Source organism: Delphinapterus leucas, chromosome 3 (genome assembly GCF_059928025.1).
Source record: "Delphinapterus leucas isolate spDelLeu-1000000601 "Yukka" chromosome 3, BTC_Dleu_Yukka2, whole genome shotgun sequence".
NCBI lineage: Eukaryota > Metazoa > Chordata > Mammalia > Artiodactyla > Monodontidae > Delphinapterus > Delphinapterus leucas.
In genome coordinates this window covers 125,662,639-125,806,817 of record NC_143131.1, presented here as the reverse complement: position 1 = coordinate 125,806,817, position 144,179 = coordinate 125,662,639, and the positions used below count along the sequence as shown (strand labels likewise).

Below are 144,179 nucleotides of genomic sequence, written 5' to 3'. Positions count from 1 at the left end.
ATCAATGTTCATATTTTTTCCGGCATGCTACCAAGCTCTCACCCTTATGAAATACAGTAAAGTATATTTGGCATGACTGCTTTTAAAGAATCTCTGTGGAATGCTGATCATCCTCACCTTTTCCCCTAAATGCTCATATTGTCATATTTCCTGTTCCACATCATCATAGACTACACCTCTTCCAAAATAAGCTCTCCATAGTTTCTCATTTACTTCCATCACATTCCTATTTCCCGGCCTTAACTTGTGGTGTTGTCTTTGCTTGGGATCTTCTTTTTTTTAATCACTACACATCTAAATTCTATATATAATACAATGGGAAGTCCAAATTACTGAATTCTTCACAGAACATTTCTTAATCCTCTAAGGAATTTATCCTAGACTAGTACCATGAAGATCAGTTCTGGCTTGTTGATATATTTTATTTGACCCACACAATGTTTTTTAATTTTTAAAAAATAGTCCACGACTTTTACAGTTTGAATATTTAACAGGAAAATAAAACACAAGTTTGTTTTTTTTAATATTTGGGCCCTTCATTGCCGTGGCAAAAGTCGGCTAAAGTTTAGTGGTAGCTGCCACATTCAAATGTATTCTTTACTTGCTAACCCTAGAAGGCATTTGAGTTTGAGAATCTTGCCGTTTGACACTAGTAATACTTATTTTTCATAGTTCTCATGACATGTGTCTTTGCTTTTCTTGTGAAACTATTCTACTTTGTAAAATTATGCCCATCAGACATATCCTCTATTTGTCTAGATGTTCCTTGTGAACAGAATCTATATCTTATTAATCTTTTATCCAAATTTTTGTCTTGTATTTAGCAATTCCACATTTATTCAAAAAAACAAATATGATTCTTAAAAAATAACTTGCACTATGTGTTCACCACAGGTCATTAGTTATTATTCTAGCTAATATTTTCCAAAATCTGTCTTCTTCCTTGTTTTAAATATGTAGATATTTGCTTATGTCTAGTTTTCTACCATTCCTTTAATTTCTTTGATTTCCTGTAGCCACATTTCAACAGGACTGTAATCTCACTTATAAACCCCTCTATCATTCCCTGCTTCCTAATGAGATAGAAGGAATAGGTTCTAATACTCACTGACTCTCATTCAGGAGCACATAGTTAATCACATCATTGGGAGTCAGATTTTGCAATTTGCACGTTGTTGAGTGGCAGCTCTCTCTCCCTCTCTTTTAATTCATGTAACCTAACCTGCACCACTGATCACCTCTTCCCCATAATCCACACTCCCTTCGTATCCTATTTCACTATGATCAAAGCTATCTACACTTATTTATATTACTTTAGCCACAGTGGAAATCAATCTAAGCCATAAAGTATAGTTTTCTATATAAAACTTTTGGAAGTTAACTGATGTTATAACTCTTTTTTTTGAATTTTATTTTATTTGTCATACAGCAGGTTCTTATTAGTTATCTGTTTTATACATATTAGTGTATACGTGTCAATCCCAATCTCCCAGTTGTCAATCCCAATTCATCCCACCACCCACCCCCCCCACCCCCCTGCCGCTTTCCCCCCTTGGTGTCCATACGTTTGTTCTCTACATCTGTGCCTCTATTTCTGCCTTGCAAACCAGTTCATCTGTATCATTTTTCTAGATTCCACATATATATGTTAATATACAATATGTTTTTCTCTTTCTGACTTCACTCTGTATGACAGTCTATAGGTCCATCCACATCTCTACAAATGACCCAATTTCATTCCTTTTTATGGCTGAGTAATATTTCATTGTATATATGTACCACATCTTCTTTATCCATTCATCTGTTGATGGACACTTAGGTTGCTTCCATGTCTTGGCTATTGTAAATAGTGCTGCAGTGAACATTGGGGTGCATGTGTCTTTTTGAATTATGGTTTTCTCTGGGTATATGCCCAGTAGTGGGATTGCTGGGTCATATGATAATTCTAGATTTAGTTTTTAAAGGAACCTCCATACTGTTCTCCATAGTGGCTGTATCAATTTATGATGTTATAACTCTTAATATTGTCTTAAGAAAATTCATTCAGAGATTTCTCTCTTCTTGACTTTCTTTCTTTATTGTTTTTGTATACTTCTACTTGAATTCATTTTTAAGGTTGCATTTTGTATATGTGTTTTTATATTAAGCCTCCTCAAATCTCTTATTTTTAAATTTAAGTGTTACAGCTTGGCATTCATTTGGGTAAGAGAGAAAAAGAGATTATTATAGTATAGGTTTAGGGACACTGTGGAAGGATGCCATTATCCTTAGGTGTCAAGAAAAATAGGTCAGAGTAATTTTGTTGTCTTCTTTGACATGGTAACTAGACTGGTATATCTAAGGTATATAGTAGACACATATATATTCAGTACCAATTCAGGTTGGTACTGAACTGCTATGTTACATTATTTACTGATTAATTCTTGTTTGATAGCTTTATCTACAATGTGAGATTATGAGATTATAATGATTCTGAGGGCAAGACAGGGATTTATCTTACTTTTCTTCTAAATTTTCCTACTGATATTTTTGAATGAAAAAATGCAAACTGTTTTCATATTTATTTATATTTTTTTACTCACTAATCTTTTGGTTACCTTAGCTTAACTGCCTCCTAATTTTCTATACCATTCTTTGAGTGTTGAGGCTTTTGAATGGCTTCTATAGGATTATTTGGCTTTGCTTCTTCTAGCTTCTCATAGCAATTTGCACGTTTTGAATTTAGCACTTATAACATTGTGTTATTCTTGTACTCAGGGAGCTCACAATTTAGCAAGTCAGATATAGAAAATACAATTCAAATATAATGTAATAACATTCTAGAAAATATATTTTTCAAGGTGCTGTGAGTGCATAAAGATCCAATTAATTTTTCTAAGATAGTATCATCTTATACATCTTTTCTAATGATAGTATCATCATAGAAGTTCTCATTAAAAACATATACTTGCACAACTGTGAATCTTGAAGGAAAATAAGAGTTCTGTAGCAAAATAAGACTGGATGATGAAGTAGAGGAGGAGGGCACACAGGTATAGATAAAATCAAGCTGAAAGTGTAAAGACTACTGACTATATGAATACCAAATAGTTCAGTAGGCTGAAGCATAGGATACCTGGTAAAGACAGCTGAAAAGGAGATTGAAAATAGGCCAGGACCCAAAAGTTCAGAGTGTTGTGCTGTTTACAGAGTGTACAGTGGCCCAAGGTGATTCAACTAGCTCTGAATCATATAGCATTAAAAATTCTTGCTGGCATACTGATTTTCTCTACCACCAAAATCGGAACCTTTATTCACCCTCTGGAAAATATGATGGAAAGCAAGCTAGGGTAGATTGCATATTGGTAACAATAGGAAAATGGAAATAGTTTCAGCCCAACTCAATGTCTGACTTTGCCTGTTCCCTTTGAAGCTTAATTATAACCATCAGAGGAAGCCTCTTAAATGTTTGCTAATACATTCTACCATATGGGGGGAAAGTTTGCCAAAGTCTTTTAAAATCACAAGGAAGCAGTATTTCACAGGTCAAGTGATTTAGTTCGAACAAGGCATTATTAGGTTTGCCCTAAACTAGAGAAAAGCTTCTGCAAGAATTTTTATTTCTAAGTTCAACAATACCATTATTTCTGCTACACAGATTCTCTCCCATGTCTATCAGCACTGGTCCAGACAAGTTACTCCAGGTAAACAGTAACTGGGAGTGCCTCCTCATTGCTTACAAAGCTTAGCCAATAAAGTTAAAGAGCTTTAGCTTGGGATTCAAGGTTCTTCTGTGATCTGGCCTACCGTCTGTCTCAATTTCATCTCCTTGTTTCCTTTCCAAGCATCAGAGGCTCGTACCACTAGGCTCCTGAGTAATCTGTATTTTCTCTTCCTGCACTTCTGTTCATTAATATTTTCTCTAAAACAATTGTTGCTACCCCTGCCTATCAGAATCTGATTCAACTTGCCTGAACAAGCTAAAATAAAGACTGTTCTGAAATGTTTTCCACAGTTGCCCAAGAAGAAATCAATCTCTCTTCTGACTTGTAATAAAACATAGCATTTTACCTTTCATGGCTTATAGCATGTGTTATATTATGAGTATATACCTAACTTATAGATGTTACTCGTTATTACTCTGTAGCCTTTGAGGGTGAAGATTTATTTGTCATATGCCAGTATCCTTCCTAAACACTAGAAAAAATAGTAGAAGCTAACTATGTTGTGTGGGAGGATCAATGCTTATATGATTCAATTTACAAAAGCTAGATTTTATTCAGTTATGTTACATATAGAAGTCAATATGTATGACTTGGTCTTGTTGCCTGAGTATACGAAAAACTGAATCCATCCTGTATCTGTCGGATAGTACAACCCAATAACTCCCTTATCTCCATACTCTTGATGCAGGTAAATTTCACATCATACCTTTTATTACAAATTGTGGCCATGCTTTGCGGCATGTGGGATCTTAGTTCCCTGACCAGGGATCAAACCCATACCCCCTGCAGTAGAAGCTCGGAGTCCTAACCACTGGACCGCCAGGGAATTCCCTACAAATTGTTTTATGTAGGATAATCTCAGTTAATATAACAAATTACCCCAATGCATAATAACTTACACAGGAGGAGGTCTGTTTTTTCAATTGTGTCAAGTCCAGATGACTATCCCTGATTTACAGGCAGCTTTTCTCCAAGCTGTGATGAAGAGACCTAGTCCTCTTTCATTTCTGACTTCAACACATGGCTCGAATTTGCCATGCTCATTTGCATCAAGGTGATGGGAAGAAGAATATTATTGCGAAGGAGTCACACATGATTTTTTACCAACTTGGCTTAAAAATAAAACACAACACACTCATCATTGCTGAGAACTAGTCACATGATCACAGTTATATGCAATTTGGGGTAGAAAAATCAATTCCCTTGTTGGGCTTCCACTTCCCAGCAATGATTGTATATTCTAACAGTGGAGTATGAATTTTGTAGACAATTATCCCCTGTGACTACTAGATAACTTTGCACACCCTTTTCCCCACACTTAGGACATACCCACTCCACTCCTCAAAGGAGACAGTATAAAGTGTTACCCAGTCACTGCAACCAGCAAAAAGTTTAGGATTACTGAAAGCAGCTCTTTATGGAGACCTATACATTATAAGGCATGTTGTCAGCCCCCATCATCTCCTCATACTCAGTATGTAATGGAGGAGCTTGAACAGGATCACCTTCTTGGTGTGTACCTTTTTAGAATGCAGCCATCATGCTGTAAGAAGCCCAAGTTACCTGACAGTGTCCCACATAAATGTTCCCGTCAAAAGTCCCAGCTGAACTCAGCCTGGCCAGATGTCAGAACCTCCAGATGATTTTACTTCCCAGTCATTCAAGTCATCTCAACCATTTGAATCTTCTGGAACTGAAGTTCCATGTTATGGACCAGAGAGAAATTATATTGCCTGTTCCCTGTTCCCTGCCCTGATAGAATCCATGAATACTATCAAATGGTTGTTATTTTATACCACTGATTTAAAGTTGGTTTATAATGTAGCACTAATAAGTATAACCAAATTTGGTATCTGGAAGTTGTGTGTGGAAATAACAAATACATATAACAAACATCTAAACATATGGCACTGGCTTTGGGACTGAGTGGTAGGCAGAAGCTAGAAGGGCCTAGAAGAAACTATTAGCAGAAGGCTGATGAGCCTCAAGGAGGCCATTGGAGAGGGCTTAAATAAAAATGACAAAAATGTTACAAGAAGCTGGAGGAAAGGAGGCTTTTTTAAAAATTTAGTGATGAAAAGTTTAGCAAACATGGAAAATAGGAAAAATGTCATCTAATAAACTGATAAATCTTGCTAAGGAGATTTCTAGGTTAAATGTTGAAAATATCAACTGATTTCATCAAGAGGCACAGAAAAAAGAGAGCTGAGCTAAAGAAGGAATTGTTCAGTTTTCAAGCAGAATCTAGAGGGGATATAAAAACCTACGGCTTTCTGGATTTTAAACAATTGTCTCTCATCCCTAGTCTCTCTCAGAAAGAGACTCGGGACAAAAATAAAAGCCTGGTTGCTTCCAGTAAAACATCTCAAGGTGTATACAAGTATGAAACTATCGAACCCTCTTAAACCTCAGATAGTTTTCAGATGATCCTTCATAAGCCCCTTGTACTAGTTAGTCAGGACCTTCTAAGGACCCTAAGGATATATCTCATCAACTCTCTGTGAAACAATAGAGCACCTACTTGGCATTGTCTGACAGTAACCATACAGGGACCAGAGGTTGAGAAGGACTTCTCTCGAATAGATTTGAAATGTGCCTTTTGTCCAGTAAAATGTAATGCAAAATGGTACCTGCAGAACCCAAAACATTTTTGAAGAAACTAAGCAAGCCTAGGCTGAAAGGGACAGACAGTAAAAAATGAAGAAGCCATGTTTTGTGAAATGTGATACAAAATATATATGGACAGAAAGTAGGTTAAGAAAATTACTTAGCTGTAAACATAAGCCATTTTTTTATGGGGGGGTTCTCCAGGGGAGGAGAGGTGATTCAGAGGGAATAACCAAGGGACCAGAGGACAAAATAAAAAACAGAGAATTGCTCCCAGGTAGGCGTATGGGGCCTTCATCAAAGAACTAACCTGGTTATTAGAGATTTATGATGAAGGAAGTGGCATGATAAAAATTTTATTTAGAATTATTCTGGCTGAATGTGTTGTGTTGATGTATAATGTTGAATGCATACTGAAAGAGGAAGCAAGGATGGTAATTAGAAGATTGTAATAGTTCAAGTGAAACAAGACAGTGGCTGCACTGAGGATTAGCAATGGACGTGATGAAGAGTGGTTAGCTTTAGGGCATATTTTGAAGATAGAGCCAAAAGAATTTGCTGATGGGTCACATGTTGGGTGTGAGAAAAAGAGTATAGTCAAGGATTTGGCTTAGCAACTGGAAAAACTGGAGTTGCCGTTTTATGAGTTGGGGAGCAGTAAGAAAGAAACAATTGTAGGAGGCATGTGGGATCTTAGCTCCCTGACCAGGGATCAAACCTGCACCCCCTGTGTTGGAAAGTGGTCTTAACCACTGGACCACCAGGGAATTCCCCTATTATTTTTTAAAAGAACTGACATAAATGGAATCATACGGGATGTACTCTTTTTTTGTCTGGCTTCTTTCACGTATCATAATGTTTTAGATCCATCCCTTTGATTTCCAAATATACATTTTTGGTTGGCTTATTTACCATCCATATATATGCTTTGACATGTCCATTCAGATCTTCTGCACATTTATATTTGGTTGTTAGTTTTCTTTTTATTAAGTTTTGAGAGTTTTATATGAGCTAAATTCCATTCTTTCATCAGATATATGCTTTGTAAAGATTGATACTTTCTCTAGTTTGTCTCATCTTTCTTCCTTAAGTGTTTTTAAAAAGAAGATTTTAATTTTGATGAAGTCTATGTTACAAATAGTTATTTTATAGATAATGCTTTTGGTGTCATATCTTAGACTTTTGGCCAACCTAAGGTCACAAAATATTTTCTTCTAAACTTTTTATAGTTTTATATTTTACTTCTAGGATCCATTTTGAATTAGCATTTGTATGTGATGTAAGCTGTGGATTGAAGTTCATTGTTTTTGCTTAAATACATCCAATCATTCTAGCACCATTGTTGAAGATTATCATTCTCCACTGAATTGTCTTTACATCTTTGTAAAAATTAGTTATCTATAAGTGTATGGCTCTATTTCTGGATTCTTTATTCTTTTCCTTTTATCTATTTGTCTATTCTGACTCTAATACCACACTGTCTTGATCACTGTAACTTTATAATAATTCTTAAAACCAGTTAGCTTTCAAACTGCTTTTTTCAATGTTGTTTTGACTTTTCTGGGACTTTTATATTTATCTCAGCGAATTATTTTTTCAATGTACAGGACATGCACAACTTTCATCACATATATTTCCTAATAGTTCATATTTTTGATACTGTTAGAAATGGCATTATTTTTCATTTAAATTGCTGATTATTTCCTCTTAGTATATTAGGAATAGAATTTATTTTGTATTTTGTTCTTACACCCTCCATCCTTGCTAAACTTACTAGTTCTAATAGGTTGCTTTGTAGATTCCATCATACTTCCTATATAGATGATCACGTAGTCTGCAAATAAAGACAATTTTATTAATTACTTTCCTTCCTATCTGGATGCTTTTTCTTTTCTTTCCCTTTTTTTGGCTGTTTCTTGCCTTATTGTACTGACTAGAACCTCCATACAATATTGAGTAGAAGTGTTGAGAGCCGAAACCCCTGTTTTCTTTCTGTTTTTAGGGGGAAAACATTAGGTTTCTCGTAATTAAGTATAATGGTGGATCCAGATTTTTCACAGATACCCTTTATCTGGTTAAGGAAATTCCATTCCATATCTAGTTGGCAGAGAGTTTTTGTTTTGATTTTGTTTTATCCAGAAATACATATTGCTAAATTTGATTTGCTAATATTTTATGGAAAATTTCTGTGTATTGATTTTTTTCTTATCTTTGACTATGATGTCTGGGTAATGCTGGCCTCATAAAATGAGTTAGAAAGTGGTCCGTCCTCTTCTGTTTTGTGGAAGAGAGTGTGTAGATTTGGATTAAATCTTCATTAAATATTTAGTAGAATTTATCTTTGATCCATCTGGCCCTGGAAGTGTCTTTACTGAAAAAAATTTTAACTAGATAGAACTGTTCACATTATTTATTTTTTCTTGAGTGAGTTTAATAATTTGTGACTTTCAATACATTGTCTATTTCATCTAAGCACTTCAATTCATTTGCATGGAGTGCATTCATCATATTATTATCCAACTAGTATCTGTGAGTTTCCTCCACTATTTCTGATACTGGTTATTTTTACTCCCTTCCTTCCCCAGCCCCCCTTTTTGGCAACCATTTTAAAATAAATGGCTTTTTGTTTCACTGATTTTTATCTGTGGTTTTCCTTCTTTCAATTTCACTGATTTCTGCCCTTACCTTTGTTATTTCCTTCCTTCTACTTGCTTTAGATTGTATTTACTTTTCTGTTTCCTGTTTCTTTAAATGGAAAACTTAGATTACCGATTAATACACTTCTTTACTTACACCATTAAATGCTATGCACTTCCCTGTAAGAACTACTTTAGATGCAACCCACAAATTTTGATAGATTGTGTTCATATATCATTCTGTTAAAAACTGCTTGAATATTTCTCTATAACTCATGGATTATTTAGAAACCATGTGTTAACTTGCAAATAATTGGGGATTTTTGAGATATTTTTCAGTTGTAGACTTCTAATTTAATTTCTTCTAGAGAACATACATTGTGTGATTTCTATTCTGTGAAGTTTTTAAAATTAGTTTTATATCTCATGATATGGTCTATCTTGGTAAATGTTTATGTGCAATTGAAAAAAATTATGTAATCTGCTGTTGTTTGGTGAAGTGCTCTATGCATATCAGTTACAACAATTTGTCTGGTTGTGTTGTTCAGGTCTTCTATACTCTTAATGATTTTCCATCCACTTGTTCTATCAATGACAGAGAAGTGTTGACATCTCCAATTATATTTGTTAATTTTTTAAATTCTTTCTTAGAGTCTTATTGATTTTTGTTTAATATATTTTGATAATCTGATTTTAGATGAACACACATCTAGGATTGTTATTAGGTGAACACACATCTATAATTGCCTCCTTTATCATTATGTAATGTTCCTGTTTATCCCTGGTAATATTTCTTATTCTGAAGTCTTCTTTGTCTGCCATGTGGTTCTTCTAGCTGTCACTAAGATTAAGGAAGGGAGAAGTAAACTAAAAGAATTGCCCATTTTTCAAGAAGAGTGTAGATGAAAAGCTCAGGGTTCAGGAAATTCTCTCCAGCCAGAAAAAAGTATGTTAAAATTGAATTAATATTATTTATGGCAGAGAAGCTGAATAGAACAGGTGCTCCCAGGTGATGGTTATGGCTGAGCTCCATGATATCAGGCGGTACCAACTGCAGCTTTGTGAATGAGGTTATTTTGAAGCTTCCAGCCACACCAGTACTCCAGCTGACCCCATGTGAAGCAGAATTAATTGGTCAATCCCCCAAATTGTGAAAATAACAAATTGTTGTTATTGTTTTAAGTCACTCAGTTTTGGAGTATTTGCTATCCAGCAGTTGATAACCAAAGCACAGTGGCAGAGTGAAATCAGGTCATAGAATTGACTTCTTCTAGATTTAAACAAATGAACCACAAAAATGAAAAGTGTGTCAAAATTTTCCATCAGCATCCAAAAAAATACATGGGGACCAGGTTGTAAAGTACATTGCAAAATTTGAAAATAAGGAAAGAAAAAGGTGTCTGGTATGTCAAAGCTTAACTCCTAACCTGAAATTTAACCTCAGATGCAGAAATAATGAGATTACAAAATTCTGCAAATTTTTCACAGATAAGACTATTTGAAGATTTGGAAAAGGGCAGTTTTATTGTTTTCCTCTTCTGATAGGTTGGGTAGGTGAGGGGAAGAATGAAGAGAGACACCATGAAATAAAGGTTGAAAGAAATGAATTTAAAAATTAGATTTAGTCATCTCTGATGGAAAGTTAAACTCCAAAGTTCCGTACCAAAATGGGAGAATAAATGAATCACTAAGCTGTTCTTTCTGTGTGCTTAAGGTATATTACTGCTCATGTGAATTTTAAAAAAGGAGAGAAAGCAGAGGGAGCCTAATTCTTCCAGCAGTGAGTATATTCTTTCTAGCTGACCTCTCTATTTAATCTTAAAACTTAGACACCACATAGTTCTAATATGAGCCACTTGTTGGATACATGTATTGGAAACATTTTCTCCTGGTTGGTGGTTTACCTTTTACTCTACTAATGGTGTATTTTGATGAATTGACATTCTTAATTTTAATATTGCATGGTTCACCGTATTTTTATTTAGACTTAGTGCTTTTTTTTGCCAGTTTAAATAATATTTGCCTACACTAAGTTCATGAAGACATATTTCCCTTCAAAAGATTTTTCGAATTGTTTTTATAAGTATCAATTCAAATTAAGATGAGTCAGTATTCATTTTCTCCAACGTGTATATCCCATGGGTATATGAAAGGATGTTCTCTTTCATAATTTTTCAGTGTCTTTTGTTGTTAATCAAATGATCATATATGTATGAGTCTGTTTCTAGACTCTAAATTCCATCCTAGTGGTCTCTTTGTCTGTCTTTGCACCAATATATTTTCTTTATTATTATTGCTTGAGAATAAGTCTTGTTGTCTGGTAGTGTAAGTCCTTCATCTTTGTTTTTCTTCAAGATTATATTGTCTGCTCTTTATTCCTATTACATTTTCATATAAATTTGAAAATCAAATTGTTATTCTCAAAAAAAAAACCTACCTATTTGAGTAAGATTATATTGAATCTACAAAACAATTTAGAGTGAATGTACCTGTTTATAATATTGAATTGTTTAATTGATGAATGGGTATATACTTCCATTTATTTAGAGATTAAAACAAAATATTTCATGAAAGTTTTGTAATATTCAGAGTAGATATGATACACGCTTTTTATTAGAGTTTTTCCTTATACATTTGTTATTTTTGATTTTCTGGGAAATATCTTTTAAATGTTTCATCTTCTATTTATTACACACATTTAAATTATAATTTCTTCTTTTTTTATAAATTTATTTATTTATTTATTTTTGGCTGCATTGGGTCTTTGTTGCTGTGCACAGGCTTTCTCTAGTTGCGGCAAGCGGGGGCTACTCTTCGTTGCGGTGTGTGGGCTTCTCATTGAGGTGGCTTCTCTTGTTGCGGAGCACGGGCTCTAGGTGTACGGGCTTCAGTAGTTGTGGCTCACGGGCTCAGTAGTTGTGGCTCGTGGGCTCTAGAGCGCAGGCTCAGTAGTTGTGACACACGGGCTTAGTTGCTCCGTGGCATGTGGGATCTTCCTGGATCGGGAATCGAGCCGTGTTCCCTGCGTTGGCAGGCAGATTCTTAACCACTGCACCACCAGGGAAGTCCCTGATTTCTTCTTCTTTTTGCATATGGACCTTGTATTCAGCAAATTCTCATTTCAAAAGTAGCATGTTCCTGTTTTTATGATATCATTTCCATTGCACTAAATCTATATACTTAGTCATTAAGAGAGAGAGAGGAACAGGAAGAGTTCAGGAAAGATTTTCATCTAATATTAATGACAGTGTGTCTTAGTTTTAATGTTTTGCTTAATTTTATTTTATTTATTTATTTTTTTCATGTTATAAGCCTTTTCATTATGCCAAGTTACAAATGTTAGAGCTTGGTTAATTTTATTTTTTAATTAAAATTTACTTTTCTGTATTTTTAAATTCTTCTTGAAGAGTATATATTATTATTTCAAAGCAAAATTACATTGAAATACAGATTTAAAATTGAAATTGAAGAAAACTAACTGCAGTGTAGGTTGTCTTATTTTTTGCATGCTGTCTCAAATAACAATGAACCTCTTTGGCTGCCTACACAGACCCACACTCCAACTAACTCCTAATTTTTGTTTGGAAAATATATGGTTAACAGTTTACTCAGTTCTGACTCTTTGAATTGATTTTCTTCGGGTAAAAAGGATCTAATCAGTAGGGGAAAAAATAAGCCCATAGAATTGTAAGAGTGATGTTTCGTTCATTAGTTAGAAACATTTCTCAACTTTCATCTAATGTGACACCCGAATAAGAGCTCAGCATGGACTATTTTAGGAGCTCTCACCTTCCTGGGAAGAAGAAAAAAAGAAAAGTAACATCAGAAATTGCTGACATCTCTCTCCATCTCAAGCTTTCTCCCTTAACTGGGTTCAGAAATGGGCATTAATAAGTAGGCAATGAAAGAGGGGCCCTCTTGTTTCTACCTAAGATTTTGCCCCCATTTGTTACTCACCTGGACATCTATTTAAACTATTTAACCTTTTAAAGTTTAAACCTATTTAAACTTTTTGGACCTTCATTTCTCCTCAAAATCCAGTATATGCTATTATTATCACCATTTTATTTTATTTTAAATTTTATCGAAGTATAGTTGAGTTACAATGTTGTGTTAATTTCTGCTGTACAACAAAATGATTCAGTTATACATATATATTTCTTTTCCATATTCTTTACCATTATGGATTATCCCAAGATATTGAATATAGTTCCCTGTGCAGTACAGTAGGGCCTTGTTGTTTATCCATCCTATAGATAGTAATTTGCATCTGCTAATCCCCAAATCCCAATCCATCCTCCCACCATTGACCCCCTTCCTCCTTGGCAACCATAGGTCTGTTCTCTGTGTCTGCGAGTGTGTTTTTGTATCGTAGATATGTTCATTTGTATTGTATTTTAGATTCCACATATAAGTAATATCATATGGTACTTGTTTTTCTCTTTCTGACTTCTCTTAGTACGATAATGTCTAGGTCCATTCATGTTGCTGCAAATGGCCTTATTTCATTCTTTTCTTATGGCTAATATTCCAGTGTGTGTGTGTGTTTGTGTATGTGTGTGTGCACACACACACACATATATATACACCACATCTTCTTTATCCATTCAACTGTTGATGGACATTTAGGTTGTTTGCATGTCTTGGCTATTGTAAACAGTGCTGCTGTGAACATAGGGGTTCATGTATCTTTTTGAATTATAGTTTTGTCTGGGTATATGCCCAGGAGTGGGATTGCTGTATCATATGATAACTCTAGTTTTTTGAGGAACCTCCATACTGTATTCCATAGTGGTTGCACCAATGTACATTCCCACCAACAGTGTAGGAGGGTGCCCTTTTCTCCATACCCTCTCCAACATTTATTATTTGTAGACTTTTTAATGATGGCCATTCTGACCTATGTGAGGTGGTACCTTATTGTAGTTTTGATTTGCATTTCTCTAAGAATTAGCAATGTTGAGCATCTTTTCAAGTGCCTATTGCCATCTGTGTGTCTTCTTTGGAGAAATGCCCATTTTAGGGTTTGTGCCCAGTTTTTGACTGGGTTGTTTGTTTTTTGTTATTCAGTTGTATGAGCTGTTTGTATATTTTGGAAATTAATCCCTTGTCAGTTGCATCATTTGCAAATATTTTCTCCCTGTCCATAGGTTGTCTTTTCATTTTGCTTATGATTTCCTTTGCTGTGCAAAATCTTATAAGTTTGATTACATCCCATTTGTTTATTTTTGTTTTCACTTCTATTGCCTTGGGAGACTGGGCTAAGAACAGATTGCTACAATTTATGTCAGAGGATGTTTTGCATATGTTCTCTTCTAGGAGTTTTATGGTGTCATGTCTTACATTTAGGTCTTTAAACTATTTTGAGGTTATTTTTGTGTGTGGTGTGAGGGAGTGTTCTAATTTCATTGATTTACATGTGGCTGTCCAACTTTCCCAACACCATTTGCTGAAGAGACTGTCTTTTTCCCACTGTATATTGTTGCTTCCTTTGTTGAAGATTGTTCATAGGTGTGTGGGTTTATTTCTGGGCTTTCTGTTCTGTTCCATTGACTCATATGTCTGTTTTTCTGCCATTACCACGCTGTTTTGATTACTGGAGCTTTGTATTATTGTCTGAAGTCTGGGAGGGTTATGCCTCCTACTTTGTTTTTTTTCCTAAAGATTGCTTTGGAAAGTCTGGGTCTTTTATGGTTCTGTATAAACTTTAGGATTATTTGTTCTAGTTCTGTGAAAAATGTCATGGATAATTTGATAAGGATCACATTAAATGTGTTGATTGTTTTGGGTAGCATGGGCATTTTATAATATTCTTTCAATCCAAGAGCATGGCATATCTTTCCATTTCTTTGAGTCATCTTCAGTGTACTTTATTAATGTTTTGTAGTTCTCAACATATAAATCTTTTACCTCCTTGGTGAAGTTTATTCCTAAATATTTTATTTTTTTGGATGCGATTTTAAAAGGAATTGTTTGTTTACATTTATTTTCTGATATTTCACTGTTAGTGTAAAGAAATGCAACCAATTTCTGTATATTAATCTTGTATCCTGCTTCTTTGCTGAATTTGTTTATCAGTTCTAATAGTTTTTGTGCAGAGTATTTAGGGTTTTCTATATATAGTATCATGTCATCTGCATATAGTGACAGTTTTACCTCTTCCCTACCAATTTGAATACGTTTTATTTCTTTTTCTTGTCTGGTTGCTGTGGCTAGGCCAGTACAATGCTGAAGAGAAGTGGCAAGAGTGGGCATTCTTGTCTTTTTTCAGAGTTTAGCAGGAAGGCTTTCAGCTTTTCACTGTTGAGTATTACATTGACTGTGGGTTTGTCATAATTAGCTTTTATTATGTTGAGATATGTTCCCTCAGTACCCACTTTGGTAAGAGTTTTTATCATGAATGGATGTTGAATTTTATCAAATGCTTTTTCTGCATCTATTGAGATGAGCATGTGGTTTTTGTCTTTTCTGTTGTTGATGTGGTTTAACACGATGATTGATTTGCGTATGTTGAATCAGCCTTATGACCCTGGGATGAATCCAAGTTGGTTGTGGTGTATGATCTTTTTAATTTGTTGTTGGATTCATCTGCTAATATTTTGTTGAGAACTTTTGCATCTATATTCATCAAAGATATTGGCCTATAATTTTCTTTTTTGGTAGTGTCTTTGTCTGGTTTTGGTATCAGGGTGATGGTGGCTTCATGGAATGTCTTTGGGAGTGTTCCTTCCTCTTCAGTCTTTTGGAAGAGTTTAAGAAGGATTGGTATAAGTTATTCTTTATATATTTGGTAGAATTTGCCTGTGACGCCATCTGGCCCTGGACTTTTGTTTGTAGGGATTCTTATTTTTGTTTTTTATTACAGATTCTTTTTTGCTTCTAGTGATTGGTCTGTTCTAGTTATCTGTTTCTTCTTGATTCAGTTTGGTGGACTGTGTGTTTCTAGAAAGTTGTCCATTTCTTCCAGGTTGTTGAATTTGTTGGCACATAATTGTTCATAGTATTACGGTTTTTTTGGTATTTCTGCAGTATCGGTTGTGATTTCTCTTCTTTCATTTCTTATTTTGTTTATTTGGGTCTTCTGTTTTCTTCCTGGTGATCCTGGCTAGAGGTTTGTCAATTTTGTTTACCCTTTAAAAGAACTAGCTATTGGTTTTATTGATTTTTTTCAAATCTTTATTTATTTTCTTTCTGACCTTTATTTTCTTCTTCCTTTTGCTGATTTTAGGTTTTGTTTGTTGTTCTTTTTCTAATTCTTTTAGGTGGTAGGTTAGGTTATTTGAGATTTTTCTTGTTTCTTAAAGAAGGCCTGTTTCGCTGTGAACTTCCCTCTAAGAAGTGCTTTTTGCTGCATCCTGTATGGCTTGTGGGATCTTAGTTCCCTGACCAGGGATTGAACCTGGACCATGGCAGTGAAAGTGCTGAGTCCTAACCACTAGACCACTGGGGAATTCCCCATAGATTTTGTGTGGTTGTGTTTTCATTGTCATTTGCCTCAAGGTATTTTTTAATTTCTTCTTTGATTTCCTCATTGACCCATTGGTTTTTTTAGAAGCATATCATTTATTCTCCATGTAATTGTTTATCATTTCTTTTTCTGTGACTGATTTCTAGTTTCATGCCATTCTGGTTGGAAAAGATGCTTGAAATAATTTCTGTACTCTTAAATTTGTTGAGGTTTGTTTTGTGCCCTAGTATGTGGTCAGTCCTAGAGAATGTTCCATGTGCACTTGAAAAGAATGTATTCTGCTTTTTTGGGGTGTAATGTCCTGAAAATATCAATTAAGTCTAACTCTTCTATTGTATCATTTAGAATCTCTGTTGCCTTATTAATTTTCTGTCTCCAAGATCTGTGCATTGATGTGAGTGGGAGGGTTAAAGTCTCCTACTATTATTGTATTCCCATCAGTTTCTCCCTTTATGTCTGTTAGTATTTGTTTTATGTATTTGGGTGCATAAGTGGTGATGAGTGTTATATCCTCTCCTTGTATTGATCCTTTTATCATTATATAGTGTCCTTCTTTATCTTTCTTTATAGCCTTTGTTTTAAAGTCTATTTTGTCTGGTATGAGTATTGTGACCCTGCTTTCCTCTCATTTCCGTTTGTATGAAATATCTTTTTCCATGCCCTTACCTTGAATCTATGTGTTTCCTTTGCCCTAAAGTGAGTCTCTTGTAGTCAGCATATTGTAAGATCTTGGTTTTGTTTTGCTTTTTAATCCAGTATGCTACTCTGTGTCTTTTGATTGGAGCATTTAATCCATTGACATTTAAGGTAATTTTTAATAGACATGTATTTATTGCCATTTTAAACCTTATTTTCCCATTGATTTTATATTTTTTTCTTTGTCCCTTTTTGTTTTTGTTTTTTCTTTTGTGGTTTGATGATTTTATTTTGTATTATGCTTGTGTTCTTTTCAGTTTTTGTGAATCTATTGTATATTTTTGATTTGTGGTTACCCTGTCTTTTGAATATATTAATCTCTTCCTATGTCTGCTTGTTTTAGACTGGTAGTTATATAGCCTCAAACACATTCTGGGGAAAAAAATCTACATTTTCTTACTCTCTTCCCCACATTTTATGATTTTGATGTCCTCTTTTATAGCTTGACGTTCATCCTTTTGCTGTTCATTGTGGTTATCATCGCTTTCATAGAAATTTTTTGATTTCTAAAAAAAATCTGTGTACTGGCTTATTTGAGTGATATACCTTCCAATTATGATTTTGTCTATCCTATAGATTCTTCTTTTCTATTTTGAGAAGACCTTTCAATATTTCCTTTAGGATAGGTTTAGTATTGCTGTATTCTTTTAGGTTTTGCATGTTTGGGAAATTCTTTATTCTAAATAATAATCTTCCTGGGTAGAGTATCCTAGGTTGTAGATTCTTCCCTTTCAGGACCTTGAATATTCCTTGTCACTCCCTTCTGGCCTGCAACATTTCTGTAGAGAAATCAGCTGATAGTCCTCTGGGGGTTTCCTTTAATTAGCTCTTTGTTTTTCTCTTGTTGCCTTCAGAATCCTCTCTTTGTTAGCTTTTGCCATTGTTATTATAGTATTTCTTGGTATAGTGCTGTTTGGGTTTATCTTGTTTGAGACCCTCTGTGCTTCCTGTACCTGGATATCGGTTTCCTCCTTTGGGTTTGGGAAGTTTTCAGCCATAATTTCCTCAAATACATTTTCAATCCCCTTTTCTCTTTCTTCTCCTTCTGGGATCCCTAGTATGTGTAGATTGGCAAGCTTTATATTATCCCATAGGTCTCTTCTATTGCTTTCATTGTTTTTCATTTGGCTTTCTGCCTGCTATTCTGATTGGGTGATTTCCATTGTTCTGTCTTGCAGGTCATTTATTTGTTTTTCTGCATTATTCAGTCTGGTATTCATTGCCTTTAGCTCAGCTTTCATCTCTGCAAATGAGTTCTCTAATTTTTCTTGGTTCCTTTTTATAGTTTCTAGTTCCTTTTTATAGTAATCTGCATTTCTATTAATAGTCCTTCTTAATTCCTTCAGTATTTTCATTATCTCCTGTTTGACTTCCATGTCTGTTAGACTAAAGTGGTCTGTTTCATTGATTGTTCTTTCAGGGGAATTCTCTTGATCTTTTAATTGGGAGTGGTTCCTCTGCTTCTTCATTTTACTTATATTTCTCTGGCTGTATGAGCTTGGGAGAAACCATTATATACTATGGTCTTGGAGGGCTATTTTTATGTGGGAGCGTTCCTGTTTAGCCTGTGTGGATTTAATATATTTTGTTGCGAGGGCTATTTTTAGTGTGGATGCCTGTTACCTCTTTCCTCAGTATATGCTGGATGTTATTTCCCTTGATGGGAGGTGTGACTGGTGTTGTGACCAGAGCCTGCACTGGATATTGAGCAGGACCTCCTCTTTGCACTGTGGTTGTCACTGCCCTGTCACGGGCTGGGCCTGTTCCCTCGTTGTTGTAGTAGAGGGCCCCAGATCCATTTCTGAGCTGCATTTTTGAGCTGTGTTGGGAGGTAGGTGGGATTGGGGTGCTCCCACTGGGAAAGGAGCTACTGAGTATTCCTCTGCCAGAGCTGTTCACCAGTGAGTGTGTTCTGTTTTTTCACCTGTCACCCATTGTGCAAGCTCCCAAAATACACTGTTGTTGGGACTGCCCTTGGCCCTGCCTCAACCATGGGAATGTCGGCATTCAGCCCCGGTGTCCCTCAGGCATTGTTTTCACAAGGCCACCAGCACAGATCCATTGAAGTCAGGTCCCAAGACTGCTGTAGTCATGCACCTGGACCCTCTCTGGCCTACAGCTGCTAAGGCCAGGTCCATCTTGGTCACAGGAGCACCCATTGTCCACTCGGATGTCTTGCAGGTGCTGAATTTAGAAAGCCAGTGGTGGAGGTGTAACTCTGAGGCTTGCGCAGCAGCGGGGAGACACTTTAGCCTTGCTTCCTAGCTTGTGCAGCCCCTGGGGCTTAGTTCTGGTTTCAGCCCTGCCTCTGCATGTGGGCAACCCATTGGCAATTGTTCCTGGAGCCCGCCAAGGTGGCAGTTGGGGTGCAAGAGCCCGCTGAGGTGGCAGCTGGGGAGCGTAGTCTGCTGAGGAGGGAAACCCTAAGACGGCTGGGGCGTGCTCTCCTGGAGCCTTTGGAGGTGGGGGCTGGCGTGTGGATAAAGAGGCTGCTAAGGTGACCCCACCCCCTCCTTTTGCATGCCACTTTGCAATGGCACTTTGCTTCTATGGCAGGCCTGGGCTTCTTCCGCAGAGACTCCCAGATGAGACCATATCACACTCCAGCCCCTTCAGGCTGTCTTTGTGCAGCCAACCGCATTCCTCTCACCGGGTCTGTCCTCTAAACCCCAAGTTTCAGCACCCAGTCCCAACCCATACCAGCAGACGCATGTCTCCGGCTGGGGCGCACAGGGTGGTGTCATGACCATCTGTATAGGTCTCTCTCTGTTCTGTCTGCCACAAACTGTTTATTATGCTCTTCTCTGAGCCTCTGAAGCTGTATTTCTGTCCCAGCTGATCTCCCCACAGGTGAGGGAGTTTCCCAGGGTGCGGGAACCTTTCCTCTTTTTCAGCTCCCTCCCAGGGGTGCAGGTCTTATCCTGCTTCCTCTTTTTTTTTTTTTTTTTTTTCCATTCATCCTGCTTGGTTACATGGAGATCTTTCTTGTCCTTTCAGGTGTTTGAGGTCTGCTAGTGTTCAGTAGGTGTTTTGTGAGAATTGTTCCATTTGTAGAAGTATTTTTTGATGTGTTTGTGGGAGGAGGTGAGTTCCACGTCCTTCTACCCCGCCATCTTGATTGGAGCCCTGTATTATCACCATTTTAAGTGGTGAGACATATGTAGCTCATTGAACATTAGCAACTTGCCTCAAAATCCTATTATTGGTATGTTATGAGTTGCTCATAGGTCTAGTCAAAGTTACTGATTTAAACGGCAGTGCTTTACTGCCACCTTATGGGTAAATAGGGTTTGTTAAAAGTCCTTCAAGAGTTATTATGGTTAAAGTTGGGCATAGAGTGCCTGTAGCAGATGAAAAATGTATCTTATGAGTCATACTAAGATGTTTGTATTAGAAGACAAAAAATAGTGCTTTTTAAAACAGATCATATTTAAATCATTATAGAATGGAGGCAGAATTATGTCTGGGAGAAGGGAATGGAGGCTGAGGTAATAATAAGAACATAAAAATAAACCAAGAAATGTGATGAAGACTTGGATTAAATACATGTTTATGGGTTTAATTTATACTTAAGATGAAATAAGGAATATATAGAAATTATATATTGAAATTGAGTTTGAGTGAGAAAGGACTCAGAGTAGTGATATTAACTTTCATTAACTCTAAACACGTGGAGGAGCACATTTAGAAAGGAAAAAATAAAATTTATATTGGATAGATTGATTTTAAAAATTCTGAGCCAGTGAAATTAAGATGTTTACTATCTGATACTAAGAAGATGGGTACAGTCTCATGATGTGAAAATGTGAGTTGTAAGTATATATAGGCAATAGAGTAATTATAGTTGTTGAGAGAGATTGTCAAGCAGAGGAGGTGGGGATGGGTAAAGAGAAGATGGCAATGACAAAAACCTGGGACTGATCAACAATTAGGGATTTCAGACAGACAGAGGGATTTCAAAATTCAAAACACCTGCCAGAGAGTGGGGTGGGGGAAAGAGAGGGAGGGAGGGAGGGAGAGGGAGAGAAAGCACAGGCAGTTGTTGTCAAAGCTAGGAACGCTAAGGGGTACTCTCCTTTCATGTTGACAATGGTAGGGTATTTGTGGAATTGATCATCTTTTAGGGGTTGCACTAAAAGGAAGGAAGTCTTGCATTTAGGTAAATATGCTCACCTCCTTTCCTTTTTTGAAAATGTCTACTCTCAAATAACAGAAAAAAATATTATTATGAAAGTTCTTACTGTTGTGTATAGCAAATTTAAGTAAACGTGTTATTATCCTCTGTGGGGGGGGAATTGTATTATTACAGAGCATGATCTTATCTTTTGGAGTCCTTAGAAAAAGTAAAATAATGACATTGTACTCTAGACTTTAGAAGATATCAGAGGAAAACGTAAGTACAATGACATGATAAAGATAAAGCTGACTTCTACTTTTGGATAATATGGAGTAAGAGAGACCAGCTATGCTTCCTACCTGAAAAGACAAAAAATCAGACAAAATATATGAAACAATGACACTGTCTAGTCAGACAATGAAGAGTGCTGATTGCTGAGAGATGGGAAACAAATATGGTAAGCTCTGTGATTGGCCTTGGTTTCTGCATTGTGAGAGATTCTAGGAAGAGGAAAGAGGAGCCCCGAGAGGGCAAGTGGATTCCCTGAATTGAGGAGACAGAGCTGAGAGGAGAGAGACCAAAGTGGCTATAGTTTGCAGGACCATGGGAGAACTGGAGAGAAAGCTCAGCAGAGTACTGATTTGTGCTTATGTGTGAGGAAACTACCCAAGGCTAAGAAAGAACCACCAGAGAGGATTAGAGATAACAGAGCCCATGTCTCATACAGAGCTGGTAATGGTGCTTGTTCCTATTAGACAGACCAGAAAACCTTATAATCCATGGTGCAATGAGTAGAGTACTCAAAAGGGTCTTGCCTCAGTAATGAGGAGTAATTAGCCAACTTAGTGAATACTGCACTGATCCCATCTAACTCTTAAAAGCAAAATTCCAGAGGATCACAATGTTTCCAAGTAACTGAGCTATGTGTCAGAACAAAGCTCAGGAATATTTCTAGAAATACAAAAATATTCAGAACCAAACAAGGTAAAATTCATAATGTCTAATATCCTAAAATATAATCTATAATGAGAAGAAAAGCAGCAAACCCAGAATGGACACAGATATTAGAATTAGCAGATAGAGCCATAAAAATAGTTATTGTAACTGTATTCCAGATGTTAAAAAAAGTTAGGAACATGTAAGATATGAATCAAACTTGTAGAGATCAAAATTAAAATGTTTGAGATTAAAAAGCTACTGAATGGTGTTAATCGAAGATGGATTACTACTGAAGGAAGAGTTTTGTGAACATGAAGTCAAAGCAATAGTGTTGGAAACCAATCCTCCCTGGAGGTCTTGGTGTTCCTGCATGGCCCAGGACTCAGAGCAGTGGAAATTGACACACTATAAAGATAGAGACTGTCATTCTCCCCAGAGCTATTTGCTTTTCATATTCTAAAGATGATAGACCCAAGGTAATTGTTTCCACTGATTTACCCTAAGCTCTGTATGGTAGAGACTGCATATTGTGCCAGTTCAGATGGCATCCTTCCCTTGGCACCTCTGTAACAGATACCCAAAGTGTCAGTGGGAGAAGTCCATTGGCTTCTTTCTAATAAGATGCGGAGATAATTTTAAGAGGACCCTGGAGCCATGTGTCCCCCCATGTAATCAACATGGTAGTTAAGGTTAAAGAGCCAACAGAACATATAAACAATCTGACAACAGTCTTATAGGATATTCAGAGTCAAAAGAGATATTCTTTCCCAGGCCAGTAAGGAGCAAGCTGCTGAGGAAAAGAGAACATGTTATTTTTATGTTAGTCTTCTTTCCATATAAAGTATGTGTGTGTGTATATGTGTGTATGTGTGTGTGTGTGTGTGTGTGTGTGTGTGTATAAAGAGACAGAGACAGAGAGAGAATATAACCCAAAGAAGAACATGTCCCTATATGTTTCAAAGGTTAAAATGTCAAGAGTGTCAAGAGAACTTAAGAAAAAAACCAATGATCAGGGTCTCCCCTGGTGGCGCAGTGGTTGAGAGTCCGCCTGCTGATGCAGGCAACACGGGTTCGTGCCCCGGTCTGGGAAGATCCCACATGCCGCGGAGTGGCTGGGCCCGTGAGCCATGGCCGCTGAGCCTGCGCATCCGGACCCTGTGCTCCGCAACGGGAGAGGCCACAACAGTGAGAGGCCCGCGTACCGCAAAAAACCCCAAAAAAACCAATGATCGATGGGACATTCATGAATACCATTAATGTAGACCTCCTCTACGGAGAAAAGGGGGGCTGGTGAAAATGTAGGGCCCTGCTGATCCAAGCCAGACATGCATAAATGCCTCTGCTTAAAGGCTGAGTCCAAAAGTGAGATTGTTTAATGTGGAAAGTGGGAAACAGGAACGGCCAGGAAGAGCACAACACTCCACGTTTCCTTTTTTTTTTTGAATTTTATTTATTTATTTATACAGCAGGTTCTTATTAGTCATCAATTTTATACACATCAGTGTGTACATGTCAGTCCCAATCGCCCAATTCATCACACCACCCCCACCCCCAACCCCTGGCCGCTTCCCCCACTTGGTGTCCATACGTTTGTTCTCTACATCTGTGTCGCAATTTCTGCCCTGCAAACCGGTTCATCTGTACGATTTTTCTAGGTTCCACATATATGCGTTAATATACGATATTTGTTTTTCTCTTTCTGACTTACCTCACTCTGTATGACCGTCTCTAGATCCATCCACATCTCCACAAACGACCCAGTTTCGTTCCTTTTTATGGCTGAGTAATATTCCATTGTATACACATACCACATCTTCTTTATCCATTCGTCTGTTGATGGGCATTTAGGTTGCTTCCATGACCTGACTATTGTAAATAGTGCTGCACTGAACATTGGGGTGCATGTGTCTTTTTGAATTACGGTTTTCTCTGGGTATATGGCCAGTAGTGGGATTGCTGGATCACATGGTAATTCTATTCTTAGTTTTTTAAGTAACCTCCATACTGTTCTCCATAGTGGCTGTATCAATTTACATTCCCACCAACAGTGCAAGAGGGTTCCCTTTTCTCCACACCCTCTCCAGCATTTGTTGTTTGTAGATTTTCTGATGATGCCCATTCTAATTGGTGTGAGGTGATGCCTCATTGTAGTTTTTATTTGCATTTCTCTAATAATTAGTGATGTAGAGCAGCTTTTCATGTTCTTCTTGGCCATCTGTATGTCTTCTTCAGAGAAATGTCTATATAGGTCTTCTGCCCATTTTTGGATTGGGTTGCTTGTTTTTTTTGATATTGAGCTGCGTAAGCTGTTTGTATATTTTGGAGATTAAGCCTTTGTCAGTTGCTTCATTTGCAAATATTTTCTCCCATTCTGAGGGTTGTCTTTTCATCTTCTTTACGGTTTCCTTTGCTGTGCAAAAGCTTTGAAGTTTCATTGGGTCCCATTTGTTTATTTTTGTTTTTATTTCCATTTTTCTAGGAGGTGGGTCAAAATAGATCTTGCTGTGATTTATGTCAAAGAGTGTTCTTCCTATATTTTCCTCTAAGAGTTTTATAGTGTCTGGTCTTACATTTAGGTCTCGAATCCATTTTAAGTTTATTTTTGTGTATGGTGTTAGGGAGTGTTGTAATTTCATTCATTCTAATTTCATTTTACATGTAGCTGTCCAGTTCTCCCAGCACCACCTATTGAAGAGACTGTCTTTTCTCCATTGTATATCCTTGCCTCCTTTGTCATAGATTAGTTGACCATAGGTGCGTGGGTTTATCTCTGGGCTTTCTATCTTGTTCCATTGATCTATGTTTCTGCTTTTGTGCCAGTACCATATTGTCTTGATTACTGCAGCTTTGTAGTATAGTATGAAGTCAGGGAGTCTGATTCCTCCAGCTCTGTTTTTTTCCCTCAAGACTGCTTTGGCTATTCGGGGTCTTTTGTGTCTCCATACAAGTTTTAAGATTTTTTGTTCTAGTTCTGTAAAAAATGTCATTGGTAATTTGATAGGGATTGCATTGAGTCTGTAGATTGCTTTGGGTAGTATAGTCGTTTTCACAGTATTGATTCTTCCAATCCAAGAACATGGTATATCTCTCTATCTGTTGGTATCATCTTTAATTTCTTTCATCAGTGTCTTATAGTGTTCTGTATACAGGTCTTTTGTCTCCCTAGGTAGGTTTATTCCTAGGTATTTTATTCTTTTTGTTGCAGTGGTAAATGGGAGTGTTTCCTTAATTTCTCTTTCAGAGTTTTCATCATTAGTGTATAGGAATGCAAGAGATTTCTGTGCATAAATTTTGTATCCTGCCACTTTACCAAATTCATTGATTAGCTCTAGTAGTTTTCTGGTGGCACCTTTAGGATTCTGTATGTATAGTATCATGTCATCTGCAAACAGTGACAGTTTTTCTTTTCTAATTTGGATTTCTTTTATTTATTTTTCTTCTCTGATTGCCGTGGCTAGGACTTCCAAAACTATATTGAATAATAGTGGTGAGAGTGGACATCCTTGCCTTGTTCCTGATGTTAGAGGAAATGGTTTCAGTTTTTCATCATTGAGAATGATGTTTGCTGTGGGTTTGTCATATATGGCCTTTATTATGTTGAGGTAGGTTCCGTCTATGCCCATTTTCTGGAGAGATTTTATCATAAATGGGTTTTGAATTTTGTCAAAAGCTTTTTCTGCATCTATTGAGAAGATCGTGTGGTTTTTCTTCTTCAATTTGTTAATATGGTGTATCACATTGATTGATTTACATATATTGAAGAATCCTTGCATCCCTGGGATAAATCCCACTTGATCATGGTGTATGATCCTTTTAATGTGTTGTTGGATTCTGTTTGCTACTATTTTGTTGAGGATATTTGCATCTATATTCATCAGTGATATTGGTCTGTAATTTTCTTTTTTTTGTAGAATCTTTGGTTTTGGTATCAGGGTGATAGTGGCCTCATAGAATGAGTTTGGGAGTGTTCCTTCCTCTGCAATTTTTTGGAAGAGTTTGAGAAGGATAGGTGTTAGCTCTTCTCTAAATGTTTGATAGAATTCGCCTGTGAAGCCATCTGGTCCTGGGCTTTTGTTTGTTGGAAGATTTTTAATCACAGTTTCAATTTCAGTGCTTGTGATTGGTCTGTTCATATTTTCTGTTTCTTCCTTGTTCAGTCTTAGAAGGTTATATCTTTCTACGAATTTGTCCTTTTCTTCCAGGTTATCCATTTTATTGGCATAGAGTTGCTTGTAGTAGTCTCTAGCATGCTTTGTATTTCTATGGTGTCTGTTGTAACTTCTCCTTTTTTATTTCTAATTTTATTGATTTGAGTCCTCTCCGTCTTTTTCTTGATGAGTCTGGCTAGTGGTTTATCAACTTTGTTTATCTTCTCAAAGAACCAGGTTTTAGGGCTTCCCTGGTGGCGCCGTGGTTGAGAGTCCGCCTGCCGATGCAGGGGACGCGGGTTTGTGCCCCAGTCCGGGAAGATCCCACATGCCGCGAAGCAGCTGGGCCCATGAGCCATGGCCGCTGAGCCTGCGCGTCCGGAGCCTGTGCTCCGCAACAGGAGAGGCCACAACAGTGAGAGGCCCGTGTACCTCAAAAAAAAAAAAAAAAAGAACCAGCTTTTAGTTTTATTGATCTTTGGTCTTGTTTTCTTTGTTTCTTTTTCATTTATTTCTGCTTTGATCTTTATGATTTCTTTCCTTCTGCTAACTTTGGGTTTTGTTTGTTCTTTCTTTAGTTCCTTTAGGTGAAAGTTTAGATTGTTTACTTGAGATTTTTCTTGTTTCTTGAGGTAGGCTTGTATAGCTATAAACTGCCCTCTTAGAACTGCTTTTGCTGCATCCCATAGCTTTTGGATCGTAGTGTTTTAATTGTCATTTGTCTCTAGGTATTTTTTGATTTCTTCGGTGATCTCTTGGTTATTTAGTAATGTATTGTTAGCCTCCATGTGTTTGTGTTTTTTACGTTTTTTTCCCTGTAATTCATTTCTAATCTCATAGCCTTGTGGTCCGAAAAGATGCTTGATATGATTTCAATTTTCTTAAATTTACTCACGCTTGATTTGTGACCCAAGATGTGATCTATCTTGGAGAATGTTCCGTGCGCTCTTGAGAAGAAAGTGTAATCTGGTTTTGGATGGAATGTCCTATAAATATCAATTAAATCTATCTGGTCTATTGTGTCATTTAAAGCTTCTGTTTCCTTATTTATTTTCATTTTGTATTATCTGTCCATTGGTGTAAGTGAGGTGTTAAAGTGCCCCACTATTGTTGTGTTACTGTCGATTTCCTCTTTTATAGCTGTTAGCAGTTGCCTTATGTATTCAGGTGCTCCTATGTTGGGTGCATATATATTTATAATTGTTATATCTTCTTCTTGGATTGATCCCTTGATCATTTTGTAGTGTCCTTCTTTGTCTCTTTATTTATAAACATTCTTTATTTTAAAGTCTATTTTATCTGATATGAATATTGCTACTCCAGCTTTCTTTTGATTTCCATTTGCATGGAATATCTTTTTCCATCCCCTCACTTTCAGTCTATATGTATCCCTAGGTCTGACGTGGGTCTCTTGTAGCCAGCATATACATGGGTCTTGTTTTTGTATCCATTCAGTGAGCCTGTGTCTTTTGGTTGGAGCATTTAATCCATTCACGTTTAAGGTAATTATCAATATGTATGTTCCTGTGACCATTTTCTTAATTGTTTTGGGTTTGTTTTTGTAGGTCCTTTTCTTCACTTGTGTTTTCCACTTAGAGAAGTTCCTTTAGCATTTGTTTTAGAGCTGGTTTTGTGGTGCTGAATTCTCTTAGCTGTTGCTTGTCTGTAAAGCTTTTGATTTCTCCATTGAATCTGAATGAGATCCTTGCCGGGTAGAGTAATCTCAGTTGTAGGTGCTTCCCTTTCATCACTTTAAGTATATCATGCCACTCCCTTCTGGCTTGTAGAGTTTCTGCTGAGAAATCAGCTGTTAACCTTATGGGAGTTCCCTTGTATGTTATTTGTCGTTTTTCCCTTGATGCTTTCAATAATTTTTCTTTGTCTTTGATTTTTTCCAATTTGATTACTGTGTGTCTTGGTGTGTTTCTCCTTGGGTTTATCCTGTATGGGACTCTCTGCGCTTCCTGGACTTGGGTGGCTATTTCCTTTCCTATGTTAGGGAAGTTTTCGACTATAATGTCTTCAAATATTTTGTCGGGTTCTTTCTTCTCCTTCTGGGACCCCTATAATGCGAATGTTGTTGCATTTAATGTTGTCCCAGAGGTCTCCTAGGCTGTCTTCATTTCTTTTCATTCTTTTTTCTTTAGTCTGTTTCGCAGCAGTGAATTCTACCATTCTGTCTTCCAGGTCACTTATCCATTCTTCTGCCTCAGTTATTCTGCTATTGATTCCTTCTAGTGTAGTTTTCATTTCATTTATTGTATTGTTCATCTCTGTTTATTTGTTCTTTAATTCTTCTAAGTCTTTGTTAAACATTTCTTGCATCTTCTCGATCTTTGCCTCCATTCTTTTTTCCAGGGTCCTGGATCATCTTCACTATCATTACTCTGAATTCTTTTTCTAGAAGGTTGCCTATCTCCACTTCACTTAGTTATTTTTCTGAGGTTTTATCTTGTTCCTTCATCTGGTACATAGCCCTCTGCCTTTTCATCTTGTCTATCTTTCTGTGGATGTGGTTTTTGTTACACAGGCTGCAGGACTGTAGTTCTGCTTGCTTCTGCTGTCTGCCCTCTGGTGGATGAGGCTATCTAAGAGGCTTGTGCAAGTTTCCTGATGGGAGGGACTGGTGGTGGGTAGAGCTGAGTGTTGCTCTGGTGGGCAGAGCTCAGTAAAACTTTAATCCGTTTGACTGCTGATGGGTGGGCCTGGGTACCCTCACTGTTGGTTGTTTGGCCTGAGGCAACCCAACACTGGAGCCTACCTGGGCTCTTTTTTTTTTTTTTTGAGGTATGCGGGCCTCTCACTGTTGTGGCCTCTCCGTCTCCGGGGCACAGGCTCCGGACGTGCAGGCTCAGCTGCCATGGTTCAGGGGCCATGACTCATGGGCCCAGCCGCTCCGCAGCATGTGGGATCTTCCCGGACTTGGGCACGAACCCGTGTCCCCTGCATCGGCAGGCGGACTCTCAACCACTGCGCCACCAGGGAAGCCCTACCTGGGCTCTTTGGTGGGACTAATGGAAGACTCTGGGAGGGCTCACACCAAGGAGTACTTCCCAGAATTTCTGCTGCCAGTGTCCTTGTCCCCATGGTGAGCCACAGCCTCCCCTGCCTTGCAGGAGACCCTCCAACCCTAGCATGTAGGTCTGGTTCAGTCTCCTCTGAGGTCACTGCTCCTTCCCCTGGGTCCCGATGCACACACTACTTTGTGTGTGCCCTCCAAGAGTGGAGTCTCTGTTTCTCCCAGTCCTGTCAAAGTCCTGCAATCATATTCCACTAGCCTTCAAAGTGTGATTCTCTAGGTATTCCTCCTCCTGTTGCCGGACCCCCAGGTTGGGAAGCCTGATGTGGGGCTCAGAATCTTCACTCCACTGGGTGGACTTCTGTGGTATAAGTGTTCTCCAGTCTGTGAGTCACCCACCCAGCAGTTATGGGATTTGATTTTACTGTGATTGTGCCCCTCCTACCATCTCATTGTGGCTTCTCCTCTGTCTTTGGATGTGGGGTATCTTTTTGGTGAGTTCCAGTGTCTTCCTTTCAATGATTGTCCAGCAGCTAGTTGTGGTTCTGATGTTCTCGCAAGAGGGAGTGAGAGCACGTCCTTCTACTCTGCTATCTTGGTTCAGGCAAGACTGGTAGTTCTGAGAATGCTCTTATACCTTCATTTAATTTCTAGATAGCAGTTTCCTCTCAGACAAGAGCTATAAAAGCTTAGAGCACTCTCCCAGGGTGTACTTTTTCTATTCCAAGTCTGTCTTAGACAAACTAGAGCTGGTGGATGGATGACTACTCTGGTTACAGCTGCGAGGGGAAGCTCAGCTGGTTATTTTAGGCACGTTTCCTATTAATATATATATATATTTTTAATTCTGAAGGAATATGGAAGAAATTTCTGTTGTGTTCTTTGGAAGACAACCAGGAGCCTTTACATATTGATAGATTATTCCACAGTTTACAGTATCAGAGACCTGATTAAGCCCTGTGTTTGTCTCTGACCTTTGGCTCAAATGTTCATTTTGTTCTACTTCTGAGGCTTGAGATACGGATCTGAGACCCATGTTAAATGAGACTTTCAGAAAAGTTTATTTATTAGGGAGAATATGGAAGGCAGCAAATCAATGAGGGGAGAGGTCTACAAGCTCACTAGGGGTAGCTCTCTGTCACTAAGAACACATCTAAGGAGGGGTGAGTTGCAAGAGAAGGATTTTCTCAATGGAAAGATAAAAAAAGGTACTTCTTTCATGTCTGAGTCCACTCAGCATTTTCCATCATGCAGAAATCTAATTTTTCCCTGAGATTTCCTGAAGGAAGAATCAGAATAAATATTTCATTAATATAATATCAGAGCTACAAAAATACTTGTAGAATTATCTATCACCCTTATTTTATATTTGAGGAAACTAAGAGCATAAAGGACATTGATTACAGACAAAAGCCAGGTTATTGGATTTCCTACCCTGTTATCCTTCCATGATTCCAAGATGCCACTGAAGATATTATGACCTATATTATAAGCTCTTTGAAAATAAGTTACTTAATCAGGCCTCAGCTTATGATATATGAGGCATATCAGTCCTCATCTTACTCTGTCAATACTCTTACACTTTGGCTGAATTCCTCATTAGTAGGGGTGGCCTGAGGCTTACACATTCCTGTCTCATTGCTCTTTGTGAAAATTACAAAATGATCATTGGGTGGAGGGCTTCAGTCTGGTGCCACGGGGAGAGTTTTTCTCCCTGTGAACTTCACTGTCTTATACAGAGATCAACCCTGAAGCCACAGTTTAGTGAGACTTAGTGTCTAATCACTGATAATCATGTCACATAAATCCAAAAACTAAACTAGCCAGAGGACCCAAACTTTATAGTCACCTATCCTAGCTCAGAGTTTCAGACACATATGAAGTTGAAGATATCTGAGAGAAGGCAAAAGTATAGTTTGTTTTAAAATCAAAGAATTTTAAGGACTCAAAGGGATATTTAAAGCTTCAAGTGAAAAAAAATCTATCAATTGGCATATGGGAATGAGAGGGCTGAGAGAAGAAAGGGCCTAGCAAACACTACTGAGTACAGCGAGTCTGCTTTCTACTCCAGTGGGCTTTGTATTGCCACATGTTCTCCTGAGCAGGGACTGATTATTATGAGCAAACTGGAGCAAATTCCTGGCTTCAAGGCTGTTGTACTTGGTAGAAGAGGTAATCACCTTGCACTAAGCTTTTTCATTGTTCTCTTCTTTTCTCCCAGTATTACTCACATGCTCTCAACACACAAGATGCAGGGATTTTCATAGGTTATCAAATTGTTGCCACAGATGGGTTGATATATACCAGGGCAGGGGTTCACTGTTCCATTGAACCAACTCAATCTACTTTCTTATATGGACATTTCACATGAAATTGAGTTGAAAAGAATGATATGATTAGAATTACACTCACAGACACCCCTGGACTTTACTAGGAAAATCTAAACATAGAATCATATCCTGGTCTGACAAAAGCTCTCTAGCTTCCCCCTCCACAAAGCAAGGGAACCAGAACCCACGTATGTCCATCAGCTAACAACGTACGTGATGCCCTTGTTGTCAGGACCTCCTGACAGGAAGAGAGAAAGGAGGCCTGCTATGCTATAGTGGGAAAAGGAAGAGTGCGTTAACAGGACAGATTTGGGAAATTTAGCTTCTCTCTCAATCTCCTTTATTCTCAGACTATTTGACCTGGAATTAGTCTTAGAGATTTTCTGTGCTAACTCAGCTAAGGAAACTGAAGCCCCATAATTGGAAAAGATGTTTCACTGAAATCTATATGCCTTGACTTAAAATATTTATCACATCTTACCTACTAAAAATATCTCCAAGCTAACTCTTATCTTGAAGTTGTAAAACATGAGATCATTTAGAGTAACTCCCTGATTTTGTAGGGAAAACTGAAAACAAAGAAAGGGGCATGTCTCAGTGGGACCAGAACCCATGTCTGCTTGCAATGTTGGTATCAGTGATGGCTTGAGAGCAGTGACTCTGGGATGATTGAGCTTGACGATGATAGTCTCAGGGGCTCTATGATTACCATAAGATAGGTAGATAAATTACCTCTAATACAAGGTGGGTAGGAGTTTGGGCTATTTAGAGAAAGAGGGATCATATTTGAGCTCTTCTCCCTTCTTCCCTTATCCAACACCAGCACCATGGCCAGGTCACCACCATCTGTCTGTCACCCAACTACTCCCTCCACTTTCTCCTTTCCTCTGTAGCCTCTAATTTCTGTAATTTAAACATCCATTGAATCATATTATTCCTGTACTTATACTCTTTTAATTGCATTTCACTGCACATAAAAAATTTCTTCTTAGTATAAGGTAAAAGACCCTATGTGATCTGTACCCTTCTGACTTTTCCAACCTTGCCTTATACCACCTTGCTCTTTGCCATTTTCCATGGGGTTTTTTTGGCTTTTTAAAAATTTTGTTTTGTTTTTGCTTCAAGTGCTCCATAGTCCCTCCATCTCAGAGTCTTGTGGTTTGTCACAACCACCCCATCAAATGTATTGTCTTTTTCTTGAACCTAAACTCATTATGCCTTCAGAGCTAAAGTTATGACCTACTTTCTCAGAGAGTTCCCAAAATACAATCCCAACTTTCCATTCCTTTTTAAATACCTCTAATCAGTGTGTAATAAAGCATTTATACAATTATTTGACTAATTCCACACTCCAAAGAATTATAAGCCCATAAGGGTAAGGTCCGTTTCTGATTAACCTTTGTGTGTCCAGCACATATATTGGCACTTAGTCTTGCTGTATAAATATGTGCAAAATGAGTAAGATTTTAAATAGTTCAAACTGAATGAATATAGTCAAATAATAGCAAGAATAATTAGTATCATCTTTAAATATAGCTTTTCTTTCTCTTTAGAGTAGGATATATTTTCATCGGGTGAGTAGGCTATGTATTCATCTGTGTAACTATAACATCTGCTGCACCCTCTCCCTCCCTCTCTGTGTTCCAGTCACGCAGGTCTTTAATCAGTGACTCAAGTAGGTAAATCTTCCTCACTGCTCTCCATCTGGGTGGCTCCTTCTCACCCTTCACATCTCAGATATCCCCATGCCCAAGAAGCCTTCACTGACCACATTGTTGATAGTAGTATCTCTACTTTCAAAAGATATTCTCTATTGTACCATCCTATTTCTTTTATTTATAGAATTATTTATAGAATTGACTATAAAAACAGTCACTCTCTTCATTTTTTCTGGCTATTTTTGTAAGCTTCATGAGAAAATAAGTAAGAATGAGTAAGGTTATTTTTGTTTATAAATTTATGGACAAGTGGAGGACTACTCTTGCAGGCAACCTTCTTAAGAGGAAAACTTTAGGACTCAACTCTATTAGACTAGAGTATAAATCCTGGACAAATTTTATAGACTTTTTTGCTGGAGCTATAGCCTCTGACAGGTTCTACACTCTGATCTCTGCGTCCCTTGAAGGCCAAGCTGCCCTCAAAACATCTTTCTCACCAGTCAACTCATGAATATATTTTTTTAAGAAGTAAAATTTAAAATTTACTAATGAGACAAAAGCTTAAAGTGCAAGTGCTCCTGAAGTGAGGAACTACAGTGATGCAAATCCACATCAAAAAACCAAAACAATCTTTCATTTCACTATTTCCCCCATTTATTAAACATTTATTTTACCCCACAATATGTTCAGTGCTCAGAGGTATAGCTGAAAATGAAAAAGGTGTCTCTGTCACTTTGCCCTCATACGAGTTGGAAACAGAATTTGAGGCTCTGTTCAGAGATTTCCTGTTCCTTCACATTTCCTCAGTCTATATCTTAGAGTTGGCGTTTGCCATTCACAACTCCCGTAGGCATTCTCTGCATATCACAGGGCAGTTAGGAGCATTCTTTCCACCAAACTGTGAGCCCCTCCAGAGCAGAAACCATGTTATGCCCAAGTCTGTGGGCATATAAGAACCTGCCCTGCCCCCTGGCAACCGCCAGTGTCCATAAACATTTTCCAGGCACTACCGAGGGCTCTGTGGTATACCTATGACCAAATCTCAGCTTGGGTCCCAGTTTGGATTACTCTCCTCTGAACTCCTATACCTACAGTGTACCTGCCACATTCATGTGACATTGAAGAACATCACTTGCCTCAGTAAGGTTCTAAAATAGTAATTCCAAAGAAAACTCAGAGCCTCGTTCCCAGGAAATTTAGAGGAAAATTACCTTAATATTTCCATGTGGTGGCCGCCAGTGTGGAGGGCCTGAAACCATAACAAATGAAAATAGTTAAAGAATCTAGTATCTGGTAAGTCATAGCTTAATTTGTTGACAGAATAAAAGAGTTCTATGTAGTACCAAGAAAGCTTGCAATAATTGAAAACATTATTTCATTTATACATATATTCATTCATTTTTTTAAAATGTGGGGTAACTCTTTTACTCCTGGTAGATAATCAGCAGAAGACTATATAGGTGCATCACTGCCAGTCCAGTGTACCAAATAATTTTTTGATTAACAGTAATTAGCCTGGGCTTGAGAGGATTCAGAGCTGACAGCCAATATATGAAAGAAATTAAGAAATGCTAGAACTTTAAAGAGATCTTTTAACCCAATCCCCATATCTTATGAAATGCCCAAGAATTCATGGCAGATATGTAAGAAAACTAAGCTCTTCAGTCTTTGAAGCTAGGTCGCTCTACATGACTTCTCTAAAAAAGGACACAAAAGATAATGACCCAGTCAGATATATGGCAGAGCATTTTCAAAAGTTCTGAATTTTTGTGATGCACTGTCTTGGAGGCATATTGCCAGTCACTTTCACATGTTACCTCACCCAGTCACCCAAGCCCTTGGTCCCCACGAGTTAGGTCTTATAGTCTGCATTAATAGATGGGAAAGCTAAGGCCCCTGCCCATTGGCCCAGAGCCTTTTTTTTTTTTTTTTTTGATCACACTCCATTGTCTGTCTCTCTATATATACAGATATATAAGTATAGTAAAATGATACACTTAATAAAAATATATATACACAAAAATCTCAAAGCCTTCTCTTCTAGATTATCATGTCACAGCCCAGCAATCAACCTTACATCCCTGCGCAAAACAGCTACATTACTCACCAGAAGGTAACGTCAAATGTATCACGATAAAGAACAGAAGTGAGCAGAGTACTGGGAAGGATTTGGCCATTTTTCCTCCTGGCGTGTCCTTAGAATAATTCTCTGAGATACTGCTTCAGGATGTTGCCTTTTGATACAATCACAAAAGAAGAGGCTATCAGGATATTAAGACCACTTCTGAAGTGAATATTCATCTCCAGTATACGTATTGTATGCTCCTTCTCCGAGAACAAATGCTCAGGAATAAACTTTGCTTAGTTATAAATAAATGTATAGATCTCAGTGACAGACCTGTGACTACTTAGAAGACAGAAGTAAATCAGAGGTTACTGTTTGGGAATAACTGTATTATGTTAGGATGGAGATATTTTAAGTGTCTTGAAAAGGCACCTTACCTGACGATTCTCTCAAAATTTTTTTATTTGAAAGGATACAAAGAAAATGATGAGGCTGCTAGAGGCTTCTAGACAACAAGGGCTTCTCAATAGAGGAAGCAGGTCTGTACTTGGTCATGAAGCAGAGATTGCCTCTTGAGATTAAGAAAAAAATTTCTAATACTCCAGGCCTACTTGGCTGTGCTGAGAATCTTCTGACTTGGAAAGCTAAACCCTCTTGGAGCATTCTGAGAGACTGCAAACTCTATCTCACAGGAGTTCCAAAGCTATTTCATCCAGACACAGAAAGGGAGAATTCAGTGAGCAAATCCTCCCTTGGGATTGCCTTTCCTTGTAGCAGTCTTTCTGACCCTAAAGAATGGTATATGGAGGTTCCAGGTCCTGACCAAGGACCACATTGAACTCTCCCTGTCTTCCTGTTCCTGCAAAAGTGACCTGGTCCTCCCTATGTCCTAGAGGCCGTTTTCTCTGCTCTGTAGCATATGTTGATAGGTAATATACATGAACTTGCCTTTATGCTATGGTGTGATATTTGTTATCTGAGACACTGAGATGTTTCCACAGTACTCCACTCTCCAGGATGTCTGGAGGCTCCTGGAACAATGTCCAGAGCTGTCTGCTTGGCCCGCTCCTGAGACAGTCTATGATTCCATGTTTTTCTAAATACATTCCCATCTCTTCCTGACATCTTCCCTGGATTCTTTTAGGAATGGGGCTTCAACAGTGGGAGATCCAGCTGTACCAGAACACAATGCCAGATGCCCACTCTCCCTGCAACGTGTACCCAGGTTGACTCACCTCAGAAAGGAAGTGAGATGTAATGTATTTGTGGCTGGTGCCTCTCCTTTAAGGAGCATGTGTTAGCGCCTCAAGAGGGGATAGAATAGCTGTGTAGGAGAGGGAAGACACTGATGCATTGTGTGCTGGGCTGAGCAGGCCCTGGGAGGCCAAACATTTAGGATGAGTCAAAGACAAACTCAGCAGGAGGTGTTGGGGAAGGGAGTACAGAGATGCCTACAAGACTCGGGTGGTGGGAACGGATCGCTGGCCAGGGCAGCCCTGGGTGGGCAATCCAAAGAGGCAACAGCAGAAGAAACATACCACAGTAGGAAAGAGCATAGAAGTATTGAATGTTCCACAACAATAATTAGTGCCTTTGGCCAGAATGAAAAATGTGGAAACAGCTGAGGAAGAGAGGAGGTTGCAGTGACAGATGAGGTCTGTGGATGCCATTTGCAGTGGGTCCAGCCTTGTCCTGTAGCAATCCAAACCTTTACAGCTTTGTAACAAGGAAGATACCTTATCAGAGCTGGGTTTCCTCCTAATTTCTGAACTTCCTGCCTCTATGTTACATTTTTTAAAAAGCAATTCTTCTTATGTCAAGGAAATACAAGTTTAGAAAATTCAAAAAGTAGAAATATTAGAAAAGAAATAAAAAGACAAGAAACCTCAAAACCCATAGATAACTGTGAAACATAAACTGTATTGAATTATATCATTCCAGTTTTTAAAAAAAAATCTATATATACATACACAGAAATGAACATATATACATGTTCTTGTCATATTTGATCAAATTTTTGTAGTATATATTGTTTTACACTTTTTTGACTTAGAAATGTACTGTGACATTTTCTTGATCTTTTAATATAGTCATATGGAACATGAATTTAGACGCCTAGTGTCATATTCTATCACATATATGGATTTTTATTATATTAATATTCTTCCATAGTTGCTCAGTTAGGCTGATTTCAATTTCATTATTCTTAACAATACTGGAATGAACAAACTTTTATTTACCTCAGTTAATTTGTCTCATTACTTCATTTCAATAAAAGCCTAAAAACAGAACTACTGGAAACTTCCAGAAAGGACCTGGGTCACTTAGAATATGAAAGAAGTGGTTTTCATCCAACCTGTGGGCTCTGTAAGTCTAATATGGAACAATTTGAAAATACCCTGTCATCTTCCTAAGTAAATCAGTCATCTCCCAGTTCACAGAGGTAGAGGCATCCCATTGTTTAGGAAGGATTCTGGACATAAAAGCAAAAGATCAAGTTACAATATTTTTGTCAACTTGAAAAGTAATTTTTCCTCTCTGGACGGAATTTTCCCATTTTCACAATGGGGTAATCAAACCTTCCTTAAGGAACTCTTTGGAGGTTTAAGTGAGCTAACATTTAAACAGCTTGGAAAACTGCCTGCCTCCGCTACTGATATGGGCTTTATGGGCTCAGAGCCGCAGATTGATTGCATTGTATGAGTATTCAAAGGTAATAATGAGCGTGAAATTACTTCCCACCTGATAATAAATAATTTACATTTTTCTCAACTTTGCTTTGTCACAGATTTTGTTATTAGCAGGGTATCACTGGTTAAATGAGTTCCTGTAGGCCTTCTACTGTCTGGGATTCTGGTTTGTCAGGAGTTGTATGGGCACTGGAAATACAGCCGTGAAAAAGAATGGCATATTCTTTACCTTAATGGAGCTTATACCTTGGCAGGAGAATATTATTAAACAAATAATTACTCGTGGAAGGCAGACTTGAAGAAGCAAATTTTAACATTTGAGCTTCCTGACTCTTGTGACATTCCAGTATGAATCATGGCCCCTCTGATACTCATCCATAACAGCAATGAGAAATCAAACAGTAATTTCCACAGATCCAATATATTGACTAGGTAAAAGTGAAGCAAACTTTCCTAAGATAAAAGGAATTGCATATTATCAATGTGACCCTGTTTAATAGCTACAAAAATAAGATAACAGAGAGAGGTCTACAAACAGTATTTAATCCTGTAGATTAAATACATAGAGGAAAATACATAGAAGAAAAAGAAAAACATAGGAAAAAATCAAGCTAAAATATTTTTAGCTTTTCCAAATTCCAGTTGAACTAATATTGGGAGAGGAGAGTAAATAAGACTGAGGGATCCCATCTTCCTCAAAGAATCCTTAGTCTTTGACTTCCTCATCATCTCTCATACCCATGGTTGAATTCCAGAAGCTACAATTTGGGGCTTTGTTCCTAGATGTCAGGCTCCTATTCCTAGCTATGAAATAATTCAGTTTGTATGTTCCAGTGTCACCTCAAACGAATATTTTAAAAAACCAACAACTCACTCTACAGTCCAAAGCAGATTCTTTTTTTTTAAGTTTATTTTTTTATTGAAGTATAGTTAATTTACAATGTTGTGTTAGTTTCAGGTGTACAGCAAAGTGATTCAGTTATATATATATATATTATAATACATATATATATATTCTTCTTCAGGTTCTTTTCCATTATAGGTTATTACAAGTTATTGAATATTGTTCCCTGTGCTATACAGTGGGTCCTTGTTGTTTATCTGTTTCGTATATAGCAGTGTGTATCTGTTAATCTGAAACTCCTAATTTATCCCTCCCCCACCCTTTCCCCTTTGGTAACCGTAAGTTTGTTTTCTGTGTCTGTCTGTTCCTGTTTTTTAAACAAGTTCATTTGTATCTTTTTTTTTTTAGATTCCATGTGCAAGTGATATTATGTGATATTTATCTTTCTCTACCTGACTTCACTTGATATGATAATCTCTAGGTACATGCATGTTGCTGCAAATGGTATTATTTTATTAATTTTTATGGCTGAGTAGTATTCCATTGTATACATGTACCACATTTTCTTTATCCATTCATCTGTCAATGGACCTTTAGATTGTTTCCATATTTTGGCTATTGTGAATAGTGCTACTGTGAACTTAGGGGTGCATGTATCTTTTTGAATTATAGTTTTGTCCAGATATATGCCCAGAAGTGGGATTGCTGGATCATATGGTAGCTCTATTTTTAGTTTTTTAAGGACCCTCCATACTGTTCTCTGTAGTCGCTGCACAATTTGCATCCCCACCAACAGTGTAGGAGGGTTCTCTTTTCTCCACACCCTCTCCAGCATTTTAATGATGGCCATTCTGACTTGTGTGAGGTGATAGCTCATTGTAGTTTTGATTTGCATTTCGCTAATAATTAGCAATGTTGAGCATCTTTTCACGTGCCTGTTGGCCATCTCTATGTCTTCTTTGGAGAAATGTCTGTTTAGGTCATCTGCCCATCTTTTGATTGAGTTGTTTTCTTTTTTTGTTTTGTTTTTGATATTAAGCTATATGAGCTGTTTGTATATTTTGGAAATTAATCCCTTGTCAGTAGCATCATTTGCAAATATTTTCTCCCATTTTGCAGGTTGTCTTTTCATTTTGTTTATAGTTTTCTTTGCCATGCAGAAGCTTTTAAGTTTAATTAGGTCCCATTTGTTTATTTTTACTTTTATTTTCATTACTCTAGGAGATGGGTCCAAAAACATATTACTGCAATTTGTGTCAAAGTGTGTTCTGCCTATGTTTTCCTCCAAGGGTTTTATAGTATCCAGTCTTACATTTAGGTCTTTAATCCATGTTGAGTTTATTTTTGTATATGATGTTAGAGAATGTTCTAATTTTTTTCTTTTACATGTAGCTGTCCAATTTTCCCAGTGTCACTCAGTGAAGAGACTGTCTTTTCTCCATTGTACATTCTTGACTCATTTGTTGAAGGTTAATTGACCATAGGTGTGTGGCCAAAGCAGATTCTTACCACCATTAGGGATGTGGAAATCCTTCACAGGATTTTACCTAAGACTGCATGTTCTCCAGTAGAAAGGAAAGTCAATTCCACTGCCCAAACCGTAGAACTTTCACAGTCTAGTCCATTCTTTGACCAATTATAACTCCACCACAGTACTAATCTGCCATTCTTTAGGTTCTCAGAGCTGTTTCTCCATCACAGGAAAGCCACCACACAAGTGATCGGTCCCACCCTGGACCATAGGGGAAAGTCTTTCCCTTCTCAGGGTTTTTTATTGAAGCCACAGGACAACATTGTCCAGACTTGCATATCTGCCTAGGAAAATTTTGTTTAGACAAAAGCAGAGTTTATGTAAGTAAACTCACTTTTTCAATTTATAGGTTAAAAAAGAAAATTATGTAATTATTGTATAATTACATATATTTTTAAAACATAGGTTATATAATGTACTCTACAATATATCCACTCTACAATATGTAGACTTTGTCATTGTTGTTGCTTATAGTTAAGCAAATTATTTATTATTACAGGGTCAACACCCATGTGCTCACCATTCCAGTCATGAGCTAGCATGACCATCATCCTAAAGGTCTCGCATGTGTTACTGCCTGAATATTTATATCCCCCCAGAATTCATATGTTGTAGTCAATCCTCAATGTGATGGTATTAGGAGGTAGAACTCTTCAGAGATGATTAGGTCGTGAAGGCATAGCCCTCATGAATGGAATTAGTGCCCTTATGAAACAGTGTCTGGCGAGCAACCTTGCCCCTTCTACCATGGGAAGACACAGCAAGAAGATAGTAGACTGTGAACCTGGAAGTGGGCTCTTACCTGACACCAGATCTTCTGGTGCCTTGATCTTGGACTTCTAGAACTGTGAGAATATAAATTCCTATTGTTTAAGTCACCCAATCTGTGGTATAGACAGTTCCCTACTTATGATGGTTCAAATAACAATTTTTTGACTTTATGGTGATGTGAAAGCAATATGCATTTAGCAGAAACTGTACTTTGAAATTTGATCTTTCCCTGAGCTAGTGATAAGCAGTACAATATTCTCTTGTGATGCTGAGCAGTGAGCCACAGCACCCAAGTCAGCCATACAGTCACCAGGGTAAACTATCCGTATGTTGACAACCATTCTGTACCCATACAACCACTGTTTTTCACTTTTTCAGTATTCAATAAATTACATGAGATATTCAACATCTTATTACTTTATAAAATAGGCTGTGTGTTATATGATTTTGCCCAACTGTAGGCTAATGTAAGTGTTCTGAGCACATTTAAGGTAGGTGAGGCTGGTAGGTTAGGTGCATATTTTCAATTTATGATGGGTTTATCGGGATATAACCCCATCCTAAATGGAGGAAGATCTGTATTTTGTTATGGCAGCCTGGCATACTAATACACTAGCTCATTATATGACTAACAGCACCCTCACTCACCCTCCACATTGATGCCAGAGTGATATTTTTAGAAACCAAATCTGATCTTGTTCAAATATTTAACTGATTCCATCAACAGAAAGCCCCCTCATGACCCATGCTTATCTCTCCAGTCTCATCTGCTCTGCCTTTTATCCCAGCTGAATTTAAGGACTGAATTCCCAGTGTTTCCTGCTCCTGAACATCCCTGTGCCTTTGCTTCTCATATTTATCCTACTTTGCATGCCCTTACCCACTTCATCCATCAGACTGACCGCTACTTCTCCTTCAAATATCATTTTACTTTTGTAACAGTTTCATGGCCGCATTTCTCTCCCTCACCCACCACAATGGGTTAGGTGCCCATCCTTAAAATGAACTGTCTTTACTACCACAACCCCATGTTTGCCATTCTCTTATAGTATCACATTTCAAGCTCTATTAAAATTATTGACTTTCCACTCACATAGCTCTTTACCCCTAAATTATCTCTACTTTTGTGTTCTTGAATTTTTTTCGTGCTTTTTAAATAACTTTTTTTTTTACTGTTATTAGTGTTCTTAAGTCCCTAATGTTCTTTTCTTAACCTGCTAATTAGTTGCAGTATTAGAAAATAACCACATGTACATCAATCTGCCCCAGTTAAGGGCTACGAATAAAGTTTGTGGAGTCTTCCTCTGGGTAAATAAATTATACTTTAGGTTTTCTGTTTAGGCTGGCCAGGTGTCTTATCTATGACTACTCATAGTCATAGATCATTTCTAGAATACATATCTGAAAACACTTTTTCTTGATGAAAGTGAGAAATTGTTAAAACATTTTATATTAAGAATAAATAAAATTTCTGTGTATACTTACACATTCATCATCATGAAGTTTCCTGAGTTGAGATCCTTTCTGTCTGGAAAAGTAAATTTTATTGAATGGGTCATACAGTTATTTGATATTTCATAATCTACAGAGTAAAACATAGTCATATGTCATTTTGTGTTGTCTGACCTGAACTAAGAATGAAGAGTGCTGGTTAATATTCTACCCTAGTTAGCTGATATTTACCATCAACATCTTTGATAGATGATCATTTTGCAAACAAATAAAAACATAAAAAGATCAACATTAAAAGGAGATTGGGCACTTTTAAAATAGTCCATGAATATTCAGATGGAAATCAAAAGCATAATATAGTGTGCAAACATTTTTGCAGTTTTAAAAGAAAATATGCACACATACATCTCTGGCACTTACAGTTTATGTAATTTTGTTATAGTCATTTCTCCTTTCTGAGTATTAGATTTCTTCCTTCTAAAAAGAAGATATGAGATAATATAATCAATACCATCTCAGTCTTCAGTCTCTGATGGTTTTATTAGGGCATGAATTTGCATATCCTGAGAGACCTTATTTTGGATAACACTTGCTATTATATTTGTAAATTTTCAGAAGGTCTAGAAAAGAAGGAGGAAAATTATAAAAAGGAAGAAGAGTTTATTTCTTTGAGTATTCACTCTGTGTCAGCTGCTTAGCTAAGGTTTGACATGTTTTATCACAGTGAATCCTAAACACTATTATAATTTCTGTCTTACTGAATACAGAATTGTGTAGCGAATTGGGTATTTGCCTAATGTCACAGATCTACTAACTGCAGCCTGGATTCTAATCCAGATGTCTGACACCAAAGCCCATGATTTTTTTTTTTTTTAACATCTTTATTGAAGTATAATTGCTTTACAATGGTGTGTTAGTTTCTGCTTCATAACAGGGTGAATCAGTTATACATATACATATGTTCCCATATCTCTTCCCTCTTGCGTCTCCCTCCCTCCCACCCTCCCTATCCCACCCCTCCAGGCGGTCACAAAGCACCGAGCTGATCCCTCTGCACTATGCGACTGCTTCCCACTAGCTATCTACCTTACGTTTAGCAGTGTATATATGTCCATGCCTCTCTCTTGCTTTGTCACAGCTTCCCCTTCCTGCTCCCCATATCCTCAAGTCCATTCTCTAGTAGGTCTGTGTCTTTATTTCTGTCTTACCCCTAGGTTCTTCATGACATTTTTTTTCTTAAATTCCATATATAGGTGTTAGCATACGGTATTTGTCTTTCTCTTTCTGACTTACTTCACTCTGTATGACAGACTCTAGGTCTATCCACCTCATTACAAATAGCTCAATTTCATTTCTTTTTATGGCTGAGTAATATTGCATTGTATGTATGTGCCACATCTTCTTTATCAATTCATCCGATGATGGACACTTAGGTTGTTTCCATCTCTGGGCTATTGTAAATAGAGCTGCAATGAAGATTTTGGTACATGACTATTTTTGAATTATAGTTTTCTCAGGGTATATGCCCAGTAGTGGGATTGCTGGGTCATATGGTAGTTGTATTTGTAGTTTTTTAAGGAACCTCCATACTGTCCTCCATAGTGGCTGTACCAATTCACATTCCCACCAGCAGTGCAAGAGTGTTCCCTTTTCTCCACACCCTCTCCAGCATTTATTGTTTCTAGATTTTTTGATGATGGCCATTCTGACTGGTGTGAGATGATATCTCATTGTAGTTTTGATTTGCATTTCTCTAATGATTAATGATGTTGAGCATTCTTTCATGTGTTTGTTGGCATTCTGTATATCTTCTTTGGAGAAATGTCTATTTAGGTCTTCTGCCCATTTTTGGATTGGGTTGTTTGTTTTTTTGTTATTGAGCTGCATGAGCTGCTTATAAATTTTGGAGATTAATCTTTTGTCAGTTGCTTCATTTGCAAATATTTTCTCCCATTCTGAAGGTTGTCTTTTGGTCTTGTTTATGGTTTCCTTCGCTGTGCAAAAGCTTTTAAGTTTAATTAGGTCACATTTGTTTATTTTTGTTTTTATTTCCATTTCTCTAGGATGTGGGTCAAAAAGAATCTTGCTGTGATTTATGTCATAGAGTGTTCTGCCTATGTTTTCCTCTAAGAGTTTGATAGTTTCTGGACTTACATTTAGGTCTTTAACCCATTTTGAGCTTATTTTTGTGTATGGTGTTAGGGAGTGATCTAATCTCATACTTTTACATGTACCTGTCCAGTTTTCCCAGCACCACTTATTGAAGAGGCTGTCCTTTCTCAACTGTACATTCCTGCCTCCTTTATCAAAGATAAGGTGACCCTATGTGCGTGGGTTTATCTCTGGGCTTTCTATCCTGTTCCATTGATCTGTCAATCTGTTTTTGTGCCAGTACCATACTGTCTTGATTACTGTAGCTTTGTAGTATAGTCTGAAGTCAGGGAGCCTGATTCCTCCAGCTCCACTTTTCGTTCTCAAGATTGCTTTGGCTATTCGGGGTCTTTTGTGTTTCCATACAAATTGTGAAATTTTTTGTTCTACTTCTGTGAAAAATGCCAGTGGTAGTTTGATAGGGATTGCATTGAATCTGTAGATTGCTTCAGGTAGTAGAGTCATTTTCACAATGTTGATTCTTCCAATCCAGGAACATGGTATATCTCTCCATCTATTTGTATCATCTTTAATTTCTTTCATCAGTGTCTTATAATTTTCTGCATACAGGTCTTTTGTCTCCTTAGGTAGGTTTATTCCTAGATATTTTATTCTTTTTGTTGCAGTGGTAAATGGGAGTGTTTTCTTGATTTCACTTTCAGATTTTTCATCATTAGTGTATAGGAATGCCAGAGATTTCTGTGCATTAATTTTGTATCCTGCTACTTTACCAAATTCATTGATTAGCTCTAGTAGTTTTCTGGTAATGTCTTTAGGATTCTCTATGTATAGTATCATGTCATCTGCAAACAGTGACAGCTTTACCTCTTTTCCAATTTGGATTCCTTTTATTTCTTTTTTGTCTCTGACTGCTGTGGCTAAAACTTCCAAAACTATGTTGAATAAGAGTGGTGAGAGTGGGCAACCTTGTCTTGTTCCTGATCTTAGTGGAAATGCTTTCAGTTTTTCACCATTGGGGACGATGTTGGCTGTGGGTTTGTCATATATGGCCTTTATTATGTTGAGGAAAGTTCCCTCTATGCCTACTTTCTGCAGGGTTTTTAGCATAAAAAGCCCATGATTTTAACTACTAATCAGAAAGGAGTGAATTCAAGTTGTTGGAATGAAAAAAAAAAAAGAAAGTTGTTGGAATGGCTGGTAATAACCATTCTTAAAATCTCCTAGAAGCTGAGATGTTGTTTATAGTGAGGACTTAATATTTAATGGGTGGGGCTGGTGGTGGTGAGGATTCCAACTAATTCCAACTCTGCGTTTGGGCTTTTATTCTCTTCCCTAGACTTCTCCAGACAATCAGAGAAGCAACATGATTCTCCTCTGGGGTATGAAGGATAGATCAGTCTTATAACAGTGTCCATGGCTAACAGCCCAAATAGAGACAGCTGTCTTCTGAGTTTCCACTAAGTGATAAGAAAGATGTAAAACAGGAGATTCATGAAACTTTGACCAAGAATATATTTCCCGCCTGAGACCCAGTTTCCTTAAATGTAATGTGGGAATAAAAATGTCTATATGTAGCAGCTAATCTGAGGGACATTGTATACTATAAATGAGAATTTGGCTGGATAGCAAAGAAATATATACACATATATATCCTTACATATAGCTATTTTTTCAAAACAAAGCAATGTCCAAAGAGTACTGGAGGATCATGACAAAAGGTAAGGTTTGTCAAACCATGTTTTTAAAAACCAAGCAGATTTTGGCCAATGTGAATTTTGTGATCATAAAACAAAAGCAAAACAGGGCTCCAAATTGAGTACTGTACTTACTGATTTAGCATACAAAACATGCATTTATTACTGTGAGTTTTCTGATCTGTGCCACATAATGGTCTCCATTCCCTTGTGCATGCAATCCTGGCACTTTTTCTGTTGTATTTGGTGCAGTCCACCTGTAATTGGAAGAAAAATAATACCCTACATTCTCTTCCTTCAATTCTGCATCATTCTCATATTGAGATGGTAAAGAGGGAGAAGAGAGTGGAAAGAGTACTAGTCTCTTTAACTTTTCAGCAAACATGTCTAGAAGATCTTTTATGGACCAGGTGCTGTGCTGCAAAAATAAATCAGTCCTAGAATAGTCCTTAAATGAGAATTAGCAGTTTAAGAAGGAAATATTAATCTCTCTTTTTAGGGTTATAATGAGAGTCCAGTGGGATAATGAATGTGAAAAATACTGAGAAAAGTTTAAAATGCTACCAAAAGGTAAAACTTTACTTTATCTGCTCTTCTCCTTTTGCAAGGAGATTCATTTTGTAACCTTTAAAGAAAGAAACACCACCAGGAATGTACAGTAGGAACAGTTTTACATCCTAGGGAATTATTTCAGCCCACTGTGAGTCAGTTTAGCTACTTTCATGACTCATTTACACATTAGCTCTGATTTCATTTTTGCCAAGAGCATGCCGAAAATGTACTCACCTCTGCCCCTATTGCTTGATCGCCAGAAGAGAGTAGGACGAGATTCATTTCGAGAGAAGGAATTGGAGAAATAGAAAATTCCACAGTTAGAAATGCAAAGCTGAATTCATTGTTTCATTGTTCACAGTAACTAAAACCCATTTCTCAACATCCCTTGCCCAGGCCAGACCTAAAAGAGGTCACTTCTTTACTCAGGGCCAACTCGGGGGAAAGTTGGAGATATATGATTCTGACCAAAAAAAAAAAAAAAAAAAATGAGGTGGTGGGGGGAATCTCTGGTCATTGGAGAAAGGGCTGTCCAGGAGATCCTGTGGGCATGCCCAGGGTAGAGTTGGGATTATGGTCTCAAAGTTGTATAGGTGGTTTCTGAAAGGCCAAGTCAGAAACCTGAGAGATCCCGATGAGGAACTGAGCAGAAAGCTCACAATCCTTTTATTCTTCTCAGTCTCTCTTCCTCTTCCTCTTCCTCAAAGTCTGATTCACCCCCACTCTGTTGATTAGACCAATCAAAATAGATGTCTTCTAAATTTTCTTTTGACTTTAACATTCTATAATTACTGAAGGCTGAATATGTTGCAGTTAATGTTGCATGAATATTAAAAAGGAATCGTAACTTACTAGGTGGAGTGACAGCCCATGTAGTGGCTGCCAGAGCAAGGATGATGCTCTTCATAGTGATGATGAATGAGGGTAGTAGAGAGATGCTGCTCTGAGGCAAGAAGTTCAGAGAGAAAGAGAGAAAAAGCAGTCTGCCAAGTACACATATATATACTCAGGGCAGGGTCCCATCCTCATTAAAATTGGCCTTTGCAATGATGATTGGCTATTAATCCAAGCTAGGGTATTTATTTCATTTGTCAAGGAAAGCTTCCTTATTATCTTGAGCTACAGACATTTGGAACAGCTACATCCTGAAACTCATCTACCAGAAGATGTTTTACATAATAACCCTTTGATCGCTCAGCAAATATAATGGTGTGGCTATATTTGAGAACAAATAAAATCATAGGTGTAGTAAAGAGCAAATAGACATTTAAATGACGTATAAAGGGCATTAAGATTATATTAGTTGCAGGAAAGTTGAAAAGGATCATAGAAGCACATTTCTTTAAAATGTACTGTAGTAGACAACATTAATAGCTCTGTAAACCTTGCTTTTCTAGAGCATGAACACACTTTACAACATTTTATGAAGGCTTGTTAAATGGTTAACCTTATGAAACAAGAAGAGCAGTATTATTGCTATTCTGCAGATGAAACAAAAAAATCAAAAATATTAAGTATATTCTTTTGGGCTTCCCTGGTGGTGCAGTGGTTAAGAATCCACCTGCCAATGCAGGACACGGTTCGAGCCCTGGTCCGGGAAGCCCCACCCACCAGAACACAGGCACTGGTCCCTTCCACAAGGAAGACTACACAAGGCACTAAACCAATCTCACCTACTGGGGGCAGACATCAAAAACAATAGGAACTACTAACCTGCAGCCTGCAAAAAGGAGACCCCAAACACAGTAAGTTAAACAAAATGAGAAGACAGAGAAATATGCAGCAGATGAAGGAGCAAGGTGAAAACCCACCAGACCAAACAAATGAAGAGGAAATAGGCAGTCTACCTGAAAAAGAATTCAGAATAATGAGAGTAAAGATGATCCAAAATCTTGGAAATAGAATGGAGAAAGTACAAGAAACGTTTGACAAGGACCTAGAAGAATTAAAGAGCAAGCGAACAATGATAAACATACAATAAATGAAATTAAAAATTCTCTAGAAGGAATCAATAGCAGAATAACTGAGGCAGAACAGATAAGTGACCTGGAAGATAAAATAGTGGAAATAATTACTACAGAGCAGAATAAAGAAAAAAGAATGAAAAGAATTGAGGACAGTCTCAGAGAACCCTGGGACATTAAATGCACCAACATTTGAATTATAGAGGTCCCAGAAGAAGAGAAAAAGAGTCTGTGAAAATATTTGAAGAGATTATAGTTGAAAACTTCCCTAACATGGGAAAGGAAATAGTCAATCGAATCCCAGAAGTGTAAAAAATCCCATACAGGATAAATCCAAGGAGAAACACGTCAAGACACATATTAATCAAACTATCAAAGATTAAATACAAAGAAAAAATATTAAAAACAGCAAGGGAAAAGCAACAAATAACATACAAGGGAATCCCCATAAGGTTAATAGCTGATTTTTCAGCAGAAATTCTGCAAGCCAGAAGGGATTGGCAGAACATATTCAAAGTGATGAAAAGGAAGAACCTACAATCAAGATTATTCTACCCAGCAAGGATCTCATTCAGATTCGACGGAGAATTACAACCTTTACAGACAAGCAAAAGTTAAAAGAATTCAGCACCATGAAACAAGCTTTACAACAAATGCTAAAGGATCTTCTCTAGACAGGAAACACAAGAGAAAGAAAAGACCTACAAAAACAAACCCAAAACAATTAAGAAAATGGTAATAGGGGCATACATATCAATAACTACCTTAAATGTAAATGGATTAAATGCTCCAATCAAAAGACATTAGACTGGCTGAATGGATACAAAAACAAGACCTGTATATATTACTGTCTACAAGAGACCCACTTCAGACCTAGGGACACATACAGACTGAAAGTGAGGGGATGGAAAAAGATATTCCATGCAAATGGAAATCAAAAGAAAGCTGGAGGGCTTCCCTGGTGTCACAGTGGTTGAGAGTCCGCCTGCCGATGCATGGGACGCGGGTTTGTGCCCTGGTCCGGGAAGATCCCACATGCCGCAGGGCGGCAGGACCTGTGAGCCATGGCCGCTGAGCCTGCATGTCCGGAGCCTGTGCTCTGCAACGGGAGAGGCCACAACAGTGAGAGGCCCGTGTACTGCAAAAAAAAAGCTGGAGTAGCAATTCTCATATCAGACAAAATAGACTTTAAAATAAAGACTATTACAAGAGACAAAATGGACACTACATAATGATCAAGGGATCAATCCAAGAAGAAGATATAACAATTGTAAATATTTATGCACCCAACATAGGAGCACCTCAATACATAAGGCAAATGCTAACAGCATAAAATGGGAAGTCGACAATAACACAATCGTAGTAGGGGACTTTAACACCCCACTTTCACCAATGGACAGATCATCCAAAATGAAACTAAATAAAGAAACACAAGCTTTAAATGATACATTAAACAAGATGGACTTAATTGATACTTATAGGATATTCCATCCAAAAACAACAGAACACACTTTCTTCTCAAGTGCTCATGGAACATTCTCCAGGATAGATCATATCTTGGGTCACAAATCAAGCCTTGGTAAATTTAAGAAAATTGAAATTGTATCAAGTATCTTTTCCGACCACAATGCTATGAGACTAGATATCAATTACAGGAAAAAAATCTGTAAAACATACAAACACGTGGAGGCTAAACAATACACTACTAAAAAACCAAGAGATCACTGAAGAAATCAGAGGAAATCAAAAAATACCTAGAAACAAATGACAATAAAAACACGACAACCCAAAACCTATGGGATGCAGCAAAAGCAGTTCTAAGAGGGAAGTTATAGCAATAGAATCCTACCTCAAGGAAACAAGAAACATCTCAAATAAACAATCTAACCTTACACCTAAAGCAATTAGAGAAAGAAGAACAAAAAAACCCCCAAAGTTAACAGAAGGAAAGAAATCATAAAGAAGCAAATGAAAAAGACATGAAGGAAACAATAGCAAAGATCAATAAAACTAAAAGCTGGTTCTTTGAGAAGATAAACAAAATTGATAAACCATTAGCCAGACTCATCAGTAAAAAAAGGGAGAAAACTCAAATCAACAGAATTATAAATGAAAAAGGAGAAGTAACAACTGACACTGCAGAAATACAAAGGATCATGAGGGATTACTACAAGCAACTATATGCCAATAAAATGGAGAACCTGGAAGAAACGGACAAATTTTTAGAAAAGCACAACCTTCCGAGGCTGAACCAGGAAGAGATAGAAAATATAAACAGACCAATCACAAGCATTGAAATTGAAACTGTGATTAAAAATCTTCCAACAAACAAAAGCCCAGGACTAGAAGGCTTCACCGGCGAATTCTATCAAACATTTAGAGAAGAGCTAACACTTATCCTTCTCAAACTCCTCTTTAATATAGCAGAGGGAAGAACCTCTCAAAGTCATTCTACAAGGCCAACATCACCCTGATACCTAAACCACACAAAGATGTCACAAAAAAAGAAAATATAGGCCCATATCACTGACACACATAGATGCAAAAATCCTCAACAAAATACTAGCAAACAGAATCCCAACAGCACATTAAAAGGATCATACACCATGACCTAGTGGGGTTTATCCCAGGAATGCAAGGATTCTTCAGTATATGCAAATCAATCAATGTGATACACCATATTAAAAAATTGAAGGAGAAACGCCATATAATCATCTCAATAGATGCAGAAAAAGCTTTTGACAAAATTCAACACCCATTTATGATAAAAACTCTCCAGAGAGTAGACATAGAGGGAACTTACCTCAACGTAATAAAGCCCATAAATGACAAACCCACAGCCAATATCATTCTTAATGGTGAAAAACTGTAACCATTTCCTCTAAGATCAGGAACAAGACAAGGTTGCCCACTCTCACCACTGTTACTCAACATAGTAATATGTTGGAAGTTTTAGCCACAGTAATCAGAGAAAAAAAAGAAATATAATGAATCCAAATTGGAAAAGAAGAACAAAAACTGTCACTGTTTGCAGATGACATGATACTATACATAGAGAATCCTAAAGATGATACCAGAAAACTACTAGAGCTAATCAATGAATTTGGTAAAGTGGCAGGATACAAAATGAATGCTTAGGAATCTTTTGCATTCCTATACATTAATGATGAAAAATCTGGAAGAGAAATTAAGGAAACACTCCCACTTACCACTGCAACAAAAAGAATAAAATACCTAGGAATAAACCTACCTAAGGAGACAAAAGACCTGTATGCAGAAAACTATAAGACACTGATGAAAGAAATTAAAGATGATACAAACAGATGGAGAGATACACCATGTTATAGGATTGGAAGAATAAACATTGTGAAAAGGACTATACTACCCAAAGCAATCTGCAGATTCAATGCAATCCCTATCAAACCTCCAATGGCATTTTTCAGAGAACTAGAACAAAAAATTTCACAATTTGTATGGAAACACAAAAGACCCCGAATAGCAAAAGAAATCTTGAGAAAGAAAAACGGAGCTGGAGGAATCAGACTATACTTCAGACTATACTACAAAGCTACAGTAATCAAGACTGTGTTAATGGCACAAAAACAGAAATATAGGTCAAGGGAATAGGATAGAAAGCCCAGGGATAAACCCACACAATATGGTCACCTTATCTTTGATAAAGGAGGCAAGAATATACAATGGAGAAAAGACAGCCTCTTCAGTAAGTGGTGCTGGGAAAACTGGACAGCTACATGTAAAAGAATGAAATTAGAACACTCCCTAACACCATACACAAAAATAAACTCAAAATGCATTAAAGACCTAAGTGTAAGGCCAGACATTATAAAACTCTTAGAGGAAAACATAGGCAGAACACTCTATGACATAAATCACAGCAAGTTCCTTTTTGACCCACCTCCTAGAGAAATGGAAATAAAAACAAAAATAAACAAATGGGACCCAATGAAACTTCAAAGCTTTTGCACAGCAAAGGAAACCGTAAAGAAGATGAAAAGACAACCCTCAGAATGGGAGAAAATATTTGCAAATGAAGCAACTGACAAAGGCTTAATCTCCAAAATATACAAACAGCTTACGCAGCTCAATATCAAAAAAAACAAGCAACCCAATCCACAAATGGGCAGAAGATCTAAATCGACATATCTCCAAAGAAGATATACAGTTTGCCAACAAACACTTGAAAGGATGCTCAACATCACTAATCATTAGAGAAATGCAAATCAAAACTACAGTGATGTATCACCTCACACCAGTCAGAATTGCCATCATCAAAAAATCTACAAACAGTAAATGCTGGAGAGGGTGTGGAGAAAAGGGAACCCTCTTGCACTGTTGGTGGGAATGTAAATTGATATAGCCACTATGGAGAACAGTATGGAGGCTCCTTAAAAAACTAAAAATAGAATTACCATATGATCCAGCAATCTCACTACTGGGCATATACCCTGAGTAAGCCATAATTCAAAAACAGACATGTACCACAATGTTCATTGCTGCTCTATTTACAATAGCCAGGACATGGAAGCAACCTAAGTGTCCATCGACAGATGAATGGATAAAGATGTGGCACATATATACAATGGAATATTACTCAGCCATAAAAAGCAACGATATTGAGTTATTTGTAGTGAGTTGGATGGACCTAGAGTCTGTCATACAGAGTGAAGTAAGTCAGAAACAGAAAAACAAATACTGTATGCTAACACACATATATGAAATCTAAAAAAAAAAAAATGGTTTTGATGAACCTAGAGGCAGGACAGGAATAAAGACACAGATGTAGAGAATGGACTTGAGGACATGGAAAGGGGAAGTGTAAGATGGCACGTAGTGAGAGAGTGGCATGGACATATATACACTACCAAATGTTAAATAGATAGCTAGTGGGAAGCAGCTGTAGAGCATAGGGAGATCAGCTCAGTGCTTTGTGACCACCTACAGGGGTGGGATAGGGAGGGTGGGAGGGAGATGCAAGAGGGAGGGGATATGGGAATACATGTATACGTATAGCTGATTCACTTTGTTTTACAGCAGAAACTAACACAACATTGGAAAGCAATTATACTCCAATAAAGATGTTAAAAAATTCAGGGTTCAAGAATAATGATCTAAAAATTCACTACCCATGTTCTTCTCTTTCTGGAAATACTTATACGAAGAATTAATCTGGTCAACAAACTAACATGACTGCATTTTCCTTTCACCATCTACTCAGTAACTAAGGATTTAAAAACAGTATATAGAATTACCTGAAACTCAACATCATCAAAGTACATTGCCCAAATCAAAAAACCCTTCAACAAATCCATGCTCATCTCTATTACCAGTTCCTTAACAGGCTCAGTTTTTTTTTTTTTTTTCAAAACTAATTGATTAGGTGTGATTTTGGGGCAGCCAGCCTTTAATGTGGACATACACTGCACAGGAATTCCTAGCAATCCCCAACATGGGTCCCACACAGAGTAGATGTCAGTTTCGATCAATAAGTGTATATGTACAACATTATCTGTTTCTTCTTCTCTAAATAAAATTATGTCTGACTCTGAGGTCTTCATTCTGCCTAGATTTGGGGAGATTTGGTCTCATTCATTATTGGAGTTTATGAGGGTCTGAGATGCTTAAGCAGTGCACAGAAAATGAGAACAGGCCCTGTTATCTCTGAACAGGCATGGTTGCTGCCTGCATCTCAGCAGTGCCAGCCAGCCTTAAATGGTTCCCCTCACTGAGGCTGCTCCATGATTCTGTACCACCCATGAGACAGGGTGATTTTTGACTGAGATTGAGAACCCCGTGAATCTAGGGTTCAGCAGATACTTTGTATAGTCATACACTCAGCAGTCTCTTCCTCTTCAGGAAGCTGCCGGGCAGCAGTCTTGGTCAATACTCCGTCCCTTTGATTTCTTTTGAAAATTTAATTTCTTCTGCTTTGGTTACTTTCTAATGTACTCAAGCCATTAAGAGTAATTTTTTGCCCCTTTTTATGTTTTTGTCCAGTTTATTTCAAATATCCTGTAAAGTAAAAATACATACCTTTTTCTTCAAGCTTTGTGATAGAGAGTGAAGGAAAGATAAAAAGAAAACTAGTTAATAGCTTTTAACTACTGCCTTAGTTGTTGATGCTGTTATTCTTGTTTGACATATTGACATTAAAATGACTATGTCAAAATTCCATTCATCTTTAGAAACCTACCTTGTGCTTCCAGATAAGTGCTAACCTGGGGGTAAACAGCTCCACCAGAAATTCTTCAGTGGGTACTTATAACTGGAGGTTCTCCAACTACCTACACCTCTCCTGGGTGCCTGGGAACAGCCTCTGGGTAGAGATGGATGGGGCATTTCCTTCGTGAATCATCCATGTCTGTCTTGTGGCCAGAGGCCAGGACCTAAGCAAATATCCTTTGCGAACACAACTTGTCAGAGCTCATTTTTAGAGACCTTGGCAGTAGGAGTTATGGCAACTTTCTAACTTAAAATTTAAGGAGCAAAGTGGATCCAGAGATGAGAATATAATAGCTGGCAACTTTCCATTTTATTACTGCTCCCAGGACTTCTTTCGTGTTAAGTCAAGCCATTAGAATTCACTTTTCATTGCTAATCCCATTACTCTATGCTAAAAAATCTGCATGTGTACTGTCTCCTGCCACATGATCCATAGATTTGGAAGTGGAGTATTCCACAGATTAACAGACGTGACTGTTTCTTTAGATAATGAAGTTTTCTAGGATCATTTGATACAAAATCCACCCTTTTGTCTGAAAACATAATCAGATAGATAATTTTCTTTACATGAAAAGCATGGAACTGTGGTTCATGAGGCCAGAGGGAGTGGTGTAAGGGACATGAGATTAAAAACCATTTACTTGAATTTGTATTTCTCCTTTGCACTTATCTGGGTAAGCTTAGAAAAATCACTTCCCCTCTTTTGGCTTCAGGATTCCCATATACTAAACATGCTGGATAAATCATCTCTGATTTTCTTCTAGCTCTGTCAGCCTGGGAGTTTATCAGTCTGAAATAAAATAACCTTTCCCTGATTGAGATTTTCTTTATAACTACATACCATATATTTAGCTGATAAAGAGCAAATTAGTTAGTTGAAAGTTACAATAAGGCTAATTATAACAATACACTTCACAGCATATTTTTTTCTGGGCTCCTACTGCTTTTGCATTCCTCTTTAGCTGCAGCCTTTTCTAATATTTCTGAGAAACATCTCATGAATCTAGCCTTCATCTGGGGAGGAGATACATTTTATAAGTTCATATTTTCAGGTAATTTTAGCTTGTTTCCAACCATCAGTGCCAGCAATTTTAAATTTGTACCAGGAAGGGAATGCAGAATCTCTAAGTTCTTTGAAAACAAAAGTCCTTGTAGGCTTTATGTCATTGACCATAACTGAGAGTGCCTGTTTTAAATTTTCTTTTAAGTCTCTTATGGGTCTAGCTTTAGTCAACAACTTTTAATAAGCAACACTCCATGCTGGGTATTTTGCTAGGCACTGGAAATAAAAACAAGAACATTAAACCATCTCTTCTCTTAAAGAATTCACAGTCTAGTGAGAGAAATGGACTTGTAAATAAGCAACTAGGAAACAGTGACAGCTGGTAATATAGGTGTAAGGACAGGGTGTTATGGGAGCATAAGAAAGGAATAGCTAATTCACAGAGGGGAAAGAAGTCATGGAAGGCTTCTAGAAAAAAGCTACACCTTTAATGAGGTGAGAAAAAATTATTCTAGAGTTTGAAGGAATGAACCTGTGAGATGGAAGGAAAAAGTGGGAGAAGGACCAGCGGTGGATAAAGAGGATATGTTAAGAGGAGAGGACATAAAGGAACAAGTTTAAGGAAATTATTCAAGGGTAGAAGGGAAAGAGGAGAGTGTAAGAGCTGAGCCTGAAGAGGTGGACAGAGAGGCCTTGCATGTCAGGAGGAGTTTGGTGTTCATCTTGGGGGCTAGAGAAGCCACTTAAAAGTTTCATGCATATTACTATCAAATTTGGATTTCAGATCATCACTCTGCAGTGGAGAATGCAATGGATGGGAGAAGGCTGAAGCAGGGAAATCATGTATAAGGCTGTTTCGGTCAATCATGAACGATTGATGATGGTTTAAACCAAAGATTTAATAGATTTAGTGATTAACTGTACAGAGGATAAAAGGTATCTGGGAAGATAATGCCTGGGTTTCAGGTTTTTCTCGTTTTACTGTGTTTTAGTGCAGTGTGGCTGCTTAGTAGGAGTTTTTAAAAAAAAAATTAAAATGGGGAATTAAACAGATCTGTGTTTTGAAGAGGTCATTTGGAGATTAAAAAACAAAGCTGTAAAGGATGAAGAGGTCATTTGGAGATTAAAAAAAAAGAAAGCTGTAAAGGATGGAGACAGGCAAGTCTGTTAGGCCATTGAAAAGTCCACTGAAATGAAAAAGAGGATCTAAAATTCATTAAAGGAAAAAATAAGGTAAATGTCTTTAGGCTAGAAAGATATTTACAAGGACTGTAACAGATAAGGATAGAGTGCATGGAATAGCCTGGAGGAAGACAGCTCATCATCCCTCAAAATAATCCAGAAGGAACTACTGTCAAGTGAAAAGTCCATCAAGGATGATGAATGTTTTATGAGATTTTTTTTCTTGGGACTGATTTTCAAATGACCAAGTCTTTCTTTCTATTCTCCCTTCATGCTTGAAGAATGATTTATAGTCACATATTATTTATATTTAACTTTAATTTCAATACTGGAAAGAAAAAGGGACTTGTGTGCCAGGATGGTATCAGAGAAAGAACAAGATGTCTTGTTATGCTTTTTACTATGAGGGAAACAAGTATTATCCATCATTGGTAAAGGCCACAGGGAGTGCTATTTGAGGGCACATTCCCTTCATTTACCATGATCTAATTGTGCTATATATGAGACTGGCCTTGGTCAAAGTCAACCAGCAAGGCCACAAAGAGTATTGGATTGGAGTACAAATGTGCACTTTGAATGTGATTTTCTCATTTGTAAGCACATATTAAATGTTTAGAAATGTCAACATTTATTATCTTCTATTATTATCATAGAATAAGAAGTGTGGTTGGTGTTTAAGTGTACAGAAGGGAGCAAAGAGAAGACAAGTTACAAAGAAGAAGGATAAGGGAGATTCTTTTTTTAAAATTGAAATATAGTTAATTTATAATATTGTGTTAGTTTCAGGTGTAAAGCAAAGTGGTTCAGTCATTATCTATCTACATCTCTATCTATCTATATAGAGATATATTTTTTTCAGGTTATTTTCCATTATAGATTATTGTAAGATATTGAATATAGTTCCCTGTGCTATACAGTAAATCCCTGTTGCTTATCTATTTTATGTATAGTGGTTTGTGTCTGTTAATCCCATATTCCTCATTTATCCCTCCACCCCTCCCATTCCTCTTTGGTAATCATAAGTTTGTTTTCTATGTCTGTGAGTTTGTTTATGTTTTGTATATAGATTCATTTATATTCTTTTTTAGATCCCACATGTAAGTGATATCATGTAATATTTCTTTCTCTGTCTGATTTCACTTAGTATGCTATTCCGTAGGTCCATCCATGTTGCTGAAAATTGCAATATTTCATTCTTTTTATGGCTAATATTCCACTGCCTATATAAACCACATCTTAAACCACTCATCTGTTGATGAACACTTAGTTTGCTTCTATGTCTTGGCAATTGTAAATAGTGCTGCTATGAACATTGGGATGCATATATCTTTTTGAATTAAGGTTTTCATCTTTTCTGGATATATGTCCAGGAGTGGATTTACTGGATCATATGGTAGTTCTATTTTTAGTTTTTAAGGAACCTGCATACTGTTTTCTGTAGCGGCTGTACCAATTTACATTCCCACCAACAGTGTACAAGGGTTCTCTTTTCTTCACATCCTTGCCGACGTTTGTTTATTTGTGTTCTTTTTGATAATAGCCATCCTGGCTGGTGTGAGGTAATAATTCATCGTGTTTTGATTTGCATTTCCCTAATAGTTAGTGATGTGTTGAGCATCTTTTCATGTGCCTGTTGGCCATCTGTGTGTCTTCTTTGGAAAAATGTGTGCTTAGATCTTTTGCCCTTTTTTTGATTGAGTTTTTTTTGATATTGAGTTGTATGAGGTGTTTGTATGTTTTGGAAGTTAATCCCTTGTCAGTTGCATCGTTTGCAAATATTTTCTCCCAGTCCGTAGGTTGTCTTTTTGTTTTGTCGATGATTTCCTTTGCTGTGCAAAAGCTTTTAGGTTTGATTAGGTCTCATTTGATTTTTTAAAAATTTTATTTCTTTTCCTTGGAAGCCTAATCTAAGAAACTATTTCTACGATTTATGTCAGAAAATGTTTTGCCTATGTTCTCCTCTAGGAGTTTTATGGTGTCATGTCTTTGTGAGTTTATTTTTGTGTATGGTGTGAGGGAATGTTCTAATTTCATTGATTTACATGTAGCTAAAGAGACAGATTCTTAACTATAAGAGTTACAGCCTACAGGTCAAACTTGGCCCACCACCTGTTTTTATAAATACAGTTTTATTGGAACATAGCTATGCATATGAATTTACATAATGTAAATTCATTATATTAACACAACAGCACATTGAGTGGTTGTGACAGAGGTTGTTTATCCCACAAAGTCTATCTGGCTCTTTAGTGAAAAAGTTTTCTGACCTGTAGTCTATACAAGTGCTCTCTGTGCTTGTTTCTGAAGCCTTGAGAGAGAGAGGGAGACTTCAGGTGAGTTCCTGACATGAAAAAATAAGGAGTTTGACAGTGGTACTTCTATGAAAACCCACATATCTGAAGTATAGTTATAGAGAAATGCATAAGTCTGTGGTAGTGACCAGGAAGAGGTGATAGAAATAGTCTGGCCTTCTTTAGGTCCATCTCAGGATCATTTGTCACTTCCCGGTTTAGAATTTTAGGGCTGGTTTGTGAAACATCAGTAAGATGGGTCTGGTTTTCATTTACCTCCCATTTGGATGTCAAGATATAACTCAGGAAGCAACTCAAAAGTCAGTTTACTTGATAGTTAATAAAGCTATTTTGTTGTGACCATTTTGACACAGATGACATTTTATATTTGCCTCCAGATTGTGTCTCCAAAATAAACAACTTTCAGTTGTTTTTTTTTTTTAATCTCAAGTAATGTGTTCAACACATTCACACTCTTAACCCCAATCCCAGAGCCTCAGTCCATTCCCTGCTTTATTTTCCTTGGTTCTCATTTCATCCCTGACCTCTGTCCCCCACTTTACCCTTGACTTTGACTGGGTCCCTGGAATTTTCTCCATTCCTGTGTCTCATCCCGTTCTAGACCACCCTATCCTTCACCTCACCATATCCCTGAGCCACACTTTCTCCCTGGTGCTCAGAATTATTATCAAGGGTTGCTTAAGTCTTGAGTGTGAGAGAACATAGTCTTCTGTGCATATTACCTGATAATCATAATCAAAATAATAATGAGGAAGGCAGGACAGGGGGTTTGTTGTTGTTATCTCAGTAAAATATTCAAAATGACATAAAGTGACTACTTCTCAAAAATCATATGTCTTGGCCAGGAAAATGGTATTTCTGAACTTCCTAGAAATAACCAGGAAGGAGATACAATCTCAGATGTTATAGTATCTGTAAACCCATTCTGTATGTCCTGGAATTACCAAAGAAAATAGCAACATTGTTTTCTCTTTTTTTTTTTTTTCTGAAATGGCTCTGTGTTTTCCTGCTTGAAAAATGATTTATAAGTCTTCTTTCTTTTTTCTTAATGATAACATAAAAAGAAAAAAAAACCACCATAGGGAATGATTTATCTTCACTCAGTTAAAGAGGACAAAGATCATAAAATCCTACTATAATGGGCAACTTATCTAAAAGAAAAAGGGCAGAGGAATCAATACAAAATTAACTCCCCAAATCCAAGTAGGCCTGCCATTCCCAGCACAGTTCTAGAGCTGAGAACAACTAGAAGCATGGTGGATTCCCCACAGCTTCCTCCATCTACAGTGTGTTCAGCATTAGCCTGGAATCTGCAAGTGAACAATGTAACTAGATACTGTCACAGGACACCGGTAGCAAGGCTCTGAGCATGAGAGTGTTTCAGCATTGAGGCAGGAGCTTATACGTGTTCCATCCCACCGCTATCTAGTGCTTATATTCTCTGGTGGGTTTCTCATGTGTATTAGGTCGTTGTCTAGTTTAGTAGCCTCTAGCTATAATACATGTAGCTCTTGAGCACTTGACATGGGGCTTGGTAACTCTTGTTGCCTTGGTCTTCCCCCAGACTACGTATGGGTCCAAGGCCCTGATAGAGGAAATTATGAATTATTGATTCATATCTGGTTTGGCTTTATATAGCTGTTGGCTGCCTGGGAACCCCTACATCCCCACCTCTCTTCTAGACATTCCTTCCCAGCCGTGAGAGCAACTTGAATTTGAAGAAAGCATTCTCCATCCACCTATAGGCTTAGAAAAACAAAAAGGTAGAGTTCATTCAGCTTCTGCAAAAACAAGTTTCTATTTTCCAGGCAGTGACAAAGAAATCCCAGAAATGGCGTTCTGCGGGGTTTACTTTTATTGAACAAGCAGTTGGACAGACAGCATTGTGATCAGGAGGTTTCCACAGCACAGACTGGGTGAAGATGTCTCTGTGCCCTCAGATCACAGAATCTAGGAGGAAAGAGATGGAAAAGACTGAAAGTCAGTGAGTCCATTCCCCCAACAGTTCTGTATTGTCTTCTATAGTAAATAAGACGAGCTCTGAAGAATTCTTTGTATATACAGATGGTGAAGGTAGGCAATTCAGAATTGGAATACACATTTTCCCTCATGGCTTTCACCAACTCTTTCATCATTTGACCTACAAGAGAAGATGGGTAGGTTAGATGTTAGAAACTCAAAGACATTGTAGAAATGCAGGCTATACATTTATGATGGTAATAACATAGTCAAAGAAATCCATAGATTCCTGCATTCTGCTAAGAATGCACAATTTCAAATCACTTTCACATTTTATTCAGCTGATTCAGTGAGTATTTATTGAGTATCTAGTATATACTACCTGTTGAGGTGGATACAAAAATGAACTCTGCTCTTGATTACATGAGACCGTCATGGTAATGAAAAAAGGAAGGTGTCATTCACATCTTTTCACAAAGGAATAAATTAAACTTCAGAGAAGTTCACTGACTTGCCAAGATGTCACATTTGGTCAGGACTTAAGTCTAATTCCTCTAACAATTAATGCTTTACTATTATAGTTTGTTTTAGGCCATGAGATTTTAATCAGCTGTCTTCCTGCCTGACTCATCCATGTAGTTGTATATCCTTGAAATCAAAATTTAAAACATTAAATCAACGTTTAAATTTTTTAAAAAGGTAACTGCATCTTGTCTGCTGGTACTACCTGGAACACTAGCAGCATTATTATTCCAAACTCAAACCTCCATTTTAGTTCTCACATTAACCCCATCAGGCTTCCTTTGATTTGAGTTGGCAAGCTATGGTCTTGTTGAATCCTGGAAAATCTTTGTCATGGAATTGAGAATAGTCATTTATTCATCTCAGAAAATAGTACTGGTATTTTTCTTAACATAGGAATTTCCTTCCAGTGTAGCTAATCTTTATTTAATTGAGATAATGCCTTTTCTAGAGCCCTTGGTTTTCAGAATCTCCTGACAACTAAAGGATGGTGGCAGAGCACAAGAAATGAAGTCAGGGCTACAGTGGACTCCAAACAAATGCTGATTAACTTTGGTAAATTGCAGGATTTCTCCCAGGCTGATTTTCTGTAAAATGGGAAAGATAACGATCCCTGCCCTAAATACAGATTTACTGTGAGGATGCAGAAGGAAAGAGCAGATAAAGCTCTATATTAAATTAATCTTAGTAGTTACTGTATAATGAAAAGTACCTCGTAGAATAGGAAGTAAAAGTAGGATTTTCAGTCTATTTTTCCAGGAAAGTTGTGACTGCCAGGCCTTTTATTCATTCTTGAGATTCCAGACTCTCTTAGAGAATCTTCTACAGAGGAACAAGTTTTATGCAATAGTTTCCAGCCTCCAGGATTTACACCCATAATGGTTATCAGAGCAGTCCTGAGCCATGACCCACCCATATCACCTTGGGGTATCCAATATCACATAGTAGAATCATACAGCAGGAATTGAACCCATGCCCAGGACACCTCTTGCTCTAATGATTTGTTCCATCAGATAAAACCATAAATAATTCCTGTCATTACTAATGCCTGTTATATAACTCTAGCGAGAAAAAAAACACCCCAAAATGAAAGGAAGGAACTTGCAAAACCTTTTGTTCTTAGCTCTGGCAAGATGCTTCATTATTTGAATAAATACATCTTATTAATATTATTCTATGGCAAATTCCTCATAAAGTAGTTTGCATCATGTTGTCTACATGAGATTACAGCAAGGCATAGTCTAAGGTGTGGTCTATAAGACTTGCATAAAGATTATTTTTACCTCCCTGTTTGAGATGTATGTGACCAGGTATGTTTTTAAGATGGGGAGACAGGATATTCTGGCAATAAAATGAGAAGCAGACCACTAACAGTTTATATCTAATAAGATAAGAAGATAGCCAACACAACATAGGGACTAGAGCAAAAGTTTAAAACCTCTCTTTATATATGTGTAATGCCCAGAGTAAATGACTTTTTTAACCCACATGAGAAAACAGTGAAGGTCTCCTGACTTCATTCCAGTACCCTGCCTCCTACCCTGCGTTCCAGCTGCCAGTGTGCAACCAGAAACACCTAGCTTATAGCTCTTGTTTTTCCACTTTCCCATATCAAGGCTCGCTGATCTTTTGAATATGGTCTCATCTAGTATTGCTTAAGATCCTCAAGTCTGGCAGAATTGTTTTTAATTCCATTATTGCCAAAGCTTTCTGTGCCAGTGGAATAGAGTAAAAACAGTTGTGAATAATAATAACTAGCTATCAAATCTTAACTTATTAAAATATTGTTTTATTAAAGATAAGTATATTTTAATACCAAATATAAATTTATTATTTAAAAGAAATAAGCATTGTGCCGGGGTCTGTTTCTCTACATTCATACTTTAGGCTCCTAGGCCTGATAATAATAATAAATGCCATTGCTTTTTAAACACTGGGCCAAATGCTTAAAAGTATTTATTAAATATTTTCAATAACTCAGTGAGAGCTTTGGTTTACGTATTTATGTGATTTGCCAAAGGTCTCGCATATGAAAAACATCAAAAACTCTGAACCCATATTTATCTGGTGACAAAAAGTTTTCTCTTATTTGAAAATTCCTAGTTTTTTCCCCAGGTCACATATCATCTTGCCTGAGAAAGAGATTCCTCAAATGCCATCACCAGGGAGAACGTTAAACTCAACACATTGGTCTTCCTTACCCTCGGGATATATGTTCCAAGATCCCCAGTGGATGCCTGAAACCACAGATAGCACCCAACCCCATATATACTATGTTTTTTTCCTATACATACATACCTCTGATAAAGTTTAATTTATAAATTAGGCACAGTTAGAGATTAACAACAACAATAATAAAATAGAACAATTATCAAGTTATGTGAATGTGGTCCTTCTCTCTCTCTCTCTCTCTAAAATGTCTTATTGCACTGTACTCACCCCTTCTTCTTGTGGTGATATGAGATAATACAGTGCCTATGTGATGAGATTGAGGTGAATGACATAGGTACTGTGACACAGCATTAGGCTACCATTGACCTTCTGAATAGGTCACAAGGAGGATCATCTGCTTCAGGTAACCCATCAAACTATGACGATGTTGATGGCTGGATGACAGGAGCAGATAATGTCAATGGTTGGGAATCTTTGATAGCTTAAGGTTTTTTTTGCCAAAAACTTTTGGAAGGACATTGTAATCGGAAGGTGTCACTCTTTTTTTCTAACTCATCAAAGTGTTGCTGCAAAGGTTGTAATCCTTTGGTGATCATACGGGTAAGTTTAATGCTGTGTTCCATCCAAGGATCGTATTCCATAATTTTTTCCTTTAATATCTGTGCAATTTGAAACACTTTGGCAAATTTTGGTAATGTTCACATTGCTGGTTCTGCTTCAATTTCTTCATCTTCCTCTCCCTCTGTAGATGACTCAATAAGTTCTTCCAATTCCTCAGTCTTTAACACTTCTCAGTGGCCTTCAATATGTTCTTCCACTTCATTAAGCATGTCAGAATATCCTTCTCCATCAACTTGTCTTGCCCTGTGAATGATTTTCCTAACTTCTCCATTGATCCCCAGGAAGCCTTTAAAATCAATCATGACTTCATAAATTTTTCCAGCAGGCATTTACAGTTTCTAGGTCTAATTTATCCATTGCAGCTTCGAGGAATGTTATTGTGTCAACAATAGTGAATGATTTCCAGCAGTGCATTTTGTCCACATTAGGGTCTGCATCAATTGCTGATCAGATGTAATCAAATACCAGGCAGGTGTATGTGACCTTGACAAATTGAATGATGCCCTGGTCAGGGGCTGAAGTCATGAGGTTATATATAGAAGCAAAAATACAACCTTGAAATTTTCATTTTCATAGCAAATAGATTCAGGATGGCCAGGTGCATTGTCTGTTATTAGTAGGACTTTAAATTCCAAGCCTTCCTCTTCCAAGTATTTTTTCACTTCTGGGTTGAAGCATTGGTGGTATCATTCCATAAACAAGATGGCTATCACCCATGCTTTCTGATTATGGTATCAGAACACAGGCAGATAATTTTTGTTTTTGAGAGCAAGTGGGTTCTTCACTCTGTATATACTATGCCTGGCTTAATCATATGCCCTGTGGTATGTACCAGAGTTAATCTGGCTTTCCATGTTTTATGCCTTGGTGCCTCCTTTGCACTTTTATGAATGCAGGTTCTGTTGGGTATCTTCTTTCAGAGGAGCCTCATTGTAATTGAAGACTTGTTTTGTATGACATCCTTTCTCTTTAATCAACCTTTTCAACTCTGTCAGAAATGTGGCAGCAGCTTCTTCACTGGCAGACGCAGCCACTCCAGTAATTTTTGTATTTTTCAGTCCAAATCTATTCCTGAATCTGTGTAACCATACTTTACTTGTAGTAAATGGCTTGGTGTCACTAATTTCACGGCACCCCTTGCTGAAGTCTTGGTAGAGGCTTGATGCTTTCTGGCCCAGCACCTTGCCACCAGTCAGAACACATTTTCTATTTGTCTTCCATCCACAAATCTAATGCCTTTTCCATCTTAACTAAGCACTTATCACACAATGTGGCTGTAACTTGTACACTTTGAGGTGGAGCAGCAAAACTAACATAAATTTCTTTTTCCTTCTTCACAATTTCGTGGATAGAAAATTCATTCTTACCAAAGGTCTGAGCACCTCAGCACACAATATTTTTTTCCCCCTTATTAAGGTGATAACTTTTACTTTGCACATAGAGGAAGAACTTTTTGGCTTTTCTTTGGCATATAACAATTGCCAGTGTCACTACTCTTGCACCCTGGGGGCATTATTCCTTCAAATAAGGGTTATTTGAACAAAAGACTGTGATGTCAGGACAGTTGATCTGATAACCTAGATGGCTAGTAAGTGACTAAGAGGTGGGCTATGCTGGAAAAAGGGAAGATTTACCTCCTGGGTGAGATGGAGCAGGACGGTACAGGATCTCATCATGCTACTCAGAACAGCACACAATTTAAAACTTGTGAGTTGTTTATTTTTGGAATTTTCCATTTAGTATTTTTGGACCTTGGGTAACTAGAACCATGGAAAGCAAAACCTCAGATAAGGTGAAAGTACTGTAATGTGTGTCATAACATCCTTGTAGGGATTTAAATGAAAAAGGCAACTTTTCATGTTGGTAAACAGCTTAATGCAAAGTATTGATACGAGGATATAAGGCTTAAGTCCACTTCTTTCAGTATCTGACCTCGCTTGGTCTCTGTCTCATCTTTGTATTGCAGATCACAGAAAATAAAATCAACTCTGCAGAAGTGTTACATTATGTACATTGCTCATAAACAGTCTGTCATTGATCCCAGTAAACTGTAAACATTTAAAAATGTTAACTACTATATTTTTATTCCCACATATTTCAGTAATCACTTATCTTCACAATGAAGATTTGACCAATTCTGGGGTTATCTAACCTAGTATCATTTCCCTGGCCAGAGAACTGTCCATCACTCAGTTCAAGAGAACAGAAGCAGAACCACCTGGCTCTGACGCTGTAATCATGAACACCGGTGTACTTACAGATGCTGGCATGCTGAGAGGTGTTGTTTCTGGGTTGCTCTTCTCCTCACACCTTCCTTCACTGCGTATGCGTGTATTAGTTTGGCGTATTCTAAAACAGAAGAGGAAGTTTCAAAGATGGGAAAACTCAAAGTTATAATGAAAAAAAAAGACAAAACACAACCAAGGATCAATATGACATTTGGGCATCAAACCAGAACTGAAATTAGGGGTAGGGGCCGGGATCTGCATTCATCTATTTTCCAGTAGGCATCATTCAGGTTTATTCTCTCTCTCCTGATTGAGCCCCAGATTTGTGCTCCAGGCCTGGATCTGTTTCATCACATTTCATTCTCCTGTACACTAGACAGTCATGGAATTGTTGAATGTCAGAAATAAACTTGGAGATCATTTAGAGCAAAAGCCATTATTTTATAGATGGGAAAACTGGATCCCAGAGAGAAGTTTGACTTTATTGGATACCTATAATATGACTTGGAGATTATAAAATAGAATATATTTTGTAAAATTACTTTATATAAATATATATAAATTCTATATGTATGTTATAAAATATAACAATATATGATCATAGAGTGTGAATTTTATATCAATAGTTGGAAAGAATCTTAAAAGATGAATTTTAATGACTTTCTCATAAGAAATACTATATAGCAAACATCTACTTGTTTGCTCTGGTGATAGGAAACTCACTGTCTATCAGGACAGTTCATTTTGTCTTTGAACATTGTGCAAGTTGAAACTGCTTCCCTATAACTTCCTCTAAGACCATGGAAACCAATAATGTTCCATCTTGCCTGGGATAGCCTGAATCTTCTCTTCCTAATGTATACCCACAGTTCTTTAGCTAAACAGTACTTTATCAATATTTTTATTATGGGCATTTCTATAATTTCTGAAGCTCCCTTGAGTAAACTTACTGTGGGTTTATACAGTGAATGGAATGCTTGTAGAGCACTGGATGGATAATTTAGGGCCTGACATTTACAATAAAGAGAAGTTGAAGGATTTCTGGGGTGAAAATAAGACATATATAGCAACAGATTCATGAATGGTTGTACTCATTCCTTAAACATTTAAGACATTTAAGAATTAACATTCCTTAATTATTAAAACTCTGTAAGATCCATGGATAGATCTCAAGAGATTTATGTGCCCACATTTTTAATGTTTCATCATTTTCTTTTCCTTTGTGGAAAGAGGTAACTTTCTCTATATTATCAAAGGAATCTTTGATCCCCAAATGTTTAAGAAACTACTGCCTTGGATATAACAGTAGTGTAGTGGAGAGAAAAGAAAACTGTGTTTAGACCCAAATCAACAAGATTAAAATCCAGTCTGATCTACTTCCTAGCTTTGTCATTTTAAACAAATTACCTGGACTCTCTTGAGCCTCAGATTAACCATCTGTGCAATGAAGGTGATACCACTCTGTAGTGAGCAGTGAGGATTCAGTGAAACTGTGAATATGAAAGTGACTTACTTACAGATATAACACATAAAGCACTCATATTCAGATTTTAGTCTATGTATATGAACTGCAGAATGGCTCTTGCTTTTGTGAGTTAGTTGATTTAAAAGGAAATAAATGTAAATTCAGATATTTTCCTGGGATTGAAAAGCAGGATATCAGTCCCATCCTTAAATTCTGGGCCTTGCTTACAGTGTTCTAAGAAGGAGAGAATGAACATATATGGACTGCAATGTAAGTCTGAGGTGGGGTGGGGTAGAAAAGTCAAGATTTGCCACCATGCCCTTATTTAAAGCTGGTCAAATGAAGGCTGGGAACAGGTGAAGAATGTGAATGGAGATGAATGAGAGTAAATAGCATTCGAGCAGAAAAGCAACAACAAATCTACAACCAATAATTAAAGTATTAAAACAAATTCCTTGTATTTAACTAAAATAAAAATCGCTATTCTTCTCAATAATCCTGTGAAGTCAGCTGGCCCAGAGAACTATCTCAAGTTTTCCAGGGAAGAAAGTGAATCTCAGGATGAGATAATATGCCTGCAGATAGATTGTGATAAATTGAGAACAGGTCTGCCGGTTGCTCCAGTGTGCTTTCTTCTGCATGATAGCACTTCCTGCTCCAAGAAGACTTGGAGAGGATTGGAAATCTGTGACTATCAGGTAGTCATAAGGCCATTAGAGATTAGAGGCTGGGCTGACTCTGTATCGCAATGATTTTCAACTTTTTTCTCTTTACACGAAGGGTAGATGATGTTCACGCTCCCATGAGTGCACATGGGCTTAGATTTTCTCTAATTATTGTAACCCACCACTTTTTCCTTTCTCTTTCACTCAGTAAACTATATGAACAGTTTTATTAAAGGGAAAACCTTAAATCCTCTCTATTTTATGCATGAATAAGATCATTCACAACATTTGAATTTTAACTGCTATGATTAGTAAATTGTTTGCAACACACCTCACATTCATATCAGTACACTGCTGTGGGTCAGCACTGTCATCAAGAGCCTCTACACTGGAAGATGGACTCATTGGACTTGTATACTTACAGATTTTCATGACAGAGCCTGCAAGGATTGCCGTATGTCTGGCCATCATCACCACAGACAGGCTGTAAATCCTTTGGACAAAGGTAACCCATCCTGGGTAATACTCGGTAGTGTTTGCACATCTCAGAGTTCTGAACAAGCAAAACATAAAGTACATTTGCTCAATGGCACTCAAGAGATAATGAGCTTGGGGAAAACCTCTTGATTTCCTCAATCATGTATGAATAAATGGTTAGTAAAGGAACTGTAACATAGGTTACACAAACTCACATATTCGTTTCACACCACTGTTAGGTAGATTTAATCTCCTAGATTTGGCTTCTTTTTACTAGGGAAGTTAAGTAGATAAACCAATATACAAGGAAAAACAAAGCAATAAGAAAACAGAAATCCTACATGATACTGGGCACAGATAAACTGAGGTATGCCCATAGGAAAAAAACTACCATGCAAGAAATAATATCCCTTTTTTTTTTCTTAAATGAAGACACTGGTTATATACAATCTAGAAAGGAGAGACTCAGAGGTAAATGCTGGGTAACCATATGGGTTTTTGAGTCCCAGCTCTGCCACTAATTAGAGGAGTGATTTATCTGACTTCTCTGAGCCTTAGTTTCTCATCTGAAAAACATGAATAATAATAGCTCTTGCCTCATTTGTTTTAGGGAATCAAATCAGATAATGCATTTATATGCATACATAATACAGTGTTTGGCACACACTAAGTGCTCAGTATATGTTAGTTGTCAGTATGTTTCCCAAGGTAAAAAATACATAGATTTTTCATGTAGAAGAAGGAACATTATTTCTTCTTGCTAGTCTTTTGGAAGTGTGAGTTTAATAATGATGATGATGATAATAATAATAACAACAACTTTATTAATCTTAAGGTATGACCAAAGGGAAAAAAACACAGAGAAATTTTAAAAATAGGATTATGAAAGACTAAAATTCAGTGGTGTCAATAATTATATTAAATATTAATAGGACCAAGTACTTCAGTTAAAGAACAGACATTATCAGACTGGAGAAACAAAATGACTGAACTTATAATATTTACAAGAAGTATACTTTAACTATATCTTTTTTTAATAATAACTATTTTTAACATCTTTATTGGAGTATAATTGCTTTACAATGATGTGTTAGTTTCTGCTATATAACAAAGTGAATCAGCTATACTTATATGTATATCTCCATTTCTCCTCCCTCTGCATCTCCCTCCCACCCTCCGTATCCCACCCCTCTAGGTGGACACAGAGCATGGAGCTGATCTCCCTGTGCTATGTGGCTGCTTCCCACTAGCTATCTATTTTACATTTGGTAGTGTATATATGTCCATGCCACTCTCTCACTTCGTCCCAGCTTCCCATTCCCCCTCCCCGTGTCCTCAAGTCCATTCTCTACATCTGCGTCTTTATTCCTGTTCTGCGCCTAGGTTCTTCAGAACCTTTTTTTTTTTTTTTTTAAGATTCTCTATATATGTGTTAGCATACAATATTTGTTTTTCTCTTTCTGACTTACTTTACTCTGTATGACAGTCTCTAGGTCCATCCACCTCACTACAAATAACTCAATTTCATTTCTTTTTATGGCTGAGTAATATTCCATTGTATATATGTGCCACATCTTCTTTATCCATTCATCTGGCAATGGATACTTAAGTTGCTTCCATGTCCTGGCTGTTGTAAATAGTGCTGCAATGAACATTGTGATACATGACTCTTTTTGAATTATGGTTTTCTCGGGGTATATGCCCAGCAGTGGGATTGCTGGGTCATATGGTAGTGCTATTTTTAGTTTTTTAAGGAACCTCCATACTGTTCTCCATAGTGGCTGTATCAATTTACATTCCCACCAACAGTGCAAGAGGGTTCCCTTTTCTCCACACCCTCTCCAGCATTTATTATTTGTAGATATTTTGATGATGGCCATTCTGATCGGTGTGAGGTGATACCTCATTGTAGTTTTGATTTGCATTGTAGTTTTGATTTGCATTTCTCTAATGATTCTTTAACTATATCTTTATATTTCAACCAGTAGGTTCAAAGTAAAAGGATGGAAAATATATACATGCAAACACTCATCATACAAAAGGTGGTATATCTATATTAATATCCCACAAAGTAGAATTTAGGACAAGAAGTAATAGCAGAGATAAAGAAGAGAATTTCTAATTATAAAATAATAAGTTCAGTAATTAACAATCCCAAACATTTATGTACCTATAGTTTCAAAATATCTGAGGCAAAAATTGACTGACTGAAGGGAGAAATAGGCAAATTTACGAACATAAATGGAAATATTAACATACTTCTTTTTATAATTGATACCCCAGACAAAAAATATCAACGTATAATATTTGAAAAACAAAATTAACCAGCTTGACCTAAATGACATTTATAGACCTCTATATCTGACAGCTGCAGACTATACATTCCTTTCAAGTGGACATGAAATTGTTGCCAAAATAGACCATATCCTGGGTCATTAAGCCAGTGTTGATAAATTTCAAAATTGAAGTCATAAAATGTAAGTTTTAGGATCACAGTGGAATAATTATAGTAATAAATATGATAGCTATAAAATTCCTCAGTATTTAGAAATTAAGCAACACACTTCTAAAGAACTCATGACTCTAAAGTAATCATAATGGAATGTAGAAGTGTTTTGAACTGAATGATAATGAAAATACAAAATATCAAAACTCAGTAGCTAACTCAGTGATCTGAAGGAGAGTTTTAAGTAAATACATAAAAAGTTTTAAAATCAATAAACCTCCATTTCAAGAAGCTAGCAAATAATAAGCAAATTAAGCTCAGAGGAAATAGAAGAAAACAAATAATAAAGAAAAGAAATTTATGAAATAGAAAACAGAACAAAGCCAAACATTGGTTGTGTGAAAAGATTAATAAATTGATAAACTATTTACAAAATTGACAAAATGCAAGAAACACACATTAGCAATATTAAAAATAAAAAGTGGTACACTATATAAATGTAGATATTAAAAGGATAATGTGGAAATGTTATTAATAACTGTATGCCAATAAATTTGACCACTTAGATGGAATTAACAAATTCCTTGAAAACCACTTTCTGAGAAGAAATAGAAAATGTAATAGTAGTCTGTCTGTTGATAATTATTTTAGAGGTATAAAGAATTATTTTCTAATTTGTTTTGTTAAATAATTCAAACATCTAAAGGGACTGTTTTAGACTCTGGTGAGTTCCTTACCAATAGAGATAATTCAGGGAGAGTTTAGACAAGCCCCTTCTAATAATCACTGGTAAAGGTAGGACTGAACCAGGTATATCCTTAGTATTTTTCAGGTATCTGCTGCCCCAAGATTGAACTACTAAAATAAAGGATTATAAAGAAGCAACAAAGACAGAATTATGCTTCTCTTTTCTTACATAGCACATCAACTCTGAACAAATTCTCCACCTCCAAAATAGACCTAGGATTCATCCACTTCTCATGACCTCCACCACTACCACCATGGTATAAACCAGCCTCTGTGGATTACTGCTGTGGCTAACTAGCTGTCTAGCTTTTTCTTTTGTCCTTCTGCAGTGTATTTTCAATTCAGCAGGCAGAGTCATTCTTTCAAAACATAAATCACATCACGTCACTGCTCTTTTCAAAACCTTCATTCAGAATAATAGCTAACGCCTTTAAAATAGTCTGCAAAATCCTACATAAGATGGCCTCCTGTTACTTTAATGACTGCCTCCTTTATGACTGTCTCTGTGGTCACTCTGTGTCAACTGTACTGGGCTCCTTGCTGTACTGTGATCCCTGCCTCAAGGCTTTGCTGTTCCTCTTCTTGGAATGTTCTCCCCTCACTTACATGTATGGAATTGATCCCTTTAGGAGGTGCAAATGTCACCTTCTCAGAGAGCTCTTTCCTGTACAAGCTACTTAAAATTGTATCCCAGCATTTACTATAGCATTTTTCTACTTTACTTCCCCCTTGCTATTACATTTTATTTATTCGCATCATCTATGATCTGTGTTCTTCCAGTATAAACTCCATAAGTGTAGAGAGTTGTATCTGTTCTGTTTATGGCTATTGTTCTCATATGCACAGTAATGCTTGGAAAATAGTAGGTGCTTAATAATTATTTGTAGAATGCATAAATGATAGCTAAATAAATGACAAAATGAATAATGAATGTTGTTCTCTTCCCCAAGAGAAAGCTCAGCTCAAAACCAGGTTATTCAGGAGGAAGCATGATCGGGTTTCTGGTCTGCTGGTGATATCTTATTTCTTGATCCGGTGTTAATATCACAGATATGATCACTTAGTAATAGCTGTACACTTACGATGTATACACTTTTTCTATATGACTGTTATACTTCAGTAAATTTTTTTTTTTAAATAACACATTTTGGGAGGGATAAATTGGGAGATTGGGATTGACATATGCACACTACTATGTATAAAATAGAGAACTAATAAGAACCTGCTGCACAGCACAGGGAACTCTACTCAACACTCTGTAATGGCCTATATGGGAAAAGAATCTAAAACAAAGAGTGGATATGTGTATATGTATAACTCGTTCACTTTGCCGCATACCTGAAACTAATACAACATTGTAAATCAACTATACTCCAATAAAAATCTGAAAAAAAAACATTTTATTATTCACAAGAGCCGAGATACACACACACACACACACAGACAATGGAATATTATTCAGTCATGAGAAAAGGAAATCCTTCCATTAGTGACAACTTGGATGAATCCTGAGGGCACTGTGCTAAGTTAAATAAGTCAGACAAAGAAAGTCAAATACTGTATGACATCACTTATATGTGGAATTTAAAAAAGCTGAACTCATAGAAACAGAGAATAGAAGGGTCGTTAACCAGGGGATGGTATTGGAGAAAATGGGAGACATTGGTCAAAGGGTACAAGCTTTTAGTTAAAAGATAAGTTCTGGGGCTCTAATATATGGTATGGTGATTATAGCTAATAATACTGTGTTATATACTCAAAGTTGGTGAGTAGATCTTAAATATTCTCACCACAAAAAAGGAATGGTAATTATGTGAGGTGATGGAGGTGTCAGCTAACACTATAATGGTAATCATTTTACATTCTTTAAGTCTATCAAATCAATGTGTTGTACACAAATTTACATAATGTTTTATGTCAACTGTAGCTTAATAAAGCTGGGGGGAAAATAGCAGATTTTGTGAATAGCTCTTCTCCATGCTTAGGGATCCCTAGTATAGTGCCTAATTTACTAGAAATATGTAATTACTATGTATTTCACTAGTGTAACTCATCTATTATTCTACTTGATTTGGGAAAATAATTAGATAAAATTCATGTTTGATACCTTTCTTCTTTTTTTGGGTCATCAGATTAGGTGCTAAAGTCTCCCTTCTAGGACCCAATTCAAGATTGCACTTTGTGAATGAATATACTTCATGCTCTCATATCTTCTTTACTTCTTTCTACTCCTGACCTTGGCAAAGCTCTAGAAAAGCAATTCCATTAGGCTCAATGTAAATATAATAAGTATAAAATTACATATTTATATTTACATAAGTATATAATCAGTATAAGTAAGTTCAGCATAGCATTCCAGGCTGTTGGGAAAAGGACTTGGTTTGGAGGGGGAGTGGGAGGAAGTTGGGTGAAGAGCCTTTCTGGTCTGCTGAAAGAGGATTTCTTCTTGTTTGAAATTGCTAAAATAGATATTTTAAAACTTGAAAAAAAATGATCAATGTTAGAAATAGAATAGATATCCAGTAGAGATCATTTGAAGTTGTACAATAAAGTCTTTTCTCAAAGCCATTCATCTACCAAAATGCATAATTCCCAACATGCTTTTCAAAAATGAACATTACTATTAATGTTTCATTTTGTGTAGTCAGTATAGAGCTCATGAAAAGTTGCCTCATTAATGGGAAAACTTTCCTGGGGAAATTTCACTATTTCACTTTTCTAATTGAAGTCCATAGATGGATTAGAAGAGATTGTGCTGTTGTCATATTCTATGTGCTGCTATCGTAAAGCATTGAACCTTATTTTAAAACCCCCAATTGAATACAAGATGGCACTAGAATGCCAAGTCAAGAATTTATCACCTGGAGCTCCAAGCTTTTGATACTTTTTTTTCTTGTGTGTAATTTTGGCATCTATTTGCTTAATTGTTTTAAACCTTCAGAAAAAAAAATCCACTTGATAATAACAATAATTTGACAATTACCACTGTTCCTGCAAATGTGTGGTAATTGCATCAGAGTTGCTCTTAGGGCATTGAATTCCATGCTGTTTCTTTGAAGTTCTGGCCATGTCTTTCTTGTTTATCATTATATCCACAACGACTGGGACAGAGTAGGCATTCCATAAGTATTTGTTGAATGAATCAATCTTGCAACCAATCATCCAAATTTAAGTATAAGCACATCTAACATATATTACCTCTTTTCCATTGTTCTTTTCAACTGTGTTTCTCATGCAGTCCTGCTCTTTCGTTTTTGTTTTGGCTGCTTCCCTTTCCCTTGAAGAAAAACATGAGAAGAAACGCTTCAACTAAAGTGAACAAACACCTCAGGTGTGCTTTAAAAATAATTGTCATTTTCTCAAGCTGATGAGAAATGATTATTTCCTTTAAGACTCACAACTAAAGGCCCATTTTTGAAAAATAACTCACAGTTTTTCCTTACACATAGCACACGTGTTGCCATGTGTCCTGCCATCTGGACCCTGGACAGGGTCACTTTCTTGGGTGCAAGTAAGTTGTCCATTTTCCATTTGACTTCTAAACTGATCACATACATCCTGAAAAGAAGGAAGGATTACATTGGAAATGGCTATTTTCACGTAGTATTTGACTGAGTTTGAAAATTGGAAGATTTTGACTCAGGAGTTGGGCAGCCACTTAACCTTGCTGTGGGAGGCTCTATAACGGACCACAAAGGTGTCCAAGTTATAATTCCTGGAACCTGAAAATATGTAGCCTCACATGGCAAGCAGGAATTAAAGTTGAAGATGGAATTCAGGTTGCTAACCAGGTGACCTTAGAATGGAGAGATTATCCTGGATTATCCGGGTGGGCCCAGGGTAATCACAAATATTCCTATGAGTGAAATAGGAAGGCAGGAAAATCAGTGTCAGAATGATGCAGCTTAAAAAAAAAATCAACTGGCCTCTGCTGATTTTAAAGATGGCCACAAGCCAAGGAATGCAGGCACTTCTAGAAATTTTAAAAAAAGGCAAAGAAATAGATCTTCCCCAGAACCTCGAAAAAGGAAAGCAGCCCTACTGACACCTCGGCTGTAACACAGTGAGACCCATTTAGGACTTCTGAACTCCAGAAATGTATGATGATGAATTTGGGTTGCTTTACCACTGTTGGTAGTAATTTGTTACAGCAGCCGAACCTCATTTTCCCCATCTATAAAATGAGGTTGAAAAAAAACTTAGTTGACCAGGCTATTGAGATACTTAAACTACTATTTATAAAACTGTTTTATAAAGTGTTAGACCGAAAGATTTCCATCTGGTGTTAAATTTCTACACTGAAAAAGTTATCAGGGATAGATATTCCCATTAATGATGATTTCTGATGTTCTAAGGGCAATATCCTGACTGGTAACATTGACAACCTCTTTCCACATTTTTGATAGTTAAGTAATGACTTACAGAAAGACCATTCTTGCCAAAACCTAGTTAATGATTCACCTTTCCTAATGCTGATTCATTCCCATTTGATCTCTTCCGAGAATTCTTTTTTTTTTCCTCTGCTTCTCTTTGCCTGGAAAAGAAAAGAGTCAGTAGTCATCTTGCAGACACATACTCAGATTTGGAAGGGGCCTTAGAGTTTATGTATACTAAACCACCTCCTTCACAGAGAACCTCTCTGCACCTCTCACAGATGGACAGTGACTTTGGTTATTAAGAAGCTCCCTCATTACAGGGTAGATATTCTAGGCAGATCAAGTCAAGTTAATCTCAGAGTCTCCTTTATTTGTATCCAAATTCATCTCCCTATAGCTTTCATCCTTTAGTTTTACTTCACATTCTCAGGAAAACACAGAACAAGCCTGCTGAATCCATTACCTCTTCCTGATATTAATCCTTTAGATATCTAAAGGCAAGTTTCAGGTCTCCAAGTCTGCCTTCCTCAGTTCTTTCACCTTTTTATCATAAGCTGTGGTTTTAATTCTTTACCAATTCACCATTCTTATTCCTCAATTTGTAGGTCAATCTATTATAGTACCATTTCAATTCATTATAATATCATTGGAGCCCAAGATAGAAAGAAGACAAATGATATAGGAAGTACCTTAGGATCATGGTTTTTTGGGGTTTTTTTTTTTTTAACCTTTCACCTTTCTGATAAAATATTTATGCCAGTGGTTCCTAAGTTTTCATGTACATTAAGAATCAGCTATGAGATTTTTAAAATCAGATTCACCGTCAATCCCAACAATTTTACTGACAAGATCTACATTGGGATTCAGTAACCTGATTTTTAACAAGCAAGCCAGGTGATTCGGATGCAGTTGACCCAAGATCCAAATACTGCAGAACTCTAGTACACGTATTTCTCCTTCAAAGTTTCATTTGGTAGTGTATATATGTCCATGCCACTCTCTCACTTTGTCACAGCTTAACCTTCCCCCTCCCCGTATCCTCAAGTCCATTCTCTAGTAGGTCTGTGTACCAAACGTAAAATAGATAGCTAGTGGGAAGCAGCCGCATAGCACAGGGAGATCAGCTCGGTGCTTTGTGACCACCTAGAGGGGTGAGATAGGGAGGGTGGGAAGGAGGGAGATGCAAGAGGGAAGAGATATGGGAACATATGTATATGCATAACTGATTCACTTTGTTATAAAGCAGAAACTAACACACCATTGTAAAGCAATTATACTCCAATAAAGATGTAAAAAAAAAGTTTCATTTGGCTTTATGCTTAAAAGAAACGTGTATGAATGTATATAACATGAATGTGTGTGTGTGTGTGTGTGTGTGTGTGTGTGTATTTTACAGAGCTCCCTTTTCATATATAAGAAATAGGGAAGTGGTAGTAAATGTATCCTGAGGATTCAAACAAATATAATAAAGTCATGACATCTTAATCAAATACTAGGAAAAAGAGACCACCTGTAATGATTCAGTCTGGTGGAATTCAATCTACAATCACAACTCTGCTCAAAAATCTCCAGTGGCTTCTGATCACACATAGAATAAAATCCAATGTCCTTCTCTTGGCCTAAAAAAGCCTTACATGATCTTTCCAAATTAATTTCTGCAATTTTCCACGCAGTAATCTTGAGACACAATGACCTCCTCTCTCTTCCCTGAGCTTGCGAATTTCATATATATCTACAGAAACTTGCATTGGCTTCTGCTCTGCCTGAAACTTTCTTCCTTCAGATGGCCAGCTGGCTCATTTCACTCCCTTTTTCAGGTCTCCCTTACTGTCAGGCTTTCCCCAAACACCATAAAGTAGCACCTCCAATCCCTTTCTGTTGCCTTTCTCTGCTTTACTTATCAACACCTGGTCTTGTTATGTAGCTTTTTACTTTTTTGTTTATAATCTTTCCTATATTGTAGTTTCATATGGCAGGAATTTTGTCTTGTTCACTTGAAGAGCACCTGTCCGTGAAGAGTGCCTATTATATAGTAGGCCGTCAAAAACCATTTATTGTCAGATGAATGGGTTCCAAAGATTGTAAAATTATTTGATTTATGTTGTTAAATACTTTGTTCTGTTGTTAAATATTTTGTTACCTGGAGTACCAGGTAAGTATCTTTTTGTTTTGTTTTGTTTTTTGTTTTTTTTGTGTGTGGTATGCGGGCCTCTCACTGTTGTGGCCTCTCCCGTTGCAGAGCACAGGTTCCGGACGCGCAGGCTCAGAGGCCATGGCTCACGGGCCCAGCCGCTCTGCGGCATGTGGGATCTTCCCGGACCAGGGCATGAACCTGTGTCCCCTGCATCAGCAGGCGGACACTCAACCACTGCGCCACCAGGGAAGCCCCAGTTAAGTATCTTATAACATAGATGACATGGATTGTATCAGCAAAGTTTTATCTTAATAATTGTTTGCATCTGAGATTCATCATTTGTTCCTTCACAAAATTACCCACTATTAATATGTGATGCAGGAAGAAATAGTCATATGTGAAGAGCTATCTCAATTATGTACATCATACCTACGAAGTATGAGGTGTGCAAAGGGGCAACATAGGGTAGCATAAGAGATCATAATACATTCTTTTATTGCTATTAATGGTGACACCTGTTATTTACTGAACACTAATGACAGTGCTAATAGTGACCATTCACATTTTTTGTGCACCTCCTTTGTGCTAGGCACTGTGCTAAGAGTTTTACATAGTTTTTCTCATTTAACTTTCAAAAGAAACATCATGTGGCTACTGTGATTATGGCTGCCCCACCCCCACTATAAATATGAGCAGATTAAAGCCTAGGGACGTGAAATAACCTGTCCAAGAACATGGAGCTGAAATAACCATATGATGCTAATACCCTAGCACTGCCCCATTCTGCCACCCTGCTTCTATTAAAGAATTTTATGACATGGAATAAATACTAGGCTGGTATTCAGAAGAACTGGATTCTAGTTTCAGCTCTGAAATCACTCCCCCATGAGACCTTGTACTTAAAAAAAAAAAATTCAGTTTTTCTCATCTGTAAAATGCAGCATTTGGAATAACTAGATTTTATCACATGGCCTGTAGTACCACAATCACAAGACTGTGATTTTTTTTCAAGGAGAAAAAAAATGTGTGTGGAGAAGCATTAAGTGCTCATTAAATGCATATCAATTAAATACCATAATTAATAACACTGTAATATATGCATCAAATTTTAGAACTATAAGTACCCATCAAGGTTACCTAGAAAACTACCTCAGTATACAGATGGGACCAATAGTGGTTATGTTACTTGCTGCAATAACACAAATCAAGAGTGGCTGAGTTGGATCATTAACCACTCCAATCAGTACCATTCACCAAAAGAAAATAAATAGAAGGAACAAACCCTGGATTACGCAATAAATGTGTCCCATACATATGACATGAAGCCACCCTCTTAAACTATGTTGGTTAACTATTCCAATGACCATTGCAAACCATCCTTAGGATTTAGCCATGATGTGTTCTAAAGAGCAATTATCTACCATGATGACACAGTTCACAGAATTATGATAGAAAATAGAGTAGGAATCAGCCACTGATTAGCTGCCCTTACTAGGGCTCATTGTTCCTTAGGGGATGCAAGAGAAAGAGATAATATTTGAGAATTAACAAAAAGGTAGTGTTCACGAAAGGAGCTATAGGCAAATGAGAAATAACCATTAATTCAGGAGGAACAGGTGGCTATCTTTTAAACATGCAGGTTGAGAGAATTACTTACAGTTTCTCTTTACACATGGCACACTTATTGTTGTATGATTTGCCATTTTCATTGCGTACAGGATCAATCTCCCGAGTACAGCTAAGTGCTCCATTTTTCATTTGTTTCCGATACTCAGCACATTGGTCCTGAAAGGGAAGAAGAGAGCAGGCCTCCTGGATGACTTGGTCTGTTGTATTGTTATTAAGTTTGTTAAATAATTTGAGTAAGAAGCTCTTGTCTGTGTCCTCTTATAAGGCATGTAACATCTAGGATTGCTGTCTACAGAAGAGGAGGGGCTGGAATTATCCATATTCTAAGACATCTGTTGTCATGGGTAATGTTGCTTTTAAGGTTCTACAAAGGGAAATTATAAAGCTGGTTGGGATTTAATCGCACAAATCAAGGGTAAGCAAACTATAGCCTACAGGACTAATCTGTCCTGCTGTCTGTTCTTACATATGAAGTTTTATATATAAAACTTGAAACGCACCCTCACTCATTCATTTAAATATTATTTATGGCTGCTTTCCCACAACAGTGGCTATTCAACAGAGTTGAATAGTTGCGACAGAGACCGTGTGACCCGTAATGCCTAAAATATTTGCTATCTGGCCTTTTACAGAAAAAAAAAAATTTGCTGACCTCTAATGTAGATAGAAGGGAGAAAGAAGTGCTGGGAGAAAGCACAGAATCATGCAAAATGCCAAGGAAGACAGGCTTAAGCAAATTATGAAGATAGAAAGTCTATCATTTGAGAGTGAGAACTCAGGTTCCTACAGGAGAAAATATGGAAAAACAGAAAAGCCAAAATTTATCAAAGGCAGATATTGGGCCTGTGTCAGATCTGGAGGCAAAGAGATGGTCTTGATATCCCCAGGTCATAAGAATAGAAATAAGGTGGCTGTGATCTCAGGCAGTTGTGTTCACATGCCCAAGGAGTAAGCTTACATGCCACACTGTCATGCTGACACTTAAAAAAAAAGTCTCAGGAAATGTGCTAAACACTTGCCTAAATTATTTTATTGTATCCCTATAAGAGTAGTGCTAAGTAAGAGAAACTAGAGTTGAGTGAGATGAAGTGATTTATTCAGTGCTTTGCAAGTCCAAGTGGCATGGGTAGGATGATACCTCAAACTATCTGACTCGGAAACCTGTGCTCTTTTACCATATTATCCTGCCTAGGAACAACAGAAAATATACTTCCAAAAAGTGGCTCCATTCAGGGAAAGAGAGAATAATGAAAGGAAATGAAGAGCATGTGATGCTGATGTGGAACATCTCCACATTTATACCACTTACTCTCCTAGGATCATTTATTGGCCTGAAAGCTAGATGATATAAAGAGGAGTCAAGAGACTGGGGTCTGGTATTCATGTTAATTATTTCCAAGTTTAAAGAAGTCAAAGTGAGCCCTAGAGAAACTAAAAATTGCTCAGATATTACTCTACAGTCTTAAGGGGAAAATCCCCTGTCCTTCCAAGGATGCTTTCCAACTCAGCACTACATACATTCATAGCCTTTGACCATAGGGTCTGCCGGGGTCCCAGTGCCATTGAGTTGAGCCCACTCTGGTTATGGAAATTAGAGGCTGCTCTCACCTGAGCTTTCCCTCTTCTGCCACGTTTGCAACCATTCCGTGCAGCTTTTCTCTGACCTTCCTTTTCTTTTCTCTCCTTTTCTTTTCTCTTTCTTTCTTCATCTTCTTTCTGGCTGGAAATTGGAAAGTGGGAGGTAGGGAATAATAGATTACAGAGAGTGGAATGCATTTCTGTGAGTTTCTCATCATATGACCAGATTAGATTTGTATGGAATTCACCAGCATTTATTGAACACCTATTACATTGCAGGCCCTCTTCTTTGAAAATATCAATAGAAAGATGAATTATGTCGCATCCTTTTGCCTGGAAGAGCTCTCATTGCAGTAGAAGAAAACCAGCGTTTACATAACCTCAAGCAAGACTAGGTGAACAATTAATTAGCATTTTGTAAATGCTCATGTGAACCTCCAGCTGGATTTCTCTCAAATACCTCATGTTCAAAAGGTCCCAAAATAATTATCTTCTCTACCAAATGTGTTCTTCCTCCTGGATTCTCTTTCACAAAGAACAAAACACTGGAGCCATCCCTAACCGCTCCCTCTCCTTCAGCTCGCATAGCTGTTGCCACAGGACGTTGGTTTCACTTTCACAGTGTCTCCTATGTTGACCCACTCACCTTCTATTCTAGCTCCCTTGCTCTAGTTACCTCTCACTGGATTATTGTAATCCCCTACTACCGCCAGCGGTATTCTGAATTTTAGTCCCTTCCTCTTTTCTTCTTTTTACTGCTGACATATGAATCTTCCGAAAGGAACCATATTTACGCCACTTACTCTCCTAGCTGAAAAATTTTAGCAGCTTGCCACTGTATATAGAATTGACTTCAAAATCCATGATCTGGCATTCACAGTTGGTGAAGTGGGTAAGCTCTGACTAAACTAAAATGACTTGCTCTCTTTATGTACATACAGTACAGTTTCTTTAATTTTAGATTTTACCTACGCTGTTCCTTCTTCCTCTCATTCCTTCCCATACTGTTCACATATGATCCAAATTACCAGATCTAATTCTATTCTTCCATAAAACTTTCTATTAACGCTCCCTTTCCTAAACTACCACAACACACTGTATATATCATTTTTCACTTAGCAATTCCTCCTTTGTGTTATATTAATTTATGCCCATGTCTAAACCTTACTGAACTATATGATTTTTGGTAATACTGTTTCATTCAACTTTGTATAACCAACCGTTATACACATTATACATTGTACATGTTCAGCAAATGACTGTTAATGACAAATATTTTAGGTGTACTTCCAAACTTTGTGTAAAGCTATTTTTAGTTTCCTAGAAATGTGATTTTTTTTTTCCAAAAATGCAGGTAGAGGCGTTAGATTGATAGTAAAATCTGTGTATGTTCTTTCCGATGGGGATTACAAAATAATCCAGAAAAGGGATCCACCTGACAGCAAAGGGCTTAAGATTTTATCAAGAAAGATGGTGTGATCATTGTAAGGTGCTACCCCAGAACTAATGGAGAATGTAGTGTAATAACTTAGTCATCTATTGCCTATTTCTAGAATTGTGAATCTTAGCCTCTGTAAAGAGAGATTCACCCCAAAATGCTTTAGAGATCATCATTTGTCATTTTTACACGTAAGGAAAGGACAAACACAATCTATATTATCTTCCCAGCTCTTTGCCTCCCGGCTCTGCCACCCACAGCATGGGCTTCATCTGTGCACTCACAGGACTTCTTTGCACATGGCGCACTTGTTGCCATGGGTCTTGCCATCTGGGCCACGCACAGGATCATTTTCTCGAGTGCAGAAAAGACTTCCATTTTTCAGAAGGCTCCGAAATTCACTGCATGTATCCTAAAAGGAGGAGAAAAGGCAAGAGCTTGGGTATTTTCTTGGAAATTACTTTGTTGGGTCCCTACTAAGTGCTTCCTGGAAAAAAAAAAAAAAAGAAAATGACCTATGAATGTTTCTTTCTGGCAACTGTTTTGTTCAAATCCTAGTAAGCACACAGGACTTAAAAAGAGGTTTCTGTTTCTTTTTCCTTGAGATATAGCCTCCAAATCCAGACTGAACCTGCAGTCACACACAAGCAAGAACCTCTTAATAAACTGGGTTCTCTGCAGACTGGTCACAGTCCTTAGTCAAGATTTTATTGTCCCTCTCTATTATATTATAATGCAATAAAAACACTGCACATGGCATAGAATTTTAAAGAATTAAGGTTTAGGTAGAACTTTGAAGTTCACCTGGTGCAACCATCTGTATTACGTCTCAATCCCCTTTATGTCATACCTGCCAAAAAGTGGTCTAATTTGCACTGGAATACCTACAGTGATGAGTTCGTTACCCTCCAGATAGTTCATTCCAAAATTTCTTAGATCATTCCCACAGATTAGCCATAGTGCTACTTTGGGAGGATCTTGGAAAATATCTCTAATCAATCCTATAGGATCCTTATTCTTAGAGTTTTATTCTTCTAAGATGTCACTGCATGGGATGAATATGTTCTTTCAAACCAGTAAGCAAAGTCAACATATTTTACTTCCCTCAGAAAAATTGAGTATATTTTCCTTCCTGCACGCAGAAAGTCCTTCATATATTTGGAGAAAGCTTTCTTGTCCTTCTCCATAGCTCCCTATGTGCTTTTCCAAGAGCAAAGCATCCCCAGATACTTCAGTCTTTCTGTTCCAATCTGTTTCAGTCATTTGCACCATTTTGCATTCTTAATTCTTCCCCTTTCCTAAAGAATTTAACATAATATTCCAGGTATGTCCAGACAAGCCCAATATGTTGACAGCTATATAATATCATTAGTTAGAATTCCATTCTGTCACCAAGAGACCTTGGATGAGGGGGTCTTGCCTCTCTGTGCCTCAGTTACCTCTTCTATAAAATGGAAATAATGATAGTATCTGTTCCACACAGTTAAAATAATAATGGCCAATATCTATCAAGTATTCAATATATGTGCTGAATTGTTATGAGAATAATGTGAAATAATGTATATCTACTATATCTACAATGACTGACATCTAGGAAGTACTCAGTAAATTTTAGCTTCCGAGTTATGAGGAATTGAGATAGAATAAGCAAATCACTTAAGATCATATAATTAATTACTGGTGGCAAGTAAGATTCAACTTGTGTTTTTTTCTGTATCTTTTAGTTCAAGTCAAAACTCAGTGAGGACAAGAGTGAGTTTTTTCCTAGCTTTCCTTCAAGGTTCACTGCCTGATTCCCTAACTGGTCATATTTAGCAAAAGAAATATGATATGAGAGGATAGTTTATGGGTAGTAGCTAATGTGAAATCAGAAATCGTCTGATACTGAAGAATATTTTCTTATTGATGTTGAAAAGGGAAGCATATGAGCTACTCATATTATTTTTAAATTCAGGCTCACAATTGTGGGAAAAATAACTGTAAACAAACCAATCATACAGAATTCCAAGTGATACTTCATTATAGATTATTTTTAATATCAATAGTTTTTGATGGGGGCAAGGAAATATCCACAAACCTGGAAAAATCTACCTGGAGTCATTCATTTTGAAACCAAGAAAATATTATTGGGGAAAGTTGCTCTTCTATTTTTCTGCCAACTGCTGACACCAGAGATAATTAAAGTTAAAGCAAGGAACACACCTGGTTTGACCAAATGTGTTCATCCAAAGCTACATAGTGTGTTAGGAATAATGCTAGATTTGGTGTCAGGAAGTCTAAGTTTGAATTGTTTCTGTTTTGCAGCTGTGAGAACTTTGAAAAAGTATGAAGATTCTGATACCAATAGTCTCACTACCTTTGTAAGCAAGTTCTTCCTCCTTCTGGATTTTAAATCTTCAATTAAAAATAGGGCATGGAGTAAATCAGAGGTTTGCAAACTATGGCCCATGAGCAAAATATGGCCTACCACCTTTTTTGTGTAAGTAAAGTTTCATTGGAACACAGCCATGCCCATTTATCTGCATATCATCCATGGCTGTTTTAGAGCTACAGTAGCAGAGTTGAGTAGTTGTGACAGAGACTGAATGGTCACAACCTAAAATATCTACTGTCCGGCCCTTTAAGAAAATTTTATCAACCCCTGGACTAACTAAACCTTGAGTTCTCTCACATAGGCCTTCAGTGATTCCATGAGTTATTTTTAAAGAGAAACTGCAAAACCGCATTGTGGTATGAAGCTTCCAAAATAACTACCTTTTCAGCTCCTCTCTTAGGTCTTTTGGATTCAGCTTCTTTTTCTTTTGCTTCTTGCTGGCTGTAAGAGAAAGGCAGGGGGAACAATCATTCCTAGTACCCAATACATATTATCCTAAAGGGGAATCTCTCTTGATAGATATATTCCATTACTTCTACACCTATACCAACTTAGCTTGGGAGTAGAAAGGTAAATGTACACCTCTCCATATTGTTCTTCTTGTTTTTAGTATTGCTTAAAGAGTAAGACACATATGCCATGGCCAGCCAGTAAAGAAATTTTCACTACTCTGTTTATTTTGGAAAACAAAGATATCGGCCTTCTCCTCAGAAAGCAACTAGGGTACTTAAAAAATGACTAAATATTAGCAAATTTTTAATTTGCTAGCACCCAGTGATTACATCTTTGGATTATTCATGACAGTATGTATGCAGAGAACAAAAATTCCAATCCTTATATGCCATTAACTCTGGAGGAGTTTCCTCTTAGCACATAGTCCTCCCTTAATGGCAATTCAAATACCTTTCAGAACACTGAGAACACTACAAAGAAATGCACCAAGTATATGGCTTTGTAAATCCCCAAACTCAGTGCAAAGATAGCCATCTGCCTCCTAGAAAAAACCTTCAATATCATCTCTCTTGCCCACCACAGGCCTGTCTTCTCCGACACTCAGCAGGAGCAGTGACTGCAGCTCTACTCACAAGAAGGCCGCACACATGAAGCAGGTGTTGCCATGGATTTTCCCATCTGGGCCCTCGATGGGGTCATTCTCTGTGGTGCAGGGAAGACTTCCGTTCCTCACATAGTTACGGTATTCACGGCACAGCTGCTGCCAAGTGAGGGAGGGTTTAAGAATCAGGTAACTAGGGCTTCCCTGGTGGGGCAGTGGTTGGGAGTCCACCTGCCGATGCAGGGGACACGGGTTCATGCCCCGGTCCGGGAAGATCCCACATGCTGCGCAGTGGCTGGGCCCGTGAGCCATGGCCGCTGAGTCTGCATGTCCGGAGCCTGTGCTCCGCAACGGGAGAGGCCACAGCAGTGAGAAGCCCGTGTACCACAAAAAAAATAAAAAATAAAAAATAGAATCAGGTAACTAAATATTGAAAGCTTCCTCCACATTACCCCTTTGAAAACTATGATATAATGTCCCAAACATAATGGATGCATCAAGAAGACGATGCAGAAGGTTAGTATTAGCCAAGACGCTGTTCAGAGGCCTAGGTCACACATTGTTTGGAATATGAGATTGCTGTCACTTATCTAATTATAAAACCTTCAATTTACCCGAATATTATTCTGGGCTAGGCACTGTGAGACATACAAAAAAGAATGATTTATTGTCCCTTTCGTAAAGCAATTTGTGGTTGGCAGAATAATAGCTCCTGCCCCCAAATTTGTCCAAGTCCAGATATCCAGAACCTGTGAATATACTGCAGGGCAGGGGGGACTTTGCAGATGTGTTTAAGTTAAGGACCTAGAGATAGGGATATTATCCTGGATTATCCTAGTATGCCCAATGAAATTAAAAGGGTCAGTCCTTAAAACTGGAAGAGTAAGACGGGAGAGAGGGAGAGGGAGATATGACTACAGAAGAACAATTAGAGATGCAATGTTGTTGGCCTTGAAGACGATGGAAACAGTCCAGGAGCCAAGGAACATGAACGGCCTCTAGAAGCTAGAAAAAGCAGAGACATTCATTGCAGAGTTCCTGGAAAATGAAGAAAATATGTTCTCAGAGTGGTTTCCTATCCTCCCTACACTTTTGTCTATTATGAAGAATAAGTAATGCAGAGTAAGAAGTAAAAAGAAAAGTGATTACATGTAGCAGTAAGTCAGTAAGCATTTAAAAGTCTTCTATCGGGGCTTCCCTGGTGGTGCAGTGGTTAAGAATCCACCTGCCGATGCAGGGGACACAGGTTCAAGCCCTGGACTGGGAAGATGCCACATACCACAGAGCAGCTAAGCTCGTGCGCCACAACTACTGAGCCTGCCTGCCACGACTACTGAAGCCTGCACACCTAGAGCTCGTGCTCTGCAACAAGGGAAGCCACTGCAGTGAGAAGCCTGCGAACCACAATGAAGAGTAGCCCCCCACTCACTGCAACTAGAGAAAGCCCGTGTGCAGCAACGAAGACCCAATGCAGTCCAAAATAAATAAATTAATTAAATTTAAAAAATTAAAAAAATAAAAAAATAAAAGGCTTCTATCATAGACTCAGAATTGTGATGTCACTATAGTGGATCTGTAAATATTTACCATCAGCATTCTTTTGAGGGTGCTTAAATATTGGTGCAGAAGAAGGCTGATAAAATTGGTGGAGAGCAATATAAAATATATATGTTTATGATGTGTTGCACATCACAGTCTATAAAAGCTAGGAAAGATCAAGGTGAGGAGATTCAACAGGCCTGGAAGGGGAAGCTTCCTGGAAAAACTGAGAGTATACATACAGGATAAACCCTAGGAAAAACACACCAAGGCACATATTAATCAAACTAACAAAAACTAAATTCAAAGAAAAAATATTAAAAACAGCAAGGGAAAACCAAAATATAACATACAAAGGAATCCCCAGAAGGTTATCAGCTGATTTTTCAGCATAAACTCTGCAAGCCAGAAGGGAGTGGCCGGATATACTTAAAGTGATGAAAGAGAAAAACCTACACCCAAGATTACTCTACCCAGCAAGGATCTCATTCAGATTTGATGGAGAAATCAAAAGCTTTTCAGACAAGCAAAAGCTAAGGGAATTCAGCACCACCAAACCAGCTTTACAACAAATGCTACAGAAACTTCTCTAGGTGGGAAACACAAGAGAAGAAAAAGACCCACAAAAACAAACCCAAAACAATCAAGAATATGGTAATAGGAACATACATATTGATAATAACCTTGAATGTAAATGGATTAAATGCCCCAACCAAAAGACACAGACTAGCCGAATGGTTACAAAAACAAGACCCATATATATGCTGTCTACAAGACACCACTTCAGACCTAGGGACACATACAGACTGAAAGTGAAGGCATGGAAAAAGATATTCCATGCAAATGGAAATCAAAAGAAAGCTGGAGTAGCAATACTTGTACCAGATAAAATAGACTTTAAAATGAAGACTGTTCCAAGAGATAAGGAGGGACACTACATAACAATCAAAGGATCAATCCAAGAAGAAGATATAACAGTTACAAATGTTTATGCACCCAATATAGGAGCACCTCAATACATAAGGCAAATGCTAACAACCATGAAAAGAGAAATCGACAGTGACACAATAATAGTAGGGGGCTTTAACACCCCACTTACACCAATGGACAGATCATCCAAACAGAAAATAAATAAGGAAGGACAAACTTTAAGTGACACAATAGACCAGATAGATTTAATTGATATTTATAGAACATTCCACCCGAAAGTGGCAGAGTACACTTTCTTTTCAAGTGCACATACAACATTCTCCAGGATAGATCACATCTTAGGTCACAAATCAAGCCTCAGAAAATTTAAGAAAATTGAAATCGTATCAAGCATCTTTTCTGACTATAACACTATGAGACTGGAAGTCAATTAAAGGAAAAAAACTGTAAAACCCACAAATACATGGAGGCTAAACAGTGTGCTACTAAATAACCAAGAGATCACTGAAGAAATCAAAGAAGAAATTAAAAAATACATAGAAACAAATGACAAGGAAAACACGACAACGCAAAACCTATGGGATGCAGGAAAAGCAGTTCTAAGAGGGAAGTTTATAGCATTCAATCTCACCTCAAGAAACAAGAAAAATCTTAAGTAAACAACCTAAACCTACACTTAAAACAACTAGAGAGGGCTTCCCTGGTGGTGCAGTGGTTGAGGGTCTGCCTGCTGATGCAGGGGACACGGGTTCGTGCCCCGGTCCAGGAAGATCCCGCATGCTGCAGAGTGGCTGGGCCCGTGAGCCATGGCCGCTGAGCCTGCGCGTCTGGAGCCTGTGCCCTGCAACGGGAGAGGCCACAACAGTGAGAGGCCCGCGTACCGTGAGGAAAAAAAAAAAAAACAACTAGAGAAAGAAGAACAAAGACAACCCAAAGTCAGTAGAAGAAAAGAAATCATAAAGATCAGAGCAGAAATAAATGAAATAGAAATGAAGAAAACAATAGGAAAGATCAATAAAACTAAAAGCTGGTTCTTTGAGAAGATAACAAAATTGATAAAGCCTTAGCTAGACTCATCGAGGAAAAAAAGGGAGAGGGTGCAAATCAGTAAAGTTAGAAAGGAAAAAGGAGAAACCACAAATGACACTGCAGAAATACAAAGGATTATAAGAGACTACTACAAACAACTATATGACAATAAAATGGACAACCACGAAGAAATGGACAAATTCTTGGAAAGGTGCAATTTTCCAAGACTGAACCAGGAAGAATTAGAAAATATGAACAGACCTATCAATATAAACAGTAATGAAATTGAAATCATAATTAAAAATCTTCCAACAAACAGAAGTCCAGGACCTGATGGCTTCACAGGTGTATTCTATCAAACATTTAGAGAAGAGCTAACACCCATCCTTCTCAAACTCTTCCAAAAAATTGCAGGGGGAGAAACACTCCCAAATTCATTCTACGAAGCCACCATCACCCTGATACCAAAACCAGAAAAAGATATCACAAAAAAAGAAAACTATAGACCAATATCACTGAGGAACATAGATGCAAAAGTCCTCAACAAAATACTAGCAAACAGAATCCAACAGCACATTAAAAGTATCATACACCATGATCCAGTGGGATTTATCCCAGGGATGCAAGGATTCTTCAGTATACGCAAATCAATCAGTGTGGTACAGCACATTAACAAATTAAGGAATAAAAACCATATGATCATCTCAATAGGTGCAGAAAAAGCTTTTGACAAAGTTCAACACCCGTTTATGATAAAAACTCTCCAGAAAATGGGCATAGAGGGAACCTATCTCAACATAATAAAGGCCATATATGACAAAGCCACAGCAAGCATCATACTCAATGGTGAAAAACTGAAAACATTTCCACTAAGATCAGCAACAAGACAAGGATGTCCACTCTCGCCACTCTTATTCAACATAGTTTTGGAAGTCCTAGCCATGGCAATCAGAGGGAAAAAAAGAACTAAAAGGAATACAAATAAAACTGATACAAGGAATACAAATAAAACTGTCACTGTTTGCAGATGACATGATACTATACATAGAGAATCCTAAAAACGCCACCAGAAAACTATTAGAACTAAGCAATGAATTTGGAGGGTTGCAGGATACAAAATTAATGCACAGAAATCTCTTGCATTTCTATACACCAACAATGAAAAACAGAAAGAGAAATTAAGGAAACTCTCCCATTTACCATTGCAACAAAAGGAATAAACTTATCTAGTAATAAACCTGACTAAGGAGGCAAAAGACTCGTACTCAGAAAACTATAAAACACTAATGAAAAATATCAAAGATGACAAAAACAGATGGAGAAATATACCATGTTCTTGGATTGGAAGAATCAATATTGTGAAAATGACTATACTACCCAGAGCAATCTACAGATTCAGTGCAATCCCTATCAAACTACCAGTGGCATTCTTCACAGAATTAGAACAAAAAATTTTACAATTTGTATGGAAACACAAAAGAACCCGAATAGCCAAAGCAATCTTAAGAAAAGCAGAGTTGGAGGAATCGGGCTCCCTGACTTCAAACTATACCACAAAGCTACAGTAATAAAGACATAGAAATATAGATCAGTGGTACAGGATAAAATGCCCAGAGATAAACCCACACACATATGGGCACCTAATTTACAACAATGGAGGCAAGAACATACAATGGAGGAAAGACAGCCTCTTCAATAAGTGGTGCTGGGAAAACTGGACAGCTACATGTAAAAGAATGAAATTAGAACACTACCTAACTCTACACAAAAAAAAACTCCAAATGGATTAAAGACTTAAATGTAAGACCAGACACTATAAAACTGTTAGAGGAAAACATAGAAAAAACACTCTATAACATAAACCATAGCAAGATCTTTTTTGACCAACCTCCTAGAGTATTGGAAATAAAAACAAAAATAAACAAACGGGACTTAATTAAACTTAAAAGCATTTGCACAGCAAAGGAAACCATAAACAAGACAAAAAGATAACCCTCAGAATGGGAGAAAGTATTCGCAAATGAAACAACAGACAAAGGGTTAATCTCCAAAATATACAAAGAGCTCATGGAGCTCAATATCAAAAAAAACAAACAATCCAGTTAAAAACTGGGTGGAAGACATAGACATTTCACCAAGGAAGACATGCAGATGGCCAAGAGGCACCTGAAAAGATGCTCAACATCAGTAATTATTAGAGAAATGCAAATCAAAACTACAATGAGGTATCACCTCAGGCCAGTCAGAATGGCCATTATCAAAAAATCTAGAAACAATAAATGCTGGAAAGGGTGTGGTGAAAAGGGAACACTTGTGCACTGCTGGTGGGAATGTAAATTAATACAACCACTATGGAGAACAGTATGGAGTTTCTTTAAAGAACTATCATACGACCCAGCAATCCCACTACTGGGCATATGCCCTGAGAAAACCACAATTCAAAAAGAGACATTTACCACAATGCTCATTGCAGCTCTATTTACAATAACCAGGACATGGAAGCAACTTAAGTGTCCATCGACAGATGAATGGATAAAGAAGATGTGGCACATATATACAGTGGAATATTACTCAGCCATAAAAATAAACGAAATTGAGTTATTTGTAGTGAGGTGGAGGGACCTAGGGTCTGTCATACAAGTGAAGTAAGTTAGAAAGAGAAAAACAAATACTGATGCTAACGCATATATATGGAATCTAAAAAAAAAAATGGTACTGATGAACTTCGTTGCAGGGCAGGAATAAAGATGTAGACATAGAGAGTGGACTTGAGGACACAGGGTGGAAGGGGGAAGCTGGTGCGAAGTGAAAGTAGCATTGACAATATATACACTATCAAATGTAAAATAGCTAGTGTGAAGCAGCCGCATAGCACAGGGAGATCAGCTCGGTGCTTTGTGATAACCTATAGGGGTGGGATAGGGAGGATGGGAGGGAGGTTCAAGAGGGAGGGAATATGGGGACATATGTATGCATATGGCTGATTCACTTTGTTGTACAACAGAAACTAACACAGTATTGTGAAGCAATTATACTCCAATAAGGATCTATTAAAAAAAAAGAAAGAAAGACATATCTGAAACAAAGATATGGGAGAGAGAACAAATATGAAAGTATGATGCCTGGAGAAACTGACACCTTTCTGGGAGTTACTTGATAAAGTCCAGGGATGGGGGATGCATATTTGAAACAGAAGAGTAACAATGGGAGTGGAGAGGAGGAGGAATGTGTTAAGACCATTTGAAAAATCTAATAGGATTTAGAAACTGATCAAACATTAGGGATAAAACAAATTTTCAATTCTGAATTACTAATAAAAAGATGGTTCCAGGTAACAGAAAGTTACTGAGAAAATGAATCAGTTTAAAGGCAACATTTTAAACTGTGTCAACTTTCCCCCCCAAATTATTAGGCTTATACTTTTGAAGCTGTTGTCAGGAAACAGAATAAATAAAGGTAAACCTTGTGTAAGGCTATGTGAGAGTAATCCTACATCTGTGTAATGACAGACTTTGCTCTGCTGCTTATAAAATTGTAAAATTATAGAAATGTGAAGTAGATTAAAAATAATTAGAAAGTCAAAGGATTTAATTAATAGTCATAATTGAAAGTGAAAATACTAGTATTCCTCCATAGCTGGGTGCTGACAAAGATCAAATATGATAATATATGTGCTCTTTGTTTTGTAAATTGAACTAATGTGAATGATAGGGATGTTGTACTCTCTCTTTAAAATAGCTAAGAGGTAGGAATTATGTAACCTGAAATTAGTAAATTGTAAAAATTGATAGTAATAACCTGTGCCTGACAACAGAAATCTTAAGAAAAGCCAAATAAGTTAAACTCCATTTTTTATGAACTAAACCTTAAATTTTGAATTATCATGAAATAAAATTGATACTCAGGAAACTTGTACTTAAGACTTTTTTTTCCAGGTTAAAGGTTATATTTATTCATTTTTTTAAATTAATTTTTATTGGAGTATAGTTGACTTACAATGTTTGTTAGTTTCCGCTATACAGCAAAGTGAATCAGTTATACATATACCTATATCCACTCTTTTTTGATTCTATTCCCATATAGGTCATTACAGAGTATTGAGTAGAGTTCCCTGTGCTATATAGTAGGTTCTTATTAGTTATCTGTTTTACATATAGTACTATGTATATGTCAATTCCAGTCTCCCCATTTATCCACCCCCATTTCCCCTTTGGTAACCATAAGATTGTTTTCTACATCTGTGACTCTATTTCTGTTTCATAGGTTCATTTGTACCATTTTTTAAGATTCCACATGTAAGCAATATCATATGATATTTATCTTTCTCTGTCCCATAAAAAACAGGAAAACATTTATGCTAATGAGATATCTAGAATGTTATTGCAGAGAAAAAATGTCAGGGTATAATATAAGAATTTGTGAGAAGATTACCTTTGCAGTTTTAGCCTTTGCTCTTGCTCTTTCTTCTTGTTGACTGTAAGAAACAGGAAAAAAGAGAGACAGAAGAATCTTAATACAGTAGTATAGATTCTTAACATTCACAGGTTGATCATTCATTGCTTTGATTATTCTCAAGCAACTCCAAAGATCCACTCATAGTAGGTGTAATTTTATTGGGTAATAATTAGAATGATTTACCACACCTCAAGAGAATGGTGTTCAAGGGAAAACCCCTTAATTAATGAGTAAACCTATTTAGCTTCCCAGCAAATATCCTGGAATAGGACTTTCTTATTTGCTGATTCTTTTACATCTGCAAAAGGTGCAGAACTGTTTATAAAGTTGTGATATTTAGCTTCTGGGAGGCAGTATAGCATGGTGATTAAGAAGAAAGTTAGTTAAGAAGAAAGACTCTGCAGCCAAATAGAATAAGGAACACAAAAAGTGTCTTAACCTCTCTGTGTTTTCTCATCTTTAAATGGGGAAATGGAGTGGAGGGATAGAAGAGGTAATAAGAATACTTCTCTCATAGGACTGTTGTGAGCATTAAATAAGTTGATACATGTAAAGCAGTTAGAATTAGTATCCGGTACATAAAAAAGTGATTGATAAAAGTGATTGTTATCATCAGCATTGTAAGCATTATTGAAAGTGAACACTCCAAAAACAGGCATATTGGGCTTCCCTGGTGGCGCAGTGGTTAGGAATCCGCCTGCCAATGCAGGGGACACGGGTTCGAGCCGTGGTCCGGAAAGATCCCACATACCGCAGAGCAACTAAGTCCGTGTGCCACAACTACTGAGCCTGCGCCCTAGAGCCCACAAGCGACAACTACTCAGCCCACGTGCCACAACTACTGAAGCCCGTGCTCCTAGAGCCCGTGTTCTGCAACAAGAGAAACCACCGCAATGAGAAGCCCGTGCACCGCAAGGAAGAGTGGCCCCCTGCTCACCACAACTAGAGAAAGCCCATGTGCAGCAGTGAGGACCCAACACAGCCAAAAATGAATAAATAAATTTTATTTATATAAATAAAATAAATAAAAACAACAAAAAAACAGGCACATGATGAAAATGAAATGAGAGTAATAGCTGTTAACCATTTTGGATGAGTAACAGTGTTAGAAATTGAGTTCAATATACTCAGTCTGCAGCATAATTAGATCTATAATGCAGATAATTCAATCATGTTGTAGAGACAAAAATAATTTGCTAAAACGTTTTCATACATTACAGTCAACGTAAAAACTGCTCATTGATCAATTTAAAACTTTTTTAAAAGTTGAAAACACTATTTGTATATGATATTAAAGTGTTTAAGAAATGACTATGGAGGGAAGTATGGTTCTTAAGAAAGGCAATAGCCTTTGCTAACATATCCATAAAATATGAGGCAATAAAATTTTAATTGGATAAGGAATTTTTATATTGATGGAACAAACTAACTAAAATAGCTCCAAAATTGTGGGGTTTCTTATACTTCTTTATATGGATACTGATCCAAACTTTACTGTGAGTCTAAGTCGACTATAAAATTTAAGAAGCATTTTCTTTTCATAATGGAAACTTGTCAGAGGAAACAGCAGAGATGACCACTAGGTGGCAGACTTACTTCCTCATCTCTGAAAGATTAAGGTAAAGAAAAACAGACTGAGATGAGCGTAACAGGCAGATGTTACTACCAGAAGTTGATAATGGTTTTGCTAAATAATTATACCCTGTCTACACCCTACATTGAGAAATCTTATCATTTTCTTCATTTTTCCTGGGCCGAAATTTCCATCATTCTCATCTTCTCTGGGCCTTAATTTTTTTCCATCTATAACTTGGGATAATACAGAACCCATTTCATACGGTTGTTGTGAAGATTAAATGAGATTGGGTAGCAAAACCCAAGTATATGCCGATTATATGCCAATAAATGTTGGTTATGATAATTATATGGTCATCATCATGACGTCCATCTAACAGATTTTTTAATGCTTCCATGGCTCACTTACACTATGGGACAAATCTGCTGGGTTGTATTGCTCTCCACTAGGGAAGACGGAATGACTGAATCCTTTCAGAGATTCTGGGCATATAGAAAATAGAGTATCCCTTGGGACAAAGACTTAAGGCCTTTACAGCAGACTCTGGTTTGAGAGGACATACCATGTTGTCTATTGTAAAGTCATACTTTAGTCTCCTGTAAATGAGGTATTCAACTCCTATACAACAAAATCATCATTCCTAAAGCAGCCTTTCTCTAACTATTGCAGAGTTCATCTTCATGTTGTGCCCAAATATGTCTCCCTATATCTCTCATCAATTTTAATTCTGTTCCTTGAGGTCACACAGAACGAGTAGAAATAAAAATCATGAACCAACACAAAACAAAAATTCCTAAAATTTGCCATGCACCATAATGATATCAATATATTACATGTAATCTCATGCATTTCCTCTTTCAGCTGATAATCCTTCAGAAAACTAAAAGCAATTAGTATGGTTGTCATAGAGTATTCTCTTCTCTGAAAAAAGGATTCGGAGTTCTTTCTGAAATGTCCTGAAATTATTCTGCATTTTTTATATCACAGTAGTTATCATCTGAAAGCTCTCCACTTGGTTTTGGAGTTTTTTGTGTGTTTGTTTGTTTTTTAGTTCATTTAAATGTGACACACAAGAAGAGGAAAACTGGGCTTCCCTGGTGGCGCAGTGGTTGAGAGTCCGCCTGCCGATGCAGGGGACACGGGTTCGTGCCCCGGTCCGGGAAGATCCCACATGGCCCGTGAGCCATGGCCGCTGAGCCTGCGCGTCCGGAGCCTGTGCTCCGCAACAGGAGAGGCCACAACAGTGAGAGGCCTGCATACCGCAAAAAATAAAAAAAAAAAGAAGAGGAAAACTACACTGAAGTTTTACACTGAAGAGGAAAACGCATTATTCATAATTGTCGGAAAACTGCCCTTAGCAGTTCCCTGTCCCCACTGCCTCAGAAGCCCCAAGCTCTACTCACAAGAAAGCCTCACACATGAAGCAGAGGTTGACATGCACCTTCCCATCTGGGCCCTGGATGGGGTCGTTCTCTCTAGTGCAAAGAAGATGTCCATTATTCATGGATTTGCGGTATTCCCTGCACAACTCCTGTGAAATCAAGGAGGGAAGTTTGAGGTGTTGAACACGGGTTGGATCAGATTGCAAAAACTGCTGAAGTTTATACATTTTTCTTAAATGGCGGTCAGCACTTAGCAAATTTTAGAATGGTTCTTAACTTTGAAGACGTGAATATTTTTAAATGATCAAAGTTACAGACCCTCAACCTAGAAATAGTCACATATGCACATGTGTACGTGCACACATATAAACAAATACACAAACCACAAACTGTATCAATGTTTCATACAGTTTAAGGGAATTTATGGGTTCCCTGAATGCCATCTATGGATCCCAGGTCCATATGCCTCTGACTTGTTGAAGAAGGTCCCCTCACCTCAAAGGAAGATGTATTCTTAGATTGCCTTTTACTTTTTGATTCATCTTCCCTCTTTTCTTTTTTTTCTGCTTGGCTAAAAAAGAGTGATTTAAAAAGAGATGAGTAAGAATCATAGAATCTCCAGATTGAAAGTGATCTAAAATATTCAAATATCATTCAGTTATTACAGTTATATATATTATGAACCATGTATGAACTGATGTACTGTTTGGCATATTGATATGTTTGCTAGTGATCTGTCGTGTTTTCAGATGATTTCATATCCCACTCTGCAAGGGTATGATCCTTGTTTCATGTCATTTACACTTCCACGGGAACTCAACCAGTGATTGATATGCAGGAATCATTCTTTGACAATTATGACATTGTGCAAAAATGTGTCACAAAAAAATGCCATTGATAAGAAACAAACACAATTTAAGAAACAAAATAGAATAAAGCTCCAAAAAAGAGAAATGAAGCAGAAAGGACAAAACCCTCCCTCATTTTCCCAGCAGCAGCTCTACTCACATCATAGTCGCACACATGGAGCAGGGGCTGTCATACATTTTCCCATCTGGGCCCTTGGTGGGGTCACTCTCTTTGGTGCAGAGGAGTTTTCCATTTCTCATAAACTTGAGGTATGGTCTGCACAGCTTTTGCCAAGATAGAGAAGGTAATTTGGACACACGTTTTATTCCCATTCAGAGCAGAAGTTTGAAGCATCTACATTGGTAGAAACTAATCTTTGAGCCCAGGATTTTAGTTGTGTTTTCTCTCAAATATAAAATTCAATTGAACAAAAAAAACCCTCGTGATTTGCTAAGAGATGGAAACAAATAAGACATAATAGGATGTATAATAAAAGAGGTAGATAAGTAAACTCCACTATAATCTAAATAGAATAAAATAAGTGCAAACACAGGTACAAGAAAATCTGAGAACTCAGAGGTTGGGACCATGAAATCTGATTGTGGAAATCAGGGAAGATGTCAGGGAACTAGGATACTTTGAGTGAGACTTTGAAGAGTAAATAGGATTTTCCTGGTTAAGAAATGGATTGAGAAATACACATTTTAGATTGCTAAAATAAGCTGAGAAGCACATGTCAGAAACTACCTGGCCTATAGCAGAACATGAATTTCTGAATGACGGTAAGGAGCCAAATAAGAGAGTTAAGGAGATTGAAATGCATCCTTTAGTTGATAATGAGTTATTTGTGCATTTTAAGAAGAGCAGTATTATGATCTAGTTAATATTTTGAAACTTTACTCCAGCTGTGTTAGGGAGGATGGTTGGATAAGAAAAAGAATAGAACTTAGAGGGAAGATTAGGAGACTTTCATCATCTAAAGAAGTTAACGGTAACTTATATAAAGCCATGAAAATGAATATTGTAATATTTCAAAGGTAAAAACTATGTTTTCTATGTGTGTACAATGTATTCTGAACCCAACTCAGATGTGAAATTTCAAAAATTCACATGTAGAAAATATACACTAAGTGTCTCAGGAAAGTGGTAAGCAAAAGCTAGCATAGTCTGTAAATGATGAAACTAGAACTAGATCATTTTTTTTTCAGACTGCAAATAAGTTCTTTTTACTGTACAGAGTTAGTCTCTGAAGCAGCAAGAATTGATCAACTCCCATATCATTCATCTCAATGTCATCTCCAGATTGAAAGGTTAAGTTTTTCTGGGGATTTTTGCAGGGCAATATTCCAGCCTTTAGGCTCTTTGAAGTGTGTTCAAATTACAGTCTACTCACTGCATATGAGTCTGCTTTTCCAGGTTCTCTTTTACTTCTTGCTTTTGCTTCAGCCTTTTTCTTTTCTTCAGCTTTTGCTTGGCTGAATTAGAAAAAACAAAACAAAACAAAAACAGGACAGATCCATAGGACCAAACACAGTCAATGGTTTCTCCACATTTCTGCATTGCTAATCTGTCCTCCCTCCTCAAGAAGGAGCAACTTTGCCCCTTTATCACCACATACTAATGAGAAGCAACAAAACAGCCTCCAGTATAAGATACCATAACTTCTTCATAGTTTCTGCATAACACTGAAATAAAGATAGCGTTACTTGTGGATTTGGGAGACTTGCTTTCTCTAAATTACCTTTCTTGGCTGTGGTCAGAAAAGGAACATCATCAGTGTTCATCAAGGAGATATCAAAACTAGTACCGTGGGCTTCCCTGGTGGCGCAGTGGTTGGGGGTCCGCCTGCTGATGCAGGGGACGCGGGTTCGTGCCCCGGTCTGGGAAGATCCCACATGCCGCAGAGTGGCTAGGCCCGTGAGCCACGGCCGCTGAGCCTGCGCGTCCGGAGCCTGTGCTCCGCAATGGGAGAGGCCACAACAGTGAGAGGCCCGCGTACCGTAAAAAAAAAAAAAAACAAAAAAAAACTAGTACCGTGGTGACATTACACCTGGAGCCTGAAAGTGGCCTTAATAAAGCACATTGACTGGTCCCCTTGTTTCACAGAGACAAGGTGAGGTGGTGAGGGCTTTGCTTATAATCTCAGGATATGACAATAACTAACCCAAATTTCTCCTCTCAAGTCTATGTTCTATCTACCACGTCGTGTATGCCGTAGCTTTATTAATTCAGTTTACATGTATTGCTTACTCATGGCTGTGTTATCTGTAAGAAAATGTAGGATGGGTGGAAAAATGTTAATAATTTCCATACATTGATAAACCAAATGAGCCTAAATTTGCTTTGTACAATGGAACTGCATGGTATGTACAGTTAACTGATGGTATTTCAACCATACCTGGTTGTCAATCAAATTACAAAAGACCAAAGATTCTAAATGTAGTCAACTACTTAATCTGAACTCAATCAGATAAACTGAGTACAGTCCCAAATTTTGAAACCAAACTCAGTTATAACTTACTGAGAAATGTCACATTATATAAAGTAACATTTACTGTAATTTAATAAGAGTTCATGGTTGTTTCATGGGCAACTTCAATAATCAGTTTCTGCAGTAAGTGTTAACTTTGGGTCTTTGCCTCTCTGGAAGATGAGATGCCTATAAACTTGTACAACGGGTTCACAATATAAAGCTTCAGCAGTAGGGAGAATTTGATATTTGCATAAGTCAGGATGTTCCAGTGCTAAGAGAATGAGTGTCGGGGGTAAGAGACATCTTGGCATAAATGCTCTAAGTACTTATTCCCAGCTCTATTACTTACATTCTCCATGTAACTTCTTGAACTCCCTTCCCAGTCTGACCATCTATGAAACAAGCTAGTTCTATTAGATTACTGTAGGTTCCCTTTTCTCTTCGACATTCTAAAACTCTGTACTCACTAGAAGTCTCGACACATGGAACACAAGTTGCCATGCATTTTCCCATCTGGGCCACGAACAGGGTAATTTTCTTTGGTACAGAAAGGGATTCCATTCATTGCATGATCCTGATACTCACTGCAGAGTTTCTGAATAAAGAAAATGAGACAGTTTAGATATGGTTCTCTATAAACTTTAGATACTCTTTATCAAAGATGTTGGAAAAGAGGAATTAAGGATAAAAAAATAAAACATTTAGGATGTATAATTGTCCAAAAGTTTTGTGATATTTCTCTTCTTGTAAGATTCATCCATTTGGGGCTTCCCTGGTGGCGCAGTGGTTAAGAATCTGCCTGCCAATGCAGGGGACACGGGTTCGAGCCCTGGTCCGGGAAGATCCCACATGCCGTGGAGCAACTAAGCCCATGAGCCACAACTACTGAGCCTGCGCTCTAGAGCCCACGAGCCACAGATACTGAACCCACATGCTGCAACTACTGAAGCTCGCACGCCTAGAGCCCGTGCTCCACAACATGAGAAGCCACCACGATGAGAAGCCCGTGCACTGCAATGAAGAGTGGCCCCGGCTCGCTGCAGCTAGAGAAAGCCTGTGTGCAGCAACGAAGACCCAGTGCAGCCAAAAATAATTTTAAAAATAAATAAATAAATTAAGATTCATCCATTTAAGTGTTCAACAAATAAATTAAAGGGATTAAATATGAATGTGATTTAGCACTTTTATGTCAAGTGAAAAGGATAAGGAATTGCAATATAAAAAGCTAAGGGATATGACACATGTCTAAATTAAGTATGCACTAGCATATAGGAAAGAATGATCCAAGGAAGTTCAGAGAAGAGCTTATATTTGAGTTGTATCTTTAGAATGTGCCTAGGAGAACAATGTGGCAAAAAAGTCCTCCAGGAGGAATTATGATATGCAAAGACACAGGCGTAAAAGAATATGTTATTTTGAGATAATCTATTATAGTCAGGAGTATAGTGGCTAAAGAATTAGCAGGACACAAAGAGGAAGGTTTGGGAACTCGTTAAAAGGAGACTTTGAAGAAAGTCAAAATCAGATGACTAAACTTTGAAAGGACTTTGGACTTTATTCTTAGGAAATGGAAAACAATATTTATAGCAGAGAAGGACCTAATCAAATCTTTGTTTTAGAAAGATTATCCAGTCGGATGTGTGGAGGGTTTAAGTGACTAAAGACTGAAGCTAGGGAAACTATAGAAGAGAAGGAAGGAAGGGAGGGAGGGAGAGAGGGAAAGAGGGAGGACGGGAGGAAGGAAGGAAGAAAGGAGGGAAGAAGGAAGGAAGGGAGAAGGGGGGAGGGAGGGAAGGAGGTAGGGAGGGAGGAAGGAAGGGAGAAAAAAGGAAGAGAGAAAGGAAGGAAGAAATTGAAAGTGAAAGATAGGATAGTTGAGGGACATTTAACAGCTAAAATTAAAAGGACTGTGTAACCTAGGACTGAAGGAAAGAAAGCAGTTGAAACAGGCCTTAGCAATTAAGATACAGTTACATGAAGGCAGAAGGTGGACTACGGGAATGAGCTATTTTATGAAACTGAACTACACTTCATAGAAGGTGGGATAACTCTAAGAAATAAGTTAAATAGGGTCTCTTTAATGGAGTGAAATGGTCCAAATACACTCTAGAATACCTGTAAACATTAGATTTTCATAATGCCATTGGTTCATGGAAGTATTTCTTACTCTGTGAAAACAACATGGAAGAATAATTGAATCTTGAAGATTGAGGAAGATGTTGGCTAGAAGTATAGAGAACAGGCAGGATGCTAATGTATCAATGCAAAAGAAAGCTATTAGGTATCTGTGCTAAGATGGCAGCAGTGGAAAAAAGGGAGATGACTAGTTAAGAGGTGTTTTTAAAGTAGAATGTCGTATGATTTTAAAAGGATCATATTAAAATTTTACATTGCTATTGCTTTCAAAATGAAAACCCCCAAAACAACTGTCACAAATTTGAAGAATGTATATCAGCTTTGAACTCAGATAAGGCTTGATATATCACCTTCATTCAGGAGTGTAGAACTGTTTTTACTAATGTGCCTTAATTTCCTCCAAATAGAGCTAAAAATTGTAATGTCATAAGTATTCTAAATCTTATAAAATAGTAACTAAAAATTAGTCTCCAGAAACCCATTAGTAGTGGAGGAAAAATAAATAAATATTGAAAATGCATTCTAGAGTAAAGTACACACACACACACCCTACAAAAGTCGTAGCTGAATTGATCAAACTAATCCTCACCTCAGTTTCTCTTTTAACTTTTTCTTTAGCCTTTCTCAGGCGTTCATCTGCTTTATTTTTTTCTTCTGAAAAATGCTGTTTGCTGGAGAAAGAAACAAAAATAAGGAAGTGAATATAGATGTTTTGAATCTTCAAGCTACAAAATAGTCATTTAGATGCAAGTGGAAAAAAACAGCTAAGTGTTCCTGAGTTTTAGAACAAACATTTTCAAATCACCCTAAAGCCCCTTATGAAATTGAAATCTTCACCATTTCCCCAAAGAACCCCTTTCATTTTGCCTTTAAGTTTGCCATTTCCTTCCACTGTAACAATCTTTTTTTCCTTTTTTTTTGTCATCTTCCCTTTTAAACCTCCCCAGCTTAAATTCTACCTTCTTTAAGAAGACATCCCATACCTCAAAGTGGAAATGAGTTCTACATCTTTCAGTGTGTTTTCATACTTGTATATTCTTCTCTTATAGGATAGTTTTCATTCTGTCTTGCAATGTATGTGTGTCTGTGTGTGTGTGTGCGTGTGTGTGTGTGTACATCCAAGGATTATTTTTACTATTAGCCTTAAGCTTCTTGAGAGCAGGGATCTTTGTCCATACGTTCATTCATTCACTTATTTATTCAACATTTGGTTAGTAATTATTTTTCGGCAAGCATTGGAAAGCACTCTGGGCATATAGTTCAGTAGTTTACAGTATAAACACATACCCTATCTTCTTAGAACTTACAGACCAGTAGAGAAGAGTGACAGTCAACAAACAGTACTAGAAATAATTATACAAATACCAACTATGATGACTATTATAAAATAAAATTATCAAGTGTTATAAAGACTGAATTTAATTAGTGATTTTAGGAGATTTCATCCAAGGAAGGATAATCTTGAAATGCAAACCATAGAAGAGACATTAGCTGGCCAAAACAAGAACTGGCAGTCAGAAAGTGTAGGAAAGAGCTCATAGAGTTCAAGGATCTAAAAAGAAATGTGATGAGACCTTTCCTGAGCCATCTTTATAAGTGCCATAATTTATATGTTGTGGGATTTGCTCTTCCCCCAGGGTCAGATGTCCAAGATGAAAAGACAGAGTTAATCCAGTTCACATATGAACATGGAGTTTTTTGTGGGCATCCCATCTATTCTGCCACAATGGGGTAATTACTGAAGGACAAGAATCAAAGTCCTAGTGCCTGCTTTTAACCCTCATTCTGTACTATGACTAGCTCATAAAAAGGCCTACAAAGGTCATGGGAGAAAATGTTAACAAGTATTTTGTAATCCAGTCATCCTACTGGAAATTAGAATCCATTTGTATTAAAAAAGAAATATATAGCATTAGAGCCTACTTATTAGGTGGTATTATGATTTGTAGAGGACATAAAACAGCTCAAAAATTCTCAACAACAAATATTCCCATGAACATTGTTCTTATTCATCATTTTAGTCACTCTCCACTTCACCTTTTGAGTAACTTCAAAGAAACCACATCTATACTTACAAAATTTCAGCACACAGGGCACATTTGTTGCCATGCATCCTGCCATCAGGGCCACGGACTGGCTCACTCTCCCGTGTACAAGGAAGTCTTCCATTCCTCACTTGGTTTTCATATTCCTTGCAGAAATCCTTTAAAAAGACAAGTAATTACATTTAGCACTTTTCTATTCTTTAATCTAGAAAATGTGCATCATGGATTTATAGTCAAAGAATGTCATATCTAGAAAGTGTTGGTGAACACACACAACGTATTAATGAGAAATAGTAATTACATTGTCAAATTACTCGGTACCTGTATATACTATGTCGTGTATTTATTAAAAGGTAAAAGAGCCTAGGAAAGAATAAGGCTGAGCAAATACTTTCTAAAATCAGATAGTTTTTGTTCACTTTCAAATCTATGGAAAAAGATAATAAATAAAAGATCTGTCGTGAGGTTCCAGCAAAGACATAACAAAACACAGCAGCCAAGACAAAACAAAAGTGTTGCCAATGAGCAGAATATAGAATCTGTAAGATGAGATACTTAAGAGCTACTTAATATGGAACAAGTCAAGAACAATTTACTTAGTTTGCAAGGAAAAAGGAATAAGATGGTATCCAACAGCATTATGCTTACTCTATTTGTTTTCTCTGTGGATCTGTGGATCATTTTTATATATACTCTGCCACCTTTATCAATGTTCATTTCTAACACTGCGGGTGGAAACCTCAGGAGTGAACCTAATTTTCCTTCATTACCCACTTAGAAATGCAGACCATCAAGACTAATCTTTATTTAGAAAACCTAAAAAGGTTGTGACTTCCTCCCAAAATTCAGAAGAGGTTTATACACACAAATTTCCTGATTGATGCTTGAATTCAGTATTTTGAAGTATCTCTCTGTGTTTTGAAAATTCTATTTGATAAGGGCCATATATATGTGTGTGGGTATGTGTGTATACAAAAGTTATATTTAATTATGATAAATATATATATAAACTTTAAAACACTATACCAAAACACTACTTGATAGCATATATTACTATAATATAATCTATAAAAATGCTTCTCTGTAGCCTTTTTCAACTGTATGACCCTCATCTTCCCATTTCAGCTAAAAAAAGTGAGCATAAAGTGTATGGTTTATTCACTGCAGTATTATTTACAATAGCCAAGACGTGGAACAACCTAAGTGTTCATCAGTAGATGAATGGATAAAGAAGATGTGATATATACATATATACAATGTGTATGTATGGATGGATGGAATATTATTCAGTCATGAAAAAGAATGAAATCTTTCCATTTGTGACAGTATGGATGGGTTGTAAAGGGTATTATGCTAAGTGAAATAAGTGAGACAGAGAATGGTAATTACTGTATGACTTTCCTTATATGTGGAATCTAAAAAAACAAAACAAAGGAACAAATAAAACAGACTCATAGATACAGAGAACAAACTGGTAGTTGCCAGTGGGGAGGGGAGTGGGGTGGGGTAGGGGAAATAGGTGAAGGGGATTAAGTGGTACAGACTTCCCGTTATAAAATAAATAAGTCATGGAGATGTAATGTACAGCAAAGGGAATATAGTCAATAATATTATAAGAACTTTGTATGGTGACAAATGGTATCTGGACTTATCATGGTGACCATTTTGAATGTATATATATATATATATATATATATATAAAATCAGTGTGATGTACACCTAAAACTAACGTGATATTGCATATCAATTATACTTCAATTAAAAAACTTATTTTAAAAAAGAGTGTGGTTTGGAGTCAGAAGGGAAATTAAACTGTGGCTCTAACTCACTGGGAGACCATAGCAAAGTCACATCACCTTTGAGACTTCAGTCTCACTACCAACACAAAGGCAGTTTTCAGAATAGCTGCTCTTTAGGACCTTTTCTAGATCTAGTATTCTCTGATTTAAAAAAATATATAACTCACACTTCATTAGGACACTTTAAAAGAGAATCTAATGAGGAGATATTTGTCTTTAGAGGAGTAATGGGTGTGTTCCGAACTTCCTGGTTGTAACAATCTAGGAATACAGACGCAGAAGACAGTCACCTGATAATCACAGTGTGGTAATAAAATTGATGCTCAATGGTTCCCATAAAAGAAACAATGATAATTTCAGTTTATAAGTTGTGATTCATCCAAGGAGATTCTAAAGAAATGCTGTGTGATCAACCCACTGACAGGTTAATTATGGGGCAAATATTGAGCCATCACAATAATGCAGTCCTGTTTAACATAATCATGTCCAATGACCCCACCAAAACAATGATCCCAGCCACAGACAAAAAGAAGGAAAAGTAGCTGAGGCATGATGAAAGACAAGGGAAAAGAAACTCCCTGTTTATGAAGTAATAAAATGTTGAATATCACAAGATGACCCAAAGTGTTATACTGAAATTTAACAACCACCACAACAAAATTGCTTTTCAAATCTCAGTGAGTGTTGAACACATTATGGATAATTATGAATGCTCTGTGTTTCTTAATTTAAATTCTGAATGCTCTATTTAGGGTGTGACATTTGTTTCATTGAATGGCATTATGAAGTGGAAGTTCAGCTCTTAACTACCAAAAATTGCACCTGTGTCTCCCCTTAGGAAAACATATGCCCTACAATCCACAAAAATAGTATCTTTTTATTAGCACCAAAGGGTGCAGGACACAGAATCAGAATCCAACAGGAGGGTAAAATTGAGATCATTTACCCAGCCTCCTTATTTTACGAATAATGAAAATTGAGACCTGGACAGAAGAGATGAGTTGCTCAGTTTCACACACCCAGAGAAGGACTAAAACTAAGGTGTTCTGACTTTTCAACAAAAGACTACTCATTACCAAAGTAGCTGCTATCACTTTCATTGAAAGTAGGGTTTAATAACCTTGGTGATTTAAGAAATCCAGGCTGTGTTATCTACAATGCATATTCAATTAACGAAAGGAATAATTTTTTATACTAGATTGAAAAACTAAATCATCGAATAATTTGAAAAACCTTAATTTTAAGGTTATTTTAAAAACAATATCAATAATTGTTTGAGGTTTTTGTTTAATCAGAAGCATGACCTTTATAAATGCATGCCTCTCTGAACATAATAACCATAATGGAAAAATGAATAACTCATTTGCATCAGTGGGAATATACATAAAATACACCAGTGGATATACTGTTTAAAAGATTCTGGAATTATTTTCAAGTTACTCCTGTCAAATTTATATTAAGTTGCTTTTTTAACTAATTTATTCAAAGCAAAAGTAATTTACACTAAGTCAAAGAGAAGTCTGGTGGAAACTAAGCAGAATTTAATTTGCATAAACTTTGTCTTGTTTTTTTTAAGCAAGCAGAGTATTTTGAGCTTTAGGTGGGAAATGCTATTTTAACTTTGAATCTAGTGATTAATATACTTAGGAATATTATACTAGGAATATTGTACTAGGAATTCTACTTGGGAAACTTTAAAATTAAGGAGAAAAGTTCAATGTAATAATGAAGAACAATGACATGATTGAATTACCTTAAAGGTTCAAGTATAAATTGTTAATATTTATGTCCACAAGAACCAAATTGTGTTGATAAGAAATTTACCTTTTCAGCAGTTCGTCGAATTCTGGTTTTACCTTCTCGCTTGGCATTTTCTTCAGCTTCTTTTAAGCTGTTAAGAAAAGAAAATAGTTGGTCGGTTTATGACTTTATCATATCTTCAGTGTCCAGTTCTGTGCTAAGCACTTCCATATCCTTTGCTCAACTTGCTCAACCCATCCACTTACATGAGACAAGCTTTGCCTGTCTTGAATGTTTGAGCCAGAAAATTGCCAAAGATAAGGATGGGTGTGAAACTGACTCACTGACAATCAATTAGAAGCCTTGTTCTGTAAAACTGGATGGGTGTGACTCCTTGATTGACACACAGAAGATTGTCAGGAAAACTTGCTTTAACAGGAAGAACCAAGAGCTTTAAAACAATGCTGTGACAAGGATGAAACCAAACTAAGAATTTGAAGTACATGTTGTCATCCACACCCTTATGTATAGCTTTTTTAAACCTTGTAAAGTACTTGTTTGCCTTCATGTAAAAGCACCCTTGTCAATAAAAGCTACATTGAACTGAGCTTCTAAGTCCTTTCAGATCTATTATCTAACTGCAGTTCAACTTGGAGATAGACAAGACTATCTTAGTTCTACAGAGGAAGAAACCAACCAGGAGTCAGGGAGGTCAGGTTCTCTTTTTTAGCTAGCACATAGAAAGAAACACAGGATCATAGAATTAGGGCAGGTTTGAGCACTAAAAGTGCATACCTCCTAGATAAGAAAGTGGAAATGAGGATGATTTCCTGTCTGGAAACCAGTTATAATAACTATTTTTAAACCTGAGAGGACATGCCCTTGAATTCCACACAGCATACTATAATTTTCAAAGACAGATGTGAAGTCCTTTAATCTGTTAAATCTTTCTCTCTCCTGATTTTAAAAATCCAGTGATATAAATAGAGCACTTTAAGGCTTGCTGACAAACGGATTAGAGAATCTATGCTTTAACAGTCAGAATATTAAAGACTCTGTGGATCTTACTCATATCTGTGTCTCAGTGCTCAGAGCAGTGTCAGGCACTGAGAGAAAGATTAACCCAACAGTTCTTCCCTTTCATAAAGTCCCACCTTTTATACAACTAATAAATTCAGCCACATGACATTATTTTAAATTAGACTGTCATCTTCAGTGAGGGTATCTATACATGCCTGAATGAAGCAGTGCATGTCAAATGACTGACTTAGATTATTCCACAAGAGAGCACCTTTTAAATTTTGAAATATTATGCCTTATAAAACACTGTGCATTTTCAAGTCATTATAATTAAATAAATAACTAGCATAACCGCTTTATCGACTCCTTTTTTTTTTTTGCGGTACGCGGGCCTCTCACTGTTGTAGCCTCTCCCGTTGCAGAGCACAGGCTCCGGATGCACAGGCTCCGGACGCGCAGGCTCAGCGGCCATGGCTCACGGGCCCAGCCACTCCGCGGCACGTGGGATCTTCCCGGAATGGGGCACGAACCCATGTCCCCTGCATCAGCAGGCGGACTCTCAACCACTGTGCCACCAGGGAAGCCCTATCTACAGTGAGAGGCCCGCGTACCGCAAAAAAAAAAAAAAAAAACTTTATCAGATAATATGAATTAAAAAGAGAAGAAGCCACTCTGGGAGCAAGGCCCATTTCACCTTATAAAGACAAAGGATAACATGCTTGAGGAAAAGGACTTTATCTCTCTGTGGAGTGGTTCTCAGGATAGCAACCAAGTACATTCTCATCAGGTCCACCTGCTGGCCAGCTTGGGGGTGAGGATACTTACAATAGCTCAGCACACATCACACACTTATTGACATGTGTCCTTCCATCAAGACCAAGAACTGGTCCATTTTCCCTTGTGCATCCAAGTCTTCCATCCTTCACATAAGGCCGAAAATCACTACATATATCCTGAAGAACAGGGAAAGAAACTTGACATTTACCATCCGGATGGTAATGCTTACAACACCATTTTCAGAAATTTTATAGAACCCAGTGCCCCTCTGCCTAGTGCACACTAGCTACCTAGAGCAATGCCAGTCATGTAAAAGTAGGTCAGTAAGTACTGTATAATTCACATGGTTAACTATAGAACTCATTTACTTGTTTATTCATTTATTAGTAAACGTGGATAACCTATGATGTGTTAGAACAAAGGTAAAACACAGTCCTTGCCCTCAACTTGCTCACAATCTACTGGGTGATACAAAGAGACATTTAAAATACAACGTGCTACAGAGAACTGTATTCAATATCCTATGATAAACCATAATGGAAAAGAATATTAAAAAAAAGAATGTATATCTATAACGATCACTTTGCTGTACGGCAGTAATTAGCACAACATTATAAACCAACTATACTTCAATAAGAGAGAGAGTTACAAAAGATAAAACAATGTTACCTTCTCACTGTTTTTCTTTAATTATGGAAAATGTGGCTTTTTATATAAATAGGTTATTTATGTTAACATGTAATGGGTTATTGTAATTTAAAATGAAAAATAAACATATTTTTCAAGTTCTCAGTTTTTACTCCTGATACAATAAATATCTATAGATATAACTCACATAAACAAAGCTCCTTGGGGTCCTCAATAATTTTTAAGGGTTTAAATGAGTCCTAAGACAAAAAACATTGAAAACCACTATCCTAGAGTAATCCTACTTTCCAGGGATAAATGTATTTGTGATTTTTTAGGTATCTCCCTTTTTTCCCTAAGCATATAAAAGCAAAAGCATATTTATACACATATACATATATTTATCTTTTTCTCATAAAAATAATGCTATACAGCTAAAAAAAATACAATGTGCTAATATCCTATGATAAACCATAATGGAAAAGAATATAAAAAAGAATGTGTGTGTGTATATATATATAACTGAATCACTTTGCTGTACAGCAGAAATTAACACATTATAAATCAACTATACTTCAATTAAAAAAGACAAAAAATATAGTTTAAATAAATCTAAAGAAAAAAATACAATGTGCTAAATGTCTTGATGGGGGTAACCTCACTCACTTCCCCTATTATCACAGGCTCACAAAATTTTAGCATAGAAAGAAGGTGTTAGCCCAACTGTCATTTTTAGATATGGAAGCACTGGTAAAGTGTGGTTAAGTAATCTGCCCAAAATCTCCTGACTGCAAGTGACATTGCTGGGGTTTCTACTCAGGTTAAGTTAACTGAAGTAGTTCCCTTTCTACAACACATGTAGTTTCCTTTCCCTCCCTCCCTCCCTTCCTTTGTTTTCATAGAAAGCAGAAATAGAGATGAAAGGTCTAAATACCAAAGTAACCTGCTCCCGTTTTGGGAGCTATCAGTTGCTTTTCATCTAAATGAGCAGTATTCCATTTCAGGTGCAGCAAGAATGAATTCTTTCCAAACACCCCCATCAAAGAAGGAAGAGGAGACCATCTTCTTTCTTTTCAAAGTCAGCCCCCCAGTGTTCCCCCCAACTCTGACATTCGTCCTCACCTGCTCTGGATTACTGTTCTTACATTCTCCTTCACTTTTTATGCCAACTTGACATCTGGTTTTACTGGAATTAAAAGTTAGTAGACACAGCAGTTTAATATCATGGAACTTCTCACCAAATGCAGTTTTTCTTCATGTATTGTGGTTCTCCTTTGCTTTTGAAAATAGGTGTCACACTGCATTCTTTACTTTTTCTAACGAAAGTCTGTGTTTATAAATTACAGTCAAAGAAATTTGGAGAGCATGTTGGAGAGCTGATAAGATTCAGACCTGTAAATGTTATTTCCAGATTTTTTTTCCTGTTTCCAGAGAGGACCCATATCAGAAGAGTGGGAAAAAGTAAATCTTGTAACTAGATATTAGATGCCACCCAAGGAACTATTTTTTTTTTCACCCAAAGAACTTTGTTGTTGTTGATGATCATGTTGTTTTAAATAATCGAATTCAAGTTTATAGTATCCAGCATACTATTATACCATTCTTCATTAGGGTTATGATAACTAATATTTTGTTTTTCATGGAAAGTATGTAAGGCCCTAATTAATATTGTTCAGTCTCATAGAACTTTAAAAGCATATCTGAAAACATAGTAGCACAAAAATGATACACTTCCTACTCTCTAAAAAGATCTATAACATCTGTATAACAATAAAAATATAATAAAAACAATAGGAGGAAAAAAACTAAGTAGTTAAAAGTGATAAGAAAAAAGTTATACCCAAAGAGATCAGCTGAGGAAAAATATAAAAATTGAATTCCAGTGTTATTGCAGAGTTTCCTAGCAGACAACTAAGAAAGAAACACAATGAGCAGGATGATTCTCATTGTATAATAATTAAGTCATATACCAGAAATTAGAGGCTTAAATAAGCTATCACAGGCTTCCCCACATAAAACATGGTAAGAACTAGTGTACAGTGTGTTCATAGTAGTGTTACAAATACATGTGTAATAAAAAATTGTTCTTCCTTTACCTATTTTTTGTTTTCTGTTTCTTTATATTGACCCTTGGTGAAAGTGGAAGACATAGTTTTAGAGTGTATTTCTGAAAATGCAGTCATGTGAGGGATCAGAGTGATGTAACTCAGTTGTGGTTTGGTAAAGATACTTATCATAAGGAAGGATAAAGCTTGTAGAACCTTAAGACTGAATATTTATCATTATCTCTTACTAGCCTTCTCAAACATTGGTTGTTATATTTGCAAAAACTGAAAAGCAGCCAATTCAAGACTGAGGTCATAAGCCAGAACCTGTAAAGGAGGGATGCCATCTTGTTGGCTGAAGACAGTCAATAACCAAACCTAGCCCGGAGGGTAGAGAAAGAACCAAATGAGGACAAAATATCGGGCAGTGAGATGCTTTAGCTACATTTGGTGAATGTTGAATAGATGGGAAGAAGTTCAATATTAAGTCCCAGTTACCCTAATATTATAAATTACTGAGCGTTTAATAAATAAATATCATTTAATAATTAAATAATTCTCTATGAAAAAGGATATACTCCTAAATAGGTAGAAAGGAGATAAATAGATAACAGATAAATGTGTATGTATATGTATGTATGAATAGATATACGTGTATGTGTGTGGTTGTATACAGATATAGATATATCAGATGTCTTACTTCACCGAAAGTGATAACCATCTGATAAATTGCACACAAGTGTGCTTGTAAAATATAAAGTGTTATGCTACATATTTTTTCTCTTAAGAATAGTAAAAGAAGTGATCCTAATAATTTATAGATGGCTAACTCCCACAAAATGGATTGTTATCTTAAAGATGTAAGAAAAAAATGTGTTATATAATTATACAGAGAACATGCTTTAGGGAGAAAGCCTGCTTCAGAGAATACTCACGCGTTCTCAGCGCATAGTGTACATCTGTTACTGTATGTTTTCCCATCTGTGCCACAAACAGCTGCATTATCAAGGGTACAGATAAAATCCTCATCCCTTTCTCCTTTCTTGAAATCACTGCAATTCAACTGCAAGAGACATGATCAAGGAACATCAAACTATAAGAGATAAAATATTCCTTAAATGCATAAACAGATTAATATTTTAAGCCCACAACAATATAACTCAGTGGAGAAGGAAAATATAATAAGGAGACTGCAGTGAACTAATAAACTCGTGGGTAATAAGGCATGGTCCAAGAACAGAAATATATAATCAGATTTCAGAAAAAATGATTTCAGTAAGATTTCAGACACCTGCTATCTGGGTGAGGTGGGCCAAGTCACCTCTTTGAAACTTAGCAAACTGTATGTCAATCAAAACCTGCCTGCCTTCTCTATAGAGTAGTCATGAGGTCCAGTAGACAATGGATATGAAAGCTCTCTGCAAACTATAAGCTACAATAAAGTTTATAGTATTATAGATTAATGATCAAGAGCCAGATTGCTGGGTTCATAATTCTAAATCTGCCACTCATTAGCTATGTGATTTGGGTTACTTAACCACTCTGTGCTATAGTGTCCTCATTTGCAAAATGCATATAATATTACCAACTTCTCAGGATTATAAAGAGATTTAAATGTATTAATACATGTATAGTTCTTAGAACAGCGCCTAGCATATCCTGACCATTTACTGTTGTTGCTGTTGTTTTTTAAATGTTTTCTTTACTGATAATCAAGCCAATAAAGCTAAACACCTTTTAGGGATGATGAGATAAATACGAAAATCTCTGCTCTAATAATATGACATATACATAGGGACAAACCTGTTTGGTGAGAAAAACAATTGCACTAGGTAATAACTGATGACTAGTGTTGGAATCTCAGATCTGCCACCCACTCACTGCACCTCTTTGATTCTCACTTTCCTTATCTGAAAAATGGGAATTCACACCCTATCCACATTACAGGCTTGTGGTGAAGAAGAAATAGTTATGAAACGTTATTTGGCAACTCATTATTGTGACATAAGCTAGATATTCTGATTCAGAGTTAACTTGAACTTAATTTCTATCTAAAACCTAAGAATATGATACCACATTGCAAAACAAATTTTTTGATGTCATTATTGTCTTAACAAAAATGTCTTTATTATAGATTTGGGAAACTTAGGATATGGACCTGTGACTTAGTATGGCACACAATATCAAGAATAAAGTAGGATAGACACAAATGTAAAATAAATTTTTGAACCAGAAGATTACACTGAGGAACTCTCCTAGAAGACAATTAAAAGGGAAAAAGAATTTAAACTAGAAAAGAAAATCTATGAAACATACCCCACTCTTCATGTCATATATTTAGGAAGAAGTTAAAAATAGAGTGAAAACAGGTTAAGTCATGGCCATATGTGCTACCCCATTCACTTGGTTGTTCATTTATTCCTCAAAACCCATTACACATTTACTAGGCTCTAGGCATTCCACTAGACTGTGACACAGCAAAAAAAGAGAAAAGGAATACGTACTCTAACGGATTTACATTCATTAAATAGACAGGGGAAGAGATAGACAGTAAATACAAAAACTTTAAATTATAACAAGTGCTATGAAAAATAAACTGCACGATATGATAGCACCCAGAATAGGGGCTATTTTAAATATAGTGTCAAGAAAGATCTTTCTGCAAAGGTAACATTTGAGGTGAGATGGCATTAATGAGGAGGAGCCGGGCATTAAAGACTTGCGGAAAGAACATTCCAGACATGGAGAACTGCAATTGCAAAAGACTTGTGATAGGAACTAGATTCTCCTGTTTAAGGGGCAGAAAGAAGAGAAGTGTGGCTGGAGCATAAGGAAAAAGCAGGAGCGTAAGGAAAAGCTGCTGATTTTCTCTCAAAAATCATTTCTGGAGAAACTGCAGAAGCATGGGGATAGGGATCCAAGCAATCAACTTGGGGCCATCACTCCTCTCCCGCTTCACCAGTGAAATCAACAGCAGCCTACTAGGTCACAGATGTTGGCAGGGTGATGGACAGATCAAAAGCCCAGCTGGGAGGTGATGAGAACAGGTGTAAGCATTTACTACTCCACCTCCATCTCCTCGAAACACCAAGGGCTGGTGGATCACAGCCTACAGAGAACAATTCTTCCTGATGCTGACAATTTCTGAGAGCTTACTGATGGATTCTTGACATGGTGAAGTGGCAGCAAACTGGAGTTAACACTGGTTCTAGAACCTTCAGCTCTGAGTCTTATCCTTTGTCCTCTCCTGACACTTAACCAGGAGAGGCAGAGGCTGAAGCTTGGCTTCAGTATTTTCTAACTCACTTTAGCAGAAAAAAATTTACTACAGAAAAATTAAAAAGCACACAAATATTATAATAGGATAAGAAAAGATACAAGGCAAAAGTGAATAAGAAGAGAGCAGAAGCAAAAATATTAATACTTAATATATAGAATTCAGTCCCAAATGCATCATAAGTAACAAAGAAGGACATTACATAAAGTAAAAGGAAGAAAAGAACAAGAAGGTATAATAATCATGAGCATACATTCAATAATACAGGCTCTAAATACGTCAAGTGATAATCAATAGAATTAAATAAATCAATAACTGGTGTTAGAGTTTTTAGCACACACTTCTCAGAAGCTGATATATCAAAGGAAAAAATTAAGGTGCTTAAGTCATTAGATTTTAATAGAAAACTACATCCAAGAAACAGAAAATAAACATTTTTTCAGAAGATATAAAACATTTATAAAAGTAGAATATTTATCAGGCCACAAAGAAAGTCTTAGGAAATTCCAAAGGATCAGTGTCATATGGCCCATGTTCTTTGACCACAGTTCAATAAAATTAAGTTAATTTAAAATGGAAAAAAAGTACCACATATTTGTAAATCAAATAATGTGTTACTAAATAAATTTGGGAGGGAGAAAAATTAAGAAATATTTGGCAAAGAATGACAAATGAAAACACTTTAAGTACAAATCTGAGACAGATGATCACTGATACCTTCAAATACACTTGTCATGAAATTTAGAAAGTTAAAATTTAAAGACTAAGCATTGCTCAATTCACTGTAAAATGAGCAGCAGAGCAAATAGGAATGAATAACATAAAGAACAGAAACTACAGAGAAAATTAATAAAAAAGCTAATGTTATAGTTTTCTAGTACAACTGATAAAAAAAAGAAAGAGAAGATGACAATTTAAAAATATATATAGTGATATTGGAAATAATTGAACATTGAGAAATAATACAATGAAAGCATATTGTGAGTATCCATATGCTAATGCATCTGAAAACCGAAATGGAGACATGGCTACAAAAAGAGTAGAAAATACCTCCGCTGGTGTACTAAGCAGGAGGAAAGTTGAACATATCAATAAGTATATTAACTAATTGATATATTGGTCTGAGATATTCTCTCCCCAAAATGCCCCATTTCTAATAGACTTAAAATACATTTTTCTAAAACTTTGAATTTAAGGAGTATGTACTGGAGACATAGTTGGGGTTTTTTTTTTAGCAAATAATAGTCTCAGCCTTTTGATTGGGATGTTAAAACCATTTACATTTAATATAATTATCGATAGGATTGTATTTACATATGCTATGTTTCTATTTGTTTTTAATATACTCTTGTTCTTTTTACTTCTCTGTTCTTCCACTATTGCCTTCTTTTTGGGTTAAATATTACTAGTGCGTCTTTTTATTCTCCTGCTGATTTTATGCATTTATTATACATGTCATTTTCTGATCGGTTACTCTAGTGATTACAATAAGAATCCTAATTTATCACAATCTACTACCAATTAATACTTAATTCTAGTAAAATATAGAAACTTGGCCCCAATTGTAGCTCTATTTTCTCTGTCTCCTTTCGTACTGTAACTATCATACACATTATATTTGTACACCCAATAAAACAGCATTATAATCATTGCTATATACAATATTATATCTTTAAAAGAAGCTAGGTGAAAATAAGGGACATATATTTATAGAGTACTTCATATTAACCCCTATATTTACCATTTCTGGTGCTTTTTATTTCTTTCTCTAATTCCAAGTTACCATCTGGTGGTCATTCCTTTAAAGAACTTTATTATTACTTATAAGACAGATCTGTTAGCAACAAATTCTCTCAGATTTCATTGATATGGGAATATCTTCATTTTGCCTTAATTTTATAGGGTAATTTTTGTGGATATAGAATATTGGTTAACATTTTTTTTCTTTCAGCCCTTTGAGCATCTCTTTCCATTGCCTTCGGACCTTCATTATTTTAAATGAGAAGCCAGTCATATATAATGGGTCATTTTTCTTTTGCTACTTTTAAAACTTTCTCTTGATCTCAACATTTTGATCATGATGAGCCCAAGTGTAGATCTCTTTGATTTGTTCCATTTATAGTTTGTTGAAATTCTTAAATATAAAGATTCATTATTTCATCAAATTTGATACATTTTAGGCCGTTATTCGTTCAAATAATTTTTCTATCCAGTCTCTGCCTTCTATTTCTGGCATTCCTATTTCACACATACTGGCATTCTTGATGTCTCAAGGACTCTGCGACTCTGCAATTTTTGTCAATATTTTTTCCTTCTGTACTTTTGTTAAACTTTATTAATCTTTCTTCAAGTTTACTAATTCTTCTTTTATTATACAATCTCAAAGCTGCTTTTGAGCCTTTCTACTGAATTTTTAAAACTTGAGTTATTGTGCCCTTCATCTCCAGAATTTTCATTTGGTTATATATATACATACATATATATGTGTATATATATATATATATATATATACACACACATATACAAGTGTATATGAGGGTGTTATATATAACTTGTCACTGAAAATCTCTATTCATTGTTATTACGTTTTCCTTTAACTCTTCAAATATTGTTTTCTTTAGTGTTGGACACCTTATAAATAGCTACTTTAAGTCTCTGTCTGTCAAACTAACATCTGGAACCACTCAGACAGTTTCCATTAACATTTTTTCATGCCAACTATGGTTCATATATTCTATTTACTTTGCCTATTTCATAATTTTTGTTGAAAACTGGACATTATGGATAATATAGCTTAGCAACTCAATTTATAATTTTATTCCAAAGATGATTTTCGCTGTTTTATTGTTTGCTTCTTTGGTTGAGCTAAATCTCTGATCTCTTGCTCTCCCATAGTGTGCAGCTGTTGATGTGTATGCTAAAAAAATGTTTATTCAGTCATACCTTCATATCCATTGGGGGAGTGGTTCCAAGACCCCCATGGATACCAAAATCCATAGATACTAAAGTCCCTTATATAAACTATGCACATCCTCCTGTATACCTTAAATTATCTCTAGATTACTTACAATACCTAACACAATTTAAGTGCTATGTAAATAGTTGTAAGTACAATATAAATACTATGTAAATAGTGGTCAGCATGGGGCAAATTCAAGATTTGCTTTCTGGAACTTTCTGGAGTTTGTTTTTAATATTTTTGCTCTGTGATTGCCTGAATCCATGAATGTGGAACCCACAGACATGGAGGGATGACTGTAGTTTTTTGTTTTTTTTTAAGCCTGACTTTTTAGGTTTTTTCTACCTGGATCTGTGTAACTTAGCAGTAGGCCAATGATTAGACAGAGTTTATGCTCAAGCCAGTAAGGAGTCTATCCTCCACAGATGGACCTGTGTATGTAGGAGAGGGTATTCAAATTTCAAGCTACTTTTACGTCTACCCTAGCATTTGCTTTCCACTGGAATTTTCTTGTGTCTTCTAAGTGCTTGCACACATCCCTATGATCGTCCAGGACTTTATGAATTGCTTAGTCCCTTTTTGTCTCTGCTGCCCTGTTATGAAGACATAGCCAGAAGTATGCTTACTGCTATAACCTAAGATCATTCTCCTTACTGGAGTAACCAAAAATATCTCTGGATATGTCAGTTGCCCACTACTCAAAATTAAATAAACCCCTTTCAACATTTGCAGTGCAGTTGCTGATCCACATAGCCTGCTCTGTTTTGGTAGACCCTCCATATCAACCAAGCCATGGGAGTGAGATGGGACTATCATTAAGCAAGAACATCATAGAATCCCATTGCTCTTACCCAGAGTCCAACAGTTTTTCAAGCATAACTGATTGTCAGATTAACATAGGCTGCTGGTCAATTTCCAGAATGCTAAAATGGTTGTTTTACTCAATTTTGTGTAGCCTTATAGTTGTTCTTTGCGGAGGGAATTAGTTGACCTCCTTATTCAGCAATAGTCTGAAGTGCCACCCCCTCAGGGTAATTTTATATTGATTCCCAAACCAGATAAGAATAATTAGCAAGGGGAAAATATAGACTAATTTTACTTACAAAAATAGTTTCAAATTTTCTAAATAATAACTATGCAAATTCAACAGTGTATTAAAAAATGCATTATGATTAAGTATGATTTACCCTAAGAAAATAATAATGATTTAACATTTAGCATGGTTATCAAAAAATGTATTACGTTAATAGACTGAAAGAGAAAAATTGTAAAATTATTTCAATAGTTGCAGAGAAGGCATGTGATAATGATCAAAACATATTCAGAAGAATAAAAACAGAAAGGAACTTCTAAACTTACTAAAGTTTATAGAAAAAACACCTATGATAAACAATATACTTAATGGAGAAACTTTAGCTATATTGCATTTAATATAGGCAGAGAAAGGGCAGATTGAAGTTCATTATCATTGCTACTGTTGAACTACTGTATTGAACTCTAGATCCTCACCAATGATATAAGGAAAGAAAAAGAAATAAAGAAGTGACAAGATTGAAAAGGAAGTTATAAAGCTTCTATTATTTGCAGATGATGTGATCAACTTCCAAGAAAAAGACAACAGAATTAAAAGATAAATTATAAGAATTAACAAGATATCATAAAGGTTTTTAACAGAAGATAAACCTATAGAAATCAATAGAATTTGTCTATGCCAACAATAATCAGATATAAATACCATAAACAACAAAATACCACTCAAAAGAGCAATAAAATTACAAATTTTCTAGGTATTGGCAAAGAATACCTGTGGAGAATATTTTATAGATTTCATAAGATACACGAAAATTATATGAATTAATAAGATATTCTATGCCTTTGACTTGGGCAAGTTACTATTGTAAAAAGTCAATTTTACCCAAATTAATTTATAAATTCTCTGTAGCCTTTACCACATTGAGTTCTCAAACTCAAGTTGGATTTTTTATAAACTTAGTAAATTTTTTATTTCAAATATATATGTGGAAAATATATATCTGTGCATAGGTAAGTCAACTTTGAAAAAGTGAGATAAGAAAGGGGACTTGTCTTATTAGTTATTAAAGAAATGAACAATATGAACAAAAAAGGGAACTTAGAAACACATACATGCACACCTATGAATTTAATATCCTACAAAGTTGGCAACTTAAATCAATGAGAAACACTGAATGAATGAATTGATCAATTAAAAAACAAAAGTTTCTACATAGGCCAAAGATGTTAGTGATTAGAAATTATGGGGGATTTCAGAAAACTTGGGTGGTAGGAATGGAAATCATGAAAAGGAGTCAAATTGGAATATACATTGGATGCAAAACCAAGACTTGTTGATGGATTGCATATCAGAGTCATAAGGTTAAAGGTTGACATACATAGTAATGAAGAATAAATTGATGATGCAAGAGAGAGAGGATGTCTATAGGAGGAAACTCCTTGAACAAAGCATCTTATTCTGAGAGTAAGAAGCAGGGTTAATTTTCTTTTTATTAACATCTTTATTAGAGTATAATTGCTTTACAATGGTGTGTTGGTTTCTGCTTTACAACAAAGTGGATCAGCTATACATATACATATATACCCATATCTCCTTCCTCTTGAGTCTCCCTCCCACCTTCCCTATCCCACCCCTCTAGGTGGTCAGAAAGCACTGAGCTGATCTCCCTGTGCTATGCGGCTGCTTCCCACTAGCTATCTATTTTATATTTGGTAGTATATATAAGTCCATGCCACTCTCTCACTTCATCCCAGCTTACCCTTCCCCCCGCCGTGTCCTCAAGTCCATTCTCTACATCTGCATCTTTATTCCTGTTCTGCCCCTAGGTTCATCAGAACCAATTTTTTCTTAGATTCCATATATATGTGTTAGCATACGGTATTTGTTTTTCTCTTTCTGACTTACTTCACTCTGTATGACAGACTCTAGATCCATCCACCTCACTACAAATAACTCAATTTCGTTTCTTTTTATGGCTGAGTAATATTCCATTTTATATATATGCCACACCTCCTTTATCCATTCAGCTGTCGATGGACACTTAAGTTGCTTCCATGTCCTGACTATTGTAAAGAGAGCTGCAATGAACACTGTGGTACATGACTCTTCTTGAATTATGGCTTTCTCAGGGTATATGCCCAGTAGTGGGATTGCTGGGTCGTATGGTAGTTCTATTTTTAGTTTTTTAAGGAACCTCCATACTGTTCTCCATAGTGGCTGTATCAATTTACATTCCTACCAAGAGTGCAAGAGGATACAAGACGAAAAGACAACCCTCAGAATGGGAGAAAATATTTGCAAATGAAGCAACTGACAAAGGATTAATCTCCAAAATTTACAAGCAGTTCACGCAGCTTAATATCTAAAAAACAAACAACCCAATCCAAAAATGGGCAGAAGACCAAATAGACATTTCTCCAAAGAAGATATACAGATTGCCAACAAACACATGAAAGAATGTTCAGCATCACTAATCATTAGAGAAATGCAAATCAAAACTACCATGAGAAAAAAAAAAAACTACAATGAGGTATCACCTCACACCAGTCAGAATGGCCATAATCAAAAAATCTACAAACAATAAATGCTGGAGAGGGTGTGGAGAAAAGGGTTAATTTTTGATGGGAAAAATCTAAGCAGAGAAAGTAGATTGTTTTCTTTTACCGTTAAGAGGAAAATAACAACAATAAAAATATACTATAATTGCATTAATCTACTCACACACAGACAAGTAAACATCTAGACAGAAATTACTTGAAGGCAAACAGCCAAATATTAACTGCCTTAATTTGTAAGTAAATAATTTCCTAGGTAGCAAAACATGTAACCACAGGAACTTTATCTAGAGGTCAAGATTATAATTCAGGCATAAAATGGTAACAGAGAAGTATAATGTCTTAATATTCTATAATTTTATTTCTTAAGAATCCTATTTCATTAAAATTCAGTAAATGTGTGTCTACATATGAAAACGTACCACTAGTAATGTCTTAAAATAGTAGGTTTAAGAATGATGTGTGTGTGTATATGTGTGTGTATGTATTTGGGGGATTTTTGTTTGTCACTTTCTTGTATTTTATATTTTTAAACACCAACGATATATCAGTTTTTCATGAAGAAAAAAGAGGAGGAGGAAGAGAATGGATTTTATAGCATAAGCCTCTCTCTAAATGTCACAAAGAAAGGCAGATTTGAAAAGTATCAGTAAAGTTTTCTGACCCTCACAGATTTGGGGGAACATAGAAGCAGCTCCCTTTTGCTCAAAGAGTTTGTAGTTATTGACCAATTGTGTGGTGACTATGTTATTGTTTTAAAAGTGAGACTGGTTGAGCCCGGGCAAAGATTTGGTTGAGTCGGTCTACTGCGGAGGCTGAGGTGCTCAGACAGTCCTGAGTAACACTGACAAGGAGAATGGTAGCTTGGTTAGACCAGGGATATTAATGTAATTTGGGTGTGCCTTCCCTGACTGATCATTTTAGTTATGTGTCAGAGGCAGGAGAGGAGGAAGAGAAAGAAGATATTGGAGAAGAAGCTACATAGGAGACCTGGAATAATATGAGTAGTTGTCAGAATACCTGGCAATAGCCCCAGCTTTGTCAATAACTTATTGTAAGACATTGTAGACAGAGATTTCAACAAGTCTGGGCCTATAACTTTTATTTTTTTGTATAAATAAGAATTTTTGTATAATAAAAAATTATTTATAAAGGGAAATGGTTATGTGTTGGGTTGCACCTGTATAGTTTCTTTCATTTTATTTAATTAAAAAATTGTTTTACCACAGAACAGTTTTCTCCAACAAATATTAGCCTGAATCCCAATTTGCAAAATAGATATAAATAAGCAAGTCTACTTGAATTAGGGGAAATCTCCAAGTATTAGAAAATATGTTCAGTCGGAAGAGAAAGAGGAAAAGAGAAAGGAAATAAAATGAGTCAAATGTCTGCTAACACATGTTAAACATTGTAGCTGGCTTTTAAAACTTAGTTTCTCATTTGATCCACATTCCATTTCACAGGTGAAAAAACTGAGACCCAGATATACATAAATTGTCCGAATTCTGAGACTTGAACTTAGTTCTACAGTCCCGTGAATTCTCTTGTTGGAGCTGAGACAGGACAGTAGAAATGAGAAATGGCCATGGAAGGCAGACATCACACTGGCTTACACCACCTCTTAGCATCTGTCAGTGCCCCAGATGTTTTCAGAGAGTTGGGTCATGGGTTGGACCTATGGACAAGCTGTACCAGATATTTAGCCTACCCCTGGACTACGCCATGTTCCCTCCCTTCTAAGTAGCTGGCCTCACAACAGGTATGACCTAGTAATTAAGAAATAAAGAGATCTGAATAGAGTTGAACATAATCTCTAAAGCAAATATGACAAGTTGACTCCAAATAGTCTCACCTTTGCTGGGGCAGTAGCCCTGGCTCTTGCTAAATGCCTGGCCCTTCTCTGGGATTTTGCTTCTTTTTCTCTGGAAGATAGCAAAGAACAGAATAGCTCAGATATGCTTGACCAATTTTAGGTCTAACATCATACATGGTAAACTTAATTTTGGCTATTCTTCTCAGCTTAATCTAGCTTGTCAGAAGTGGAGGTATGTCTGGAAATAACCACAGGTACTGTAAATCTCTCCTCAGTGCTGAAATATATCTCAAATGTGGTTCTATTACAGGCAAGAATCTTTACTGTTAACTGTATAACTGATTACCCACCTTAAATACTTCCATCATCCAGGTGGTCACTAACTCTAAAAGCCATTTATATCATTTTTGGAATGCTCTCTTTGAAAGACCATATTCAGATTGATCCAAAATCTACCCACCTGTCTTGGTCTGAGGTTCCAATCTCTAAGGACCCACAGAGCAAATTCAGCAATTTAAAGATAACTTTAATGCCTCATACAGTCTCCTCCTTTCCAGGTTAAGAAGCCAAGTTTATCCTAATATAATTTACATAAGTAATAAAGATAATAATTGTGTGAGTGACTTCAAAGTGATAAATAACCCACCTTGTATGTCTAAAGGCATTTAATTTTTATTTTAAATTATTTTTCAATAAATTTATTCTATTTATAGTTTCAGTCTGCTAACAAAACATCCTATGTAACAAGGAGGAAACTCTTTAGTAAATATTACACCTGCTGGTTTACATTCAGCTTTCAAGAGGCTAAGAAAGGATTGTTCAACTTGCCCTGGGAGTCCTCCCTCCCTAAATTTTGCCCTGCCTTCCTTCATCTTCCTGCAGTGTCTTCATTAGGAGCAGCACATGTGATCAGGGCTTTGTTATCCCAATATTAATGACTATGTCAGATTAAATCCCTTGACACATTACCAACTTGGCATTTTAAAAGCTGATTATAATATAATTATCTTCAGTAGGTAAGTTTCGTATTGGCTTGGTACCAGAGTTGAAGTTGTGTTTTTTTTTTTTTTTTTTTTTGCGGTACGCGGGCCTCTCACTGTTGTGGCCTCTCCTGCTGTGGAGCACAGGCTCCGGACGCGCAGGCTCAGTGGCCATGGCTCACGGGCCTAGCCGCTCCATGGCATGTGGGATCTTCCCGGACCGGGGCACGAACCCGTGTCCCCTGCATCTGCAGGCGGACTCTCAACCACTGCGCCACCAGGGAAGCCCCCAGAGTTGAAGTTTTGATGGTGGTCAGAAACCGAGAATGAATTCTCTGTTCAAAACCAAATTCGGTCCCTTTGATTTGAGGACTTGCAACTGATAACTCAAGCCTTTACCACCTATGGAGTGTCACTGGAGAGAAGGAAATAGTTAAGAAGCATTGCAAAGATGTCAGTAAACCTCCGGGATATTAATTCTTTCTGAGTTGTGGGGAGTTGGAAGCCACAGTCAATCCTAGGGTCCATCTCATGCTAGCATAATCCTAGATGTCTGAAGACACTGGCAGCTCACAGAGTCAGGGTGTATCTTGATTCTCCTGGTTGGCTCTCACAAGAAGAGTCTGGCATCATTCTCAGGGGTACAACAGAGTCAGGTCTTAACAGGCTCAAGAATTCTTTTCTCCCAGGGTCAGAAAACTCAACTTGGAAGTACATCCTCAAAAAACTATTAAGTGCTGCATGAGGTACTGATACCAGGCCCTCTGGGATATTTTGGAATACCATGAGTGATTATTAAAATCTTTCCGAGTGGGTGGCATTTATCCAACTTTACTTGATGGTAGGTATCACAGTGATCTGCTAAGCATTTTTATTTACCCACTTAGATTTAGAAAAATATATTTGACAGAAAATAAAAATAATACATTTAGTAGTTCAGAGAATAACTGGTAACTCAAAACACTTGAAAGAAAGATTTAACTTTACTCACAATATCATTTTGCATGTGGCACATTTGTTGATGAACACTATTCCATCAGAGCTTTGAAAAAGGTTTGTATCTCGGGAACAGAACAGTTTTCCATTTTTCATCAGTGCCCTATATTCACTGCATGTTTCCTTAGAAAAATATGAAAAAAGTGCTTACAGAAATCTCATCAAAGCAAGACTTTACCTTCTAAGAACAATATTATTTCATGACCACCACCCACTTTGTATGGAAGACATTCACTCAGGTGATACAGATAATACAAATAAAAGTAATGAATCTGGATTGTCTGTTGGAGATTGAAAATTCACCTAAAAGCATTCATCTAAAGTCATTAGTGAAATGGAAAGAACAAGGGACTTGGAGTCAAAAGATCTGAGCTTATCTTCCAGGGTTCTCACTTACAAGCCCAAGAGCCATAGCAAATGAGCAAAGGCTCATTTACTCTATCTGTAAAAACAGAGAATATAAGTATATGTGTTTCATAAGTTTCGTGTGGATTAAATATTATAAGCATGTAAATCCCTCAAAGAGTGCCTGATACATAGCAGATATTCAATAATTAGATTCTCTACCTCTCGTCTCCCTCCTGCTTTATTATTATAGTTGTTGCTATTGCCATTATTATTGGAATATGCTAAGATGATGCATATAAAATACCTAGCACACAGTTCGATAATATTGGCCATTAAAAGGTATAGGAAAATGTTGCAATATATTTGATGAAGGCCTGCTATATGTCACTCACTTTTTTTCTAGGAGCTTAATATTAATGGTGCATTTGCACTACCTAGTAAAGTACTGATTTAAAATGTTATACTACCTATTAGTTTAGGAAATCCACTGGTCCTTTAAAGTCTTTGTAATCTATGTTTTCTTTTTTTTTTTCTTTTGGTTTTTTGTTTTGTTTTGACTTTGAAAATACAAAGCATAAAGATCCTTGTACCAGAAAAAAATAAGTAAATCAATCAAGCCTTTGCTCCAACTCTGACATAGGCAACCTCTTCCAAAGGACAGATTATAGAATTCTATTCAGCCTCCTATATCTTTATAATAATCATTCAGTTAATCAACAAACACTTATTATGAGGATACTATACTTTCCTGGGTGTCATGGATACAGCAATAAATAAGGCAGGAAGGATCCTTGCCTAAATGGTGCTTACCATCTAATGGATAATGATGTAACTAACCTAGCATCCTATAAACAGGAGGCAGTTGGTAGCACTTGCAGAATGAATGATTAATGGTGAAGAAGAATAAATAATTTCAGAGACCAGCCCTAGGAAATTTCGCTAAGGGTGACCTACTAAAACATCTCTAAGAGTACTATCACCACCCAGTGATCTTATCTGAGTAGCAGGGCAATAATTTCTGGCAACAGACTGACAACTGGGCCTCTTGAGATCTGTGTCTGGTCTCTGATTCTATAGTATCTTATGCCAGTATTGCAAGTTACTGCTTAGCTGGCTGGATATAACTGATTCTATAAAGTCTAGATAAAAACATTGTCATAGAATCAGAGAACAGCCTGGTGACTCTGTAATAGAAATATATCCCTTGTGAGGTAGGTCTTAAAGAAAGTGCTGAAAACAAAGATTCATGATAACACTAGAATGAAGCTTTAAATAGTTTTTAGTGGTCAACTGAAAAAGAACATTCTCAATCAAGATAATTCCTGAATTGGACTTCTCCTATGTCATAATTAGAAAAATACCTAAATCCTAGAAAGACACACTTTTATTTTTACATGAATGGACAACTGAGTCCCAGAGAACAGGTAAGAAATTTGTTCACAGTTTGTAATTAGTAAAGATGGAACTCGATGCTATTTTTCTGAGTTATGAGGTTATCCAGTGTATTCTTTTGGGAAATAGGAAAAGGCCATAAAAACTGAAATCAGCAGTTGTGTTTTTCTCTGGGAAAAATGAAATAACCTCCCAATGACCATAAAGAAAGGGCTGAAACAGGAACAGGTCTGGACCATAAAGGAATCCTGAGTTGGTGAGATGACTTCCCAGCAACCGATTACTTGCAATCTAACTTCCAGTCTTTGGCTCATTTTTGTCTTGTTTTTGTTTGTTATAGTTGCTCTTTGTGTTTTCTCCACTTGTCTTAGAGAAACTGGAGCCCTTTAGGGCCAAGCTCTTTCTGTTTTCCTTCACTGGCTGTGATATTGCCCAGTGTTTTCCATTTTTCCTCCCCAGGCATCATCATAAACCCCTCAGGAGCTGGCATCACCCCTGCTCTGTGTTAGAGCATTATCAAGGTTGCCATGGCTTCGTAATAACTCTTCTGGGATGACAAATTTAAGCATATGGTAAAGATCCTTGCAGATTACTCCAGTGCTTTTCTGTGCTATTCTGGCTCATGTTTGTAAAATTCAACATGTTTTTATGTTGTACTAGAAAGAACTTGAGCTACTGAACTTGGAAAATAAAATTTCCAGCACTATAAGAAAGACTAAATTAATAGTTTTCATTTCTGACAAACTATCCAAAGGCTATGATCAGAAATATTTCCAGATAAATAATTATGTCTTATATTCTTTTTGCTTATGCCAACATGAGAGGTGGCTAAATTTGTTTTTAAAATGTTTTTCAGTGAAATAGAGTTCAACAGTATGAGAAATATCAGTGCAAAATTTGAAATATCCACCGAAACTACTACCCATTATCATAGACACTGAAAAAAAAAAATTGTGGCTTCATGCTCAGTAAGATTTACACAATACCCTTCTTTTTCCAGTATGAAATATCCAAATGAGCATGCTCTTCGATTCTCAAAAATCCAGGGTTTTTTTCTACCCTACCATCCCACTCTACTTAGGCAATAGAAGTTTCTGAACCTCTCTTTAATCAGGAAACTTAAATGAAATAATAGAGACTATAATGGAATTATCTAGAATATTCCTGTAAGTTTCTTTAAAAAAAAAAGTAACAATAAAATACAGCAAGAGTATTTTAACCACATTTATAAGAGTTTTGGTGTAGAAAAGAATCTTTTTACTATTTTATTCTTTCAATGTTCGTGGTCTTTGAGAAACACAGCAAATATCTGCTACATAAGTAGAAATATTTTCAATCTGAAATAATGGCACAGTTGTGTGTGTGTGTGTGTGTGTGTGTCTGTATAATTGGCTCTTTCAACGTGCCTTTCAAATAGATTAAAAAATGTTTAATTTCTATAGAAAATGATTCCTTTATTTCTCAATCAAAAGATCCCTTAGAGTTGGTGCAGACCATTCCAGAGTCAGGGCCTCTGCCATCACAGGTGCTTCTGCCTGGTCTGCTGAGAGTTACAAGTAACTTCATGATTCACTCCCACCTCACCTTTAGATCCATGTTCTAATGCTATCTTCTCAGCGAGAACTTACCTGACTATCTCAAGAAGAACTGATACCATCTCCATCCCCAGAAATTCCTGTCTTCCATCCTGCTTTATTTTTCTTCTAGCACTAATCATTATTTAATGTTGTATATATTTTACTAATTTACTTATTAACTTGTTTGTTTTCTTCCACTAAAATGTAAGCTCCATGACAGCAGCATTCTTTTTTGTTTTTATATCCCTGGCATCTCAAACAGGATCTGACATACAATAGATGCTCAGTAAATATGTATTGAATGAAATATATACACTGACAAGATACAGACAGCCCCTTTTTGCATAATGATCACAAGAAAAGTCATTTCAGTTTCCTACTTTTCAGCTGTTAAACTGAACAACAGTAATTCACTAGTGTGTTTGTTTATGGAATTTTAAAGCACTCCTTTAGTGTGGTAGATTGCCTCTTTCAGATATCCATTATCATTAAGACGTTGACTGGTGTGTGTGTGTGATTCATGTCTTGATTCATAAAGACCTGTTTCTGTGTTTTTAACAAAAGCTATTAGTACCCATGAGTATAATATATCTGTATTATAATATGAAGGTGTTGGCCACAGAACATTTTTCTTTAGGGATCTTGGAATGAATTCAATGAAAAGCAAAAGCAGGACTAACCTGATTTTCACCTTCACTGGCAGCATCTGGGACAAAAATACAGAAACCAAAGTTAAGGGAACGTAAAACATTTAATAAGTAAAACAATTTACTGAGTGTAGTATCTTGCTTATTTTAATGGCAGTATATTTTAAAACCACAAGTTGATTTGAACACATTAAAATTTACCATGGCAAATGAAGTGAGGGCACTGCACCAGGCAGTATATACAGTCACAAAGATCTCTCGCTCATAAAGTTCCAATTACTTTGAAAAATAATACTTACTCCTATGCTTTCTGACCCCCTCAAAATATCTAATTTCTAAAAGATCCTTTCAGAACAAAGTATTGCAGGCCTCTTTTAAAATTATAACATAGTACACCTATCAAATATATCAATTATAGTTTTAAGGTATAGTGTAGCACAAAGTTTATATCATATATATACATAAAATAAAATTTTCTGAATTCTGGTAGCTCTGCCTCCTCATTATAGCCACAGAAATTAGAGATCTGGTAAATATTAAGATTAAACTCACAGACTAATATACTCTCTCATTAACAGACTTTTTGTGTGCCTATACACATTTTTAGGAAAGTGGGCATCATTTTTGTATAATGGTCTCCTCACTCTCCATCTCTGAGGTTTCCTTTTAAAATATGTAAATGCTTCATAGCAGGTTCAGTCTAGGCAATCTTGTGTTCCCTTCAAATTCAAATAACAAAAGCAAAAACCTACTTCCTAGCTCCCATAGAAGTCCCTTACCAATTAGATGAAATATTTTCAATCCATTTAGGATTTGAAAACACAAAAATAAAATTTGCTAGAAAGCACTACTGCTTTAAAATAAAAACAGATGACTGAATTTGAGTTTTTAATGTTTTATTTACAAATATAGTATTAAAATATACATATTAAGTACATCTAAGTTTTAAATACCTGTTATACACATAATTCATATCAGCATCAATTCATAGGCTTAATATCCTACATATGTATAATATATATAATTCATATTGTTATGAACTTTTATGTTTGGTGAGGGGAATATGGAAAAGAATCTATTAGCTTTTCAGAATTAATGTTGAATTAATGGAAGGATTTCTGATGGATAAAAATTCAGATTATCTCAAACTACTTGTCATTTCTAAAGATAACATAGCTATAAAACCACATATGTAATTCTTCAAAACTCTACGTCTGGCAAGGTATTTCAGGGATATATATATATATATATATACATACATACATACATACATACACACACACACACACACACTGAAGAAGGAGGGAGAGAGACAAGTCCCTGCCCAGAGCTTTAGGATGTGTGGCAAGAGGCTTAGACTACAGGTAAATTGCTCACCTTGTATGAGGCAAAGAGCCAGGGTCAGAAGCATTGGCACTGCAGCTATCTTCATGTTGAAGACGATGTAAGTTGGTTACACGACTGCTCCTTGCATTGCTCACCAGCTGGTGCTCTAAGACTGAACCTGTGGAGATGCAGCTCATTTTTATAGTATACTGTGGGTGACACCCACAACAACAGCCAAACTGTAAAACCAGTTGTTCAAGGTCATGCTAAACTTAATATACCACATCAATTTAGTTTCCATCTTTTAGGATCCTGTCAAGGTGGCAGATTTGAACAGATATTATTTCTAAAGTAGTTCTAATGTGTCTTCATGATACCTCCCCTAGAATGCAACAGATTATGTCCAAGGACCCTACTCAAAGTTTAGTACTCCATAATCCTATATCAGAACTGAATTCCTCACCAACACCAGACACATTTCCTCGTAGACAAACATGTTTCTAACTCAGCTCCCTTCATAAGTGGGAGGGGAGGGAAAAAGAAGACAGATGGGTTGTCCTACAAGCCAAGTAAAGATTTAAAGATTTCTACATCTGAAGAAAGCTGTGTATAGCAAGAGCACCTAGGATTCCTTTTGCTTCCATCTGCATCTGTTCTAAAGTGTCTCAATCCAGTGTCACAGACACATATATAAGTTAGAATTGATGGGATCAAAGCCCTTTTAAATATTGTTCCAGAAAACTGATCTAAGGCTATCCAACGCTGAAATCGTGTCAATATTCTGAATCCCATCGAAGCTAGAATATTTCCCTTTCTTTTTTTCATGAATTTCTTTCCTATAAAATATAATCATTGGTCTCAAGGTCTGTGCTATAAGCTTTATTTCTTTCCAGTGGTTTAGTGAAATTAGTGACCATGGAAAACGAGTTCAAATTGTATGACTATCACAGGTTAGAAAATTGACTGTCTCAGATTAATGGAAAAAGAATGGGACAGGCAGTCAGAAAATTTGTTTCTATTCCTGTCTTTGCAAATACACAGTGTAACGGAAATGAACCTGGCTTTGATGCATTAATAGATCTGGGTTCAAATCCTGACTCACGAGTTACTAGCTATGTTGTCTTGGGCAAGTCACTTATTTGCTTTCAGCCTGAGTTTCCTAATATGTAAAAGAGAGATAGTAAAACTATATTGTACAATTGTTGTAAGAGTTAGAGGTCTATCGTGTGTATGTGTACTGTTTAGAACAATTCCAAGCATATGTGGTAAGTTTTATAGTTAATGATAGCTGGCCTTGCATTTTTATCTCATTATAATGATGTGATTTACTAGGTAATTTCTAAGACTCCAAGAAAACTCAACATCTCTTAAACGTGGTCCACAATGACAGATTTAAGTTTACTCGGCATAGAAATAACAATCCCCAAACATTCTGAAGTAAAATCAAAATGTCAGGATATAGGTTCTCTTTTTCATCCTATCATTGTGTTCTAAACCATGACACCTGAAATAGATCAAAGTATTAACCATCGAAACTTTGCCAAAGTCATTGCTAGGTTTCGGTCATCACTGATGTCTATAAAAATCCTCCTCTGCATAATGACATAGCAATACTAATCTTTTAATCTTCCATTTGCTCTGTTAGACCATATGAAATGTGTCCCAACCATATGGTAGAAAAGTTTAATGCCTTACAATAGAATTGGTGACTGTGTACTATGTTCTGATGAACACCAAATCTAGCCCAAATAGACAGTATTCCCAGGAGTGGAAGTAGTGATAGGGTGTAACAAAAGAACCAAAAGATGATTGCATCTCTAAAGTATCCCTGCTATGAGGGAAGGCTGAAGGAGTTGGTTTCTTTCTTACTGAAGAAGAGTTCCTTACTAACACCCAGAACCTTCTGAAATGATGAATAAGAGGATTCAGACTGATAACCTCTTCCAGCAGAATAAGATGGCAAGGAGAAGATTCAGTGAGCACCCCCAATACTGGAAGTACATGTCAGCTGGCTCTTGTCATCAGACCTACTTCTGCATTTCATTTTAGAAATGTAAATCCAGAGGTGATTAATCATACACTCTGTTAATCACTCCTTATTTTTGAAAACCATGGACTTTAAATTCAAATGAATGGGACTGAGGTTTTAGAGAACTGAGTTTTGGGTTAATAGAGTACTTTTATATTAGGTTATCAGAGTACTTTCCTGAAATTCTAAATTCTATTTTTTTTGGGGGGGGCAGCTCTTTCAATTATTCATCAAACGTGTAAAACCCTTTTTCTCCTCATTAAAAAGGAATGGAGTTAGGTTGTAAAAAGTATAAGCTTTACAATACAAAACATGTATCAAGTGGCCCAGAATCTGAATTCACATCAAGGATATTGACACAGAGGGAAGAGATAAGAAAAATATAAAGTAAACAAGATTTTGTAGATCTGTAATGTTACTAAAGACAAAGGTTATTTCCAAAATCCAAAGTTAGCAGATCATTGTTCAGATCTTCTCTTTTTCTATGCTGAGATATCCTTGATGATCACAATAGTTTAATAAATATAGTCCCTTACAATTTAATCACCTTCCGCATCTTTCCAAACAATCTGTCATCCATTAGCTCCCATGACTTGTTTATGCAACGCAGTGATGCAGCAGAGTAGGTGTTATTGTCCTTTCCTTACCTGCCCAAAATGGCGCCATTAATAAACCTCAGAGTAGGAACTAGCTTGGATGGTAATACCAGCCTTGCCACTTTCTCACCTTTTACACCCTATGTGGCCATCGCATAGCATTTCAGACAGTTCGAAGAGCATCCGGACGTTAACAGTGCTTTAAACTAGGTTCAACATTCTACTGCTAACGTAGTCCTTTATGTTTATCTGCTGCTCTCACATTCATACACACACACACAACCATAAACCCATAATGACAAAAAGAATTACGTTGTGACCGTGACTGAAAAAGTATATGTCCTAACAGTTCTTAATTACTTTTTTATTTTCTTAATTTTTAATTTCCTTTCCTAAAATTCTCATGTTTTCCCCCATTAATTTAACAGGTCTGTATTCTCCTTTTTTGAAAGACACTAACTGGAAAATAGATTTTACCCCCCTTCTTATCTTGAAATGTCCCATTAACAGGTACCTTTACTCCTTCTCTGGGAGTTCCTTTCTGTTTGTCTAGAAAGGCTGAGAAACTATAAAGATAAGCATGTCATTTTATCTAAGAACAGGATGAGATGGGCGTTCTTTGATCACTAAGCATACAGACCCTACTATTTATAGACATAATTGTTGCTTATGTTAGATTAGATTAAGAAAACAGGAATGTTTTAATACCTAATTTTTAACTGTATTAAATTTTATGTATCAGGTTATATTTTGTTCTTAAATACAATATCCAGCTTCTCCCTACAGCTGATGCTACTGGAACTCCTATTCCATGACCCTACACTATCCATCACTTGAAAATTCTGTACATTCTCAAGTCTCCTAGGATTCATTCTGACTGTAGAAAACAAGTTTGTGGAGCTACAGTCCTTTGGAAAAAAAATCACAATGAATTAATTCTGAAGTAGCTAGTATAATGAGTTTTGGCAAAAAAGTAACGCATATTTTACAGTGAAATACTTTTATGTGTGTGTATATACAGTAAGAAGAAAACTGTTAGATTTATAAGCAAAATTAGAAAAAGGTGGTATATATATCTTTATTAAATTATTTGCAAAGAAATATAAAATTTGCTATCATTTATGGTACACTTACTAAGTGACAGGTACAACAAAAAAGAGTATCATTTTTTTCTTTTTTTACAGGTTAAAAAATGGAGGTTTGGTGAGATTGTATAACTTTTCCAAGGTCATACAGCCTGTAAGCAGTGGTCTTTGCAAATGATAACACTCAATGAAAATAAAGGCAGTGAAATCCAGAGTCCAAGCTCTAAAATAACACACACTGTAGTGACCATATTATTTACACCTATAACTAGTTTATCTCAGACACTTCCTGTTATAGACTGAACCGTGTCCCTCCAAAATTCATATTTTTAAGTCTTAAACCCCAGTATTGCAGAATGTGACTGTGTTCGAGGAGAGGGCCTTTACAAAGGTGATTAAGTTAAAATGAGGCCGTTAGGGTTGAGCCCTAACCCAAACTGACTGGTGCCCTTATAGGAGGAAATTTGGATGTAGAGAGACACCAGGGATGCCTGTGCACAGTCACTTACACCAGGCCACATGGTTTGTAAGCAGTCAAGCTGTGGCTCACATCTAGGTTTTAAGACTTAAAAATTTCATTCAAACAAGTACCAAGTTAAACAGCACCAACCACTGTGTCATACAACAATCTTGATTCACTAGACAGAAAAAAGCAGTAAGAATGAATAATAAATCAGAGAATCCTCAGGTATGGGACCAAATTACCAAAATGTGATTTAACAAGTTAAAAATATAAGTCAAAAGTTAGATGTTATGGTATTCCAATAGATTCTATAATACTCCCCACATGAATACAACAAATATTTACTGAATGCATACAATTATCTGTTATCATGTGAGAGCCCAGCATTAAGCTTGTGAATAAAATAGATGTGGTCTCTAATCTCTAAGAAATTATACTCTAGTGGAAGAAATATAAAATAATCATACAAATCATTGTTCACCTGACTCTGTGAAAATCTTTTAAAAACGATGTCCATAGAGTAAAACTAGCATATAATACAGATATTTGGCCTCTAGAAGGGAATTCCCTGATGATACTCTCAATTCTTAAAAAAATAAGCTGGGGTTAAAAAGGTGTATAGCCTTCAATCATCTGAAAAATTCAGTTAATCAAAATGAATCATTCCTTGCAGAAAATAAACTTATAGTTACCGGGGGGGGGGGTAAAGGAGGGGAAGGGATAAATTGGAAGATTGGGATTGACACATACACACTACTGTATATAAAATAGATAACTCATAAGGACCTACTATATAGCACAGGGAACTCTACTCAATACTCTGTAATGGCCTATATGGGAAACGAATCTAGAAAAGAATGGGGGCTTCCCTGGTGGCACGGTGGTTGAGAGTCAGCCTGCCGATGCAGGGGACACGGGTTCGTGCCCCGGTCCGGGAAGATCCTACATGCCGTGGAGCGGCTAGGCCCGTGAGCCATGGCCGCTGAGCCTGCACGTCCGGAGCCTGTGCTCCGCAACGGGAGAGGCCACAACGGTGAGAGGCCCGCGTACCACAAAAAAAAAACAAAAACAAAAGAAGAGATATATGTATATGTATAACAGATTCACTTTGCTCTACACCTGAAACTAACACAACATTGTAAATCAAGTATGCTCCAATAAAAATTTAAAAATATATATTTTAAATGAATCAGAGAATGAAATTTTGCTGTAGTCATTTCTTTTACCTGAATTTTAGTTTCCACTATATTACTAGTTAGTTAACTAACACTATTGGGGACGGGGGCAGGAGTTACTTAAAAGTGAATTTAAAAGTGAATATAGAAATTTAAAAGTGAATATAGAAATTATTTTGCATTTAGTGGGTTTTTTGTTTATTTTGAGTGACACCTCCCACATGATATTAATGCACTTCATCACCACATCCTTACTATAAAACACCTCTATTTAAGAAGGTATTTTTCCAGAAAGTAATTTTAATATTTCTGAGCAAGAAGCTGTAAGTAGTGGACATTTGTTATCTACATACACAACCTTGGAAAATGCAATAACCAGCTTTAGTCTATTTTTTCTGTCACTTCTAGATAGAAAATACTACTTATGCTTCTGAGAAGTATTGTAAAACTGTATAGGAAATTATTTAACAATTCTATGCAGTTACTAACATTAATAAAGGCTATTAATATACTTATTATTGTACTTATAGAGCAATTGCATATAAAATTTATTTTTATAATAGGATATTTATATAATAATAGAATGCAATACTAATTTGTACACAATATGTATATATAAAAATATGTATATACTGTCTATATTTTATATATTTGATCCTCACATTAACTCTTTGAGGTAAGCAGATAATATCTTATTTCCATTTCATGGTCAGTAAAACTGAAAATCAGCATGGTTGAATGATTTTCCTCAAGTCTGTTAGCCATAAGTGGAAGAGCTGTGACAGGAATTCAAGTTTCCTGATATATATATATATATATATATATATATATATATATATATATATATATATATATATATTTGTTCTGATATATTTTTTTCACACTCTCCCATATTTAACAGAGGTCTAAACACAAATTCAGTGAGATTAGGATAGGAAAGAAGAAAACATGGAAAGACTACAAAAGAGAGGCATGTATTCAGAAAGAAAATAAAGGAACAGAAGGACACCAAATATACTGAGAGAAAAAATCAAGTTTGAACCAATCTTGGTGATGAAGGGCAATATTAACATGTAAAATGCTTTACAAATTACAATTTTTAATACGTATTCTCATTTGGGCCTCATGAACAACCTTTTGAGTAGGTTGGACATACATTATTGCTAGCATCCCCATTTTACTAAAATTTAGAGAGATCTTTCCCAAAGATACAAACAGTAAGTGGTGAAAGCTGGAATCAGACTGAAGTCTACTCAGTCAAGATTCCATTGTCTTTTCCCTATGCCCTTTGGCTTTTTTTTTTTTTTGAAGATCAAAGTTTATTTACTACCTGCATACAAAAACATATTGCACATCAAACAACCAAAATCAAAAAAATAATAATAATAATGGAAAAAGGGGAAAAAAGAAAGAAAAAAGGGGGAAAAAAGAAAAGGAAAAGATACTCTACTGAAGACTAACATGTAGTTTATACAGAATAAACCTTCTGGAACACTGTGAAAGATGCTTGAAGCTTTCATAATTTCATTAGGAAGAAAATGATGAGAAGGCAAATAAGAAAACTAAAATACCTGAGTTATTTTCTGAAAAGAGAAACAAAAAAATATGTATGCTAAGGGATATACCAGGTTTTGTTTTGTTTCATTTTTAATGATAAGATTTCCACTTCTGGCCAAGATGCAGTAACAAGGAAAGAATATTTCCTCCCACCTGAAACAATAAAAGAAAAAAATTAGTTAAAAAAAAAAAAGCTATATGAAACAAGAGTTTTCTGACACTGGACATTAGATAATGCAGGTCATGATCCTTGGGAGTGGGAATAGAACCCAAGTTAGCTCTACATTGCCACAGCTTACTGTCTATAGTTTCCAGTCTGTTGAATAGATAGAGAAAACACAGGTAGAGCACAGCAGTCTCCCTGAGATGAGGATACAAAGCAAAGAGTTGAGGAGACCAAGGGAGGTAAAATTTACATGGCATGATACCAAGAAGAGAGAACTTCAAAGAGAGATTTGCAGCAAATTGTCCACCTAGAGTCTTCAACTGAGTGATAGTCTGTAACTGTGTGTGAGAAAACTACTCAAGGCTGTGGAAAAAAGGGTGCTAAGAAGTAGAGGGAATAATATCCAGAGTAAAACAGGAGAGGAGATGGCTTGTGTTCCCACCAATCAAAGGGAAAAACCTGTCATTTAGAGATCTGAGAATGGTATTTCCCTAGTAGTGAGAAAAAATTAACCACAAAAGGTTGCTCTGGTTCCACCTAACAAAGCTTAAAAGCAAGGCTAGAAAGGATCAAAGTATTTTCAAGTAACTTTACTGTGTCCCAGCACAAACCTCAAGGACATTTAGAGGAAAGAAAAATATTCATCACTGAACAAAGTAAACATAAAATGACTAGCATACAATCCGAAATTATCAGACAAACCAAGAAACAGGAAATAGAATTTATGTTAAGAAGAAAAATCAATCAAAAGAATTGACTGGACTCATGATTCTAGCCAAAAGAAAGTAATAGGAACTGGAGTTATATTACTGCCTGCAATAAGTAAACAAACAAATAAAAACAAACATAAAATATATGAAACAATGGTTTTCAAGATACTGGACAACAGTCTCTTGAAATGCAGACAAGTGTTCCATGAGAGATAGTAAACAAACAAGCTGCGACTTAAAATTGCCCCAGCTTACTGTCTTAAGAAAATTTCCAAGTCATAGAGAATGAAGGAGAAACTCAGGCACAGCCATACAGACTCTGTTAAGGAGACAGCTGAGATTCCAGAGAGATGAAGGCAGCTGGAATTTACCAAAACAGAATACTGGAGATGAGAGAGCTGAACAGAGTGGGTACCCTAGAAATATGAATAACACTTAAGCATTCAGCACAGTATGGATCACCAAAGGCACATGATGTAACTATTCAAGACCAAAGAAAGATCCACCTGAAATAATTAGAGAGAATAGCACCCTATGTTCATACAGGGTCAGGACTAGTACCTGTTCCTATCAACCACACTGGAAAAATCTCAAAATTCATAAGGCATTGGATAGAGTACTCAAAAGGGCTATGTCTCAGTAGTAGGGGATAATTAGTTCTAGCCTGAATATTTCTCTGGTCCTACCTAACAAATGGTAATAGCAAGAGCCAAAAGGATACATACACTTTTCCTAACAGAACTGTGTCCCAGGACAAAATTAAAAATTATTTATAGAAATACAAAATCATTCACTACTCAATAATATAAAACTAACAATGTCTGGTATTCAATAAAAAATTACCAAGCATGCTAAGGAAGCAAGAAAATATAAAGAGCAAGAAAATAGTGAGGAGAAAAATCAATCAATTAAAACTAACTCAAAACTGTTACAGATGTTAGAATGCAAGGACATTAAAACAGTTATAAATGTGTTCCATATATTCGAAAATATAAAGTAGAGATATGGAAGACATAAAAACAAAATACAAATTGGACTTTGGAGTATGAAATGAAAAATATACTAAATATGATTAATGATAAATTGGATGTCATAGAAAAAAGATGAATGAATATGAAGACATATGATATAAATGATACAAAATAAAACACAGAGGAAAAAGAACTAAAGACAAGAGCATCAGTGAGCTGTGGGACAACTAATATAAGAAGACTGATATAAGTGTAATTGGAGCCCCCAAAGGTAGGCCTGGGAAGGCAGAAAAAAATATTTGATGTAGTAATGGCCCCAAATTTTCCACACTATAAACCAACAGGTCAAGAATCTCAATGAACTCCAAGCAGAAGAAATGTGAAGAACTTATACCAAGGCACATCATTATCAAGTTGCTCAAAAATAGTGAGAAAGAGAAAATCTTCAGAGCAGTTGCAGGGGTGGGTGAGTGGGGCAGGGAGTGAAGGCTCTGTTATATACAGAATAATAAAGATTAGGAAAGCAGCAGATTTTCTCTTTGGAAATAACACAAGTAAAAACACAGTGAAGCAACATCTTTAAAGTACTGAAAGAAAATTCTGTCAATCCAGAACTCTATGCCCAATAAAAACATCTTTTAAAAGTGAAGGTGAAATAAAGACTTTTTTATGTATAAAAGTTAAAAGAATTCATCCCTTACTCCATACATTTACTGGAAAAAGTATTAAAGGAAGATTTTCAGGCAAGAGAAAAAAACATACCACATGAAAATATGGATCTACACAAAGGAAAGAAAATCATTAGAAAGGATAACGACATGGGTAAATATATGAGAATTTTTCTTATTATTTAAATCTCTTTTAAAAATAACTGCTTTAATAGTAAGAACTAAAGATCCTAAAGATCTATAGGTAGTAAATTAACAAAGGAGATGTAATGAAATCATAAAATACTTGATTTATCCAAAAGCAGAAAAAAAGAAAAAGGTAACAAGAAAACAGAAAGGACAAATAGAAAACAAAAAGATGGCAGACTCAATTCTGACCATATCAATAATCTGTATTATATTTAAACCTATATATTTTATGTAAAATATATATTAAATGTAAATATATTCTATATAAATGTACTAGACATAAACATGTGTGTTATATGTCAATATGTAAATTAAGAGACAGATTGTCAAATTAGATAAAAAAAGGAAAATCCAATTATTTGCAGCTTTCAAGAAACACACCTTAATGTAAAGATAGAAATAGGTTAAAAGTAAAAGGACGGGAAAAGATATATGATACTAACATTAATCAAAAGAAAGCTTGATTGGCTATATGAATATCAGACAACCTAGATTTCAGAGCAAAGAATATTACCAGAGATAAGGAGAATCATTTCATGATGACAAAGATATCAGTTCACCAAGAGGACATTTTTACCACTCAAAGTGTTTGTACCTAACAAAGGAGAGGTAGTCAAGAGTTATAGAAATTACACGAGAGAATATTTCTTATTGTTTCATTAGATGAAAACCAAGCATTCATATGTTTATAAATCATAGTATCTGTTTATAACTCACCTTAAGCCAGAATTGTTACTCATTGGCATTTTGAATACTTAGGAAAGTCTTGAAATTCTTTATGATCAAGCAGAAAAAAAAAAGTTTTACTCCATGTAACCCAAGAAAGTAAAGCTAGAACCTGACTGAAGTTAGTAAGACGCTGTTATGACTCCATTGAAAGGGAAAGCTCTCTAACAATGAAATCTGTCCAGATATAAAGCACATGGTTGCCTTGGAGAGATTGTCTTTTATGCCTCTGGGGATGGCAGAAAAACCATAAGTAACACTTAAGAGATCACATGCATGGGCTGCTACTATCTGGGCCTAGGGTAGAATAAGTGGATTTTAAACTATAAAATTTGAATGCTATGTAGAAATTAACTAGATGCAATGAAGATAAAGATGGTATAGGATTAAGAAAATGTTCAACACAGAGATTTGAAATTCAGCATTTTTCTCTTGTATACTTATCTATAAGGATATTAATGCCAATCAAAAATTTAGATCAATATCAATTTGTAGGAGTCATGTTGAATTTCAGTAGTTGAAAGCTTGAAAACCATAAGTGCTGGAAGTAAGGAGAAAAAAATAAAAAATTTTTCTACGCTAAGGAATCTAGCAACCTGGTAAGGAAGACAATACTTGCCTCAGAAATAATTCAATAGAATATAAAATTTTTTAAATTAATTAATTAATTATTTTTTTGGCTGTGTTGGGTCTTCATTGCTGCGCATGGGCTTTCTCTAGTTGCAGCAAGCAGGGGTTACTCTTCGTTGCAGTGCACGGGCTTCTCATTGCAGTGGCTTCTCTTGTTGTGGAGCACGGGCTCTAGGCATGCGGGCTTCAGTAGTTGTGGCACGTGGGCTCAGTAGTTGTGGCTCCAGGCTCTAGAGCGCAGGCTCAGTGGTTGTGGCACACGGGCTTAGG

General features: G+C 36.6%; 3 protein-coding genes across 12 annotated transcripts; all 3 read right to left on the bottom strand.

The window, feature by feature from the left end:
• Positions 1–23,023: 23,023 nt before the first annotated feature.
• Positions 23,024–32,493, bottom strand: SPINK14 (serine peptidase inhibitor Kazal type 14 (putative)). The gene is made up of 3 exons (XM_089908587.1): positions 32,397–32,493; positions 31,566–31,683; positions 23,024–30,613 (listed from the first exon to the last, which is right to left on the bottom strand). Exons 1-3 carry the CDS (start codon positions 32,491–32,493, stop codon positions 30,568–30,570), a joined length of 261 nt encoding a protein of 86 aa, XP_089764713.1. The 3' UTR covers positions 23,024–30,567.
• Positions 32,494–35,459: 2,966 nt separating this feature from the next.
• Positions 35,460–47,676, bottom strand: LOC149749683 (double-headed protease inhibitor, submandibular gland-like). Of its 3 annotated transcripts, none has more exons than XM_089909478.1 (5): positions 47,268–47,676; positions 46,617–46,738; positions 43,096–43,152; positions 42,709–42,751; positions 35,460–35,556 (listed from the first exon to the last, which is right to left on the bottom strand). In XM_089909478.1, exons 1-5 carry the CDS (start codon positions 47,313–47,315, stop codon positions 35,545–35,547), a joined length of 282 nt encoding a protein of 93 aa, XP_089765604.1. In that variant the 5' UTR covers positions 47,316–47,676; the 3' UTR covers positions 35,460–35,544. The 3 variants fall into 3 exon arrangements, 2 of the variants coding, with proteins under 2 accessions (XP_089765604.1, XP_089765603.1); XR_016392796.1 differs by lacking the exon at positions 35,460–35,556 and adding an exon at positions 38,373–38,688 and having other exon boundaries at positions 39,716–42,751; XM_089909477.1 differs by lacking the exon at positions 35,460–35,556 and having other exon boundaries at positions 38,373–42,751.
• Positions 47,677–61,566: 13,890 nt separating this feature from the next.
• Positions 61,567–133,122, bottom strand: SPINK5 (serine peptidase inhibitor Kazal type 5). Of its 8 annotated transcripts, none has more exons than XR_004024003.2 (28): positions 132,996–133,122; positions 131,652–131,677; positions 127,650–127,777; positions 125,718–125,787; positions 114,977–115,104; positions 113,119–113,182; positions 111,418–111,545; positions 109,657–109,723; positions 106,064–106,191; positions 104,578–104,659; positions 102,320–102,447; positions 100,773–100,854; positions 99,539–99,663; positions 99,026–99,101; positions 98,552–98,679; positions 95,549–95,591; positions 87,651–87,778; positions 86,946–87,006; positions 84,476–84,603; positions 82,784–82,895; positions 81,204–81,331; positions 77,498–77,570; positions 76,467–76,594; positions 76,235–76,313; positions 69,789–69,919; positions 67,267–67,357; positions 62,928–63,037; positions 61,567–61,874 (listed from the first exon to the last, which is right to left on the bottom strand). XR_004024003.2 is itself a non-coding variant. In XM_022590034.3 (27 exons), exons 1-27 carry the CDS (start codon positions 133,048–133,050, stop codon positions 61,866–61,868), a joined length of 2,526 nt encoding a protein of 841 aa, XP_022445742.1. In that variant the 5' UTR covers positions 133,051–133,122; the 3' UTR covers positions 61,567–61,865. The 8 variants fall into 8 exon arrangements, 1 of the variants encoding a protein (XP_022445742.1); XR_004024004.2 differs by having other exon boundaries at positions 87,651–87,775; XR_016392791.1 differs by lacking the exon at positions 127,650–127,777 and having other exon boundaries at positions 132,996–133,100.
• Between the last annotated feature and the right edge of the window lie 11,057 nt (positions 133,123–144,179).

Coding starts and splice junctions, on each gene's coding strand:
- LOC149749683 (XM_089909477.1), bottom strand. CDS start 47,315: ATGAATCTCGTCCTACTCTCTTCTGGCGATCAAGCAATAGGGGCAGAG. Junction 43,153..46,616: donor ATGTTTTGTATGCTAAATCA/GTAAGTACAGTA, acceptor TCTTCTTTTTAG/AAGGAAGAAATCTAATACTC. Junction 42,752..43,095: donor ATAACAAAATTACATAAACT/GTAAGTGCCAGA, acceptor TTACTTTTCCAG/ACAGAAAGGATCTCAACTCA.
- SPINK14 (XM_089908587.1), bottom strand. CDS start 32,493: ATGGTGCTGGTGTTGGATAAGGGAAGAAGGGAGAAGAGCTCAAATATG. Junction 31,684..32,396: donor CTACCCACCTTGTATTAGAG/GTAATTTATCTA, acceptor TGTCCATATAAG/AAAGTAGATTGAGTTGGTTC. Junction 30,614..31,565: donor ATCTTGTGTGTTGAGAGCAT/GTGAGTAATACT, acceptor TTCTTCCTTCAG/GAAATCTCAGGGAAAAATTA.
- SPINK5 (XM_022590034.3), bottom strand. CDS start 133,050: ATGAAGATAGCTGCAGTGCCAATGCTTCTGACCCTGGCTCTTTGCCTC. Junction 87,779..95,548: donor CAAAGGCTAAAACTGCAAAG/GTAATCTTCTCA, acceptor CTCACTTGGCAG/CAGCTGTGCCGTGAATACCG. Junction 77,571..81,203: donor GCCATGTGTAAAGAGAAACT/GTAAGTAATTCT, acceptor TTTCTTTTCCAG/GCAAAGAGAAGCAGAGGAAA.